The sequence below is a fragment of the Euphorbia lathyris genome, chromosome 1 (assembly GCF_963576675.1).
Source record: "Euphorbia lathyris chromosome 1, ddEupLath1.1, whole genome shotgun sequence".
Lineage (NCBI taxonomy): Eukaryota > Viridiplantae > Streptophyta > Magnoliopsida > Malpighiales > Euphorbiaceae > Euphorbia > Euphorbia lathyris.
The window spans coordinates 79,096,945-79,241,123 of record NC_088910.1 but is presented as its reverse complement, the minus strand read 5'-3'; the positions used below and the strand labels follow the sequence as shown (position 1 = coordinate 79,241,123).

Below are 144,179 nucleotides of genomic sequence, written 5' to 3'. Positions count from 1 at the left end.
AATGCGCGGGTCGAGCAAGTGACAGGAGAGAGAAATAGAGAATTACGTGGAAAGCAAGACAGCTTTCCATCTTGCGCCAAGTGTAGGAAGATTGTTTACTTGTCCTTGTTTTTACTTTTTTGTGACTTTTTGCCCTTGTAATTAGGGTTGATGTAAGGGGAGTATAACTAGGAGAAGGATGATTGTAATAGGGGACCTCGGCATTACCGCCACCCTTAGTTTTTTATATTCTGTTTTTATTTTCCGTTGCAAAGATGTTTTTTGGAAGAACACACCAAGTTTTTGGCGCCGTTGCTGGGGATTGTTTAAACTTAAGTTTTGAAGAATACGTATGCTTATTTTCGTTACCTGTTAACCATCTGTTGTCTAGTCTTTGGTTTTTCGTTTTCTAGCTTTGTATGCGAAGAGCAGGTGTTCCTATCCTTCCTATAGACGTTGAAATAGAGAGAACGTACAGAAGATGGAGAAGAATACTTAGACAAGCTAGACGCATCAGAATGGATCGCGAGGTCAAAATGCCAAACGATGAGAGACAGAATGAGAACCATGAGGAGGGTCATGGTGAAAACAAAAATAATAATAATGGCAACCAGAGATTGCGGATGAAGGATTACTCCAGGCCATCTACTGAGGGCCATTGGTCGTGCATCGTTCTACCAGAAGAAGGAAATCGAATGTTCGAAGTGAAAGCGTCAATGGTTTAGATGCTACAAACAGCTATGCAGTTCGGAGGATACCCAAATGAAGATCCAAATGCGCACATTCAAGACTTTGTCACCATGTGCAACACATTTCGTACTCACAGAAATGATAGTGATGAGGTTATCCGACTCAAACTGTTTCCCTTTTCCTTGAAGGATAAGGCGAGGAATTGGTTGAAGAATCTACAACCAGGATCTATCACGAACTGGGAGGAGATGGCTACCATGTTCTTAATGAAATATTTTCCGCCCAGACAAGCAATCAAGTTAAGGAATAAAGTTTCTCATTTTTTTCAAGAGGAGGATGAATCTTTATCTGAAGCATGGGAAAGATACAAAGAATTGTTGAGAAGAGTACCGAATCATGGCATACCCATGTGGATGCAAGTGCAAAACTTCTATAATGGAGTGACCAACGCGTACAAGATACAAATTGAATCAGTTTCCAATGGAAATCCGGAGGAACTTGAACCTCAAACATTGTATGAGCTAGTAGAGAGAGTGGTCAACACTAGTTACAACTGGCACTCAGTGAGAGCTGATGGTAAGAGAGTCACGAATACCGCAAACAGTGAGGCAATCCGCAAGTTATCATCACAAATGGAACAACTGGTCAAAACGATGGGAAAGATGAACGTCTCAGCAGTCAATACACAACTTTCCGCACCGATGGAGATCTTATCACCCGATGGTTGTGATTTCTGCAGTGGACCTCATCGACCCATAGATTACCCAGGAACCAAACCAGGTGCATCAATGCAGGAACAGTGTGATTTCATTGCTCGCCAACCACCGAATCCTTATTCGAACACCTATAACCTAGGGTGGAGAAGCCATCCTAACTTCTCTTGGCAAGATAATCAGAGGCAACTAGCTATGCAGCAGCCTTATAGACAAGAGCACCCACGGCCAGCATATCAACCACAATAAGGCAGCTCATCTAACCAACAATATCAGTGCCAATCAAATGTTCAACAAGAAGGAAAGCCTGATCTAGAGGCCATGATGATGCAGTTCATGAAACAGACACAATCCTCCATAAAGAATCTCGAGACTCAACTTCAACAATTTGCCACAGCCATATCCTCTAAGGAAAAAGGCGCTCTCCCAAGCAACACTGTGACCAACCCAAAAGAAGAAGTCAATGCCATCATACTAAGGGGAGGTAAAGAAATAAGGAACAGTGGTGAAAAATCTTTTACAGATAAAGAAGATGAAGCAAAGTCCAATGATTAACCACTTGTGCCTCAATACAAGAAAGATAAACAGTTGATTGAAGATGAACCAGGCACGCCTTGTTACAAACCAAGTGTTCCATACCCTGAACGACTGAAGCAACAGAATTGTGAGAAGAGATATAAGAGCTTTCTAGAACAATTGACAAAGCTGCACATCAACATCCCATTCATCGAAGCCTTGTCTGAAATGCCCATGTATGTCAAGTTCTTGAAGGATTTGCTGACCAACAAAAAGAAACTGGAAAGTGTAGCCATGGTGCAACTGAACAGGGACAGCTCATCAATCTTACAACCCAAACAGCAACTTCCAAAGAAGCTCAAAGATCCAGGGAGTTTTTCTATACCTTGTTCAATAAGAACACTTACTATTCAGAATGCTTTATGTGATCTAGGAGCCAACATTAATCTTATGCCATACTCAATCTATATGCAATTAGGATTAGGAGAACCAAGACCAACAAAGGTCACGGGTCCAATTAGCGGACCGAACAATTCGATACCCTAAGGGTATAATTGAAGATGTTTTGGTTAAAGTCGGAAATTTCATATTGCCTGTCGACTTTGTTATAATGGATATTGCGGAAGATTTTGAAGTTCCCATAATCTTGGGACGACCTTTTCTAGCCACAGGAAGAGCTGTCATTGATGTGCACAAAGGACAGCTTGTTCTAAAAATCAATAATGAAGAAGTAGTATTTAAGATGCATGAAGCAGTTCGTTACGCTTCAGTTTCTGATGATTCATGTTACTTTCTCGATACACAAGATAATGATTTGTTCTTGCAGGAGCAAGTGGATAAGGAAAAACGTGAAGAGGAGGAAGAAATGTTTGATCTAGACCAAGAAGGGAGTAATAACGAAGGCATTGATAATGAAGAAGAACATGATAGTCTTCCTGACATAGATCCTGAAAAGAGGAATAAGGAGAGATGTCCCGAACTGAAACAATTGCCTAACCACCTGGAATATGCATTTCTAGATCCACCAAACAGTAGACCAGTAATCATTTCGGCAACATTGACAAAAGACCAAAAGGAACAGTTGCTTACCATCCTAAGGAGGCACAAGACGGCTCTAGCATAGAAAATCGAAGATATAAAAGGAATCAGCCCGACCATCTGCATGCACAAAATTTTAATGGAAGAAGATCACCGACCAACTGTGCAACCACAAAGACGACTAAATCCACACATGAAGGACGTTGTGAAAGCAGAAGTGATCAAACTCATCGAGGCAGGAATCATTTTCTCCATTTCCGATAGTATGTCACTAGTGGAAAAATGCACATTTACATCGACGCATTTGCATCGGTCCTTATAAAGTGCGATGCAAAAGGTCCTTTTGCATCAGCCCTTTATTTGGGGCCGATGCAAATGTCATGGTATTTAGTATTTGCATCGGTCCCTGTTAAAGAACCGATGCAAATAACTGTATTATTTGCATCGGCCTTTTAAAAGGCCGATGCAAATAACTGTATTATTTGCATCCGCCTTTTAAAAGGGCCGATGCAAATATCAATTAAATTATTTGCATCGACCCCTTAACAAAGACCGATGCAAATAACCGCATTATTTTCATCGGCCCATTTAAAGGGCCGATGCAAATATCAATTCACATTTGCATCGGTACTTCATAGGAGACCGATGCAAATGCTGTTAGTATAAATTTAATTTTAGGTTTAAGGTTTCTGATTTGCAGTGGCGGCCTCTCATCTCCCTCTTTCCTTCTCACAAGAACAAATCTCAACTCCCTCTACATTTTCCACCTCCACCTCCACCTCCCACTACCTCATTCTCTTCTCCATTCTCCTTCTCGTCTTCACTATCTCATGTCACCGCCGCCGGAATCTGACACAACGCTCACCTTAGCGTTGCCCACCCACTCTCGATTTTCACACGAGATCAGAACGAAAAATGACTACGATTCAAAGGTATACGGGTTTTGAGTTCGAAGTAGAATTGCTAAATCTGTGGAACTTAGAGCTTTACATGCTGCTTTCATTCATGGAAATAAGAACAGTCCTTCTACAAATCTTAATTTCTTTTCTTCTTCCCCTCTTTCTCACTCTGTTTCTCAGTTTTCTGCTCAGGATTACCCCGTTTTCACTCAGGTGAGTTTCTTTTTTTCTCTTTTATTCATTTGAGTTTTTTTTTTACTTTTTTGAAGAAATTTTGGTTTCTTTTTTTGTTTTATACATAATTTATGCTTGTAGATTGAAATAAATGGAATTAGAACTGTTAATTTCTCAACTATGTTGTGCGGAAATTCAGAAGTTTTTTGGGAAAGTATCCACAAAAGGGCTCCCGAGGAGCTCGAAACGTTTCATACAAGTTTTGAGAGTTCTGGTTTCAGAGACGTGAATGGCTTTAAAATCAAATTTCCATACAACATAGGTGCTAACTTGCAAGTAGAAGAGCAAAATGGTTGTTTCTGGTACTTGACTGTTATTAGAATCAGCAAAAATTTAACTTATTATGTGATTTAGTAGCTATCAATTAGTATATTAGACAATTTTTTTTCTCAATTATTATATTGTTATGCCATTTATCTTGGGATTCTTGCTGTTTACATGCCTTGAATCAAACTTATTTCCCCTTGTTTCAAATCTACACTTCATGATCCAGTTTCCATATGATATAGAGAGGTTTGATATTAATGATCTTGTCTCTAGAAGCTTTGTTCATTGCAGAATTCCTGCAATAATAGCTATTTCGTGAAAAAGTGTTTCTGAATCTTCATTATAGGCACATATTTATTCAGCATTTTACTGAATCTTGCTCTGAAAATAAGTGTTGCATATGGACTGAAGTGACTACTATGGAGGTGAATCAACCTCTCTTAATCTTAATCAGGTATATTCTCTCATTGTCAGGATATATAATTTGTTAATTAACTAAATTTATGACTGTATTTTGTATCTATCTGATCCTCTTTTTGAAATTTGTTGACAATTGTAGCTTTGGAAGCGATTCAGGGGAGATGAAAAACCTCCAAAAGTCCTCGGTTTAAGTAAGGAGTATAACGTTGATATGATACCTAAGGTATGTGTCATTTGAGTGCATATCACAATTTCTATCTTGGTGATTTTTAACTCACGTAACAATGCTATGTACTTGCTCTTTTGTTCGCAGTTCATCATTGCCAAAGGAAACTTGGTTCGAGCTCTCATCCATACTGATGTTACTAAGTATCTAAACTTCAAGGCAGTGGATGGTAGTTTTATATAAAATCAAGGAGTCTAATTGGAATCTTAGCTGAAACTTGTAGAACAAATTCTGGTCGCCAAACATGACGGTTTTCTCCGGCAAGCAGGTTGTTCGGGTGGATTATGAGGCTGAAGTCTCCCAGCACCTTCTCGAAGCTTCTTTTACCACCGATCTTAGATCGGCTCTAAAATGCATAGCGGATGAGTATATCGATGTTAACTTTCTCGTAGCGATTTCCATGGAATGCAGAAAGATTGAGATTGTTCTACGAGATGAATCTTCTTATGAAGTTATTATGAGTTTAAAACTGATGTTACAGCCTTATTCCTCACAGTTGATGCTGGAAATGTAGCTCTTGTAAATAAATTGTTGGTAAGCTGGTTGCTAATTTTTTTTAGATTTGAAATCTTTTATAGATTCATGTCTTTCCTCTACCTCTTCAATTCCTAGTCACAACATGTTCTAGAGTTGCGTTGTTGATTTTTTTTTTTAGATTTTTCTAACTTGATTTGTGGGTTGGTTGAGCTATTAGAAGTGATTTCTGTCTATCTAATTGGAGAGTAAATTTGTATCCTGATGCTGTCTAGTGGATGTGTATATGCTTTATTTGTTATTACTGATATTGGTGCTTTGTAAAGGGATTTGGGGATTTCTATGAGCATACATGAAGTATAAGTTTTTTTTCAACTATTATTGGTGGTGCAGGGATGAAACTCGCCCAACGAAGGTCAGCCAAACGTTTATGGATGATGCTTCTATGTAGCCCGATGGCATTAAGTTCTATTTTCAGGGGTGGCAGTTCTGGGATGGATACTTATAAACATAAGTTATATATATATATATATATATATATATATATATATATATATATATATATATATATATATTGTTTCTTTTTTTCATGGTTCTCTGTTTTACAGCTGAGGGAGGGAAGTTTCATACCATTAATAAAACTATACAATTTGACTTCATCAATTACTTATCTAGGGTAGACTTTGTTCTTAGTAGAGCTTCATGGTACCTTAGTTCTAATGATATTATGCTTCTTTTCCCTTTTGACCAACATGTACAACACTGCAGATCCAAAATGACATATACCTGAAGGGAAAACCAGTGAGATTAATGCGGTCTCAGAGAAACCCTTGTGATGTCTGTGTGTTTTGTACAAAAACGACAGAGAAAGCCTATTACACCAAATATTGGGTATGCTATGCCTTCCCCATTTGACGCCTCCTAAAATTCAGGTAAATTAAACTTGCTTATTGTTAATTGGTAGCTATCAATTAGTGACTCTTTAAATCTTTTGAAGTCCTTAGTAGTTGCTCAACTCAATAGCTCTGTAGATTTAATAGTTGCTTGGTGGATGAACATGGGAATCATATGTTCCTGGGTGTATAATTTGGACTTTCATTGTCAACTATTTTTTTACCTGAAGCATTTTAGAAAATTGATCAGCTTGTCTTTTTTTGCCATCATGTTTTCTCGCACCACTGCAAAATCATATGTACTGATTTGTACATAGTTGCATACAACCTCAAAAACAGCATGGATTTATATCAAAAGTCCATCTTTCTTCTCTTTAATTCTTGTTTCTATTGATCATACGTGGTTTCAAATTATTTAAAAAACTTTGTTCCTTTGTCAATTTATTTATTAATTTTTTTTCTGGGCATGTAAAAATATGAGCATATATTGAACATGGCTTGAATTTTGGTTAAAACATTAAGTATCACTCATACTGCTCCCCATTGTATCATACTGATTTTATATTGTAATATTTGAAGTTGAGCATGTCTCAACTGCTGAATTTGAGAAGAAGAATTATCCATCTTTGAAGAGTTTTGCATATTTTATTTGGTTAACCATTACCATTATCATTGGCATTGGGTAAATTCATTTTTTCATTGAATTTGTACTGCATACTCTAAACTATTTGTTGTTTTCAATTATGTCCTGCTGCTTAATGTATTTTTTTTGCTTAATAATAACCAATTGTGATTTTTGACTCATATGTACTATCATAAGGACATTGATATTTATGTGGGAAATTTCGGCAGTGTTAGCATGGAGAAATTATTTCACAAGTTTAGTGAAAGACTTGACAACTTAAAAATAAAGGCACCTCCTTTACTGATCGATTAGTGCGAGAACAATTCTGAAATGAGTCCCAGGCTAACTAATATGATCCAAAGTGGGATTGTTCCAGAGTCTCCAATCCATGATGTTGGTAAGTTTCCATCATAATGGAATTCTGTAATCATAAGCTGATAGCTCGGAGTATTTTGCTGGCTTCAACTCTTCTAGATTTATTAAATTATGCTGACAACGTATACATATGAAAATTCTCCATGTAATATATATGAATCAAAGCTATTTGGCATATTATAGAGCTCCATTCAATCCAAATTAATTTTTTTTAAATGAAAAAGCATCATTTGCATCGGCCCTTTAAAAGGACCGATGCAAATGAGACAGCATTTGCATCAGCCCTTTTAAAGGACCGATGCAAATGCTGTCTCATTTGCATCGGTCCTTTTAAAGGGCAGATGCAAATGCTTCGACCATTTGCGTCGGTCGTCGGCCGATGCAAATTCATTTGCGTCGAGACCTTTTGCATCGCCTAAAAACCGATGTAAATGGCCCTAAACGGCCGATGCAAATGGCCTTTTTTCCACTAGTGTGTGGACCAGCCCTGTCCAAGTTGTTCCTAAGAAGGGAGGGACCACCGTGGTTAAAAATGTAAAAAATGAGCTCATCCCTACCAGAACAATCACAGGGTGGCGGATGTGCATTGACTATAGAAAACTCAACGAAGCAACCAGTATGGATCACTTCCCACTACCATTTATTGATCAAATGTTGGAGAGACTAGCTGGTTATCAATTCTATTGTTTCCTCAACGGATATTTCGGTTATAATCAGATCCACATCTGCACCAAAGATCAAGAAAAGACCACATTTACCTGTCCATATAGGACCTTCGCGTACAAACGTATGCCATTTGGGCTGTGCAATGCTCCAACAACATTTCAGAGGTGCATGATGGCCATATTCCATGATATGATCGAGAAAATAGTTGAAATATTTATGGACGATTTCTCGATCTACGGAACATTCTTCGAAGCTTGTTGGAGAACTTAGAAGCTGTTCTAGAGCGCTGCACGGAAACATAGTTAGTCCTAAATTAGGAAAAGTGCCACTTCATGGTAACAGGGGGTATTGTACTTGGTCACAAAATATCGAGCAAAGGGTTGGAAGTTGACAAAGCTAAAGTAGAGGTAATCGAGAAACTACCTGCGCCCAAAACGGTCAAGGACATTCGAAGTTTTTTGGGACACGCTGGTTTCTACAGGCGATTCATCAAGAACTTCTCAAAGATTGCACAACCGCTCTCTGCACTATTACACAAGGAGGCTAACTTCATATTCACAGACGAGTGCAACCAGGCATTCAAACAGATCAAGAAGCTTTTGACACACGCACCTATACTCACCGCACCAAATTGGGACGCACCATTCGAGCTCATGTGCGATGCCAGTGATCTCAGTGTAGGGGCTGTTCTTGGACAACGAATTAACAAGCAGTTTAAGCCCATACACTATGCAAGCAAAACTCTGAATGAAGCTCAACAGAATTACACAACCACAGAAAAAGAATTGCTTGCAATGGTCTATGCATTTGATAAATTTCGTCCTTATCTCGTGCTCTCCAGAGTGACTGTCTACAACGACCATTCTGCATTGAAATACCTGTTCGCCAAGGACGCTAAACCACGACTAATATGATGGTTGTTACTCCTACAAGAGTTTGACTTAGAGATCAAGGATAAAAGGGATCAGAAAATCTAGTAGCTGATCACTTATCCAGAATACAAGCGACCACAGAAATGGAACAACCCGAGATTCTCGACCATTTTCCTGATGAACAATTGTTTGCTATCTCCACGCTTCCCTGGTTTGCTAACATTGTGAATTTCTTGGTCTGCAAAATAAAACCGTTTCGATATTCCACTAATAAGAAACAAAAGTTTTATTTTGATCTTAAATATTACATTTGGGAGGAACCTTATTTATTTAAATTATGTGCAGACCAGCTCCTGCGAAGATATGTGACCAGGGAGGAAGGTATGGAAATCTTGCACAAATGCCACGCTACGGAATCAGGTGGTCACTTTGGGGCCAATCGAATAGCTGCAAAGGTTTTTCAAGCAGGTTTCTTCTGGCCCACCATATACAAGGATGCGCAACAGTTCGTTCAACGATGCGATGAATGTCAACGAACAGGCAACATCTCTGCCCGAAACGCCATGCCTCTAAACAACATCATTGTTTGCGAGATTTTTGATGTATGGGGTATCGACCTCATAGGACCATTTCCCATCTCTTTTGGGAATCAGTATATCCTGGTCGCTGTGGACTATGTGAGCAAATGGGTAGAAACATGCGCGTGTCCCTCGAATGAGGCCAAGGTAGTGATAAAATTTTTGAAACAATTGTTTGCCAGATTTGGAGTACCAAGGGCAATTATAAGTGATCAAGGTACTCATTTCTGTAACCAATTATTTGAGAAACTACTTCAGAAATATGGTGTTACACATCGTATAGCTACACCATACCACCCCCAAACGAGCGGACAGGTGGAATTATTTAATAGGGAGTTGAAGCGAATTTTAGAGAAAACAGTCAATTCTTCACGAAAGAACTGGTCTCTAAAAATCGATAATGCACCGTGGGCTTACCGAACAGCCTATAAAACACCCACAGGGATGTCCCCTTTTCGGCTCTTATTCGGAAAAGCATGCCACCTCCCTATTGATTTAGAACATAGGGCATATTGGGCACTAACATTTCTAAATTTTGATGATCATGATGTTAAGCTAAACAGGTGTGCTCAGTTGAATGAAATGGATGAATTCAGACTATTCGCTTATGAAAACGCGATCAAGTACAAGGAAAGGACCAAACAGTGGCACGATCAGCGTATTCAGGCTAAGCATTTTAAAGAGGGTGATCCTGTGCTCCTGTATAACTCACGCTTGCGCCTGTTCCCTGGTAAACTTCGCTCACGATGGTCTGGCCCATTCACCGTTCACCGCATATTCCCTCATGGGGCGATAGAAATTCAGAACACCAATGGCGATACATTCAAAGTTAATGGACAACGCCTGAAGCCTTACTTGGCCCATGAACCCCCCCGGAACTGTGGGCATTACCCATCGCCTAACCAACCCATGACAAATCAAAAGTTGGGGGTAAATAAATTTCATTTTTCTACTTTTGTTTTAAATTTAGTTCATTTTCAATTGCACTCTCTCACCTCCCCTATTTTAGTCCCCTTTTGAATAAATTTGTGTCTAAGTACATAGGGAAGTACGAACAATCATTCCTTTCACCAACCCGCACCACCCATGAGATAATCACCGCCTCAGCCGTCTTGTCCTTTAATTCCACATTGTCAGACGGCAGACCTTCATCCTCAACGGTCATAAGAATTGATGTGGCTACCCCTCTTTCCAAACAGGGTAATTTGATTCCCTATTCTTACGGTGGAATAAGGAACATGATTGGTTCAAACGGTTGCAACCATCCTTGATGGTTCACCTTTCTGCCCCATCTTGTATAAAGGTTTGCCCGTTTTACTAAACCCACACTTTTTCTCACCTTCAACTCCATAAACCGCTGTTGAAACTCCACCATGGCACGAAAGAACACAAGGTCTGCAACTGCCACCAAGGGCAAGGAAAAGAAACCTGATGTGAGCTCCAGTACCCAAACTTCTCGTGTTCTCTCCAAGCAACTTCTTACCTTCTCCGATGAGATCGAGCAAACTAACTATGAAACTTTCCAAAACACGGAGCTGTGCGCCACCAGACAAATTTGCTGGGAAAGTTTACAAGAGGTTGGTCTTTATGTGGAAGTTAAACAAATGATTGAAGGCGCGAATCTGGCTAAATTTCTAGCCATTGACGAGTTCACGTACCACGAACTCACAATGGAGTTCATTTCCACCTTCCAACGGGATGCCAAGTACACTGACCCCAATCATCACAAGCGCTACCAATTTTGACTCATGGGGAACCACATGAACTGCTCCATCAACAAAATGAACATTTTTCTTGGCCTGGTCGACCAAACCAAACTCGAAGAAGAACCCTACTTATCGGCATACCGCGAGATTCCAGAGGAATTTGATGCTAGTGCCTTCTGGCATGCAATCACTGGTCACCCCGAGTATAATCCCAGTTCCTCCAAGTCCTCAGGTATCGAGAGCTATTCACTGAAATGTTTACACCGTATTCTTGCTGGTTCACTTTTTGGCAGGGTCCATCAAGCCACAGTACCATCCGCTGACCTATTCGCACTAGAATGTTTGCGTGACCGGAAGCCGCTGAATGTTGGGTACTATTTTGCTGAGTACATTGCCTCATTACAACAAAAGAAGAATGTCGCTGGCCTGTTCTGTGGACCATTCATCACCACCATTGCTCAGAATTTGGGATTTTTCGATCCCAAATTCACTACACTAACCCTTGGTCCAGTTATGGAACCCTTGAACTTGCAGGTGATGAAGCGGATTGAAATCTGTTATGATATCAAAGGAGTCTGGTACCTATGGCGCGAGGCTGAACAACTCAAGAAAAAGGACAAAGACCCAGCTGGTCCTTCCAAAAGACGCAGATCCGAAGAGTCCATGCCAGAACCTGTTAATGTCACCCCATACGCTCTGTTCCAGAATACCCACCAACCGATGATGATGACAAAATCTACAATTGTCGCTAGAATGAGCATGGAAACCATCCTTCTCAACATGCAGGTGATGGAGTAGGGAATCAATGCCTACGAGCAAGAAGTGGAGATCTTACGAGCCAGAATAGCCATTCTAGAAAGAAACACCCAGTCCGCACCAAAGCCCCATGTTTCCGATGAATCACAGAAGAGCCCCATCAAAAATGAACCAGTTGAATCAGGAACCACACCATCTGTCCCAAAACCCACTGCCGATGAGGAGGCGGAGTCCTCCCAGTCCCCCACAGTGTAAATCTATCACTCTCTTTCTCTCTATCCTTTGTTCGACTTGCTGCTGCTGTTGTTTTCGCGCGATACTGTTGGCGCCTGTCTCTTGCCCAATTATCTTACATTGAGGACAATGTGTTTGTTAAGTTGGGGGTAGGAGACCAACGTCTTAGCAACTGTTTGGCTATTTAAATTTGCTAAAATGTTTGCCATGCTCGTTTATTTTATTCCCACTTTTGAGTTTTGCTTGGTCCTCGTTTCACATCAACACCACCCCACAGAAAGAAAAACAAAGCACAAACACCATAATCACCCTGTGCGCTTCACCCGGCACTCACCCATCCATAATCACTTTGGGATGATTTTACCAAACTTAGCATAGGTAAGTCACCATGAAATTGCTGTTTTTTCTTTATGATGAGGTGATGATTTGTTGATGAGTAGTTTAGGCTGATTAATTAATTTGTGAAGTCCCTGATCAGATCAAGTATTGACCAAGTACAAACAACCAGTGAGGCTTGTGCCTAAATTGTGCATATTGTCTGCAAATTATTTTTTAGAGTGGGCTTTGTGTATATTAGATGAGTTAGATTTTGCCTTGTTTGCCCTTCAGTAGAAAGAAATGAATCTTGGCACATGAGGATGAACATCCAATCATTCACCATCAAACAACCATAGCTGGGAGCTGGTAACAAAAGAAAAAGGCCCTGTTTCCCTAAATATATCAAAAGGGGACGCTGTGAAATAAACAGTAGAAAACCTTTCCCCTCAAAGCATTCAAAAAGAAAAACGAAACAGGAAAGCTTACAAACAGAAAAACACCAGCTTTTTAAAGCTAAAAATATCCGCTAAACACGAAACATCTACTCCAACCATAAATTGCAACCAATCCACCATTCAAACCACCCCTCACCCTTGTAAGGATTCCGAGGTGCCAAGAGAAGTTTCAAGTATCTGTTGGACAAGAAGTCAGATCAAAACTTTTTCTTTTTATGCATAGCTGTCGAGTGACTTAAAAATCCTACAAACAAAGAGCAAACACTGTGAAATATGAGCGAATTCCTAGAAGTACTAGGAAAATAATTGATTTTTGATTAGGGGATTCGCAAACTGGTTATGTCAGCATAATTACTCATCATTCTGAATTTCAATCATCACAGAAACCTTAAATGCATGGACTTAGCTGTTCGTTTGTTTGTGTAAATTTCATCCTGTTCTTCCATTCATATTGATGTGTTGTTTGAGGACAAGCAAAAGCTTAAGTTGGGGGTAATTTGATGCGAGTAAAAAGAGCAAATTTATGAGGACGATCGTTTATGGAAAAGAGCTTCAAAGTCCTAGTTTTCAACCAGAAATGGAAGAAACAACCAGAAATTACAGTTCAAGCAGGAATCTTCACAAACAGCCTCTTAGTAGAACAGAACAGCTTAAACAACAACATTTAATGGGTCATTTGGAAGGAAAACGGATAAACGCGTGGGTCGAGCAAGTGACATGAGAGAGAAAGAGAGAATTACGTGGAAAGCAAGATAGCTTTCCATCTTGCGCCAAGTGTAGGGAGATTGTTTACTTGTCCTTATTTTTACCTTTTTGTGACTTTTTGCCCTTGTAATTAGGGTTGATGTAAGAGGAGCATAAATAGGATGATTGTAATAGGGGACCTCGGCATTACCGCCACCCTTAGTTTTTTATATTCTGTTTTTATTTTCCGTTGCAAAGATGTTTTTGGGAAGAACAAGATGTTCACTCATGTCAATGAGTGAGTAGTCACTCTGCAGGCCTAGCCAGCCATTTAAACGGCGACTGTAAGTATCTTTTATTAATGAATGGAGTATGTTTATCCATGATTGAGTGTTATTAGCATGCTTAAAGAATAGATTAAGATCGAGTCTATTTGATAGTTACCGAGGATGACACGACAGTGCTCCGACGTAATGGAAACAGCTAATCGGCATATCTTGTAGTGGACGGATACGAAAACTACCACATATTGGGGTTTCTTTATGAATGCTCTCTGTTGCTTAATGCTTGTTCATATGTTAGCGCAAGGACACTTGGTTAATATTACTTACTTAGTATCTTTGGAAATGGGACACCGGACCTTAGTGACCATAGAGAGAGAGAGACCCAACTCATGAATATAGATCTATATCATTCAGCGGTAAAAGTTAGGCACAATTGTTCGTTAGGCGTATGGCTAGATCTGTGCTTGTTTATCTTGGATTCCTTTAGTTTACTTTTCACTAGTTTCTGTTTATGTTAAGATCCCACACATCATTCATCCAAGTTAAGAATCTAACACTTAAGGTAACCTATTCTTCTCACTAAAGACCAATCCCTATGGAATACGACACTTGGTCTTACCGAATATTACAGATGACCTAGTATACTTGCTAGCGTCCCTATTTAACACACCAATGGTCAGTTCAAAGCGCCAAATTTACCATAATATAAGGGGGAAGATAATCCAGAGGCACCAACAAGACAATATAGAAAGCTGATGGACATTTACGGTGCTAACGAAAGAATCCTTTGTAGAATGTTCTCAACCACTCTGAAAGGATCGACCTATGGGTGGTTTCAATCTCTTGCAGCATGAACCATAGATAGTTGGGAATAATTAAGTCGGGAGTTTTGTGCCAAATTCGTGGATAGCATTCCACTTATGGCATCTAGCAGTACATTGAGTTTTGTGCCAAATTTGCGGGTAGCATTCCACCCGTGGTGTCCAACATAACATTGTAGACCTCAAACATAAGGAAGGTGAATCTTTGAGGGCGTATATTGACCAATTTAACAAACTATGTATCAAGATCGCTGATGTTGATGGCAATACGACAATTGGAGCAATAATTAAAAACACCAGGTGAAAAAGCTTTATATTGATTGATGACATAAATAGAGCCGCCAATTCCCCTGAATGAAAGGACTAAGGCGGATCTGGTAGGAGAGAGAACAAATGGGTGGACCGAAAAGGGAAACAAAATCAAAGAAACAGGTCTACTTACACGCCCCTAAACACCCAAAAAAATGAGATTCTCTTATGGTTGGAAAAAAGTAGATTCAGGCGAGACATTACATATCCCGAACCAAAAAAAAGGGAGTATGTACCAATAGGAAAAAATGTAAAAGCATATTGTCGGTTCCATAGGAGACAAGGCCATGACACTAACAAGTGTTTTGTGTTGGAAAAGGAAATTGAAAGATTAATTGAAAGAGGCTCGCTTGACAAGTTTGTCCAAAGCGATCAAGGTGAGAGTAAAGAAAAGGAAGACCCCAAGGCGAAGTCAAAAGGGGTTATTAATGTTATTGCAGGTGGGCCAGGATACCAGCCATCTGCCAAAAAGGCGAGAACATCTGCCACTGATAAATCTGCTCTTAAGAAACCCTTTGCGGGAGTAGGTTCTATAAATGGCCCTCATACATATACTTTGGTGATCATGATGACCATCAAAGGATGGGAGATGAAGAGAGTCATGATCGATACAGGTAGCTCTTGCAATGTAATCACTAGAGGAGCATTTGCAAAATTGAAAATAGATCCTATGTAGGTGGAAGCAACCATCGTAGACATCATGTGGGTAACTGGACATACTATTCAGAATAAGGGCCAAGTAATGCTAGAATGTGGAATTACAGATGGAGACCAAACCTGGAGGGGAGATCTAGAGTTCACTATTCCGGATGGGAGGTTGGTGTTGTCCTGTTAATAGACTCTAGCAAGTGCACTAGATACAAGTAATAAAGTGATAAGTTAAGTATCGTCTCCACAAGGATTGAGGACCAAAGCTTACTAGAAAAACGTTGGAGAATAAGGTGTTCATTAAATGTGACCTCTTTATATTGACGTTTTGTTGAGATTTGTTGGTAACAGCACTACGTACTAATTTTAAGTATAAAAATGACTAATTGATGATGATAAACAGGTAGAACAGGCTAAACACAGCGGAACAGGTTACCTTAAGTTCCTAAACGGCCTAATCAGTCATGAATGATGCAAATGAAGTCAAAGTTCTTGCTTTAATGCTCACTTAAGTCAACTCTCGTGTGTTCTTAAGATTCTAAGACTTACTAAAACCAACAGTGTCCTAAAGGTTTGTTCTTTCTTGCATTAAGATCGAAGCAGCATTTCAAATGAGAAAACCCTTGATACAACCACCTAACATGTCTGCTTCGGGGTTGGATGTTTGATAGAGAGTTCGGTGAAGATGAAAGTAGTGTCCTATCATTCATCTAACACAAGCATATATGCATAAGCACTGAAATATAAAGCCTCATCAAACACTTCATAAATTAACACCATTCATTCATTAATAGACTTAAGAAACTTATATCACCGGCCCCAACTGGCCGAGCCTATTCAAAAGGACTACTCACTCATACAGGCGAGTGAGCAATCTGCCGGTTCAAAGCTGTGAAACTCCATCTATGGAGCTTTCTTTCTCAAGACCCTTCCTCTCGGTCCAAAAGTTTGTATTTTAGTTCCACACAAGATGCGATCCCTTTTTTTCCTCACTATATCTATTTAAAGGAAAGGCCAGGGTCAATACGGTACAAAAAGTATCCGATCAAAATATTACAATCCCAAGTAAATTGTTCATAAATCTAAAATGCTAAAAGTGGTGAAGATCCTTTTGACCCTTGAACACTCAAGGGTCAAACTTTCATGTCATCTTGTTGCTTCTGGACTGCTCTTATCTGCCTTTCTGCCTGCAGCTACTGCCACACCTACTTCCCGTCCTGTCGCTGTCCATCATCAGAAGTTCCGGCGTTTGACCGCTGGATCAAAGAATGTCTCAACTCCTCAAGGCATGTGCGAAATAGGCTGCTTCCAGACTGTTTGGCTTAATATTTCCTTATCTGCACCAAAGCACCTATAAGACATTCTTTCTTGTAATAAAACATAAAAACACCCTTAATTTATTATAATTAATACGTTAAAATGTAGTCAACTTCATGCCTAACAAATACCCCCAAATTGAATCTTTGCTTGTCCTCAAGTAAACAACCGATAGAAAACAAGTTAATCTAAAGGAAAAAGAGTTAGGAAAGAAAGAATACGGAAACAGGGCTTTCGAGTGTTTCACAGAAAAGAAGGGATTATAACCAATCGTTTTGTTCTGAGGAGAACTCAACAAAATATTTGCAAGTTATGATTTTTTATGAGGTTATGCCAGTGCCAAATTTTGTACCCTACTTAAGAAATTCCTTAAAGCTTAAAATTAAACCTCAAATTTCACAAGGAACAACCTGTTTGCCTGTCATGCCTCACCAAGGAATGGAATTTTTCACTCTCTCACGTATGGCACTTATTCTCCATAAGAAAGGGAATGCAACTTCACTCCTCAGCTCAGTAATTACACCATTAGGGCGTGAGTTTGCTTTTTGGTCCTATGTCTTATGGATAAAAAATTCTCCAAACATAGTCCAAAGGTATTGAACATAGGTTGTAATGTTAGGCTAAGGCTATGGTATGGAAGTGAATGGCTATTTAAGTGTAAGAATCATATCTTCATGCAATTCAACTATACTCAGTTCTCAACACTTAGCAATTCTGCCTCAACCTAATCACTCTACACGGCCTGTTTCATAACATTGGCCAAACTATTCTTAAAACACACAAAAGACAACCATCCAAACAATTCATTTTAGGCTCAAGGTATGAACATGTGTCCTGAAAATGAAAAGACTTCATTTAAAGATATTTTTGTTATTCTTCCTCACTCCATCAACATCCCTCAAATGTCATTATTTCAACAATTTTATTTTTATACACTCAGATTTTCTTAAAAGTGTATTTTTATTTTAATTAGAGCAGCTTGTTTTGAGGCATGAGACAGATTCAAGGTGTTTTGGGATAACAGTGAAGGGAATGGGTTCCTTTTAGTGGTGTGTGTTTAAGAAAGAACAGGCTAAGGCACAAGTTGGTTATCCTAAACGCGTGAGTGCAATGCACAGGTAGGCTTTTTATGTAGTGAATTTGGGATCTAAATGCCTTTTTCCTCCTATGTTTGTCGAAAAGAATTTCCATTTCAATAGGGCATACCCAAGAAAATTCTCCCTAAAGATAGTAAGTGCTGGCCCACTCAGAAAAAAGAATCAATGCATATTTAAATGCAATTGCAGGCTCAAGTTCTCACTATTTTTGGGGACTATGCATTAAGGCAAAGGCTTCCTCTTGTGAAAGTTGATTTAAAACTTCAAAATTTTTGGAACTTCAAGACTCGGGAAGTTAAAGATCCACACTAGGCTATCACCACCACACATTTTACTCATAACCAACACAGTTTGTTCAGTGATTATTGTGGACACAAAACAATCGAAACTCAAGAATATGTACAAGGAAATGAACATAATGAAGGATATTTACGAAGAATATTTACTAAGGACAATATAAATCAAAGATCACAGGGGGATAACTTGTTATTCATACGATTATACTACACTAACAACTTGTTCAAGCTTTTATTATGTTTAAGCATACAGATATTGTAATTTGTAATTCCCCACCCCCAAATTAGAATGGAACATTGTCCTCAATGTTAATATGAAGACAAGCAAGACAAACAATATCGGCATGATAAACTACAAAGTGTGTAAAAATTTAAAAGAAGGGTTATAAATGTTACCAGATGCTTAGGACATCGACATATTGAAGGATCAGACGGGCGGGGAACGAGAGGAATCAACCTCTCTATCCATAGCGGTAGTAGCACCATCCCCTTTCGAGGAGGCAGTGACGTTGGCAGGTGTTTCAAGTTTAGTTCTTACCGGACTTTTGATTGAAAAACCAGATGGACTCTCCTTCCCATGTTCCTCTATACAGAGAGTTTTGAGCATGTCAATCTCTCTCTGCTGCTCGACATACTGTTGCTCTAGGGCAAATATCTATTCTCTGCAGGCCTGGTTTTGAGCAAACAGGGCGTGGAACTTGGAAAGGATGTCTTCGTTGGAGAGCTTGGCACATTTCTTATAAAAGCCCAAATCTTTGGCTTGCTCGACTTGTTCTGATTCGGATGACACCGACACCGCGGGCTCATGTTTCCTCTTCCTTCCTTCAGCCCTTTTTGCTTCCACAAAGTCTGACATCCAGACCCACTTCCCATTCACCATTCTTCCGAACAACATGCTCTGAAGGCTTTTCACATCAATTTGGTCCGGGTGATTTACTATTGTGAGCCGATTCTTGTCTTCAGGCTTGAATACTCCTAAGGCCTCTGCTATCCGAGTCACAATGCTTCCACAGCAGATGACAGACGAGTTTTTCTTTCCAAACGCGCTAATGTACTCCCCAAACCAGAAGCCAAGGTTCATCCTGCGTCCCTGTACCATACTCCACAGAGCCGTAAGGTCTACGTGAGGGATCATGGCTTGGTTTTAGCACGCAAAGATTGTGCCTGAAACCAGTTTATGCAAGTACCGGAGGGCGTAGTCCTCAATACCAGATGCCTTGGATGCACTTCCGTCGTAACTTGGCTGGCCCGAGATTGAACGCCAGAAAGCCGATGGGTTAAACTCGTCTGGGGTTTCAGTGAAAGCCCCCTTGTACCCTTCAGACACCAAGTCATCGTCATCCGCGGTGCCGAGAAGATTATTGAATGTGTTCAAGGATGACCTTTGAGGATGATTCATCAGTTAGAAACTGAACTTTCCCTCCTCCTCAGGGTCGGTAATCTCCGGATTGTGCTTAAAGGTGGATAGAAACTCCAAAGTGAGTTTCCGATACGCTGATTCTTTCATCTCAAAGAAGCAACCAAAATGGCCCGCTTCCATGGGTTTCTTCACTCGTTCCACAAGCCTGAGCTTTTTCAGCGTATCACAGCATACAGTGCGTACCGGCCCAAATTCGAGCTGAGCCAGATCCTCATATTATTGTTGCACCGCAGAATCCTTAAACTAAGATAATTTCTTGACTAGTTTCTCGTCTGGTACAAACGCGACTGCGCTTGTGCCCGTCATCTTGCTATTCCCTTTTTCTTTCTTTGTGCCTTCGACTTTTAGTTGTTTCCCTGAACCTCAAGTTCACATCATGTTATAGCGACTAAATAGGGATACCCAAAGATAATTGTCAAACGATATATGGGGAAGGGTGTGCAAAGGAAAAGAGTGTAAAACAGTATTGAACTAGGGTCCGCAACGCAGTCAATCCCTTAAATAGAGAAGTGAGAGAAACGGCCTGTTGCCAGAACCGTCATTATTACGACGTTTCAATGCGTGCCATCTGTAAGTGTGGTTGTGGCAACAACCGCGTCCAGGCAAAAGGACACTTGGGGAAGCAAATGGTTGCTTTTCGAATTTGAATTTACTACGCCCTACCCACTTTTGGTTTTATTGAGGAAGGGCAATAGTCTAATAAGTACCAGACGAACAGATGGATTTGATGTTCTCTTTATCTGCCCGTTGATCACTTACCCAAGGTCTTGTCTTTAAAATATTATTTCACTCGCTCCTCTTCAAACAAGTAAAAAGCTAAAACTCTCCCTTAAGGACGGGTAAAAGTTTTATGTCTTTGCTCATCCAAAGGGATCAATTTAATTGTGGGACCTCATATGACACAGAGATTAAACTTAACCAGACTAAACAATGCTAAAAAGAAAATTAAGAAATAAAGTATGAAAATGAAGTATGAAAATGCAAGGTTACTTGTGCTGCAATTGGTGTTTGCAGCGGACACCTCGTTCTCGATTCTATTAGCTCGGGGGGTTTTGGAAATGGACAGTGTCAATCTTCCTTGTGTGGTCATTTTCTAGATAAGGTTTTAGCCTTTGCCCGTTTACCTTGAAAGGTTCATGACCCTACTTGCCAATTTCTACTGCCCCGTGACTGAACACCCTGTGCACCATGTACGGCCCTGACCATCTTGATTTGAATTTTCCAGGGAACAGCCTGAGCCTTGAATTGTACAACAAAACCTTCTGTCCTTCTTGAAAAGTTTTCTCCTGGATCTTTCTGTCATGCCACTTCTTGGTCTTTTCCTTATAATTCACCGCGTTTTCATAGGAAAATAGCCTGAATTCTTCCATATCACAGAGTTGCAATTTTCTTTGATCGCCCACAGCCTGTTTCTCAAAATTTAAGAAAGTTAAAGCCTAAAAGGCTTGATGTTCCATCTCTACTGGAAGATGACAGGATTTTCCATACAACAAACGGAATGGGGACATCCCAATGGGTGTTTTGTATGCAGTTCTATATGCCCACAAAGCATCGTCAAGCTTGTTTGCCCAATCCTTCCTAGAATTGCCAACGGTTTTTTCCAAAATCCTTTTGATTTCTCGATTAGAAATCTCTACCTGTCCACTCATTTGTGGATGGTAAGGCGTGGCAATTCTATGAGAGACTCCAAGCTTTCCCATCAGCTTTTCAAATTTAGCATTACAAAAGTGGGTTCCTTGATCACTAATGATCGCTCGTGGGACACCGAATCGGGCAAACAGCCTTTTAAGGAATTTTACAACCACACGGGCGTCATTGGTGGGACTAGCAATTGCCTCTACCCACTTGCTCACATAGTCGACTGCAACTAAGATGTATTTATGCCCAAAAGACGTAGGGAATGGTCCCATAAAGTCTATGCCCCATATATCAAATATTTCACAAACAACGATGTTATTGAGGGGCATGGCATTTCAAGCAGAAATATTTCCTGTTCGTTGGCACTCATTACAAGTGCGAACAAATTCATTTGCATTCTTGAAAAGGGTTGGCCAGAAAAAACCTGATTGAAGTACTTTGGCTGCAGTTCTGCTTGCGCTATGGTGTCCTCCTGATTCTCTATCGTGACAATGGCTCAAAACAGCCTGTCCTTCCTCTTGAGAAACGCATCTACGAATGATTTGATCGGTGCACAACCTGAAAAGATAGGGGTCTTCCCAAAAGTAATATTTTATCTCTGAATAAAACTTCTTCCTTTGGTTAGTGGACATGTTATGAGGTTTAAGTGAACTAGCAAGGAAATTTGCAATGTCAGCAAACCATGGAGCATGCTGTATAGTATACAGACGCTCATCTGGAAATATTTCGAAAATTTCTAACTATTCCTTGCTGCTCGGATGAGATATTCTAGACAAGTGATCCGCGGCTACATTTTCGGTTCCCTTTTTGTCTTTTATCTCGAGATCAAACTCTTGAAGTAAGAGTAACCACCGTATTAGCCTTGGCTTTGCATCTTTCTTCGCGAACAGGTAGCATAACGCAACATGGTCAGTGTAGACAATGACTTTTGACAAAACCAAGTAGGGACGGAATTTGTCAAATGCATATACTACTGCGAGAAGCTCCTTCTCAGTAGTGGTGTAGTTCTGTTGAGTTTCAGTTAAGGTTTTGCTGGCATAATAAATGGGCCAGAATTTCTTCTCAATCCTTTGCCCAAGAACAACACACACACAAGTATCACTAGCATCACACATCATTTCAAACGGTTGTTCCCAGTTGGGTCCTGCCAATATAGGCGAGTTGATCAGCTTGCCCTTTAAAAGTTCAAAGGCCTCTAAACAGCTTGTACCGAATGAGAATTTCGCATCTTTATGTAGCAAGGAAGACAAGGGTAACACAATCTTTGAGAAATCTTTGATAAACGTTCGGTAGAATCCTATGTGCCCAAGGAAGCTTCTCACATCCTTGACATTAGTTGGAACAGCAAGTTTCTCTATCATCTCTATCTTGGCTTTGTCCACTTCCATCCCCTTTTCCAAGATTTGATGCCCTAGAACAATTCCACCAGTAACCATGAAGTGACATTTCTCCCAATTCAAGACTAAATGGGTCTCCTTGCATCGCACAAGCACGGCCTCGAGGTTGTTCAGACAGTTCCCGAAGGAGTTCCCATAAATAGAGAAGTCGTCCATGAAGATCTCCACAGTCCGTTCCACCATATGGCGTATAATGTTATTTTAGGAAGACCTTTCCTTTCGGAGGCGGCTGCCTTAATCTCTGTCCGCCACTTAACTATGTACGTGCCAACTGCCAAGGGTGGATTCATGATTAAAGGAAGCGAAAAAACAGCACAAGAAACATACACTGCTTCCTTAACCATTCGTTCGTAGGCCAGAGATGAAGAACCAAACACCACCGCTTTGGGCGACACAGAGATGCACCTCAGCTCAAAAGGGAAAAAGGTGAAAATTGCAAAAGGGCTCTGACCAGAGATCAAGGAAGATATCATGGAAACATTAAAAGATTGCCAGGACGTCTTCGCAGGAGATAACGAGGTATTGACAGGAGTGAGCCCAAATGTTATAGCTCATAAACTAAATATTATGAAGGACGCTATACCCGTCACCCAAAAGAGGCGGAATCATGGGCCCGAGAGGCAAAAGGCTGTCGAGGAGGAGATTGCCAAGCTTAAAAAGGCAGACGCTATTGAAGAGGTGATATACACTGAATGGCTGGCAAATGTGGTCCTTGTTAAGAAAGCTGGCGGATCCTACAGGATGTGTATTGATTTTATAGATTTGAACAAGGCGTGCCCAAAAGACAATTACCCACTACCGTGCATTGACATCTTGGTGGATGAGATAGTGGGGCGTGAGGTTTATTCTTTCACAGACGTAAAATCCAATTACCATCAGATCCCAATGGATCCCAATGACAGGATCAAAACGTCATTCATTACACACCAAGCCACCTATTGTTTCAAAGTTATGCCTTTTGGGCTGAAGAACGCAGGGGCAACGTACCAGCGCATGATGAACAAGATCTTTGAAGACAAAAAGGAGACAACTTCTCCATATATGTGGATGACATGATTATCAAAAGTACCACCATGGAGAAGCATGCAGATGACATCAAGGAGGTACTAGAGGTGTTGAGTAAACATAACATCAAGCTTAATTCGGAGAAATGTACATTTGGAGCAACATCTGGCAAATTCCTTGGTTATATCATTAACAGAAGGGAATAGCAGCTAATCCAGAAAAGGTGAGAGCCATGTGTTAGAAATGAAGGCGCCTTATAATATCAGAGAAGTACATCGCCTAAATGGGCGGATTATAGCCTTGGGGAGATTTATTAGCTGTTCTGCTAGGCGATGCCTCCCTTTCTATGAGGTAATAAAAAAACAAAAATTGTTTGAATGAGATGAGGATTGCCAACAAGTCTTCTAGGGAATTAAGCAGTTCTTGATGAAACCGCCGCTAATGAGTAGACCTGTCAAATGAGAAGACCTATACTTGTACATATCGGTCACAAAAAAGGCAATATGCACGGTGATTATTCATGAAGAAGAAGGGAAACAATACCCTACCTATTATGTGAGCAAGGTATTGAAAGACGCAGAGACAAGATACTCAAAATTGGATAAAATGGCATTGGCGGTTATAACCACTTCCATCCGCCTGCAACCATACTTTCAAGCTCACATTATCATAGTACGGATGGGAATTCCCATGCGAAAAGTATTGCAGAATCCGGAAGCATCTGGTAGATTGATGGAGTGGTCCATATGCCTGGGAGAGTTCGATATTCGATAAAAAGGAAGAACCGCCTTGAAAAGCCAGGTTCTGGCGGATTTTGTCAATGAGTTCACGGAGGAGTTCATTGATTCATCGAAAATTAAACTGGAGGAATGGACCATCTACACAGATGGGGCATCATCTGAGGAAGGAGCAGGAGCAGGGGTTGTGATCAAAGGCCCAGAGTACGTTAAAATACACTATGCCACAAAGGCTAGACTTTCCAGTAACTAACAATGCGACCGAGTATGAAGCCTTGATCCTGGGATTCCAACTGCTAAAAAAAATCATCCCGGAACATGTAGTAATATACAATGATTCAAAGCTAATGGTGAATCAAGTAAATTGGCAAGGGAAGGCTTGCCCCCAGTACACCCTTGTGGTGGGACCCCTCCCCGGACCCTCGCTCAGCAGGGAAACGTAGTGCACCGGGCCGCCCCTTTAAAGGATGAAATCCTAGTAAAATATACAGAGGAGGCAAAACAGATCCTTGCTATCCTGGAAAATAAGGAGGTAAAATGGGAGATGGTGCACATCCCGCGGGGGATCAAACACAGAGGCTGATCATTTAGCTAAGTTGCCCTCAAGCAAGGATCAATGGGAACACCTTACTTGTCCTTTTACAGTTAAGGTGAAGCCAATATTCGCCCAGAAGATAGTGGCGGTTATTGGTCTTGCGCAAGCTAATTGGCGGACCCCATTGATTCAATACCTAGTAATAGGGGCATTGTCTGAAGACAAAGACCAAGTAAAAAGGGCTGTGAAAAAAGCAGCTTACTATGCGGTCATGAATGATCAATTATACAGAAAATAGTTTATTAATCCTTAGTTGAAATTCGTCACTACAGAGGAGGGACATGCCATTCTATGGGAGATACATGAAGGTATATGCGGAGCTCACGAAGCATCTGCCACGATCTTTAAAAAAGCAAAGTTGACAGAACAAGATGCGTGAGAATTGGTGGAAACATATCACAGTTGCCAGATTCATGCCAATGATACACACATACCTAAGGCCCTCCAAAGGCCGATCATAGAAGGGTGGCCATTCGCCACATGGGGAATTGATATGATGGGACCATTTCCGCCCACTAAAAAGCAATGAAAGTTTGTGGAGCTAGCTATTGACCACTTTACAAAATGGGTGGAAGCGGAGGCTATCTCAACCATTACAGCAAGGCAGATGATTGATTTTGTTCATGACAATATCATAGGAAGGTTTGGAGTACCCCAACAATCATCACGAACAATGAGACTCAATTCAACTGTGAAGAGTTCAGAAAGTATTGCCAAGACTGGGGGATTACTAACAAATTTTCATCCGTCTATTATCCCCAGTCTAATGGTATGACTGAAGTTACAAACAGGACCCTTGTTAAAGGCATCAAGAAAAGGTTAGGGGAGAAGAAGAAATGTTGGGATGATGAGCTAATCTCCGTCTTATGGGCATATCAAACTACTCCAAGAATGGGCACTGGACAGACACCATTTTCCCTCACTTATGGGGTCGAGGCGGTTATTCTAATAGAAATAAAAACCCCAAGTAGTAGGGTGTCATTTTACTACGAGCAACAAAATGGTGAAAGGCTCAGGGAGAGATTGGATGATCTCGAAGAAAAAAGAGACAGAGCTTACGCCTGAATAGCCGCCTACAAGCAACGAGTGGCCGCCTATCACAATCAAAACGCCAGGCTGGTGGATCTAAACAAAGGAGATCTAGTTTTACGGAAGGTGGACAAAAGTCAACCGCCAAATAGAAAAGGCAAATTAGGCATAACCTGGACATGGCCTTATCGCATTGCAACTAAAATAGGACCAACCACTTTCAAGTTAGAAGAAATGAGTGGGCAAAAAGTACCGCGGACCTGGAACATCCAAAATCCCCACAAGTATTTTACAAAGTAAATGTAACTGAAGCGTCTTGAGCACTCTTTTTCCTTTAAGTAGGGTTTTTCCTACTATAAGGTTTTAACGAGGCTCACAAAAGACTACTATTGTAATAAAGACATAGCGATGTTCATTAATAAACAAGTCTTTGTTATCAGTTGTGTTATTTTTTGGAGATATGTGTAAAAGGCGGGGAAACCTCATTAAGGGCGGATCCTTTTAAAAGTCCCAACCGGATGGATTTTTCTTCCCATAAAAGAAATCCTAAAGTTCTACCAAGGGCGGATTCCTCTTTCCCAGTGAAGGAATCTTAAAATAAAGTCCCGTCAAGGGCGGAGTCTCTTCCCAGAGAAGTATTCCAAACAAAAAGTCCCATCAAGGGCGGATCCACTTAAAAGCCCCAGAAGGACGGACTTTTTCATCCGAAAGAAGAAATCGAAAAAGTCCTACCAAGGGCAGATTCCTCTTTCCCAGTGAAAGATATCCATAAGCTTATCAAAAGCTTTAGGGGACGGTTGGCCACCTACCCTAAACAATTTGGAGAAATTCTAAATAAACCGGAATCTAAAAAGTAATGAAATACATGCTAAGTAAAGAATCAGAGAAAAATGGAATGATTCACATCCAAAGATATAAATTTGCATAAAGTGGAGAATAATAAATTGTACTTGTTATAATGGGCATCAAAGGCCCCCAAAACAAAAAATATATACAACTCCTATTTTTCAGGAAGGTTAAGGGAAATGTTGGAGGCGGAACTAGGAACTTCCCTGTCAGCCCTAGGTGTCACGCTCGCGGGGCGAATCTCCTCTCCATCTCTGGATGTCTCCTTTGGCTGAGCAGTTAGAGGAACGCCAAACACCTCCGCCTCGATGGCACCTGCTGGATCTTCCATGGCATCATACCGCCATGCCTCTTCTTCCCAAGGAATCTCCACCTCAGGTTCCACCAGGTTTACCCCAGGATTTTCTCGCCTGTAGGCGGTGCTCATTCTTTCAGCAAAATAAGCTACCTTGAGATCCATGAGTACCTCTTGATCAGCTAACTTCTTGATCAAGTCTTCCTTCTCCGCCTCCAACTTGGCCTTCTCATCAATCAAGGCCTTGTTCTTGTCTGCTTGTGCCTGGGCAAGGAAGGCAATAGTTTGGTGATTCGCTTGTTCTATTGCCAATTCACCCCTTAGCTTAACAAGGTCCGCAACATAGGTGGCAGCTTCAAGCATGGCATCTTTCACGTCCCTAAGATGATTATAGGTCTACATCAAAGAAGCCAAAGGTGTCAAAATACAATTAAACATGTTAAGAAAATTGAAAAAAAAAGGATAAGTACCGCAAAGAATTTTTTCATGGCCATGTTAAGCTGGCTTATGGGCGTGTATTTGACTGAATCCTTTGCCACTCGGGAAAGCTCCCTCAAAGCCTCATGGATGTCATCCATCACCCTACTGTCCATGGGGGTGACATACGGGCCATACGCCCTAACCCAATATCACCTCAGGCGGTGTAGACACCGAGTCGGAGGACCTGTGACGAAAACCTAAAAACAAGACGGTTGAAGCGGTTGATTCCGGAAGTTTTGAAAAAAAAAATAATAAGTACATAATAAGGAAGAAAAAGTTACGGCGGGTCACTGTTGTCGATCGGATGGCTCGCGAATGCTTAGCGGCATGGTGCCAGTGCTTAGCGGCAGCCGACGCGCGTTCGACGACAGTCGGACGCCCGCTCGACAGCACGAGGCGCGCGCTCGACGTCCGTCGGACGCACGCGTCCAACCACGAATGGCACGCGCTCGACGTCCGAGCGATGCACGGGCCCGGCGGCGCGGAACGCGCGCTCGTCGGCCACGGGGCGTGCGCGTTCGGTAGCGCAGAAAGCGCGTTCGGCGGCCACGACGCGTGGGCGCCCGACGGCACGAAACGCGCGCTCGACAGTCACGGGACGTGCGCGCCCGACGGCGCGAGACGCGCCCCGGCGGCCGTTGGGCGAGCGCCCAACAACATCGGGCGAACGCCCAACGGCAGTTGGGCACGCGCCCAACTTTTCGTTGGGCGCTCGCCCAACGCTGTTGGGTGATCGCCCAACAAATGTTGGGCGGCCGCCCAACATGCCTTGGGCGACGCCCGATTTTGCTCGGGCGTCGCCCATTCTTCCGGGGATCCGATTTCCTATAAAAAGCACGGATCCCCATGCATTTGGGGGAGAGGAGCTTTTTTTGGAAGGATTTTCTCACTCTAGACATTTTTAGAGAGAGAAAATTTATTTTTTGGGAAAAAACATTTTTTTTCCTAAAAATTCCAAATCTCCTAAAAGTTAAAATTTTATCAAAAACATCGGGAAGCACGATTCGTGGAATCAATCGACGTCAACCGTCAATACCGAACTTAAGGTATTATCCGAGGACTAGACTCTTTTATTTTATTTAATTTACTTCCTTCTTCTATTTATTTTTATGTTATGTTTTTATTTATTTAGTTATTCATTTATTTTATCACTTTTTATTTAATTTTGGGTATTTATTTAATTTTCATCTCGTGTTGAATAAAATTGGGTTTTGTTTTAAAATAAAAAACCTCGTTTTGATATCCCAATACGAACCGTGATCCGATAAAAAGGTAGTTCGGGTATTGAAAACGTTGTAATTATAAGTTTTTAATTTAAAGAAATTTCCAAATAATGTTGTAAAATAAAAACGTCGTTTTAGGAACTTCCGTTATCGACTATGACCCATTTTTGGTAGTTCGGAAATCCAAAACGATTGAATTAGACTTAATTTAAAGCTTTTGAATAAATCTGGAAACAATTAGAGTGCTGCTGTAATTTTCCGTTTCTGTCACTAATTGCTGTTTACCGACGGATTTTCCGTCGGTAAATCTGCTGGAATGTAAAAAATGCTGTTTTGGTCCCTGTTTCTTAACTCTTAAGTTTTTGGTCCTTTGTATATATATGTGTATTTATGTAATATATATTTTCAAACTATTTTTAGACATTTGATACATATAGTTATTTAGAATGTTTATATATCATCTTTTATTTTATTTTAAATATAAGTATATGTATATATATCTTTTCTTTTCTTTTTCCTTTGCTTAAATGGTAATGAATTTTATTTTAAAATGATATTTACTTGGGTATTTTGGGGAGTGATTAATTAGTAGACATTTTGTGGATAAATGGATATTATTTTGACATTTAAATTACATTAGGTATGTATATATATAGTTTTGGGCTATTTGGGCTATATTAGTTATTATTAGATAAAACTATTTAGGGGACAAATGATATTTTCTTATTTAGGGGTTTTATTTATTATTTTCAAATATTTAAAGTAAAAATGTATTATATTTAGTATTTTCATATATGTATTATATAGTATCTTTTCATTAACCTTTATTTCATGTTTCTTTTTGGCTAAAATGTATATATATATATGCCTATATTATTTTCTTTATTCTTTTGGTCATTCATGGGTCCATGTTTCAAACGGGCTTCATTTGGGAGTGAGTTTGGATTTAATATGTTTATTGTTGTAATTATGACAAGTAAAGAATCCATTAAGTAAAAAGGGGAAAATAAATCACAAAAAGGATTTTCAATTAATTATTTAAACTAATAGATTTTTAGAGGTTCCTAATGTAAATAAATAGTGTTTTCTTGACATTTCAAATTGTTTCTCAAAACACCACGTTTTAAAACCTTAGTCCGTTCCAACGACGGATTAAGCGAACCTTGTAATTAAAATCATTTTCATGGTGAATAATAGAGTTTTCGAATCGTTTTCTTAATGATTTATACAAAATAAATTGACTTGTATGCTTAACCACGTTTTCTTATTAAAGGTTTTTACCTTAACGTTTTTAAACACTTGAGTCGTTCCAACGGCGATTCGGGTGAACTTCATCAAACGGGGTTTTGAAACGTACCTAAATCGTTCCAACGGCGATTAAGGTACGAACCATGTAAATAAACTCGTTTTGGGAAATGAGTTAGTATAGAATTAACACGCAACACGACATGTAAATCCCGTGGTAAATAAACCACTTCTTTCTTCCTCCCCTCTCTTTGTATGTATATCAAATTGATGTAAATGGGTGATTCTTTACTAAAGTGGCTTTTTCAATAATATATGCTCAAAACGGTTTCTAAAAAGAGAAAGAAAAGGTTTCAAATGAATTTTAAACTTAAAGAAGTATACGATTAGTCCGTTATCGCCTAACATGCTGAGTAGGAGGTCGGTGGTTCATAACCGGGCGATGTCGGGGTGCCTAGTAGCCTTTCTCCGGAAAGGAGCTAGCCTTCTCGGCTCGTACCTAAGTTTCCCGAACCCACACCGGTCTCCCGCAAGGGATCGGTGTTCATTTTCCCATTCGTGGGTGGCGACTCTTCCATATCTCCGAGCTCCGGTCCTGCCGAGCAGCTTGATTCCACGATTGGTTGCTTTCGGCGCCAATCACCGCTTACGTCGCCATGAGGTGTCCACCCCCCGTCCGCCCGGGAGATTAGGCCGCGGCACCTCGTCTAACAGGCGGGGCTTCTCAGTCTGAAGAACAGGGGAAAGGTTAGCGTCAAATTACACAACACAGGATAGATAAGGTGTAGAGAACTCACAGGAAAAGGTTGAATCATTGGCGGTTTCTGGACACCGCTGAGAGGATTTTGAGAGTCGCATGCACCGCCTTCATGAATAACCAGGGTGTTGGATTTTTGGCGTTTAAGCTGAGGCATGTCACCATCCTCCAAATTAATGGAGGAAGTCTCCTGAGCAGCCTGCCGCTTCTGTTGGGGTTTTAGTGTCCTATAGACAATCGTTCTAGGATACAAACTTAATGTAAATGAAGTGTTCTTTATATCATTTGTTTTAATGAGATATGGTTTCATAACTATATAAAGGCAATACCTTTTAAGAACTAAATAAAGTCTAATAAAAGGAAATCCGTAGGTTTGTTTAAAGTGATTATAAAGTGTTTATACAAGCATGAAGTGAGACAAAATTTTATAATAAACTAATAAACTTAAAACCACCCCAAGTCAAGTAATATGTTTAGGATTGACATATCACTGCTGAGACTTGCATGTAACAATGTCTTCTGTCGCGACAGAAAGTTGATCTCACAAGCTTCATATATACAGATATCTGGACAGTTACGTGGATCCAATGAAAAGGAGTTCATAAGGATTGGGGACCCAACTTGAGATAACAGGATGGGTAGATTCATCCTTGTCACCTCTTTATCTCATTGGTATTAATAGGTATAAGTAATCCTCAGACTCAAAGGAATGTTAATTAGTAATTCTGGATTACGGAATGTGACGCTTTGATCATGTTGTAACACGATCCTTAACAGAGATTACTCTGGGGTGTGAACGGCAGACGTTGGGTATCACAGGAAGTAATTGTAGGATAGTTATACATTGGATTGAGCATTTATCACTCCCGATAAATGGGAGATATGTCCATGGATCGCTTATGGAAGACTTGACTCTAAATCCTTGCAAGGTGGTAGCTTAAGATTGAAATACAGATTTCTCTTAACCTATCTAATTGGAGTTGACTCGGCCTGTACAAGTAAAACGAACGTCTCGCTATATGTGACTTGACATTATCCATAGTCATAAGATTCAGTTCAAGGATGTAGTTGATAAAGGATCGAATTATACTGTAACTAATACGGAAAGGTCAACGACAGAATCAACTTGTCTTCTTATAGCTCTGGGGGAATGTTTCGGATTTTCCAATCACATTTTGCGTACTCATTCCGTTATGCAAAGATTAAATATAATTCTTTGAAAATTAAACTAATAGTTGCATACGGCTAGAAACAATAAGAACCTAATGGATCACACATAAGACTTGGAACCCAAAAGAGAAACAGATGTTAATTAATTGATGGAAGCCCAACTGAGCCCAATAAGGCCCAGTTAATGAAGGGGGGCGATTTTATGTATATAAAATACATAAATAATTAATTTGGTTTTATCAATTCTAATTAGATTAGGATTATGAATTAAATTAATTAAAGGATAAATAAGTTAGGAGTTTTAATTAGATTATATTACTCCTATTATTATCATATAAGGTTACTATTATTATCTTTATATTTAAGATATAATTATAGATAATAAATAAGAATTATATTCCGAATTAAATTTTTATTCAGTAACCTAATTCTATCTAACTAGGGTTTAGATACAAGAGAATATAAATACCCCCTTATGTGCAATTTTCGTGACAGACTAGAGTCTCCTGCAGACTGAGAATTTCGATCCCTACAGTAGAGGACGGAATTCCACCGATTGCTTTCGAATCAATTGATTTCATCTCTTCCTTTTTCTCCTTGATCTTGTGTTGATTAATTAGAGGCAATCTATTTTGGTTGCTATTCGTCGGTTGATTTCTAATCGTTTACTTGTTTGTTTTGTTGTGTTCATGAAAGAAGAAAAACAAACAAAAGGGAGAAATTCGTTCTTGTTCCTCCTACATCAGGTCAGTTCACGATTTCGCGGATTCCCGGAGATTGAACCGTTGGATCGCCGCGATATTTGGACAGGAGCTTCTAGACATATTCTTCCACATTTCCACCGTTGGGATTGTCGTTCGGAGGTCTGGAAGGTCCGTTCGGGTAGGGGCAGATTGGTAGACAGTTTCCATCTCTTTTGAAGTTGTGGGCACTTCGTTTGCAACGGTAGATTGAACTCCAAAAGGTTTTTCATTCTATCCCTCTTTATATGAAATAACGATTAACGGATCTTGTGTTAATGAAAATAGGTTAAAATTTTTATATTTTCGCTGCTATATGTTAGCCTATTTTCCTTCAGTGGTATCAGAGCCTGCGTTAAATCCGTTATTTCATATATGAAAATTTAGAAGTTTTGCAATCAGGTTGAATTAATATTTATAGTTAGGTTAATTAACAAAACTGTTTTGATTAATTAGTTCTAAAGATAAATAAGTTTTAATTAATTGTTAATTAAAATAGTTTATGCATATGTTCCTAATTATTTCGGTTGATAATCATTATAACAAAATCTATTAGTTTTATAGTTAGATTGATAAAAGTTAATTTTATTGATTCTAAAGATAAAACGGAAAACCTATAATAGGTTTTCTTATTTTCTGAAAATCGTTTTGAAACCGTTTTAAAACTGATATATATATATATATATATATATAATTAAAAAAAAAGGACAGCAGCTCAGGTCGCGCCTCACGGCGCAACTCGGCTGCTGTCGCACGGTTGCTGCCCCGCGGCAGCAACCGCGCGGCGCCTGGCCACCGCTGCCGCAAGGCAGCGGCTGGCCAGATGCACTAGGGCTGCTGCCAAACGGCAGCAGCCGCGTCCTCGGGCCCGGCCCGAGACCCACTTATTTTACAACCGTTTTAAAATCAGTTTTTAAATATAATTGTATATGTATATATATGTTTTAGAAATTAATAGTTTTATGTTTTGATTATCGAATGAAAAGTTTATTTAAAAGTTTGTTTACCTATTTGTAAATCAAAAGTATTAAATGAATTGAAATCAAAATAATTGGGACATGCATAAATTAAAGTTTTGTATAGTTGTATTAATCTAAAAGGTTAATATAGAAGATACGAAACTATTAGAAGTAAAATTGGATGAAAGTTAATTTGATGTGTTAATGTGATGAACCTAAATATTACATAAAGTATTTATGTAATCAACCAATTAAATTTATTTAATTGAGTCTATGCATGTTTGGAGTTATGGACATATTTGGACCCTCTTTTAGTCTTTTGGTATTTTTGAAATAGGGCATGCGAGTCTTGCCTTTCTACTATCTATTGTAATTTCTCCTCTCATCTAATTCCCTTCAATTTAATTGAAGTTTTCTTTAGTAGAATAGAAATTAATATGTAATTTCAAGGCGCCATGGAGAAGACGGAGGACCTAAAGAGAAATATGTAATAGTTAGTATTTCCCTAGGTTTGGCCTTTTATTCCGTCTCTGGCTCGACAGAATAATTTAGATGATATGTCCATAACGCCAATGTATGTGTTTGATGTATGCTAAAGAAAATCAAGACTAAGTTAGATTATGAGACTTAAAATAAAAATCTCTCACTAATTAAAAGTTAAGTAAATAAGCAAGTTATTAAATCGGTTGCCCCTCCCTAATATTATAATTCAGCCGGCAGTACTGGGGGCCTTTGGGTTGTTGAGCAAACTCAAGCTCGGGGTCTTATGGTAACACCTGAATTATCGAAAATCATTTTTCATGAATATGGGGTAATACTTAAATTAGATTATGATAATTGGATGAGCAAACTCATGTTGTCATAAACTAATGGGCAATATGGTTGGGATTAATATGAATAGCATATTAGTTACTAATGTGGTTAGTAACCCAATAACCTAGGAATCACATTAAAGATGTGATTGATTACATGAATCTACCTAACGAATGAGACTAGCTTGTTGAGCAAACTCAAGGCGAAATCTCAGGAGTTAGGATCCTAGCTCACTAAAGGATTTGCGAAATTCTTCGAATTAATATGGAGGGCTATTAATTTGGCAAAATAGTGGGAGCAATCTAAAATAAACAAAAGGCCTATAATTTTAGATTGATGTATTTTAAAGCAAATGAATAACGTACGTTTACTCTTTCTCACTCTCAAGTTATATTAAAACACTCTTAAAATCATGACTAAACACCAATCTGCAAAATATACTTACCGATAACAAGTTGAACAGTTCAAAATTCACCGACTGGTATCGCAACCTCAAAATCGTTTTGAAGTTCGAGAAGAAAGGGTATGTACTTGATACACCGATACCCCCTTACCCGATGGATTGTGCTCCCTACTAAGAATTTATGCTTACTTAAAGCATAAGGCTGATGACGATCATGCGGTAGACATCATACTTGCATCAATGATATCGGAATTGAAAAGGCAACATGTAGAAATGGATGCCTATTCCATGGTCACGCACCTGAAAGAGTTGTTTGTGAATCAAACTCGGTGCGAACTCTACGAGATAACAAAAAAGTTATATAGATGCAAGATGCAGGTGGGCACATCTGTAATGGCACATTGTGTCAAGATGATTAGCCTTATCACCAAGTTTTCTAGTATTGGAGATGCGATGGATCATGAACTAAGTGTAAACTTACTTCTTCAGTCCCTCCCTGAGAGTTACTCACAGTTCATCATGAACTACCAAGTGAGTGGCTTGCAAACCTCTCTTGAAGAGCTTGCAAATATGCTCGAGACAGTCGAGCCCAATATGAAAGAAAATGAGGGGATACCAGGCCCTTGCTATTGAAGGATCAAAGAAGAGGAAAGGGAACTCTCCCAATCCAAACCATCCTAATAAGGGCAAGGGGGCCATGCTCACCGAAACAAAGGGAAAGGAAGTGAAGAAGCCCAAATGAGAGTGCCACTTTTATGGTGAAGAAGGGCATTGGAAAAGAAACTGTTTGGTGTACCTAGCTACCCTCAAGAAGGGAAAAGCTGGGACTCCAACATCTGGTATGTTCTATATTTCGATAAAACATTGCGATTTTATAGAGATGGGATTTTCTATTTTTCAGGAATATCACAAAATGAGATTTATGTGCTAGATGACAAAATTTCTGTTTTCGCAATTGATACCAAAAAACATAAGCTAGATAATTCAACTTACTTGTGGCATTGTCGTTTAGGCCATATAAACAAAAGACGCATGCTTAAGCTACATCAAGATGGGCTTATAAATTCAATTGATCCTGAATCATTGGAAACATGCGAAGCATGTTTAAAAGGTAAAATGACAAAGACACCCTTTAGCAATAAAGGTGAGCGTGTATCAGACACTCTAGGATTAATACATTCTGATGTATGCGGTCCTATGTCAGTCCAAGCAAGAGGAGGATTCAGATACTTCATAAGCTTCATAGATGACCATACCCGATATGGTTATATCTACTTGATGAAGCACAAGTCCGAAGCTTTTGAGAAATTCAAATGCTTCAAGAATGAATTAGAAAATCAATTAGGAAAGAAAATAAAGACACTTCGATTTGATCGAGGTGGCGAATATCTTTCAGATGATTTTCTAAATTATCTAACTGAATGTGGGATATGCTCACAATGGACACCTCCCTATACACCACAACACAATGGTGTATCCGAGAGGAGGAACCGTACCTTACTAGATATGGTACGATCCATGATGAGCATAGCATTACTTCCAAAGACATTCTGGGGCTATGCCTTAGAAACTGTCCTCTTCACCCTAAATCGAGTACCAACTAAATCCGCTAGTTCCACACCATATGAATTGTTCGTTGGTAGGAAACCCGTGTTCTCATTCATGAGAGTATGGGGTTGTTCAGCTTTTGTCAAACGCATTGCGTCAGACAAACTAGATTCTAAATCTGATAAGTGTTTCTTCATTGGATACCCTAAGGAAACTGTGGGGTATTACTTCTATCATCCAGATGATCAGAAAGTAATAGTATCCAAGCACGCAACCTTCTTGGAGAAAGAGTTTCTCGAAGAAACAGAAAAGAGAAGCATGATTGAACTTGATGAAGTTCAAGAACAAGAAACACCGACTGAAACAACAGAAGCGGTTGAGGAACCCGATGCAGTCCCATTAGATGAGACTCAAGTGCCACCCATTTGTAGATCACAAAGAGTTCGTGAACTCCCTATTATATATGGTTTTCTAGTGGGAGATAATGATGAGGTTCCCGTGTTAGACGATGAACCCGAAAACTACGAAGAGGCTCTTAACAGTCCAGATTCTAAAGCATGGCTCGAAGCCATGGATTCTGAAATGGATTCCATGTACACCAACCAAGTGTGGACTTTGGTTGATCCATCCGAAGGGATAAAACCCATTGGGTGCAGGTGGATCTTCAAAAAGAAGACTGACATGGATGGAAAGGTTAGCACCTACAAAGCTAGGTTAGTAGCGAAAGGATATCGTCAGAAACAACGAATTGATTATGACGAAACTTTCTCTCCTGTGGCTATATCCAAATCAATCAGAATAATGCTCGCTATTGCCGCTCACTACGATTACGAGATTTGGCAAATGGATATGAAAACAGCTTTCCTAAACGGAAACCTGCTTGAGGATGTATATATGATGCAACCTGAAGGTTTCATATCAAAGGATGCAAACAAGGGTTGCAAACTTCAGAGATCCATTTATGGACTCAAGCAAGCATCTAGAAGCTGGAACAAGCATTTTGACGAAACCATAAAAACAATTTGGTTTCGAACAAAATTGTGAAGAAGCTTGCATTTACAAGAAAGCAAGTGGGAGCTCAGTTGCATTTCTGATATTATATGTGGACGATATATTATTAATGGGAAATGACGTAGCTCTACTACAGTCGGTGAAAGTATGGTTATCAGGTAACTTCTCCATGAAAGACCTTGGTGAAGCAGCTTATATATTTGGTATAAAGATCTACAAAGATAGATCAATAAGACTGCTTGGTTTTTCACAGGATACATACATCGAAAAGGTGCTAAAGCGGTTTAGCATGCTTGAATCGAAACGAGGTAACTTACCAATGATACATAGAGTTATAGACCTGCTTTTGCAATTCTCCATGGAGAAATGCATTATTTACATCATAATGAAATAAAGTCCAACCTTGAATCACAACCAATGCTAAAATTAATGTAACTTGGCTCAACTTAACAACGAGAGAGAAAGTGTCCATATGGTCAATTCCTTATCACTCTTCAAGTTTTTGTTAAATCTAAGGCCTTTAATATGTTTCCAGCATTCATGTTTAACATTTTGGTTGTGGTATAACACTGAGATTTAATACAAAATGCTTATGATATTCTATGACACTAGACAAAGGTACCTAGAGATGCATGTCTATGGTTGTGAAACAAAATCTTCAACAACCCTGCAGTTTTATAAGGAAATAGATGCTCTATAAATTTCACATGATGAGAAATAATATATAACAAGTTTGTAACCTTTGACTTGTGATTTAAAACCAAGAAAACAGAAGAAGAATGATATCATAATAAGTTTGAAGAGTTGAAACAAAGAAAGAAGAGAGACGTAAAACATCCTTATAACTTTTGTATTTTTACATTTGAAGTCGTATAATTATATTCTCTTGTTTAAAAGCAGGCACTTTAACAGAATCAGAATGGATATTTAAATTTAGATAAGTAGTGATGGTGAGAAGAAAGAAATATATACCTTTTTATAAAAAAAAAAAAGTGGATGTTAGGAAAAAGGGTAGGGTAGTATCTAGTTCCTATATAAAAGGTAGAGGTTTGGCGATAGAGAGAAGATGGAAGATGGGAGGCCTTGATTATCTTTGCAGTGTGAGAAGAAGCAAACGCAAGCCAATGCAGGTAAGGTACGTAATTAATTAAGCTTCTTAATCTAATTAGTATCTAATAACATCCTCTGATCAGACAGTTGAAATCAAAGTGAAAATGGACTGTGATGGGTGTGAAAGAAGAGTTAAGAATGTTGTTTCCAACATCAAAGGTGTACAGAGTGTGGAAGTGAACAGAAAGCAAAGCAGATTAGTAGTATGCGGACATGTGGATGCTAACAAGGTCTTAAAGAGGGTTCAAACCACTGGCAAGAGAGCTGAATTTTGGCCATATATACCTCAACATTTAGTATACCATCCTCATGCTTCCGGTGTTTATGATAAAAGGGCTCCTCCTGGTTATGTTCGTACTCCTTCTTCTCAACAAGAAGAACATTTTGTCTCTTTTTTTAGTGATGATAATGTTCATGCTTGTTCTATTATGTAATCTCCTTTTTCAAAGAATATGATTCCAATCTCCTTTTTAATTCTACTTTCCTAATATTCTACTTTCCTAATATGATTCCTAATATTCACTCATTAATATCAAACAACAATCAACCCTTACAATCACTAAAATATCATTATTGTCTAAGCCATTACAGATTAATTAACTTGTAAATATGTGAAGATCACAATCCTAACCAAAGGTTTGTCATTACAAAGCTAATATTTAACTATACAAGAAGCCTAAAATCTAACCTTGAACCTCATGACTTGTTATGTCTATCCTTTGCTGGTTCTTCCATCCTTTTGCTCTCTACAAAATAAAATACACAAGTTAATTGAGTCTGATCTTCAAAGTAATAAAAATTGATGCTTGAAACATTGTATTATAACAGAAAATGCTATAAAATGTTGGATCAAATAAATAAACTTTCAGAGGTACAGAGGAAGAGTATAATTGCTGGAAGAAATTCTCTTCTGATTCTCTTGCCTTACTACTTTGTATTGATAGGTATTTATAGATTACAAACATGACTCTTAGTAAACCACATTAACTCACTATAAATACATATACAGACACAGGTACAGAAATGACTCTTGGACACTCTATAAATACACATACAGAAATGACTCTTGGATAATACACTGAATCAAATTAAGGACTATTAATTATAAGTTCATTATTTCAACACACCCCCTTAAACTTATAATTTATCCCTTAGTAACACCAAGAATAGCTCTCAATCTGCTGAAATCTTCCAACTTCAAAGCTTTAGTAAAAATATCAGCAACTTGATCTTTGGATGGTACATGCTTGAGTTGAATTTCTTTCCTTCCAATGCATTCTCTAATAAAGTGATACTTGGTGTCAATGTGTTTGCTTCTATCATGAAAGATCGAATTTTTAGCCAACGCAATAGCTGACTTATTATCAACAAAAACATCAGTTGCTCCATCTAGAGCAAACTTCAAACTTTTTAACATCCGTCTCAACCATATTGCATGACAAACACAAGAAGCTGCTGCAACATACTCTGCTTCACATGTTGAAAGTGTAACAATTGCTTGTTTCTTAGAACTCCAAGCAAAAACAGCAGTTCCCATAAAAAACACAAAACCAGTAGTGCTTTTTCTATCATCAACATCTCCTCCCCAATCACTATCACTGAATCCATACAGTCTGAAATTGTTCTAGGAAGAGTAAAATAAACCATAATCCAGTGTACCTTTGATGTATCGAAGTATTCGTTTTGCTGCCTCCATATGAGTTAAAGTTGGAACCTCCATGTAACGACTAATGAGTCCAACTCCATATAAGATATCTGGCCTTGTACATGTCAAAAATCTCAGCCTTCCAACCAACCTTCTAAACAAAGTTGGATTCACCTTTTCTTCATCATCATGCTTTGACAACTTATTTCGACAATCCACTGGCGTAGAAGCTGAATTGCATTTATCCATCTTGAATTCTTTTAAAATAGCTTCTGCATATGACTTCTGAGACAAAAAGACACCTTCATCACTTTGCTTAACTTCAATGCCCAAATAATATGACATCAGCCCCAAATCCGTCATCTCATAATTATTTGTCATCAACTTCTTAAATTCTTCAATCATCTTTTGATCAGATCCTGTGAAAATTAAATCATCAACATACAAGCATACATACATTATTTTTCCATCCTCATTCTCCTTGATATACAAAGCATGCTCATATGGACATCTTGTGAAGCCATTCTTCTGGAAATAGTCATCGATGCAAGAATACCAAGCCCTTGGAGCTTGCTTAAGGCCATACAAAGCCTTTTTTAACTTCAACACCTTATCTTCTTGCCCTTTCATAGTATAACCCAATGGTTGATTGACATAAACTTCTTCTTCAAGAGTTCCATTTAAGAATGCTGATTTGACATCCATTTGGTGAATTTTCCATCCTTGTTGAGCTGCCAAAGAAATAACTAATCGAATTGTCTCAATTCGAGCCACCGGAGCAAAAACTTCTTCATAATCAATTCCGGCCTTCTGAGAAAAACCTTTTGCAACAAGGCGAGCTTTATACTTCTCCACTTTTCCTTTGGCATTTTTCTTTATTTTGAAAATCCACTTCACTGCTACAGCTTTTTTTCCCTTTGGCAGTGTTGCCAATTCCCAAGTGTCATTCTTCTTTATGGAATTTATTTCTTCATCCATTGCTTGTCTCCATTTCTTTTCCTGAACAGCTTCTTCAAATTGTACAGGTTCTGTATCAGCAAACAAACAGAATAAAGTAGCGTTATCTACTTCTTCAGTTTCTGCATAAATCTCACTCAAGCTTCTCATTCGAGGCTGCCTCTCTGATGAACTTTCTGGGGATGAGTCTGACATATTTGTCTGAGATATGGAAGGTGAATTCAGTGGTGTGATAATTACATCTTCATTTTGACCTGCAAAATCATCATCATATACAGGAAGAAAATCATAATTTTCATCTTCTGGAATCTTCCAATTCCAAGAGCTTTCTTCTTGAAATTCTGCATCTCTGCTTATCACAACTTTTCCATTCCGAGGATTATAAAATTTATAACCTTTGGAATTTTTTTGCATAGCCAATAAACACCATCTTCTCACTTTTATCATCCAATTTGCTTCTCAATTCGTCAGCAACATGAACATAACCAAGACAACCAAATACTTTTACATGAGAAATATTTGGTTTCTTTCCACACCATGCTTCATTGGGGGTCTTTTGCAAAAGCTTTTTTGAAGGACTTCTATTATTTAAATAGACTGCACATGTTACTGCTTCTGCCCAAAATTCTTTTGGTATACCTTTGCACTTCATCATGCTTCGGGTCATGTTAAGAATGGTTCTATTTTTCCGTTCCACGACACCATTTTGTTGAGGAGATCTTAGAACAGTAAGCAATCGACGAACACCATTATAATCACAGAACTGATTGAATTTCTCAGATGTGAATTCGCCTCCTCGATCAGTTCGCAATGCTTGAATCTTCAAACCGCTTTCATTCTCAACTAGTGCTTTAAATTTTTTAAACACTTCAAATGCTTCAGATTTTGCCTTCAAAAAATAAACCCATGTTTTCCGAGTATAATCATCAATAAATAATAAGAAATATCGGCTTCCTCCATGTGAACTCGGATTAATGGGACCACAAATATCTGCATGCACCAATTCAAGTGGTTTTGATGTGCTTGACAAAGACTCCTTTGGAAAACTCCTTCTGAATTGCTTCCCGTACATACACCCTTCACAAATCTGATTGGGATGATTTATGGAAGGTAATCCATACACCATTTGTTGCTTGCACATTTGCTCCAGTCCACCAAAATTCAAGTGACCCATTCTGAGATGCCACAGCCATGCAGAATCTGATGAGGCTTTCAAACACATAGGACGATCACTGCTGATTTTCAATTTGAACATCTTGTTTGCAGACATAGGAACTTTTGCAATCATCTTTTTCTTTCCATCTTTCATAACCAGCCCATTCCTGTTCATCTCCACTTCATAACCTTTCTCCAAAAGTTGTCCAATACTCAAAATATTGGATTTCAAAGCTGAAACATAATAAACATGAGAAATAAATTGATGATCTCCATTCTTCAGTTTGATAAGAATGTCACCACTTCCCACAACTGGAACTTTTGTTTTGTCACCGAAAGAAATACTTCCTTTCTTAGATTCATCAAGCTTATAAAAAAGTTCTTTATTTCCCGTCATATGATTGCTTGCTCCCGAGTCTAGATACCAAGACTCCTTGCTCCTTGCTTCATCTTCGCTACATGTCAGTAACAAAGTTGATTCTTCATCTTCCTCCTCGGAAAAATTGGCCTGTTCGTTTTTAAAAGGTTCAGATTTACACTCAGCAGCATAATGCCCAAATTCTTGACAATTGTAACATTGCACACGAGATTTATCACGACCATGCCAATTATTTCCACGGCCTTGGAAATTGTTGCCTCTACCACGTCCTCTTGCATTCCATTGCTGATTATTTGTGGCTTCATTATTGTGGAAATTTCTGCCACCTCTACCTCTTCCATTATATCCACGATTCCAGCCACGGCCACGGCCTCTACCTCTTGATCTTCCTCTTCCTCTTCCTCTTCCATATCCACCTTCAAATTGCTTCTTTTCTTCTTTATCATTCAAATCTAGTTTCTCCTGCAACACCTGAGCGACAGGTTCTTCTCTATTTTTTAATCTCTCCTCATGGGCTTGTAACGAACCCAAGAGTTGATCTACAGACGTAGTCTCCAGATCTTTTGATTCTTCAATGGCAGTCACCACGTAATCAAATTTCTGAGTCAAAGAACGAAGGATTTTTTCTATCACAAGAACATCCTCCATTTTTTCTCCATATCTCTTCAACTGATTGACAATTACCAAAGTTCTATTAAAGAACTCATCAATTTTCTCTGACTCTTTCATCTTGAGTTTCTCATACTCACTTCTCAAGGTTTGCAAACGCACCTTGACTACTTTATCTTTCCTCTTAAAGGAATTTTCGAGAATCTCCCATGCCTCCTTGGCTGTTGTTGCAGTCGAAATTTTCACGAACATATTCTCATCCAGACACATGTGGATTAGAGAGAGTGCTTGTTGGTCTTTCTTCCTTTTCGCTTTTTGAGCATTCGTCAATTCCTCCTCATTCTCTGGCTGCTCATATCCAGTTTCTACCATTTCCCATACATCTTGGGAACCCAACAAAGCCTTCATTCTAATGCACCAATTATCATAATTTTCCTTTGATAATTGTGGATATTTGTATGGGATCATTCCATTCAACATTGTAGAGAATTTTTGCTGGCTCTGATACCAATTTCTTGGATCAAATAAATAAACTTTCAGAGGTACAGAGGAAGAGTATAATTGCTGGAAGAAATTCTCTTCTGATTCTCTTGCCTTACTACTTTGTATTGATAGGTATTTATAGATTACAAACATGACTCCTAGTAAACCACATTAACTCACTATAAATACAGATACAGACACAGGTACAGAAATGACTCTTGGACACTCTATAAATACAGATACAGAAATGACTCTTGGATAATACACTGAATCAAATTAAAGACTATTAATTATAAGTTCATTATTTCAACATAAAATGCTTCAAATCATGCAAACTTTACAAAATAAGAGGTTCCGCCAAGCATGTCACAGACACAACTATCGCTTTGACAGAATATGACATCCTACAAACCTAGAAGCAAAAGTGATAGATATATTCTAGAATGTTACCATAAGATAGTATGCAGGTCCTTTTGTTTAGTTATGTATAGCTATCATTATTACCCGATAGATATCATGATTTTTTAGATATAAAGTATTAGCAAGTGTCTATTGGAAAGTTGCTACGAACTTAGAAGCAACCGACAATTCAGACATTTAAACAGGTCTTAATCAGCATTGCAGTTCAGTATAGACATTTCCAAGCCCAATCTGACACTTTGAAAAAAAAGTTAGCTATTATTATTACTTGGGCGTTATCTACAGCTCACAAAAACAAATATGTAAGAAAACCCAAAACCAGACAAAAAAAAAGGTTGGTAGAATAGAAATGTTATAAATAGATGGGCTGAAATCTCAACTTGATCATCCAGCTGCATTTGAGCAAATTACTAGTTGATTTTGTTTTGTTTGAAGAAAAATTCAAATGGGTATCTCAAAGGTTTTTATTCTTCTCATTGTTGTTGTTCTTATGTGCTCAGAGATCTCATTCACAGCAGCTCATGAACTTGGTGATACTACATCTAAAACATGTGAGCATTATATGAATGATTTGTTTTTTAAAATTATTTCTCTATAACACTATTCATACATCCGCATCCTATTGAAAATTAAAACTTAAATTTGCAGATGGATATGGAAAGGGGAAAGGGCATGTAGGATATGGCTATAGCTATGGAGGATCATATGGGAAAAAGGGGCATAACTATGGTGGATCGTATGGTTACAAAAGGTATGGCTATGGAGGATCATATGGTAACAAAGGACATGGTGTTGAGCGGTTTCCGCAAGTGCACGGTTTTGCTTATAGTAATAAAAAGATATCGATCCCACAAGGAAAGTTTTTTCACAAAAACTTATTTTGATACAGTTTGAATACGTCTTTAGTTTTATATTATAGAAAATCGTTTAATGAATTGGATTGTGATGAATTTAATTAACAAGAATCAGATTAGAATTTTATGTTAGAAATTTAAAAATCAATTCTGTCTTGAGATTGAACTACAAGACAGAAACTTTTAGTGTTTAAAGTAAGAAAAACATTAAACTTATTTGCATTAAGCAAAGATATCAACTTAAACTTTGTAAAGATTATAAGTGTGTAATAAAAGGTAAATTCCTTCAATTAAAAGGCTTTGAACCGTAGAAATCTCTCTGATTCGGAGTAGATTTCTACCTTAATCAAATTGATATTTATTTCTGATAAGCCGACCTAACGATCATATCATCCGTAAATATTAATTCTTTCAAGTGTTCAACAAAGTTTCCTTATAACTATGTGGATTAAATACATTTTAATGAAAACACCAGAAACTTACTTCGAAGAAATGATCAAAGTAACTACCGAAAGGTATATTGAATTGTGTAAACTTTTATTAAAGAATTTGTGAATCAATACAAGTTAACAGAGAAAAGAAAACATGGTAAGCATTCTAACTAATTTGAGTTCCGGGTTGTCAATCCTTTCCTCAAACTTTGTTGGAGTTTGTCGGACTCTAATGTCGCCTCCGCTGCTTGATCTTCTCGTTGAATCTTCAGAATAGAGATTGTTTGTCTTTTACCGAAATGAAAACTCGTCTCCAAATCAATTCTTAATCTAAACTTAATCACTACTGTGTTTGTAATAAATCTAAGGACAATTTGTGTACATCAAAATTGCTTTTACAAAACTGAAATCTAACTCTGAATCGTTTCTGACTCAGAATTTCTTCATAAATTCTGCTCTCTAATCTTAATTAATCTAACTCTTTTCAACTCTGAAATCAACTCTTTATTTATAGATGTTGAAGAGTCATGTTTGAAGGGTCGTGTCCGCTGCGAAGAGACGTTTCTATCCACCCGAACAGACGTGCTTCTTGGAATTCAAACATGTGAATTTGGTGCTGAAAAAGCTGCTGGTCCTACCGAGATTTTAGAATCCCTGTCGTGACATGGGGATCAATTTTTATCTTCGAAACGAATCGATGAAGTGCCTGAAAAAGGCGTGTCGCGACCGAGATATGGGAATCTCGGTCGCGACACGAGATTCTCCTCCTGGTTCTGACTTCGTTCCTGACTCCTCGTATCGGTGCGCTGATTTTCTCATCCTTTTGGCTCGTAACTTAGGGTTTTTCCTTCGTTTTTGATCCGTTTTCACTCCTATTTGGATTTTACCAAATATTTAGGTACCTTGCATCAAAGAAACATATTCGGACGTAAAAGTACTCTAAATAGATATAAATAGCACGATTTCATGACAAAACTGACGTGAATATTAATGATATTTTAGGTATATTTTGGGCTTAACAAATCTCCACACTTAATCTTTTTCTAGTCCCGAGCAAAATTTCACTGAATTTATCCTTTAACTAATCTCTTTATAAAAATAAAACATATATCTTTGTATTCCTTTTTAAATTAGTTAAACCGAAAGATGAACTTTGCATGGCAAATTTATATGCAAAATATCAAACTAACTAGAATAAAAGCGATATATCATTCGTCTTGTATTTCAATTTTTAAATTGAAGCATTCAGGACGATATAAGCACGCATGTTTTTGAGTCTTTCATCTCAAGGCATTTCAAAGCACAAAATTTCCTTTCCCAAACCTAAACTATTATATGAATATGAAATGAATAAGTACTTAGGTTTAATTTATTTGCTTAGTTACGCCCGTGATAAGGGTGGTCTCGATCATAACTTTATTTTTAATTGCTTTTGTATCCGCTTAAGAGGTACCGACCATGCCATGGGTGGACGCGATCATTACTTTAAACTTTAAACACATTTAATTTTTTCTTTAATTTTAATATTCCTTCCATACCTTGATTGCGATAAGGGTGGTCGCAATCGTGACCAAAAGTACCGTTTACTTAATTTTCTTCCCTTTCAGACCTCGATTGTGATAAGGTTGGTCTCAATCGTGGCCAAAAGTTAAGAATACAACTACTTTATCTAATTAACACGAGTTATAAAATTAAAATTGTAAATTGGGAAAAAGAAAAATAGCACATTCATCCTATATTGACTTAAAATTCAACATGTATTATGGCTAAAGTTTCCTTAAAAACTTCAATTGGTGTTAATGTAAGACGAAAATCAAACCGAGCTAAAAATTGTTAGTTCAATTTAATACCTATAAATCTAATTGAAAATTAAAAATAAGATTTATTGTATCATGAATTGCATGATATAGAATATAGATTGAAATAAAGAATTTTTTGACTTAAATACATTCACTCGAGATGTTTTTAAATAAAATCGTTTCGGAGATTTAAATTTTTTTTTTGAAAAATATTGCCCGTATAGAAATATTATTTCTAACGATAAAGATGACCTAAAAATTATCATAAGTTAAAATATTTTTTAAGCATATGAAAATGTAAAGTTTATAAAAATAATGTCATTTGTTAAAAAAAATGTTGCAAAATGTGTTGCATTTGCACAAAACAAATGTTGCATTTGTATATTACTAAAAATTATTAACATGCATTTAAATTTAAATAAATGTCATTCATTCTTATTCGTTGCATTCATTCGTACTAAAAATAAAATGATATATGCAATATCTCCTCCCACACTTAATTTGGACCATGTCCTCATTGGTGCAAAAAGTGATAAAACACGAAAAATGGTACGAAAAATAAAGCATACGATAATAAGATAGAAAAATATGAAATTTAATCATCCAACATAATAGAATAAATTTGAAATTGTACCAAACTTAATAAAAAATAAAAGCATTGTACCAAACTTAATTAAGAACAACATAGTAAGATAAAGGGTATTGCTAAATACCGCCCCTAATTTCCGGTTCACCGCACTGTTTTGACCATTATACCATTGCCACTTTTTTTCCCCTAAAACCTTCAAAACTCTCTCTAGTTTTCTCTCCCGAGCACAAATCCCGGATTTGAAAAAAATGGATCAAAACATTCCCGAAGACAATGAGTTCGAACACGAGGTAATATTACGAGAATTAAAAACGTTATTTAGCATTTTTTTATTTTTTTTTATTCGATTTTTGCCTGGGCGGGTGGCGAATACCACCCGTTCCTTAGGCCGAACGAATGAACTACCCGTTCGGCCTAAGGAACGGGTGGTAATCGCCACCCGCTCCACCCATGGAACGGGTGGTACGCGCCACCCGCTCTACCCATGGAACGGGTGGTACGCGCCACCCATTTCACCTATGGAACGGGCAGTACGCGCTGCCCGTTTCCACCTATGGTGGAACGGGTAGCCTGCCCGTTCAGGCAAAAATGGGCAGAAATTGCCCCGAATTAATTTCGAACGGGAGAAATAGCCCCGAAGTATTTTTTTGTAATTTTAATGTAAATTTTTCGTATATTCAGGTACCGATAGAAGATTGGAACCCCGATAACATTGATTATAGTTCGCATTTTATAACGGATACCGTTTTCCCCTCCAGTCAGGATGCTATTGATTGGGCAAAAAAGATAGCTATTCAGAATGGGTTTGAGCTTGTAATATCTTCGCACAAAAATGGGGGAAAACAGAAGTTGTTGCGCTGTTCACGGGGTGAACGATATAGAGGTGTTGTGAAAAATGATGAAGATCCTGCAATTAGGAAAAGTAAAACTAAAGCGTGCCGCTGTAAATTTCAGATTAAAGCCTATCAACATGCAGACCTTTCGGGATGGGGGATAAAGGCTAAGGCTGGGTTAACTGGAATGCATAACCATACAATGCGTATGTATCCAGAGGGAAGTCGGCAAATGAGCGGACTCAGTATCGCATCTAAACAAATTGTGCGTGATATGTCTTCAGCTCAAGCAAAGCCTTGTGCTATTTTAGCAGCAGTTAAAGAAAAACACCCAGCGGACAACTCAATAATTAAACACATATATAATTACAGGGACAAAATGAGGAGGGACGCGTTTGAAGGTAGAGACCTGGCTAGTCAATTCTACCATATTATTGTGGAGAACAAATATGTCAATTACACACAGGCTGATTCAGGTGTGATAACGCATGTGTTCATGGCACATCCAGAGTCAGTTGATATGTTCAGGACTTACCACTGGTACATCGGCATTGATTTAACGTACAAAAAAAACAAGTACAAAATGCCGTTTGTTGAGATTGTTGGGATGACGCCATGCAATAATAACTTCAAGATAGCGTATGCTATTGTTAAAGACGAGACCGAAGGGAGCTATCGTTGGATTTTGCAAAGGCTGAAGATTTTGCTTGGGGATGATCTTAACCCGACCGTTGTTGTTAGTGACAGGGAGCTTGGGTTATTAAAGCCGATACAAGAAGTTTTTCCACAAGCAGCGCACTTGCTATGCACTTGGCATATAAATAAGGATGTGGAAGATCGTGTGTATAGAATCATTGGAGATAAAGGCCTTGCCTCTAAATTCAAGAATGGCAAATGGAGAACAATATTAGAATCATTAACCATTGAGGAGTACGAGACCAATCTTATGATGATGAAGGAAAAGATGAGCTGGTTCAAAGGAGTTATCTCGTATGTTGAGGAGACGTGGTTGCTGCATAAGGAGAAGTTTGTTGTTGCTTGGACAAAGGAGTTCCTACATTTTGGTAACACAACTACTTGTCGAGTGGAGAGCGAACATGCTAGTCTAAAGCAATGGCTCAATACGGCAACTGGGTCCCTTGACACGGTATGACAGAAGGTTCACAAGCAGATTGAATCACAAGCAACCAATATAAGGTATTTGCAATTTCTTCTACTGCGATTTTGGAATTTGCATTTAGGGTTGTATCATTTCACTAACTAATAATAATTTTGTCTTCGTATCAGGTACATGCTTGAACAGTCGCGGCTTCGTCAAGCAGTCACTTTCACCGGACGCCCATTAAGCCAACTTGTATTCAAAGTCTCTCATTATTGTCTGCAGTTGTTGAATCAAGAGTTAGAGCGTATGAGAGGGTTGAGCCATGAAGTGTACGTGCGTTGCGGTTGTGTATTGAGAACATCGCATCAGATACCATATGCATGTGAACTGAAACGAGCTTGTGATCTGGAACAAATGATCAGTTCTGAGAGTGTTCACGTGTTTTGGAGAACACTTTTAATCAATCATGGTCACACTGATGAAAATGACGGGCGTAATGATCTGAACGAGGAGCAGCGATATTTTAAGTCCTTAGTGGACCAAGTCTCTAAAGCCGACCCATCCGTAATGCGTAATATTTCAATGTTTATCCATGATCAACTACACCCTGATCAAGCTCAGTACACCGAACCCGATGTCAAAATTAACGTGCGGGGGCGACCTAAGGTGAGCAAATCCACAAAACGTATACCGAGTTCTTGGGAATATCATGAAACTCATCGTGGACGGGCTCGTTCTACTAGTTCATCTAGGAGTCGTGGTAGAAGTGGCAGAATTAGCTCGTCATCCTCGGTACATAATGCTGCCTCATCAGGTAAATTATATCTGATAAACCTAACTTTTTTTTATAACTGTTTTGCAATATAGAGTTGCTTTACACTAATATACATGAATGCAGATGGAAAAACGTATCATGGTTCTGAATTCGTACATTTCGATAAAATAGTTGGCATAATTAAACCATACGTCGAATCATACTACGACGTTGTAGGTGATGGAAATTGTGGTTTCCGTACGGTAGCAACTTACATTTTTGGTGATGAAGAAGCGTGGCAGACAGTTAGGCATCACATTCGAAATGAAGTAATTGCTAACCGTTGTTTGTATCAAAGAGTGTTTGTTGATACTGTTGATGGAGCTCTTCGTAGAGTAAGTTGGGACGGTGCAGGTTGTACGCCGGATTATTGGATGATCGTTTGGGATGACTTGTGGCCGGTTGCTACCATGTACAATTCTGCTATCATGTTATTTGGCTTCTCAGGTGGGGACACATTAGCGTTGTGTGGTACTATCTTACCATTGTATGCCGCATCGACTGCTACAAGACCATCACGTGAGATTTGTATAGCTCATTTAGGGAATCACTGCCAGCACTACATACGTTTAAATTTATCGCCTAACTTTCCGGTGCCCCCTATAGTACACTGGTGGTTTGTGCACCGAGGCTAAAGCGTTGTAGGATGGGAGCGCTTCTATCAGGATAGGGTGACACAGTGGACCAGATTGGCCCAACTTAGGGGATATTAGTGGTTGATATTCTGTAATGTTACAGGTGAATTCTGATGAATTATGTGTGGTTCTGTAATGTTACAGGTGAATTCTGATGAATTATGTGTGGTTCTGTAATGTTACAGGTGAATTCTGATCAATTATGTGTGGTTCTGTAATGTTACAGGTGAATTATGATGAATTATGTGTGGTTCTGTAATGTTACAGGTGAATTGTGATGAATTATGTGTGGTTCTGTAATGTTACAGGTGAATTGTGATGAATTATGTGTGGTTCTGTAATGTTACAGGTGAATTGTGATGAATTATGTGTGGTTCTGTAATGTTACAGGTGAATTGTGATGAATTTTGTGCGGTTCTATAATGTTACAGGTGAATTCTGATCAATTATGTGTGGTTCTGTAATGTTACAGGTGAATTGTGATGAATTATGTGTGGTTCTGTAATGTTACAGGTGAATTGTGATGAATTATGTGTGGTTCTGTAATGTTACAGGTGAATTGTGATGAATTATGTGTGGTTCTGTAATGCTACAGGTGAATTGTGATGAATTTTGTGTGGTTCTGTAATGTTACAGGTGAATTCTGATCAATTATGTGTGGTTCTGTAATGTTACAGGTGAATTGTGATGAATTATGTGTGGTTCTGTAATGTTACAGGTGAATTGTGATGAATTATGTGTGGTTCTGTAATGTTACAGGTGAATTGTGATGAATTTTGTGTGGTTCTGTAATGTTACAGGTGAATTGTGATGAATTATGTGTGGTTCTGTAATGTTACAGGTGAATTGTGATGAATTTTGTGTGGTTCTGTAATGTTACAGGTGAATTCTGATCAATTATGTGTGGTTCTGTAATGTTACAGGTGAATTCTGATCAATTATGTGTGGTTCTGTAATGTTACAGGTGAATTGTGATGAATTTTGTGTGGTTCTGTAATGTTACAGGTGAATTGTGATGAATTATGTGTGGTTTTGTAATGTTACAGGTGAATTGTGATGAATTATGTGTGGTTCTGTAATGTTACAGGTGAATTGTGATGAATTATGTGTGGTTCTGTAATGTTACATGTGAATTGTGATGAATTTTGTGTGGTTCTGTAATGTTACAGGTGAATTGTGATGAATTATATGTGGTTCTGTAATGTTACAGGTGAATTCTGATCAATTATGTGTGGTTCTGTAATGTTACAGGTGAATTCTGATCAATTCTGATTAATATATTCGAACATGTGGTATTCCAACGGCTATATTCCAACGTCTATATTCCAACGTCTATATTCCAACGGCTATATTCTCCATCTATAAAATTAAACAATGTTGCTACTTCAGTTATCCACATTTACTCTTTACATTACGATCAACGAAAACTCTCAAACATAAATGGCTTCATCTGATTTTACCAACGAGTTCCCTAATTTTCCTCCCGAGAAAAGCATAGTTTCAACTTTGAATAAGTCTGATTGCACGACGAAGATGCTTGATTACCAATACTACGCAATCCGTGTATATGGAGAGACATTTGTGAGTCCAACAATGTTCCATCCTGAATTTCCATTTATGTTTTGCTTCAAGCTTCCGTCTGCTGGTGAGTTTCCAATATACTCACTACACATGTTGTGGTTCTTATGTTATATGTATTACATGCCTTTTGAATTTGTTCTAGAGGAATGGTTGAACAATTTGAATGAAGGAAATATTCCTAGTCCTATTCAAACATTTCTGAAGTGGTTTATGCCTATTGATGACTGGAAAGCTATGTTCGCCAGACTATTGCGTGATAATTAGAGGGGAATCATCCCTAAAAAAAATTTCAACTCCATCATCTTTTTAAGATGGACAGAGTCTGAAATTTCTCATGAGGTTCATCGAACTTATCCTTACTCGATCGTGAAAAATTAGGATCGCTATAAATTAGAGGTTCGAGTACTACAGAGTATCAGCGCTTCAAAGAAAGATTACCTGCCAGGACGAGCTTGGCCAAGAAATAGAGGAAATGCTCCATGGAACATTTTTCCTGTGGAATATGAGACGAATATTGCAGAGGAGAAAAAGATATACCTTGCAATACAGTCAGGTCTACCAGCGACATCTTCACCAAACATTCAGGTGTACGAAGAAGATAGTGACTAATGTCTTTTTTTTCCGGTTTATGTCGTTGTAATGTCTTTTTTCAGTTTATGTCGTTGTAATGTATTTTTACAGTTTATGCCGTTTATGTCGTTCTAATGTATTCTTAAATTTGCAATAATAACAAAACATACCACAAAAAAGTACTAAAATATCAATCCACCAAATTCAGTCAAAATAGTACTAAAATACTTCAAAATACAGTCATAACTCACTTGGCCAAATGCCAAGCATCCATAATCTCCTCTAACGACTGCCTATATACAATCGCAGCATCCTCGTCCAGATGACTCATGTGATCCAACACAGTTTCACCCCAGCCAGATAATCGACTAACCCACTGTAAAAAAGTAAAGAACAAAAAACAAGGTTAATATCATTTCACATTTCAGTAAATATCATTTCACATTACTAGACCAGTAAAGAAAAACCAAAAATAACTTACAATCTCACTGTTTGAGCGAGTATAAACAGCCGGTCCGGGTGCAACAATCTCCGGAAGTAGACGAGGGTGTGAGTGACGGGTGTACCAATGCATGTACTGATCCTCACAATCTGATGGAGTATGTGCTGGAGTGAATACAGACAGTATAAGGACGGACGACTGGGGAAAAGAGTCCCAAATACCCTACACCATCACAGCTGGCACCTCTACACGATACTTCAAACTGGTCCACAGGCGAACAGCCTTAGAAGGCTGCAATATCGGTCTAGGAATGGTCTGCACATGTCCAAGCTGTCGAAGGCATCGCCCCGGCATGTATGGCTCGATCACATCCCGATACCGTATCCATCCAGAATATAGAGTCCTCGGGGTCTCAGTAATGGCATCAGGGCCATACGGCATCCACATGACCTAGAGATGTATAAAATTACATTAACACATACAAGTAATACACAAATTTGTTTTAATTGAACAATATTTATAATTATAAAGCAAGTATACCTCATCTGCTGTCAACACATCAAGCCGGGCACGAAATGCTCTCAGCCGCTCATCGCTCTTCTCCATCGATATAGATGGCCACAACGAAGCCCTAGGAAGATCCGGGTCAACTGTAACTGCCTCTCGATGTGGCCTGAAGCAAGGAAAATACTCGTAAATCCAGGACTGGAGCAATGTCATACAACCCGTCATCTGCCCGCAATCTCCTCTGGTAGCAATACCAAGATGACGGTATAGATATGTTAGTGCAGCTGATCCCCAAGAAAGTCCAACGGCTCCAGCCACCGAGTCTTGCACCTCTAACAGACAAGAAGGTCGGATGCGGTCACCACTCTTATCTACGAACAAGGTGGAACCGAGCATCAGCCACGTCCAAGCTATAGCCTGGGTCTCAGGAATCCGATCACCTCTACAGTGCTCCATGACGGAAGCGGCTCGTATACCACCAGAAGCATAATGACGGGCATCTAACTGAACCCGAGTCACCCCAAACAAATCCATCACACACTCCTTAAGCTCATCAACAGTCGCATCAGTAGTCACCATGGCACCATCTACGGGGATGCGCAATATCTCCCACACATCATGCCTCAAAATGGTCATCTCGCCAAATGGCATGTGAAATGATGACGTGTCTGGCTGCCACCGCTCTACAAATGCCGTGATCAGAGCAGCATCTATGTGACTGTGCATAATACCAGGTAAATGGAACAAGCCAGATGACTCGATATGCGACTGAATCGTCCGGGAAGAACCACTGTACCATAATCTCAGCTTCGTGCAATACCCTGATCTGGTATGACACCTAAGGACGCCCCTATCCTGACCGGCCCATATAGCACATGCAATATGTCCCAAAAAGCTCGGGATCACAGCACCATCAAATGGACCCCCGGGGATGGGGTCCTTCACAACCCAGTCATCCTCTACACTCCTCGATCGCTTGCTGCTACCTGAAATTACAGCAAACGGTTTACATTAATTTTTTAGTATATTTTTCAATAATCACGATTAACACAAATACAAATAAACACATTTTTTAATTTCTCTTACCAGGAGAAGATGCTGCGGTAGAAGAAAATCGTCCGTCTCGACCCCTCGTCACAACGCCACGATCTATGGGGATGGTATCAGCACTAGGACGATGCATAGAAGCATCCCCGTCCATGTCTAATACAGCCGCCTCATCCCGTCCCTCAGCACGCTCCGCCTGTGCAGCATGTGCCCTCCGGGCGTCCGCCATGAAACGCTGCTGCTCCTCCCGGTCCCGCCGAGCAGATGCAGTAACAGGACGTGAAGACGTGCGTCTAGGGTCAGCTCCCTCCTGATCCTGTAATATTATTTATTTATAAGGTATATTCAATTTAACATAATTTTTTTTTCTATACGTTCGGGTCTGCCTACGCCCGGTCCGTGCAATTTTTTTTAAAAAAAATTCAAAATTTGCCCCTTTTTGGCCTGGGCGGGTGGTTTACACCACCTGCCCTATGGTCCAAACGGGTGCGGCGCACCAGTCGGCCTTAGGGTCGACCAGTGCGCCGCAAACGTTTGGCCCTTAGGCCAAATGGGTGGCGCATGCGCTCCACCATAAGGTGGAGCGCATGCGTTGTACGCGTTCCACCTTAAGTGGAACGCGTACGACGAGCGACCCACCCCATGGTGGAGCGCATGCACCGCGCGTTCCACCTTACGATGGAGCACGTGCGCCGTGCGATCCACCATAGGGTGGATCGCTCGACACGCTCCATCTCCACCTACGGTGGAACGCATAGTTCGTGCGTTCCACCGTAGGTGGAGATGGAGCGTGTCGCCCGCCTAGGCCAAATTCTGGGATTTTAATCCCGAATTTCGGCCCGATTACTCACGATTTTGATAATTTTTTTTATGGAAATACTTACCGTAATACCCATGTATCCTTTGCCGATGCCTCCTCTTCGTGCCATCTCGTTTTTGGTCGGTTTTTTTTAGAATGGAAAATAAGTTGAGAGGATTTGGAATTTTCAAAACTTATATTTGAAATAATGAGAAGGGTAAAAAGGTCAATACAGGGTGGTGAACCGGAATTTTAGTGCGGTATATAGTCGCCCACAAGATAAATGAGTGAAGAAAAGATTAGATAAAACATAGTCTTGTGAAGGTGAACCCGGTGGAGACGGTGTGGTCACGACGCCTTGACGATGGAAAAATGATAACATCCGGTGTCGGGTTGACTTGTGCTCTCTCCGCAAAGTATGGATGTTTGCATCCACCACAGTAATCCTCGAACTCATCTCTTGATTGTTCTCCACAATATCATCTAACCGCAAATTCATTTGACGGTTGTGTGCATTCATTTGGTTCAAAATTCTTTGCAAAGCAATTTGATCATCAACATTATGTTCTTCTTCAACATGCTCTTGTGCTTGTGCTTGTGGTTCAACATGCTCCTCCTCCTCACCCTCTTCTTCATCATCATCATCACCCTCTTCGGTACCTAACCCGTGAGAGCTAGAAGCTCCTCCACCTGTGCGTGCATTAAGGTGCTTAACACGTTCTTTATAAGATATAAACACGGGGGGGCCTTCCTTAAGCAATAAATTGGCTTGTTGAAGAGCCGAAACATCCAAAAGTGGTAAATTGCCATGGTAAGTGAGGTTTTGAAAATCCGCCAATTCACCACGTGCACCTAAAACAATCCCGGTAATTAAATTACCCATAGGCACTTGCCTAGTGTGGGATGCGGCGGCACGTTGCAAATTGTCGAATAGCATGCCAATGCTATCAATTTGATGACCTTTAAAAATACAATCTAGCACGAACAAATCCCGAATTTGAACCTTAGAACTTTCAACCCGACCAAACAAGGAAAAATATAAAAATTGGTGAAAATAGAAAACACAATTGTCTCTAATCCACTTGTTTGAGGTATTCTTGGGATAAAAAGTATCTTGGTTGGACAAAGCATGCCAAATGGTGTGGGTATCAATAACCTTAGGCTTTTGAACAAAATTAGTTGTAGGAAAACCAAACATCTCACCCATTGCTTCATAGTCAATCTTATATGTAATCTCATTATTTCTAAAAGAAATAAATTTCCTCTTCTTATCATACTTCAAGGTCACTAAAAACTCTATGATATACTCATCATTATGTGGAAACCTCATGCTAGCAAACGTAGTCCATCCAAGAATATTGAGAAACTCATTAATCCGGTCGGAAAAAGATAAGTGATTTACCGTGTCAAAGTGGAGAAACGACATGTCTATGAACTCCATCTTGGTTCCGCTGAAGTGAAGGTAACGCTTTTCTTCCGCTTCAGACTCGATGTTGAAAACGACTTCATATTGTACTCGAAGACGGTTTGCTTCAGTTGCCTTGGTCTTTTGAGCGGCTTTCTTTGTTCTAGGCATGGTGGTTGATCTTGAAAATATGTGTGAAAGTAGAGAGATTTTGAAAAGATGAAAGAAAGTTGAAAGGGTTGTGAATGAGAATTATGTTTGGATGAAGGAAGAAGATGATGAATAGTTGTGGGAAGAGTAAAAATCTTTGTATTGGGAAGAGGTTTGAGTGTGTAATTGGTGAAAATTGGAGGTGATGTAAGGTTTGTGTAAGAGATAGGTATATATAGGTATGAAAACAGGGGTTAGGAATTAGTGTAGGAATAGGAAAAGGTTGAAAATTGTATCAATTTCGTGCCAAATCCCGCCCTGCAGGTCACGATATGAGCTTTTTTGGGAGATATATTTCTCCTGAAATCTTGTTTTTTCGCTGTTCGTGTAGGGATTCTGAAATCCCTACCGAGATTCATGACCTGGTGGCTGAAAAACGCGTAAATTAACTCTACATTAACTTATTCTTCTTGTAATTATGTCCTATTAATGCATGTATTAATACCTGTAACTAAAAAACACAATTGAAACATTAAATGAAGGGAAAACCAAAGGTTTAACCTTGATAAATACTGAATTAATGAACCAATTAATGACTTAAGTGAATTAAATGAATCATAAATGTTCATTCATACCTTAAGTGAAATGAATTTAAATCATGAATGTTCATTAATCATATAGTATAACCTCCATAAATGAATATCTTTGGGACCGGAAAAATATATTCATTAAGCGAGATTATTTATTTATCGATAAATCAATATTTATTATTTTATAGATAATTTTCATTGTAAAATGCATACATTGTATGTGGTAAGAAAAATCAAAAGACATCAATTAAAATATTACATGAGCAAAATATACCAGAAGTTGTGTTAGTACTACAAAAAGTTAAGGATTGTGTTCATTTTGGTTTAGGTGGAAAGAAAAAATAATCAATTATAGATGCATTTTTTCAGAAGAAATGACTTCTAGTTGATTGATTGAAAGGTTTTGGTATATATATATATATATCTAGTATATAATTCAATAATTATTAATTTATATTTTATTGGGTCCTTAAAAATTTAAATATTTTTATTACTTAATGCATTTAGCGAGGTTATTACTTTAGTCCATTGGCCCAAGTCGGGACCGAAAGAATTTATTATATAAACGAGGTTATTACTTTATCAAACATTCATTTATCGAGGTTTAACTGTAAATGTTAAAATTAATTCTCTAATCAATATTCATAATCAGATATATACAGAAACATTTAGAAACTTATGAATTCAACATATATTACTCCAATAACATAGATTTAAACACGAAAATTTATTTAAAGGAAAATCATATGTACATGAATAATAATGAAAAAGCATATATACAAGGAATTATGAACAAACCTATATACATATATTTACAATTAAACCAAACAAAACAAATTAAAATCAAATGGTATCCTGTTGAATCGGAATACGCATTGCTCTAGCCCGATTGATCTTGGCTTGCACGAACATCTGTCTTTCTTCAGGAGAAAGAAATCTGGGGCCGACTCTAAACAGTCCAGGGAACCGAAACTGATCCTTTCGTTCCAAGGATGATTCCACAAATAATGTTCCCGAACCCAACCTTTCGTTCCTTTAAACGTGATGCGGCAACTAACCCCTCCATCAATATCTTCGAGGAATTAACGGTGTTGCCTTAGAAGATGTCTCCCAACACATATAAGTCTGTGTATTAGACGACACTGCTACCAGTTCGTCCGAACAAACTATGGCAAAGGAATTTATGCAAGTACATCATGGAATTGGAGTTGATAGACTTGTTGTAGGCGAGTTTCGGATTGAATCGCCAAAAGCCAGTTAACATTCTCCAAATATCCTAAGATGTCATATCTCTGCCAGGATGGTATTATGCACCAGGCATGAAGTTCTGGGTATCCAAATGTGTATGCCTCGCCATCTCGACGATAACTTAGACGAACACGTCGCTTATTAACAAAGCGAACAGTACAGAGAAACTCTAGCACCCAGTCTCCTATAATGGGAAACTTCATGAAGGCGAATTTAGACCATCCTAAATTCCTTAAATAGCGATCCATGACCTCGCTTATCCCGAGTTCATCATTTAAGAACTCGTCCATATACATCATTCCGACGAACATTGCGTATCGGAATAGATAGTAGCGTCTGCCTTCATCATGATTATAAATTGGGAATGGTGCTCCGTAGCGTTCTGATATGTCAGTATGCTTGGTGCGTGTAGAAGCATTTTTCTTTGAAGTTTTGAGAGAAGTAGTCATGTTTGTAGATTGGTTCTGTAACTTTTAAAAGTTGTGAAGAATATCAGAATTCTGATAGAGATGAAATGAAAGTAAAAGTATTCTGATTCTCTTTGAAATATATATAGTTAAACAGAATGAAATAATATGTCTGTTAGGAATGAAATGGTGTCAATTGGTGCCTTTTGGGTGAAAAACTGACAAACATTTCAAATTTCAGCAAGGGATATAAGGAAATTGGAGAAAACGAAGGTGACAGGTCGTCATTGTGCACGTGTCGCGACCGAGATTCTGGAATCTCGGTCGCGACACGCTTTACCCCTCCTAGGTAAAAGCACGTTGAAACCTTCTCCCGCTCGTCACGACAGAGATTCTAAAATCTCGGTACGAGTAGGACCTTCCTAGTCTATTCTTGAAAAACCTATACTCAAAATCCCTACTGAGATTTCCTGAATCTCAAGTGAGATTCCTAAAATTTCACTAAACACATAAAAATTTTCTGAAAAACAATTGAAAACATGACTTAAATGAATTTTTATTGAATAATACTTGGTTGTACACAAATCTAAAAACTAAAAACCAAATAAAAATCAAATTATAAAAATGTAAAATAAATTAAAAACTAGTAAAAATTAAAACAACAAACAAAATTTAAGAAAAACAAAATAAAAGATATGAAAACTAATTAATTAATTTTCATAGAATACGTCCACTGATTCAATTGCTTGAATTGGAGCGCCTTCATAATAGATTTTGCATCGATTACCGTTAACCTTAAATCGATCGCCTTTAGTATTTTCTAATTCTAAGGATCCATAATCGAAAGAATTAACGACTACGAGCGGTCCAGTCCATCTAGACCTAAGCTTACCTGGGAATAACCTTAATCGAGAATTAAATAGTAATACTTTATCCCCAACATTAAAGCTTTTTACCTTAATTTTGGCGTCATGCCATTTTTTCACTTTTTCCTTATATATCCTTGCATTTTCGTAGGATAAATGGCGTAATTCATCCAACTCGTTTAACTCGAACAAACGCTTCTTTTCGGCTTTTTGTAAATCATAATTAAGGGTTCTTATAGCCCAATATGCTTTATGTTCTAACTCTACTGGTAAATGACAAGCTTTTCCATACACAAGTCGGTAAGGTGTCATTCCTATAGGCATTTTAAATGCAGTACGGTATTCCTATAACACATTGTTAAGTTTGTGCCCAGTCTCTTCTAGAAGACGAAACTGTTTTCTCTAGTATCCATTTGAGTTCTCTATTCGATATCTCCGCTTGACCATTCGATTGAGGATGGTATGGCGTAGATACGCGGTGGTGTACTCCGTATTTTTTCATAAGCGATTCAAAACTTCGGTTTATGAAATGGGTACCTCCATCACTTATCATAACTCTAGGGACTCCAAATCGACAAAATATTGCATCGAAAAACTTAATAACTACCTTAGAATCATTTGTCGGGGTTGCGATTGCTTCAACCCACTTTGAAACATAATCTACGACTATTAATATATAAGTTTTACCAAAAGAAGGGGGAAAAGGACCCATGAAATCGATTCCCCACACGTCGAAGACTTCAACTTCCAACATGTTATTGAGAGGCATCTCATCTTTCCTTCCTAAATTCCCGGTTCTTTGACATTTGTCACATCGAATAACAAACAAACGAACGTCTTTAAACAATGTAGGCCAAAAGAATCCACATTCTAATATCCTAGCTACTGTTTTACTTACGCTGTTATAACCTTAATAAGAGCTTGAATGACATTCTGACATTATAGACTAATATTCATCCTCACTAACGCATCTCCTAATTATACCATCACCACACATTTTGAACAAGAAAGGATCTTCCCAAAAATATCTTTTAACTTCTGAAAAGAATTTCTTCATTTGGTGGAAATTTAATCCTTCTGGAATAACGTGAGCTGCGAGATAATTAGCCATATCCGCATACCATGGTGATGTGACACTGTTTACTTGTTTGAGATATTCATCGGGGAAATCATCTCGTATACCGATGGTTTCATGGATAGGTCCGTTTTCATCTTCAAGTCTTGATAAATGATCGGCGACAAGGTTTTCGACTCCCTTTTTATCTTTAATTTCTATGTCAAATTCTTGTAACAACAAGACCCATCTAATAAGACGCGGTTTTGCATCTTTCTTAGCAAATAGATACCTTAAGGCTGCATGATCGGTATAAATGATGACTTTAGATCGTAATAGGTACGACCTAAACTTATCACATGCAAAAACTACCGCTAGCATTTCTTTTTCGGTTGTGGTGTAATTTAACTGTGCACCGGATAATGTGTGACTCGCATAATATATAACATGAAGTTTCTTATCCTTCCTTTGACCTAATACACATCATACGGCTAAGTCACTTGCATCGCACATAATTTCGAAAGGTAAAATCCCAATCGGGTTTAGCAATTATGGGGGCACTGACTAAGGCGGGTTTCAATGTATCAAAAGCTTTTATACAATCCTCATTAAAATCAAAGGTTGAATCCTTCATAAGCAAATTAGTAAGTGGTTTGGAAATTACAGAAAAGTTCTTTATAAACCTTTTGTAAAAACCTGCATGTCCTAAAAATGACCTTACTCCCTTAACAGTAGTTGGTGGGGGTAATTTCTCTATGACTGAAGTTTTTGCTCTATCCACTTCTAATCCTTTTTCAGATATTTTATGACCTAAAACTATTCCTTCGTCTACCATGAAATGACATTTTTCCCAATTTAATACTAAAGTTGTTTCTTCATATCTAGACAACACTTTATCTAAGTTTTGTAAACATGCATCAAAAGAATCTCCATAAACTGAAAAATCATCCATAAAAACTTCCATGATATCTTCAATGAAATCGTTAAATATTACAGTCATACAATGTTGAAACGTTGCAGGTGCATTACATAGACCAAAGGGCATTCTCCTATATGCAAAGGTTCCATAAGGACACGTGAAGGTTGTTTTATCTTGGTCATTCGGGTAAATGTATATTTGAAAGAATCCGACTATCCTTTCGATCATTTGATCAATGAAAGGTAGAGGAAAATGATCTTTCCTAGTTGCCTTATTTAAGTTCCTATAATCTATACAAACCCTCCAACCGGTGGTGGTTCGAGTAGGTATTAATTCACCTTCGTCATTCCTTACTACAGTTATGCGTCCTTTTTTAGGTACACAATGGATTGGACTAACCCATTCACTATCCGAGATCGGATATATGATTCCATTGTCTAGAAGTTTAGTAATCTCATTTTTTACTACTTCCTTCATGTTCGGATTTAGGCGTCTTTGCCTATCCGCTTTAGGTGGCTTACCTTCTTTTAAGTGAATTCTGTGCATTACAATACTAGGATTAATTCCTTTTAAGTCTGAAATTTGCCATCCCATACTCCCTATCCTATTTCTAATAATCTCTTTCAATTTATCTTTTTGTTCTTTAGTTAATGGCCTAAATCATACGCAGCCCCCTGAAGTTGTCACTTTTAGTCATTTTGCCCCCTGAACATACGGGACGGCCTATTTGCCCCTTTAACTATTTAAATGTGGTATTGGCAACCCCCTGTTTTCATTATAACGGAAACAATTATGACATTTCTCATTGCAAGCACCAAGGTCATAATAAAAAGGGTTGTGCACTACTAAAATAAGCTGCAAATGAGGTTAGTATAGACAATACACAAGTTTTCTTGTAAAAATTGCAAATATGGTTATGCACTACTAAAACAAGCTGCAAATGAGGTTATATATATGCATGCTAGTCCAATACTTCCATGAACACTTATACTAATGTTGGAATTTCATTTTGTTTCCGTTATAATGAAAATAGGGGGTTGCTAATACCACTTTTAAATAGTTGAGGGGGCAAATAGGTCGTCCCGTAAGTTCAGGGGGCAAAATGACCAAAATTGACAAGTTCAGGGGGCTGCGTATGGTTTAGGCCTTAGTTAATTTGTTAGAGATAATTATAGGAAGAGTATTGCCTTCGCCTAGGAAAGCGTACCTCAAATGGTTTGGTAACTCTTTAAGTTCTAACTTAGGGGGTTCTACAATTGAAGGCGGAACTGGTCCATCTTCTCGATTCAAAGGCTCTGGAGCCTTATCTTCTAATTCTTCTCCCACTATTGGTTCTATTACTTTTTCTCTTTGAATAACATCACTGACACATTCTTCGACCAAATCAAGTTTCATACAAACTAACTCTTCCATAGGGTATTTCATTGATTTTTTCATATTAAACTCAATCTTATCTTCACCTATTCACAAAACTACTTTTCCTTCCGATACATCGACTAATGCACGTCCCGTATTCATAAACGGTCTACCAAAAATTAGCGGACAATTAACGTCATATGCAAAGTCTAGTATAACAAAGTCGGTAGGAAAAATGAATTTATCGGCTTTTGCTAAAACGTCTTCAATTATACCATATGGTTTCTTAGGGGTTTGATCCGCTAATTGCAAAACCATATTGGTACGTTTGATATCTTCTTCTAAACCTAATTTCTTGAAAATAGACAATGGCATTAAGTTAATGCTCGCTCCTAAGTCACAAAGACAACTTGGGAATTCAATGTCTCCCAACTTACACGGGATGGTGAAACATCCAGGATCTTTGAGCTTAGTCAGCAAATTACTTGACACTATTGAACTACAATCTTCTGTTAACGATATGGATGAAATTCCTTCCCAACTGATTTTCTTAGAAATCAAATCTTTTAAAAATTTACCATAGTTAGGAATTTGCGTTATCGCACCATAAACGTTAAATTTATATGCAAATTTTTAAGTTTGTCTAAAAACATTAAAAGTTGTTTGTCATAGTCCTTATTTCGGACTTTATGTGGAAAAGGTGGTTTTGGTACAAAAGTTTTTGTACTAGCATCTATTGGCGAACTTTTTGAATTTACATTATCTTCCTTAGATTTCGTCGTCAAATCACTTCCCTGCAAAATGTTAGTAGAATCTCTGGGCATTTCCGGACCTAAGTAATGTTTTCCCGAACGAAGAGTGATAGCCTTTACATGCTCTTTCAGATTTTCTTCCGTATGGCTGGGAAGACTTCCCTTTTTTCGGGATGGAATTGATTTAGCAATTTGTCCTATTTGAACCTCCAAATTATAGATGCTAGACGAATGGTTTTTGATTAACTGATCAAATTTATTCTCAATTCGTTTAAAACCATCATCGTGGCTATTTACTTTGCCACCGATAGAGTCTATAAATTTGTCGATTTTAGAAGATAAAGTGTCAATCGTGTCTCTTGACTGATTTTGATAATTATTAGGTCGACTTTGATTGGCACTGGTATTATTATTATCTTTCCAACTAAAGTTAGGGTTATTTCTCCATCCGGGATTATAAGTACTAGAATAAGGATTATTAGTTTGATTTTGTCCTTGGACAAAGTTTACCTGTTCGACCTCATCCACACCTTCGTAATCCACATCCGTTTGGATTGGGTTACCATTAGTATCACACGATGCCATAAACCTATCAATTTTGTGCGATAACGCAGAAAATTGGGCTTGTAACATCGCGACTGGATCGAGATTCACTATACCTTTAACTCGTGATGTGGTTGAGGATGATGGTTTCGCCACTGGAGTGTGTTCACGTTCTGCTGGCCACAACTACTGTTGATTGCCATTTCCTCTAAAAGTTCTCTTGCTTGGGCGGATGTCTTCTTCATAAATAACCCTCCCGACATAGCATCTAATGAACCTCTGGTTGTAGGATTTATTCCGTTATAAAAGGTTTGCATCAAAAGTTCATCGGGCAAATGGTGGTGTGGGCATAAACGTTGAAGTTCCTTAAAACGTTCCCATGCTTCATAAAGGGTTTCAGTATCATGTTGTGCAAAGGATGTTAATTCTTTAATGACTCTTGCAGTTTTTGCTAAAGGGAAATTTTTTGATAAAAATGCTTGGGCTAATTGGTCCCAAGTTTCGAATGTTGTGGCTGGCATCGAAGTTAACCAAACTTTGGCTCTATCCTTCAAAGTGAAAGGAAAAAGACGAAGTTTAATCGATTCGGCAGGCACATCGGTCATTTTAAAAGTGTCGCAAATTTCTAGGAAATTTGTCAAATGGGTGTTTAGGTTTTCGTTAGGTAGTCCATAAAATGTCACATTGTTTTGTAACATATTAAGCAAAGCTGGCTTAATTTCAAATTGGTGTGCGACAATCTGGGGTCTAACTATACTGTTCGTTACACCGGCCACTCCCGGCCTAGCGTAATCCATAAGTGTGGGTGGAATTGCCATGTTTTCTAGCTGTGATTTTTGTTTCTCTTTGTCTTTCTTGTTTTTTCTTTTTTTCTTAATTGTCTTTCCAATTTCTGGATCAAGTGGTTTTGGTGGAATGCATGAACTTCGAGAATTGGGCATGAACTTGAAATTTTTGCAAGAACCGAAACTACCTTCAAAACAAAATTCAAAAAAAATTAAAAATGTAAGTAAATTGAAATATATAAAATATAAAAATTAAAATAAGTATGTATAAACCTAGATTCGAAATAAAACACGAAAAATCTAAATTTTTGTAAAAAATTTTGGCGTTCCCCGGCAACGGCGCCAAAAACTTGTTGAACGGTTTCCGCAAGTGCACGGTTTCGCTTGTAGTAATAAAAAGATATCGATCCCACAGGGAACGTTTTTTCACAAAAACTTATTTTGATACAGTTTGAATACGTCTTTAGGTTTATATTATAGAAAATCGTTTAATTGAATTGGATTGTGATGAATTTAATTAACAAGAATCAGATTAGAATTTTATGTTAGAAATTTAGAAATCAATTATGTCTTAAGATTGAATTACAAGACATAAACTTTTAGCATTTAAAGTAAGAAAAGCGTTAAACTTATTTGCACTAAGCAAAGATATCAACATAAACTTTGTAAAGATTATAAGTGTGTAATAAAAGGTAAATTCCTTCAATTAAAAGGCTTTGAACTGTAGAAATCTCTCTGGTTCGGAATAGATTTCTACCTTAATCAAATTGGTATTTATTTCCGATAAGCCGACCTAACGATCATATTATCCGTAAATAGTAATTCTTTCAAGTGTTCAACAAAGTTTCCTTGTAACTATGTGGATTAAATACATTTTAATGAAAACACCAGAATCTTACTTCGAAGAAATTATCAAAGTAACTACAGAAAGGTATATTGAATTGTGCAAACTTTTATTAAAGAATTTGTGCATCAATACAAGTTAACAGAGAAAAGAAAACATGGTAATCATTCTAACTAATTTGAGTTCCGGATTGTCAATCCTTTCCTCAAACTTCGTTGGAGTTTGTCGGACTCTAGTGTTGCCTCCGCTGCTTGATCTTCTCGTTGAATCTTCGGAATAGAGATTGTTTGTCTTCTACCGAAATGAAAACTCGTCTTCGAATCAATTCTTAATCTAAACCTAAATTCTGAATCGTTTCTGACTCAGAATTTGTACATAAATTATGCTCTCTAATCTTAATTAATCTAACTCTTTTCAACTCTGAAATCAACTCTTTATTTATATATGTTGAAGAGTCGTGTTTGAAGGGTCGTGTCCACTGCAAAGAGACGTTTCTATCCACCCGAACAGATGTGCTTCTTGGAATTCAAACATGTGAATTTGGTGCTGAAAAAGCTGCTGGTCCTACCAAGATTTTAGAATCCCTGTCGTGACATGGGGAGCAATTTTTATCTTCGGAACGCATCGATGAAGTGCCTGAAAAAGGCTTATCGCGACCGAGATATGGGAATCTCGGTCACGACACGGGATTCTCCTCCCGGTTCTGACTTCGTTCCCGACTCCTCGTATCGGTGCGCTGATTTTCTCGTCCTTTTGGCTCGTAACTTAGGGTTTTTCCTTCGTTTTTGATCTGTTTTCGCTCCTATTTGGATTTTACCAAATATTTAGGTACCTTGCATCAAAGAAACATATTCGGACGTAAAAGTACTCTAAATAGATATAAATAGCACGATTTTATGACAAAACTGACGTGAATATTAATGATATTTTAGGTATATTTTGAGCTTAACACATGGCTATGGATATGATGGTGGCCATGGGAAGAATTATTAGATCAACACTTAATTAATTACCCTTTTTCTTACATATGTACGAATAAATATTTTCCTCATACTATCTCTAACTACTTATGGAAAATAAGAGACTGTAAATTTCACCAATTGAAATTATAGAAAAAGAAAAACAACAAACAAAAAATGGAACTACAAACCAGTATTTCAATGGGGACCTTACTTTCCTGGCAAATTTCTCCAACCCAAACTAGAAAATCAATGTAAGATTCAAGCATGTGGTTATAGAGCTCTACTTTTCTAACAGACTCGTAGGAATACAAACAGCTCGTCAACTTTTCACCCAAAGGAGAAAAGAAACGAGGTTGGAGTCAGTTCATGTGATATCAAGTTTAGTGTATTTACCTCGTGATCTTGCTGCTCAACTTCAAAGGCAGGTGCAGAATAACAAAATCATTTACAATGTAAGAGGAACTTTCAAAGTGAGAGCTACAATTGGTTTGATCCATTATTTATACTGGTTACACAGCAGACGTGTGATAGAGATGATAGGTCCGCCTACTGGTGTTTTAGTAGCTCGAACTTGCAAAACAAAAAGATGAAGTTGCACAAGATAGATATTACTTTTACTTTTCCTACTTTTGTCTGGAATTCATATCCAAAATAGAAAATATGATGTCAAATCCCTCCCTCGGAAAAGAATTCCTGTTATTTGAAACATCATGCGAAGAAAACAGATTACTTTCATGTTTTTTATAATTATCCAGCTAATTTTTGATAATCCTTAAATGTCATGTCCAGTCAATAACACAATATACCAGCCAGTAGGATAAAAGTATATCATACAAAATAAGTAATAAGATCCTTCAAAATTTATTCCATAAAATAAACTTTTTCCTAGTCATTGAACTTGTGCCATCACTTTGAGGGTTTGACAGCTGAAACAAGAATATGGAAGCCCAAATAGTAAAAATTTCAGTGATTGTCCAGATTTCATTTTATCCCTAAATTTTCAAACAACACCTACACATTACATTAAATCAAACAATTGATTCAGTTTTATAACCTTGCTGAAAAATATTATTTTAAGTAGCAACAAAACTATTTACCTTAGTAACTGAAGATCAATAACTCATCAAATAAGGTATCATGCATAACATTGGATTTCAATTGCACGATATTGAAGTAGGATCTCCCTGTGTGCATGGCCACTTATTTTTGTTAAAGCTGCAAGCACTAGCAGGATCTGCAGTTGATAATAGAAGATTATAGTTTCACGATTCGATCCTAATGACATGGTCCTACAGCAAGGTTAAGAAAGCAAGGGATACCTGTGCTTTTCTACACAGACAATCCTATAGCAGGGTTAGATCCTAATGATATGGTCCTAGTGTGTGCATTTTTTAGTCATCAATCACTTGAACATAGAGATGCTTGTTGGAACGGAACACACATATGAGAAACAGAGTTTAACTACATTACATGTGCTTGTGCCTCTTCAATATTGTAAAATGCAAGAAACACATCAACATTCAAAAGGCTTCTAAATGCATAGAACAAACTTCTAAAGGCCAGAACTTATTAAATTACAAAGCAACCCGAAAATGCATAGAACAGACTTCTAAAGGCTTTCAATGTGCACAATCCATCAAGGAACTTCCTAAAACACATACAGTCAAAAAAGGAAAAATCCAAATATATCCTAGGCACCTCTTATACCTTCATAAGTAACAATGAGCATGGATGGGTCTTCCAGGTACCTCTCCACATACTTCCTTGCAGGACAACCTCTCATACTGCTACATTTATAATAACCCATGCACAAGTTCAAATTTGACATCTCAATCAAGATAAATTTCTTAAGGATCTAGCATAAGGAACTAATGGTTGAAATTGGTAAGGAAGAAAACTCAAGTGTAAGGAAGAAAACAGAAGTGTAAAAATTGGTAAGATGCAAAAGAGAAAAGAAGTGATTTTATAAAGCAAAACTTCAAAATTAACAACAGGTATAAGGAACTTAACTTGTTCATGAACGTTAGATTCAAAGGCTCAGTTTTACAAAGTGAAAAAAAAACCCTAAATCAATAGAAAATTAGGGGAAATGATACTTAAAAATGGAGACTCAACAACAACATGATGTCTTCGTTAAGGTCAGGCGACTCCGATCTATATCTAATGGCTCAGGCGATTCCTCGTGGCACCGGTCGATAGAGTTGCAGTAACAACAGTTCTCCACAAGATTTGAGAGAGTGAGAGAAAGAAAGAGAAAAGAGGAATTAGTAATATAAAAAAGATAAAGCCCAACAATACTTACCAGATGGATTTAAGAATGGTCGGAGAAGAAGACATCTAGAGATGCTGGGGAGATAGATACAATTCCAGATTTCAGAGATGGAGATGGAGGGAGCAAGGTGAGATGGATTCTAGAGAAATGGATAGACAAAATGAGAAATTAGGTTTTCATTTTGCCTTTTATATCCCATTTAAAATATTGGGCGCGTTAAAATTTTTAGGAACTTTTTGCTCCCCCGCTTTTCTAATATTTGGTTGCCGTTTTTTTTTTGTTTTTAGTTAACAATAACAGTCATTTATATGCAGTGTCGTCCGATGGTTAAGTGACTTCTCCATAAAAATCGTGTTTTTTTAGATGACAGAAGACTGTAATCATAATATCATCTGAGAATCGAGCGCGTTTTTAATTACGCCTTCAGATGACATATTGTTAAAATACTATCACGAAAAAAATTCAGACAACACGAAAACAAATGTCTGTCATGTATCTTGTGTCATGTGAAAGGGAAAATGACATAGTGATTAGTGCAATCTCAACTAATAACTTATCATCCGTACTCATTTAGATTTCACCAGTTTTGATAGTTAAGGGGGGAAATGGGGTAAATTACACCCATGACCACTAAAATTTACCTATTTTAACATTATGGCCACTGAACTTCAATTCTTAACGGTATGACCACTGAACTTTACACTTTTTAACACCGGTGACCACTCAATTTTAACTAACACCTTAAAATGACTGTTAACGACCTCAAAATGAAAATATTCAAGAATTAAAGTTGTTCAGAACAACATTTACCATGAAACCACATTTTTTATTTTCCAAAATAACAGTTTTTTTGGAACTTTCTCTCTCCTAACCAAACAACACTTAAATAACCTCAAAATGAAAATTTTCAAGAATTAAAGTTCCTTAGAATATCATTAACTCTTCGAATTTTTTATTTTGAGGCCGTCAACGGCCGTTTTGAGGTGTTGAGTAGCCACCGATATTAAAAAGTGTAAAGTTCGGTGGTCATACTGTTAAGAATTAAAGTTCAGTGGCCACAATATTAAAATGATAAAGTTCAGTGGCCATGGGTGCAATTTACCAGGGGAAAATGTTACCAAATAATAGTCCAAATCGCAAAAACAAGCATTTTGGATTGGTTAGGGGAACATGTTACCAAATAATAGGTCGGGAGAAAAAGGCAAACATTTTCGATAGGTCAAAGGACAAATAATTCTTTTAGCCTTTATTCAAAAATTTCCACCTTAACAATCTTAAAAAAATCTCAACGAAAAATTCCCCAGATTTATTAGTATCTCCAAAATATATATCAGGTTATTAGAGTCAGTTTATAAATAATAGACTCTAAAAGGGTCATTAGTGTCGGTTACTCATAAACCGACGCCAATGACCCATTATTGGCGTCAGTTCAATAATAAACCGACGCCAATGATCCTAATTGATGATGGTTTTATAGAAACCGACCTATTATTTGGATCATTGGCATCCGTTATTTGCAAAAACCGACGCCAATGATGTTAAAAAACGCGCGCTCTCCGTAATTTTCACATTTTTAGAGTCGGTTTTGGCAAATAATCGATTCTAATAAAACCTTATTAGAGTTGGTTTTTTGAAATAACCGACTCTAATGACCTTTAGCTACGGTTCTTATTGACAACTATAGCTAATAAGGCGTAGTTATAGAACATTTTTGTACTAGTGATATAAACTTCAAATTTTGATAACATTAATCAAGTTCAAACAATGTTGAAACTTGATCGATGTTACCACCTTTGCTAACAAGTCAATGGGATTTTCAATGATCAAAATCTTCTGAAAAGTGGATATAGGGGCCTCCCATCTTTACTTCCCCACAGAATATGTCTCCATCAATAAGACCTGCATGCATCAAAGATGAATAAGAAGAAAAAAAAGGAAGAAGAAGACTATATAAGGAAGTAAATAGAGATACCTTGAATACTCACAAGCGACATTGGTTACTCTTAAGCGAGTTGAACCAAGTCCAACAGTATGCCGCTGCGGATGAAAGCCAGTGAAATTAGGTATGCTTTTTAAAAAAAAAAACTTTTCTACGATTAGAAAAGTTAGGGTAAGAAAGAAAAGTTAAACACACTTTCAATTTATATTGGTTTGATGGTGGAAAGTGAAAGGACTTTCTATATTGCCTTGGAATTATGGATTATTTCTTCAAACATAATGATTGCTTTTTCTATGCAGAATTGGACTTGGAATTTAGGAATGAAGATCAACTATTTATTGCTATATCGAATATGTTGTTTTTATTTTATTCTTGGGTAGTATCAAGAATTGAATTAGACTCTTATGTATACAGATTATGAGTAATAGTTTGTCTCTAATTGAATTCAAATCTTTAATATATAAAATTTTATGTTCACAAGTATGTTTATTCAGGTAAAACATGAATTGGCTTCTATGCCAATCTGAATAAAAACCAAAAACTCTTTCATTGAAATACCAAACAAAGAAGAAAAGCAATGAGCCACGTTGAATTAAAAAAAATCAACTAAACAACAATAGAAAGACAAATAATTACTAAAATCCGTCATCTGAAAAAAAATCTATTGACATAATTGATTGAGACATATGTCATCTAAAACATGATAATTTCTCATAAATTTAACCAAACTGTCAATGACAAATTGTCATCATTTTAACCAAGAAGCCAATTTCCCATAAATATTTTGACATTTTTTAGTAGGTTGTCATTTAAAGGTCATATAGGTGACGAGAATAATAAATGTCATCATCGGAAAATGAGTAAAATGACAGTGTACCAATAGGCTGGTGTCATATGAGGTTATTTCAAATGACAGAAGACAATCATCATCGGAAGCATCATCAGCGGCATCGAACCCCGTAATAGTTTCATATTCTTTGAGATGACGGTTTTTAACTGTCGTTTGAAGGGGTTATTGATGTAGTGATAATCTAGAACTTGCATTAGAAAAATCCTTAGGGTAGTCCTTTTAAAATTACAAGATTGTTCCAAGAAGTATAGAATGATTGGGTAAATTACACAAATGGTACCTGAATTTTATCTCAATTCACACTTTGGTACCTGAATTACATTTTGTCTCAAAAATATACCTTAAGTAATGGTAACCGGACAATATGATACGTTTAGCCAGTCACTAACTGGTCAACCCGAGTTTTGACCATTTTTAATCAAAATTTTGACTAATTTGTCCCTCTTAATTTCTTTCTCTCTCTCCCATTCTCACACACACTCTCTCTCTCTTTAATTCTCACTGAACTAGAATAGTTCTTCTTCCTTCTTCATAGTTTCTATTGTCCTCTGAACAGACTCTAGCAAGTGCACTAGATACAAGTAATAAAGTGATAAATAGAGTATCGTCTCCACAGGGATTGATGACCAAATTTTACTAGAAAAACCTTGCAGAACAGGGTGTTCGTGGTGTGTGAATTCGTTATCTTAAGAGATATTGTGAATTGGTATCAAAGTCAATGATTTAACTTATGAAAAAGAGTATTTAATGATGATAAAAGGTAGAACAGGCTAGGCACATCAGAACATGTTACTTTCAGTCTCTAAACATCCCATTTATTCATGAATGACGTAAAGTGAAGTCAAGGTTTCTACTTTAATGCTCACTTAAGTCAACTCTCGTGTGTTCTTAAGATTCTAAGACTTACTACAACCGTAAGCGTCCCTAAGGTTGGTTCTTTCTTGCATTACGGTCGAAACAACATTTCAATAAACAAAACCCTTGATACAACGTCCTAACATTCCTGCTTCGGGGTTGGACGTTTGATAAAAAGTTCCGTGAAGATGAAAGCAGTTCCCTATCATTCATCTAACACTAACATACATGCATACAACAATAGAGTAAAAGCTTTATCAAACACATCATAATGTATCAACATTCATTCATAAATAAGAAAATAGAAGACTTACATAACAGGCCCTAACTGGCCGAACCAGTTCAAAATGACTACTCACTCATATTACCGAGTGAACAGTCTGCATTGTATCTCCAGGACTCTATCAATGGAGTCATCATCTTCTTAGAGAGCTTTTCTCTCTACCAAAAACTTCTATCTTCTGTTCTAAAAAAGGTACCTTTCCTTTCCCTCCACTACGTCTATCAATAGGAGGAAAAAGCTATCGGTACAGAAGTATTTAATAAAATATTACAAAACAAAATAGATTGTTCAACTGTTCCTGGATTACTAGAAGTGGTAAGATATTTTGACCCTTGAACACTCAAGGTTCGAACACTCTTGTCATCTTGTTACTTTAGCTGCTCTTTCTTGCCGCTCCTGCTGCTTGTCACGTCGTTATCCGTCATCAGACACGCAACCTTTAACTGCTGGATCAAAGGTTGCTCATCTCCTCATGGTTTCTACAAAACAGGCTGCTTACAGTCTGTTCGACTTTTTCTTTTCAAATCTGCATAAAAACACTTATAAGTCCTTCTTTTAAGTAACATTACTCCTAAAACACGCTTAATTCATCACAAATAGTATATTTAATTATAGTCATTTTCATGCCTAACAGTTTCCTTTGATTCTCTTTCCCATTTCCTTTCTCTCTCTAAAGAATGAAAATTCAATGTTTATCTTTCTCTCATTTCCTTTCTCTCTAATAAATCGAACCTTTTCATCTCCAAATTGAAAATTAGCCACAGTAAATTAAGATTAAAACTGTTGAAAGATGAATATAAAAATTGGTTATACAACCTCTAGAAGCTTCAAAAGTATATCAGCAAAAACATGCTATTTTGTTTCTTTATGCTTCTCTAGATTGTTGGTTCAATCTTTTCATTTTGGAAAGATGAATACAAAAATTGGTTATTTACATTACTGAGTTTATATGTTTCTGAAAGTGGTGCAAAGAATGAAATAAGTACTGAGAAAATGATTATTGTAAAAAAGAATTTGAGATTTGAGCTCCTGTCCTTGGAACGGATGTGTCCGTGTCAGCCATAAGAACCATTGGAAGCAACTCGTAGTGATTGCTGTTGTTGTAACCACAGTACTCGACGCTGAGCAGCGGTTGAGCCGCCAGAATTAATCATCGACGAGAGAGAAACAGAGAAACAAAGAGAGTGACAGATTAGTCGATGCCGAGTCGCGGTTAAGCCGCCAGACTTCATCATCAACGAGAGAGAAAGAGAGAGAAACAAAGAGAGTGATAGATTGGTCAACACCGAGCAACGGTTGAGCCGCCAAACTTCATCATCGACGAAAGAGAAACAAAGAGAATGACAGATTAGAGGAGAGAGATTGAGTCTTTTTAATTTTTAAATAAAAATTTATTAAATAAATAGTCCAAATCTTAAAAGTGGTCAACTAAATGGTTTAAATTCTAATTAACTGGTTAGTGCCTGTTAAAAATATTAAAGTGTCCGCGGGCATTCATATTTGAGGTATATTTTTGAGCCAAAATGTAATTCAGGTACCAAAGTGTGAATTGGGGTATAATTTAGGTACCTTTGATGTAATTTACTCTAAAATGATTAAAAATGTTTATTAGTATATCGATAACCCTACATAAATATGTTTATTAGTACACACATGACATCAGCCTATTAGTACACTGTCATCTTAAAAATGTTTAAAAATGTTTATAATGATTAAAAATGATTAAAAATGTTTATTAGTACACACATGGCATCAGCCTATTAATACACTGTCATCTTACTCATATTCCGATGACGACATATTTATTATTCTCGTCAACTAGATGACCCTTGAATAATAGCCTATTAAATAAAAATATCAAAAAATTTATTAGAATTGGCTTCTTGGTTAACGTGATGATAGTTTTCATATTAATGTCTGTTGTTGTAACGTGTTTCAGATGACATAGGTCTTAGTCAATTATGTCCTTGGATTTTTTTCAAATGATAGATTTTATTCATTATTTGCCTTTGTATTATTGTCTAGATGATAATTTTTAATTCAATGTGACTCATTGCTTTTCTTCTTTGCGTGGTATTTCTATGAAAGGGTTTCTGGTTTTTATTTAGATTGGCATAGAAGCCAATTTCAGGTTCTCACCAGAATAATGAATTAAACATACTTGTGCACATAAAATTTTATATGTAAAAAATTTGAATCCAATTAAACGTATTAGTGCTCACAATCTGGATACACAAAAGTGTTTTTTTAATACACAAAAGAATTAAATTCAATTAAACATATTATCTAAGAAGAAAATAAAAATAACATTTTCGATTTCATTCCCCAAAAAAAAATCCCGATGGTCGAATTCTACACAGAAAAAGCAATCATTCTATTAGAACAAAACTTTAAAATTCAAAGGAACTTTATTCATGCATTAAATACACTCAATTGATTCTCTCCCTTTCACCATGACCTTTCTGTTGGGATATCTCCCCAAATCCCACATTGGTTAAAAGTGTTGTAAAGGGATGTGTGTAACGTCCGTGTCTAAAATTAGTAGTTCGAAATAGATAGTGTTAATTAATTATAAATTTAATTATATTATTGGGTTTAATTTAATATTGTTAGTTGTAAATTAAAAAGTTTTGGGTATGTTTATAAAAATTATAAGCTTAAGGACTAAATCAACATTTATATCAAATTGCCAAATAAATATATGCAAATAGGAATTTGCAATTCAAAATTCATATATAATAATATTAATATCAAATTATATATATAATAATATTAATATCAACATTTATATCAAATTATATATATAATAATGATAATAATAAAATAAATGATATATATATATTATATACAAAAAAAACGTGGCATATATTTAGACATAGATAAAACACTTATTAAAGTTCAAATATATGTTGAAAATATTCAAAAACACTTGTCAATGAATCTATACACATGTCAATAATTTAATACATGTGTCCACCTTTAACTAAGTTAAATTACATTTGTCAAATCTTTAAAGTATATAAATTTATATATTTCCATATAAGTGGCAAGGGGTTTAAGAGGATAAAATCATACTTTGAGACATCTTTAATATATATATATATATATATATTTACATTATTAACATGTGAGAAGGGACCTTTTGGGGAGAGATCCAATTTCGGATTAATAAGTAAGAATAGTTTCCAAATAAGGAGGGGGAAAACCTTTTTGGCTGTTAAGGGAGACGATGACGTGACGTTTCGAATCAGTTGTCAAGAGATCACATTGATTAATTTTCGGTGACCAACGACGATATTTCGGTAACGATATTTAGATCGAAATTATTTTTAAAATGTTATAGATATGATTTTGATTAAGTTTGGTTCCGCTAATTTCGTCAAATTTTAATAAATAGTATAACTTTTAGATTAGATTGTCTTTTAGGTTTAATAATACGAAATTCAGTATTAATAGACAAAAGTTATAAATTAGAAGGTCTAATGGTGATATTTACCAATTAGAGTCGGTATTGATATTTACCAAGTAGAGCCGGTATAAAGTCGAATATAAAATTAGTATTAATAAGATTTATGACAGTGAAACGAGTCCAATAGTATCAATAGTTCGAATTAATTATGTCGGTTTAGAATCTTTATTTCGGTGACGGAAAATAGTCCGATAAACATATTTAACTTTAAACGATATTAAATATTATCGATATAATATTCTGAGAAACTTTAATTTGTCGAGTTAAAATATAAGGACTAATATCGATAATTGCCAATTAGAATCCACAAGATTGGTACAAGAGTTTGAATATTATTACAAATTAGTACCGAAATTTGAATATAAAAATAAAATATAAAATTAAGTTTATAAAATTAGTTCAAATAGACTCATGATAATATAAACGAGTCTTGGGTCTAAAATAGCTATGCCGGTGACATCAGTTTTAAATGATTTAAGGGGTTTTGAATACGTTTCATTAAATTATTTAAGATATATTATTTAAAATATTTATATACTTTTGATTTTGATTATTTAAAGAATAATTATTTATAATCGTGGTATTTTGGAAATTTGGTCGAGAAAATGAATTTGACAATTTTATACGAAGTATTCTTTGGATTGAGAAAGCTAATTCGATTATTGTTATTATTTCCATGATTTGGATTGAAGTCCAAATATGATTTTTATGTTGTGATATTTTGAAAAATAGAAAAAATTTGACAATTTTATACGAAGTATTCTTTGGATTGAGAAAGCTAATTCGATTATTGTTATTATTTCCATGATTTGGATTGAAGTCCAAATATGATTTTTATGTTAGTGATATTTTGGAAAATAGAAAAAATGGTTTTGTCCATCTAGGATTGCCCGGGGTAGGAGTTGTAAGTTGTAAGACCATACCTAAGGGCGGTATGGCCAGAGTGCACGGCTGGTAGTCCTAACGTTAGGCAAGGCGAGATATGAATGAGATATCTCGATTATTGATGTGATTGATGTTATGATAAGCTACACGGGTGGAATTCGAGGATGGACACACACGCAAATTTAGTATTATGTTTTGAAAATGCTTGATGATTTGAATTGTAATGTTTTACGTTTGATTGATTACGAATTTGGTTTGATGAAACGTTGTTCGATTTGATTGCGTCTGAAACGTTGTTCGATTTGATTCGTTTTGATAAACCGTTATTCGATTTGATTCGTTTGGAAAAGACATTCGATTTGATTCGTTTTGATAAAACGTTATTCGATTTGATTCGTTTAGATAAAATAATTTATATATAAAAAAATTATAAAGTAATAAAGTGAAATGTTTAGTTAAATCATTAGTGTGTCAATCAACGTTGAATAAGTTAAAACGTCTCAATAAGTTAAGTGAACTACCGAAGTTGACAGAACTACCTAAGTTAAGAGAACTACCTAAAATAGGTAGAACTACGTAGCTTTGATTCCCGGTTTAAAGACTAAAAGATGTTCGGGATACGTAGGAAGCTTGATAGAATTATCAAGTCCAAGCCAAATAATAAATAAAATTTTAGCTAGTCCGAATTAAATTTTTATTTATTAGAAAATAGGTTCGCCTTTTGACAGATAGACTTTCGTTATCCTATTTTTCCTGCATGCCCGATGTCGTTTAGGGTCGGGTGTGACACTTTGGTATCAGAGCTCTAGGTTATTTTCTTCGAACCTAGTGTGGATTGTGATTTAAAAATACGAATATTTGAGGATAGAAATTTTGAGGGTCATATAGTTCGATAATGAGTTAAAAAGAAAATCGAAGAAAGAAATCGATATAAATTTCGAGGACGAAATTCTTTAAGGTGGGGAGAATTGTAACGTCCGTGTCTAAAATATGTAGTTCGAAATAAATAGTGTTAATTAATTATAAATTTAATTGTATTATTGAGTTTAATTTAATATTGTTAGTTGTAAATTAAATTTTTTTGGGTATGTTTTTAAAAATTATAAGCTTAAGGACTAAATCAACATTTATATCAAATTGCCAAATATATGCAAATATGAATTTGCAATTCAAAATTCATATATAATAATATTAATATCAAATTATATATATAATAATATTAATATCAACATTTATATCAAATTATATATAATAATGATAATAATAAAATAAATGATATATATATATATATATATATATATATATATATATATATATATATATATATATAAAATGTGGCATATATTTAGACATAGGTAAAACACTTGTTAAAGTTGAAATATATGGTGAAAATATTCAAAAACACATGTGTCAACTTTAACTAAGTTAAATTACATTTATAAATTTATATATTTCCATGTAAGTGGCAAGGGTTTAAGAGGATAAAATCATACTTTGAGACATCTTTAATATATATATATTTACATTATTAACATGTGAGAAGGGACCTTTTGGGAAGAGATCCAATTTCGGATTAATAAGTAAGAATAGTTTCCAAATAAGGAGGGGGAAAACCTTTTTGGATGTTAAGGAAGACGATGACGTGACGTTTCGAATCAGCTGTCAAGAGATCACATTGATTAATTTTCGGTGACCAACGACGACATTTCGGTAACGATATTTAGATCGAAATTATTTTTAAAATGTTATAGACATGATTTTGATTAAGTTTGGTTCTACTAATTTCGTCAAATTTTAATAAGTAGTATAACTTTTAGATTAGATTGTCTTTTAGATTTAATAATGCGAAATTCAATATTAATAGACAAAAGTTATAAATTAGAAGGTCTAATGGTGATATTTACCAATTAGAGTCGGTATTGATATTTACCAAGTAGAGTCGGTATAAAGTCGAATATAAAATTAGTACTAATAAGATTTATGACAGTGAAACGAGTCCAATAGTATCAATAGTTCGAATTAATTATGTCGGTTTAGAATCTTTATTTCGGTGACGGAAAATAGTCCAATAAACATATTTAACTTTAAACGATATTAAATATTATCGATATAATATTCTGAGAAACTTTAATTTGTCGAGTTAAAATATAAGGACTAATATCGATAATTGCCAATTAGAATCCACAAGATTAGTACAAGAGTTTGAATATTATTACAAATTAGTACCGAAATTTGAATATAAAATTAAGATATAAAATTAAGTTTATAAAATTAGTTCAAATAGACTTATGATAATATAAACGAGTCTTCGGTCTGAAATAGCTATGCCGGTGACATTAGTTTTAAATGATTTAAGGGGTTTTGAATACGTTTCATTAAATTATTTAAGATATATTGTTTAAAATATTTATATACTTTTGATTTTGATTATTTAAAGAATAATTATTTATAATCGTGGTATTTTGGATATTTGGTCGAGAAAATGAATTTGACAATTTTATACGAAGTATTCTTTGGATTGAGAAAGCTAATTCGATTATTGTTATTATTTCCATGATTTGGATTGAAGTCCAAATAAAAAATGAATTTGACAATTTTATACGAAGTATTCTTTGGATTGAGAAAGCTAATTCGATTATTGTTATTATTTCCATGATTTGGATTGAAGTCCAAATATGATTTTTATGTTGTGATATTTTGGAAAATAGAAAAAATGGTTTTGTCCATCTAGGATTGCCCGAGGTAGGAGTTGTAAGTTGTAAGACCATACCTAAGGGCGGTATGGCCAGAGTGCACGGCTGGTAGTCCTAACGTTAGGCAATGCGAGATATGAATGAGATATCTCGATTATTGATGTTATTGATGTTATGATAAGCTACATGGGTGGAATTCGAGGATGGAAACACACGCAAATTTAGTATTATGTTTTGAAAATGCTTGATGATTTGAATTGTAATGTTTTACGTTTGATTGATTACGAATTTGGTTTGATGAAACGTTGTTCGATTTGATTGCATTTGAAACGTTGTTCGATTTGATTCATTTTGATAAACCGTTGTTCGATTTGATTCGTTTGGAAAAGACATTCGATTTGATTCGTTTTGATAAAACGTTATTCGATTTGATTCGTTTAGATAAAATGATTTATATATATAAAAAATTATAAAGTAATAAAGTGAAATGTTTAGTTAAATCATTAGTGTGTCAATCAACGTTGAATAAGTTAAAACGTCTCAATAAGTTAAGTGAACTACCGAAGTTGACAGAACTACCTAAGTTAAGAGAACTACCTAAAATAGGTAGAACTACGTAGCTTTGATTTCCGGTTTAAAGACTAAAAGATGTTCGGGATACGTAGGAAGCTTGATAGAATTATCAAGTCCAAGCCAAATAATAAATAAAATTTTAGCTAGTCCGAATTAAATTTTTATTTATTAGAAAATAGGTTCAACTTTGACAGATAGACTTTCGTTATCCTATTTTTCCTTCATGCCCGATGTCGTTTAGGGTCGGGTGTGATAATGTGTGAATCCGACATTACTTAGAAATAAGAAAATCAAGGGGGAGTTCCCTTATAAATAGGATTTAGGCCTTTAGTTGATGCATTCCACATTCTCAAGGCTAGTTAACTAGGAGGTGTAACTTAGGCTTTGAGTTTGTGTGAGAGAGCGAGGGTTTTTTTGTTACAGTTTTGTCCGTCCAAAAATTATAATCCTTTGATAGTGGAGATTAAGAGGCCTATGGGTCCCGTTTTATCTATTGTTGAAGAGGTTTCCACGCTAAAATTGTTGTGTGCCTTCATTGCTTTTCTCTATTATTTCTTTGTGTGGGTGTGTCTTTGTTTGTTTGGCCCCAACAAAGTGGTATCAGAGCCGAGGTTCGGTCTAGGGAGGGTATATAATAGAGGAAGAGCATAAGTCGAGCTGTAGAGAAGATGTCGTCTACAACGTTTAAGTATAAGATTCCGCTCTTTGATGGAAAGAGTAATTTCACATTATGGAAAAGTACGATTCAAGACTATTTGGTGCAGCAGGGTCTTGACATCGCGTTAGAGAAGAAGCCCGACAGTATAAAAGATACTGAATGGAGTACGATTCAGAAGAAGGCTGTCAGCACTATCAGGTTAGCCCTTGCTCCCCAAATTAAGGTGACTGTGTTGACGGAGACATCTCTGAAAGAGTTATGGAAGAAGTTAGAGACCACTTATTTGTCGAAGTCGTTAGCTAGCCGGCTGTGTCTGAAGATGGATCTGTACACACTCAGAATGGAACATGGAGGTAACATTCTTGACCATATTAATAATTTTAATCAATTGGTGTGTCAGTTATTGAGTATTGGAGAGAAGATTGAGGATGAAGAGCAGTCGTTGTTCCTGTTAGCTTCTTTGCCTAGATCTTTCAAGTCGTTAATGCAAACGATGTTAGTGGGGAAGAACAAGTTGCAGCTAAATGATGTGAGGCGGCTTAAAAAGAGAATGAGAAGATGATGCGAGAAGATGACAGTTGTCCCAAAATACTTATAGCTGGAGAGAGTGGAGAAAGGGGGAGGAACCATAGGAAGAGTGACCGTGGCGGAAGATCAAGATCTCAGTAAAAGGATATGAGTACTGTTGAGTGCTTTTATCGTGGTGAATCCGGTCACATGCAATCCCATTGCCCATAATTTAGGGAGGACTTGAAGAGTTTACGGAAGGGTAATGGTAAAAATGGTGAATCCTCTGCTAATGTGGTTGAAGATTATGATTTTTTATTGACTGCTGCGGATGATCTTGTTGAAGATCATTCTGATTGGGTGTTTAGATTCTACTGTTGATATTCATATTTGTAGAGATTGAGCTTGTTTTGACACTTTACAAGTTGATGGAGATTTTGGATACATTCGGAGTGGGATTCGAAGATGAAGATTGAAGGCGTCGGAAGAGTCCGCATGAAGCTCCACAATGGTGTTGTCAAAACACTTGCTAATGTGAAGTTTGTGCCTAGTGCTAGAGCCAATATAATTTCGTTAGAGAATTGGCTTCACGTGGCTACAAATATGTTGGAGCCGGTAAGTTTTGCAAAGTGTTCAAAGGTGGAAGCTTGATATTGCAAGGAATGAAAAGAGGGAACAGATTTATTATCTGGATGGATGTTCCCTTAGCAGAATGAAGAAAAAGAAGACTGCAAAGAGGGTTAAGTTTTCTGAAGATGTTGAGATATGTGGGGATTTGGGTCGAGGGAGGATTTGTTGGGATATCTCCCCAAATCCCACATTGGTTAAAAGTGTTGTAAAGGGATGTGTGAATCCCACATTGCTTAGAAATAAGAAAGTCAATGGGAGTTCCCTTATAAATAGGCTTTAGGCCTTTATTTGATGCATTCCACATTTCCAAGGCTAGTTAACTTGGAGGTGTAACTTAGGCTTTGAGTTTGTGTGAGAGAGCGAGGGTTTTTTGTTACAGTTTTGTCCGTCCAAAAATTGTAATCCTTTGATAGTGGAGATTTAAGAGGCCCATGGTTCCCGTGGTTTTTATCTCTTGTTGAAGAAGTTTCCACGCGAAAATTGTTGTGTGCCTTTATTGCTTTTCTCTATTATTTCTTTGTGTGGGTGTGTCTTTGTTTGTTTAGCCCTAACACTTTCACTTCCCACCATCAAACCAATGTAAATTGAAAGTGTGTTTACCATTTGTGCTTTACCCTTCAATCTCCAATCTTAGAAAAGTTCAAAATTAAGCTTACCTAATGGCAATTACTTTCATCTACAACCGCATAGTTTTGGACTTGGTTCAATTTCTACAATACTTTAGAATACTTCAACTAATTAAAGAGATTTGGATGAGAAGAGAAATACAATAGAGAGTAGGTAAGGCATGACAAACAGATCCTATTTCAAAAAATTACCAAAAGACTAAACAACAATTATAGATGGGATCTAATAATGTCCATAACGCAAAACATACAGACTCAATTAAATTAAATTAAATTGATTGATTAGATAAACTATTTGTGTAATATTTAAGTTAATCAAATTAACATTTTAAATTAATTCACATCCAATTTTAATCTTTATTAATTTTATATCCCTTATATTTAATCTAATCAAAATGTATCAAATACAAATTAGATAAATATAACCTATACAAAATTAGTATTATACATATCCAAATTAATTTGTGTCATTTATTTAACTCTTTGATTCACCCATATCAAATATTAAGTGAAATCAAACTTTTAAAAAAACTATATACAATATGATAATCAAACGAGAATTTTATATTCTGAAATCGTGTGTGTGTATATATATATATATATATATATATATATATATATATAAAACAGACTTTTTAAAACGATTTTAAAAATACGTCAATACTCATTGGGCTAGGCCGTTTTAAACGACCCGACCCCTTTAATTAGCAGTTGTTGCTGCCTTGCGACAGCAGCAACATGGCGTTGCTAGTTGTTGCCATGAGGCAGCAACCCGCAACAGGGAGTCCGGGGTTGCTGCCTTGCGGCAGTACCCCAAACTGATTTTTTCAAATATATATATATATATATATATATATATATATATATATATATATATATATATATATATGATAACATTGAGATATTATCCAAAGGATCAAAGGAGATATTTGCCCAAAACGGCCGTGTATTGATCACCTGATACTGGAATGCCATGGCGTATCAAGCAAAGGGATCCGATGGGCGGATCACCAAGACTCCACCAGATGAGATCCGTAGTCAAACCTATGTGGAGATCCGCCATAACCCCTCGATCCGCCAGCTGAACAGCTGAGCCGATTCCTCAATAAAGGCCATTAATGAACTATTAAGGAGCTAACGGACATACTTAAAGGAAGCCAATAACTGCCATTAATGGAGCATTAATGGAGACTTTCACTACAACAAATGAGCACTTGTGCCACGAATCATGCCACGAGAATGTAAAATTCGTGGCATATTTTTAGTTAGCCACGGGAAAAATGGATTCCACCATAAACTTTTGATCACTTAATGTATTTATGCTACGGTTAAGTTTATTCCGTGGCAAACATATACTTGTGCCACGAATCTTGCCACGGTATTTTTTTTGTGTGGCTGAAATTGTTTATGCCACGGGAAAAGTTTAAGCGTGGTATAAACTTACTAATGCCACGGGTAATTTATTTGGTGGCAAACAATAATGTATTATGTAGCAAAATTTTCACTTACTATTCTCACTATTTTATTTAACAATAATATTAATAATACATTTAATTCTCACTATTAACTTTAAATAATTACCCTAAAAAATTTGGAGTACCGCCGAGTTGTCCTTCCCCCAATTGTTAAGTTACCGCCCTCTTTACTAAATAATCCCTTTAAAAAGTTTTCCCAATTTTCATTCCCAATTTGAAAATCAAATTCCAAAACTTACACAAAACCCTTATTCCAAAAAGCTGAAACCAATTTCAAAAAAATTAGACAAATTGAATTTATTAAAGGGATTGGGTAAATTGAAGCTTAGATAAGTAGAAGGGTGGCAATTGTGATAGAAAAAGGGCATAATTGAATTTAACTTTAAAAGGTTGGGTCAGTGTGCATAGGATTGAATAATTAGGGGTTCAATTCGGAATAATAAAGAAACAGTGAGATAAGCTCTCACATTACGGATTAGGGTTGAATCTAACCCCCATTCACACCGCCTCCTTTCTCTTCTCTCTCAAATTTCTGCCGTTAACAAGAAGAAGAGCAGCAGTCATCCGACCGGCCGCCGTTCTTCACCGCGCCTGCATCGTCGTCCCTCCGCCAAGTCCGCTTTGTCATTCCCCGCTCGTCCCTTCACCATTCACCTCGGTCCACCGCGACAGGGGTAGCCGGAGACGAGCGGATCCGCATCTCGGCGTCTCCGTAACTCTCAGGTACCAGTTCCGTGATGTTTTGTGTAGAAACTTTACTCGTTTTTTTTTGTTGTTTGCTACGCCATAACGTCGTTTCTTTGCATTTTACGGTTGTAAAATAGGCCACAAAGTTTGAATGGTGAAGGGACGAGCGGGGAATGGTGGAGGGACGACGATGCAGGCGCGGTGAAGAACGGCAAATGGGTGATTTGGTGCGTCTTTCGTCTCTTCCTTTTATTCTTTTTATTGGATGATTTGTGGAATATTCAAACAGGTTTTCACCTTTGGTTGATCTCCATGTTCTTCCTATCAATCATCTGGTTTTCCCTTACTGGCTTATTATCCTACATATTAGTGTCTAATCATTTATAATGTGAAAATGTTCTTGTGTAAGTAACGGGTCAATGTAATTTGTGAGCGACTGTTCTTCTGCAAATTCGGGTTGCAAAGTTTAGCATATGAATTAGCAAGCAATTTATGCTTTAATTTTTGGGGGTAGATTGCTTTATGATGCCACTTTGACCTTACAATCCGGTGTAGGATATCATCTACCATCTCCAAACCTTTCTTTTAGAACCGTAAACACAATTAAACTTACTTTTGTAACAGGAGTTACTGAACTTCCAATATCTTTCATCCATTGTCCCTATTGTTGGAATCTCCACATGGATGTATGGATTATATTATAAAACATCATTAATAGATGACACACCCCCACACACGAAAACGCACTTGGGCTTGAAGCGTGACAACACAGGCGCCCATATTACCATGTCCTGCAAATAACTCAACATATGGGGCTGCTAGGAATCGAACCCTGGACCACTTGGTCATGCAGGCTCTGATACCATGTCATGGAACCAACTCAACTAAAAGCTCAAACTAATAGTTAAAGGTCCACTTCATATTAATAGCTGAAACTATAAATGTTCATAAAAGTAATTATCATTTCATATAAATCAATCCCCATCTGCAGCGTAATTTTCACTAGATTCTGGCAGTAGATGTTCATAAAATTAAGTATCATTTCATATAAATCAATCCCCATCTCCAGCGTAATTTTCACTAGATTCTGGCAGTGTGCTGGAAGTTGGGTGACTATCCTATTATAAAAGTAAGTTTAGTGGCGTTTATGGTATGAAATGTAAAGCTGAGGGACAGTAGCTGAAATTTACCCTGTCAAATGCAGTGGTTATTGTTACTAATTTGATCAATGGGGGAAGAGAATTACTCTTGGCATTATATAAATAATAACATAACCTAACCTACTATCCCCTGTAAAATGGAAAATGCATTAGCAGGAATTCTATAATCCAGTTAATTTGTGTATAAGATGCAACTGCTATTAACTAATTATGTTGCTGCTATATGTTCCTTTATAAAACTCAATGCAGTCTGTATTCACATATAGATTTATGCCATGGACAGCGTCATCTAGTTACTTGTGGCTTAAATTCGCTCTTTTGGTGAAACAATTTATGCAGTGCTCATTCTAGATGATTTTATTTCAGGAATAAAAGTTTATCTCACTGACGAGAAAGAGTTGATTATTGAACCATCAGTGAAGTGGGCTGGGAATCCAAACATCACCATTGCAGTTAAAGCATTTGGTTTGAGAGCAACAGTTCAGGTATTTTATTGATTTGATAATTGGTGAAAAGAGAATTTAATTATCAGATTAAATGCTTCGAAAATATGCTTATATTCCTCACACAGACAAATAATTACTGAGACTAAAGATGTGAGATACAGTGCCATTTTCTTTATGTTTCAAAGTAGGATAATTAATTTCTTCAGAGAAATTTCAGGTTGTTGATTTGCAAGTGTTTGCCTCGCCACGCATCACCCTAAAGCCTTTGGTTCCTTCCTTTCCTTGTTTTGCAAATATATTTGTCTCTCCAATGGAGAAGGTAACAACCAACTCTCTAAACTTATTAATTCTTACGCAAAAGTATTCTAGTGTTTTAGATCATTAGAAATGCTACTCGCTGGATGCATTTATAGGTTCATATTTGTAGTGAGCAGTACCATCTCATCTCTCTCTCGTTATGCAGCTTCATGTTGACTTCGGACTGAAATTGCTTGGAGCGGATGCCATGTCCATTCCTGGCCTATACAGATTTGTCCAGGTGAGGTGATCATGGTCATTTCAGTTTATTTATTCTTTGCAATTACTGATTTTGCTTCATAGCTAGAATTAGAAATGTGTCTTCACTACAACAGGCATCATTATGCCCCTTGGCAGTTCATTTTTCTCTACACTTTCAATAGGAAAATTGCAACTTTAGCCACCCGAATAAAGGGATCATTGACATCTTTTACTCATTTTTCCCTTGGTTTGGACTTTTACAGGATGACTTTGATCTTAGGACCACTAGGCTCTTGCAAATCAACATTACTTTTAGCTCTTGCACGAAAACTTGAGAAGGAATTAAAGGTTAGTATTTCTCAATGCACTCTAATCATGTCAAATAGCACATACAACATACAACCTTCCTATCTTTAGATAAAAAGTTGTTTGCATATATGTTGTTATATACTAAGTTGACCAATGGAATGTAAAGCCTTATCATTCATCAATTTGTGTTATTGGTATGTAATGACTTTATTACTATAGATAGCAAGCACTAAACATAAATAAATAGGCTAAATATCTCATATTAGCTAATTATAAAGACATTTAACCATTTATCTGATGCAATTATCCTTCTATAGGCAATTTTTAGAACAAATTTATGCTTACGTTTATCCGTACACAAACAAAAATATCACAATAAAATAATTGGTTGCTCTCGAGACATTCCATCGAGCAAATTGAATAGATATAACATTGGTAACCCAGTTCTCTATACAGAACTCAGAACTGGTAGTTCTGTTTCCATTCTAACGGGATACAGAATTAGAACCAGTGATGTTTACAGAAATGGAAACCAGTTCTGTAATGGAACTAGTAACCCAATTCTGTTTACAGAACTAGTTCCAGATGTCGGAATACATAGTTTGATTTATACATTTTTTTGTGCATGTAATGTCGCAGGAATTTGACTCCAGCATGGCTTTGCATAGTGGAAACAAGCTTTGGTTTTTATGTTACTCATTCAATAGGAGGCTTCTTGTATTTCTCAATTCACAAGGTTTACATCTTACTCTTTAGGACTGCTTTTGAGCCTTTGGATCAATGTTTATCCTTGCATTTCTATGTTATCGTTGTCGTTCATGTTCATGTTCATGTTGTTTTTTACTTTAAAATTACAGAGTGCACGTAGGATTTTGTTAATTGAGGAAACAAACTCTGTAGTTGAGGTAGCTGACTTGTAGGATTTTATATGAGTCGTTTTTGTTGAGGTAGCTATCCTTTTAATTTATTTGGAATTAAAATATACTCTAATTTAGTGTAATATCTGTGGTTAAATTTAACTAGTCAGCCTGTAAGTGATTTGGTGGCATCTGCACTTATTGAATTACGTTCGTAATATTAATATATATAAATATTGTCTTAACTTTGATTGTTGATTTTGTAACAGTTGGTGAATTAAACCATTTGGTTTCTTCAACTACGAGTGGGGTAACTCCAATCTTTGGAAGCTTGCTGCGAATCTCATTTTTTCTTATGATTTCTTCTATTATTATTTGTATGGTACTGATGGGAAAAAATTTATATTGGATATTTTTGATAGATTTCTTTTCCTGTTGTGATTTTTATTGGATGGATGATAGCTAGAAAGATTCATGTTTAATTAATAAATATTATTTTTGAGAAGATTGGTTGAAATTTGAGTCTTTGTTCACTTTCATATTGATTTTAATGAGCTTTATCCATTCAAAAGATCATATACAACAACAACAACAACAGAGCCTTAGTCCCGAAATGATTCGGGGTCGGCTAACATGAACCATCATATAAAACCGTGAAATCAAGTCGTGTCAGCGACACAAATTCGCTCCCTCCACTCCGTCCTATCCACTACCATATTTTCCTCAATTCCCAGTAAACTCATATCACTCTCGATCACCCTCCTCCAAGTTTGCTTAGGTCTTCCCCTACCCCTCACCACTACATCCCTTTGCCACTCTTCGGTTCTCCTAACCGGCGCATCAAGCGCTCTACGTCTCACATGGCCAAACCACCTTAGTCGGTTTTCTCTCATTTTATTCTCAATAGATGTGACCCCTACTTTTGTTCTAATTATTTCATTACGCACCCGATCCTTTTTCGTATGACCACACATCCATCTCAACATACGCATCTCCGCCACCGACATCTTATGGATGTGGCAGTGTTTCACTGCCCAACACTCCGTACCATATAACAATGCTGGTCTAATTGCCGTCCGGTAGAATTTTCCCTTCAATCTATTAGGCATGCCGGGGTCACAAAGGAAACCCGTAGCACTCTTCCACTTCGACCAACCAGCTTTAATCCTATGAGCAACATCTCCATCTACTTCTCCATCCGTTTGGATAATAATAAATAAATTAAAAATAAATTACCATTGATTATGTTTGCCATGATGATGCTCATGGCTAGGAAATCTTTATAGCCACAACGAATTTATTTTTGCCACAGTTATGCTTGTGGCTAAACAAAATTTCTAGCTAGAGGTTCTATTTTGCCACGGTTATGTTCGTGGCTAAACAAGATTTCTAGCCATAATTATTTTACTTTTACCACGGTTTTGCTCGTGGCTATGTTGGGTTGATTGCCACGGGTTGCTATTACTTGCCACATGTATTTTATTCTTGCCACGAGTTTATCCGTGGCAAAATGATGTGATTAGCCACGGACGTTCCTGCGGCATAAGAACTCATTTATGCCACGACCATTATTTTTCCATGGCAACTAGTTAGCCACGATCACTTGTGCCACGGAAGAATTTCTGTGGCTATATAGTGTAGCCACGGAAATTTTAAACTTGTGCCAAGATTTTAACCGTGGCACAAGTGCCCATTTGTTGTAGTGTTTCTAGTTACTAAAAGTTACAATTCCATGACTATATATAGCTTGTATCTCAAGCTATCAAGGTACACATTCAGACAATCCTAGCAACCCTACTTTGTCAATTCAGTTTATTCCTCCTTACTTTATACTGACTTTGGCATCGGAGCTTCCCCCGGTCGAACCCAACGACGCCCCCACAGGGACGGAAGCTAATCGGAAATTCTCCACTAGTCATCAATATATATATATATATATATATTAAAACAATTTTAACAAAATAATTTCAGAATATCAGTTTTAATTTTCAAAATTAATATTTGCTATTTTATCTTTTAGATTAACAAATCAAATTTGTTTATTCATCTAACAATAAAACTTTTAATGTCGTTTCAATGATTATCAAACAAATTAAATCAGGAACAATGCATAATCATATTTAATTATTCAATAATTAAAATCACCAATTATCTTTAGATTAATTAACTAAATCAAATTTATTAATTAACTTAACAATAAATTTATTCAATCTAATTGAAACACCCTATATTTTCATATATGAAATAACATATTAACGTAGTTTCTAATATAAATGAAGGAAAATAGACAAGCCTGTGTGCAAGGGAATTATAAAATTTTATCTATTTCCCTTTTTCCAAGGTCTATTAATCGTTATTTCACACAAATAGGGATAAAGCAAAGTGTATCTTTTCTGAAGTTCAATCTACTATTGCAAACGAAGTGCCCACAACTTTTAATCCGTATATCATGAACAACAATGACAACAAAAAAGAAAACGATTAGTAACCAACCAATGCATAACAATCTAAATTGATTGCCTCTAAAGGAATCGACACAAGATCAAAGAGAGACTTAAAAAAGAGTAATTTAGACGGGATGCTTTCAGAAGAATTCCTAGCCTCTAAATATGTGTTGGCTGAAATACTAAGGGGGAGGGGCTATTTATAGTTTCCTCAAATCCTAACCCTAGTTATATTAGTTTAATTATAATTAATTAGAATCCAATTTGGAATAGGATTACTGATTAGATAATTAAATAAATGCTTATTATTATCTTAATCATATCCTAATATAATTAGATAATAATTCTAATCCAATTAGATATTAATTTATGTTAGGGATAATTAATTAGAGTTATAATCACATTAAAACTTATAATTAACATTATCACATTATCATATAATTTAATTTACAATTATAATCCAATTACAAGCATTAATTAAATTATCTAATCCTTATTTAATTACGAATTTCGGTCCATATAGATAAGTCCCTCTAAGTTACAATTTCGTCCTTTGGGTTCCAAGTCCCATGTGCGACCCATTAGGTTCTTATTGCTACTAGCCGTATATATTTATTAGAATTAATTCAACCTGATTAATTTCATCTTATATATAACGGAATGACTTCGCGAGCTGTTACTAGCATAACCTTAAACATTCCCCCAGTGCAATAAGAAGCCAGGTTGAATACTGACGTTTACCTTTCAGTATTAGGTCCAGTATAATTCGATCCTTCATCAATTAAATCTTTCAGACAATTCTTATAACCATGAAACGTGTCATGTTACATATAACGAATGGTTTATTATACTTGTCCGGGTGGAATTAACTCTGAAAGATAAGTTAACTGAAATCTCCATTTCTACTCTTAACTCTATCACCTTGCAAGGATTTCGGTCAATTGACCATAAACATCCATTTGGATACATCTCTTACTTATCAGGAGTGACGAATGCTCAATCTATCATTAACTATCCTGCAATTACTTTATGTGATACCCAACCCTGCTCTCACACACCCAGGGCCTCCCCTGTAGTGGATCATGCTCGCACAGAATCAAAGAATCACACTCCATAATCCAGAATCACTAATTAATGATTGTTTGAGTCTGAGGATTACTTATACCTAACACCAATGAGATGAACAGTTGACACTTAGATAAATCTGTCCATATTGTTATCTCAAGTCGAGTCCCAATCCTAATGAACTCCTTCACCGTATCCACATAACTGTCTAGATATCTTCATATCTAAAGCTTGTGAGATCAGCTCTCTATCTCGACAGAAAACACTGTTACATGCAAGTCTCAACAGTAATATGCCAACCCTTTTAACATATTACTTGACTTGCATTGGTTTTTAAGTTTATTGACTTATTATAAAGTATAGTCTCACTTCATGCTTGTATGAACACTTTATAACTACTTCAAATAAACTTGGGGTTACTTTTACTTACAAAAGATTAATGCCTTTCATATATAGTTTTAATCATTCTATATCTTATTAAAACAAATGATTTAAATAAACAATTTATTCATTAATATTTATATCCTAAAACAATTGTCTACAGGACATAAAACCCCAACATGTAATGGTGTCTTCTGTTATGAACAGAGAGCTGATCTCACAAGCTTTAGATATGGAGATATCTAGACAGTTACATGGATCTAGTAAAAGAGTGCATTAGGATTGGGGACCCGACTTGAGATAACAGGATGGATGGATTTGTCCTATGTCATCTGTTTATCACATTGGTATTAGTAGGTATAAGTAATCCTCAGACTCAAATACATATTAATTAGTGATTCTGGATTATGGAGTGTGATGCTTTGACTCTGTTCAAACATGATCCATAACAGGAAGGATCCTAGGGTGTGTGCGGGCAGGCGTTGGGTATCACACAAAGTAACTGCAGAATAGTTAATATTAGATTGAGCATTCATCACTCCTGATAAATGGGAGATATATCCATGATCGCTTGTTGAGACTTGACTTGCAAGGCGATAGATTAAGAGTCGAAATGGAGATTTCACTTAATCTATCTATTCAGAGTCAACTCTACCTGAACAAGTAAAATGAACGTCTCGTTATATCTAACTTGACATTATCCATAGTTACAAGATTCGTTCAAGGATATAGCCAGTGAAGGATCGAATTATATTGGACCTAATACGGAAAGGTCAACAACGGAATCAACCTGTCTTCTTATGGCTTTGGGGGAATGTTTACGGTTCTGCTATTCACAGTCCGCGCAGTCATTCTAATATACAATATGTTGAATGTAATTTTGGAAATTAATTCAACAAATGTATACGTCTAGTAACAATAAGAACCTAATGGGTCACACATGAGACTTGGAAACAAAAGAGGGAGAAATAGTAATTATTGAATGGAGATAGAGAAATGGTCTGAAATATACATATAGTATGCATATTAATTTTGTTTATTAGGGTAGTGCTGGTTTGAGAAAAGCCAATGGAGGCCTTGGCATTAAGAGTATGCGGCGCTTCAACTTAGCAATGATTGGAAAGCTTAGTTGGAAAATCCTTATGGATAATGACTCGCTCTGGGCTCAGGTTCTTCATGCTAAATACTGCGGTCAAAGGGTTGGTCTTAATAAGTTCCAAGTGAATCCTTCACATTCTTCCACTTGGAACAGCATTGTGGCGGGCAGCTGTGTGATAAAGAAAGGAGTGGGTCGAATCATTTTTAATGGCAGGGATACCTTGTTTTGGCAGGATTGCTGGTGCGGTAACGTTAATCTAAGTTCTGTTGCGATTATTCCTCTCCTTGACGAGATGATGACTGCTACGGTATCTGATTATTGGGACAACGAGAACAACTCTTGGCTTTGGTCGGTCTTTTCACATTTCGTGATTGCATCTAACATGCTCCGAATCGCTGCCTTTGTTTTTTGTCCGGACAGCCCTATCAGTGATTGTTGGTACTGGCCTCAATGCTCCTCTGGCAGTTATGAAGTCAGCACGGGTTATGAGATAATTGGGAGTGAAGACACTAGTAACCCTCGGCCTATCTAGAGCGTGATTTGGAAACTTAACCTCCCTGAGAAAATTAAATGTTTTTTTGGCAAACTTCTCACAATTCCATTCTTTGTAACGTGAATAGAGTGAGACGACATCTGTCCTTGGACGCTTCTTGCCCTCGCTGCCCAGTCCCGGAGAATCTGCTACATCTGTTCCGTGACTGTGCGGTTGCTCATCGCTTTTGGTGTTCTGTTATACCTGATATGGACGTTTTATCCCTATCTTTTGGGTTAATTTACGGTTTATTTTTAAGCTAAGTTGTTAGGTTTAGTGCTAGTTTATTGCATATTTCACTAAATTAGCAACAAGTAATAAATTATGTATCTTTAGTTGATTTTCGTCATTTTTAATAAATAAAATAAATAAATAAATCAAGTAATCTCGGTGTTCATAATTGTACTTTGCAGGACAAACGTATAAGATGGAAAAGGCGATGAATAAACGTCCACGCGGAGCTTAAATCAGTGAGAAGTGTTCGATAAACGTCAGTAAATCATTTATGCGGAGCGTGACCCTTTTCACGCGGAGTGTGGAGTGTGGACCTTTTAGAGGACAAAAATATGACTTCAGAAGCTCATTTACACAGGGCGTAGGTATTCCACGCGGAGCGTAGGTGTCAGGTCACCTTGTTCACATTGAGGACAGATTTGACACATTTTCGTATTGTCATCGTATCTCCCTCATACGAACTCGGATTGGGGCGATTCAAAATGCGTTGGAAAGCTAAGAGAAAGATGTACAAGAGACTAATGATGTAATCTCCAAATTCACAGTGAAATAGGCTCAAATAATTAATCTAAGTTGCTGGACGTGTTGAAGCTTAGGAAATCTTCCATGAGTGTGAAATATGCAAAGGAGAAAATAAGAAAATAATGAAGCATCACATGCTTCATTATTCTACATCAAATTCAAAGTCTTCCTACCACTTTTACACACATTCAAGATCTCCATTCACATTCAAAGTCTCCATTCACATTGAAAGTCTTCATTCAAAGTCTTTTTTTCACACTATGTAATTACAATTATGACCCAAGCTTGATTTGTGTATAAATAGGAGTGCTTGGCACTCATTTAGGATGTAGTATGTAGTATGTAGAAGTAGCTTTAGATTTAAATTCAGATTTTATGTAACCAAACTCTACCACCTTGAGAGCTTGTACGATTATTTCGTTACTCCGTCGAAGTTCTGTTCCATCCTCTTCCACCAAGCTCGAGAGTTCCACCTCTGGGTCCTACGTGACGGCTATTGAGTCCGGTTAGCTAGTCCTAAGGGTCGATTCTTCTTCCCTTTTTACTTGTTAACTAGCTTGTACTCTTCCTATGTACTAGGCTCGGTTGTATTTCACTTTTATACCTTCCACATTTATAATATATGTTTTGCAAAGTTCCGTTTCTCTATATGTGTTGCTATTTACTACTTGTTTTGATACTTATAATTGATTATTATGTAGGGGAGCACGATTACCGGCGCCCTTTCACGGGTCATCTTTAGGGAACCATATAGGTGCTGCCCTACCGGAAGTGATACACCGGAAACCATAGGAATTGACAAGCCACGGAACATACAGGCCCTAGTTTCTGATCCCCAGCATTAGACACGCCTTGACTAGGAACCACGTAGTCTAAGTACTTCACGGGTCGATCGAACTACACATAATCGTCTTTGCAAGAGTAAACTATCATACGTACATGTTCAGAATTATTGTTTCTTATATGTTATGACTTATCATCACCTTTATCACTTCTTTGGAGTTTGAATTATATAAATCTGTCTCACCTTAGTTTAGGAGTAGTTTGTAGTTGTCACCCAACCCAAGCTAAAGTATTCACCGCTTAGATAACGTGTAAAACTGAGTAGTTTAATACTTGTGGTTATAAATCCCGTGGATTCGATACCCGGTCTTAACCCGGATTATTACTTGATACGACGGGGTACACTTGCCCCTATGTAGTAGCTTCTAGTAGAGTTAAAGCACTTAGAAAGATCATATCCATAACCATAGCACACTCATAACACATATATTTTACCACTCTACCTAGTTGCTCATCAATACCTCACAACTTCTATCATAATTTCTTTACTGTTGATCTACATGCTTGGCTTTTGGAAAACTTGAACTGTGCGTTAGTCTATAGGAATATTCCTTGGTCAATTTTCTTTGGATTTGTAGTTTGGGGGTTATGGAAAGGGCGCAATGACTTTCTTTTCAAAGGGTACTCGATTGTGGTTGTTAATATTGACAATGTGTTGAAACTTTGCAATGAATTTTTAAAAGCTCAGGAGATGTTGTGTGCCAGTTCTATGTTGGTGCCTAAATTGGTTTGGATTCATTGGGAACCTCCGGTTGCGGGTTGGTGGAAGCTAAATACTGACGAGGCTTGTAAAGGTAACCCGGGGATGGCCTCTATAGGGGGACTCATAAGAGATATGAATGGATGTTGGGGCGGTGGGTTTGGAGTGAATATTGGCTTCTGTACTTCTACTGTCGCTGAACTTTGGGGCCTTTACTTTGGTCTACTCTTAGCCTGGGAGAAGGGCCTTAAAAAGGTGGTGATTGAGCTTGACTCCAAAGTGGTGTTGTACTTCATGACGGACATGGTTGCAATTCATCATCCGTTCTCCTGGCTTATTTATAGATGTATCTCTCTTCGTGACAGGGATTGGGATATTCGGTTTGTCCATGTGTTTAGGGAAGGGAACAGAGTGGCTGACTGGTTGGCGAACTTCGCAGGTTCTTGTTCTTTGGGTCACCATGAGTTTGGTGCGCCTCCTGCAGGCCTCCAGGAAATCCTCTCAGATGATCATAGAGGTTCTATCCGTAGTAGAGTTGTAAGGATGTAATTTGTGCTTGGGTTCTGCTTCTCCCATTGTTGTTTTGGGCTTCTTGCCTACTTTGTCTAACAAAAAAAAATTAATTTTGTTTAATTAATTTAGATAATTATAATTATATTATAATTATGGTTAAATTAATTGTAGGATAAAATAAGTTAGGTGATTTAATTTGATTATATCCCTAACTGAAAATATTATCCTATCTGAAATATACATATAGTATGTATATTAATTTTTGTTTAATTAATTAATTTAGATAATTATAATTAGATTATAATTATGGTTAAATTAATTATAGGATAAAATTAGTTAGGTGATTTAATTTGATTATATCCCTAACTGAAAATATTATCCTATCACAAATAAATAGTGTTATTTATATTAGATATAGATATAGATAATATTCATATTATCTAATTAGGTGTACTATTTGGAATATGACTCTAATTAAGTGTTTTAATTCAATCTAACTAGACGGCTTTAAATTTAGTGGAGTGGAGTGAGGTATCCAAAACAGAAATTCCTAATTTCATGTACGCAGTTAATTAGGGAAAATTAAAAATTTGGACCAATTTGAAAGCTCATTTACATATTAGGACTACTTCACTCCCTTCTTACAAATCTAGACACTTTCCCTTGATTTGGACAGAAATACCATCATCTTTCTCATTCTCCTTTTCCTGCAAACAAAATGGAAGTAGCTACTTCTTTCATTCTTCCCTTCTTTTCTTTCTTTTCATTTTCTGCAATAATTTAGACAACAATCAAGAGAACAATACAATCCAAGAGCTAAAGCTTTGTTCATCCAACAATCCAATTCAAATTCATGTAAGTCTTGTGTTGGGTTTTACCTACATTTCAATTTCATACAATATCAGATGTGTAAGATGATGGATATAAGATGTACATGTCAAATTCAAACTAAAATAGTTTAGTTTCATACCGCGAAAAAATCATGAAGGAATAAACATACAGCGTAAGGAGACGAGTAAGCCCCAAGAAGAAGAGACACGACCAAAAGTTGTGCTTGTACAATCAAGTTATATTTCTACACGAATTTTACACCCGTGGATTAGATGATATAACAGAAAATCAATTTTGGAGTGGTGATGATGGTTACGATCATACTGATGGTTAGATGGTTATGATATGTTGATTTCTTTACACCGAATAATGTCCCTGTGGGGTGCCTTTGTGCTCGGCCGGGGGCACTCTGATGTCCAAATCAGTAATGTACTTGAGAGAATAATATGTAATCACAAGTAGGCTTTAGATAGTGTGTACCTCTCGACGCCTTATTATAGAGGTATTTATATAGGATTATGTGATAACCGTAATCGCTCCCCTTTAATGCCTTTTAATAAAGTGTAATGCCCTTTTAATGCGACTTAACTTTGATCTTTACCTCTGAGCTGTTATTGCCTTTAAGGCATCATTAATGTTTATTAATGATGGTGATTCTGCCGTGTAACAGCTTATACTGTCCTGTGTTGGTGGATCGTGTAAGGACGTATCCTTTTATGTGGTGGACCTCGGATGGCTAAGGCCGTGTCACCGTATACGTATCATTCATCCGCCCTTACGCTAGACATACACCGTATATCCTGAGCTGGCGGGTCCCTTATGGCTTTTCTTCCTTTCGATCCTTCTTTCAGGGAATATTCCCAGCGAAGTCCTAACGATAACATTGCGAATGTTATCAGAAGCCCCTCGAAAAGGTTTATTAAGTCCTTTAGGGCTTTTCATCTCCTTCGCGTGCATATGGCACCTATCAACTTTCTCACACTTAAAGCTTTACTTGTCCTCAAGTAAACTAAACCAAACCCGTAAAAGGACTAACCAAACTAGCAAACCACTTGATTTAACCAAGTGACCGACCCCAACTAAGAATTTGTACAAATAAGCATTTGGAAACAAATATGTAAACGATGCTTAAGAAGCCGTAATCTGATTATCAATATTCACATTTTAACTAAAAGAGGCATATTTAACCGAACAAGCTTGAAGGGGATAGTGTGTAAAACACCTCACAAATGGTGGTTCACTCAATCACATAATTTTTTTGCTGGGTCGGTGTTTATACTCTCTTCTTTATACTTACTCAAAATCATACCGAGTTTGCATGTTCATCCGGGTTTTTCCATTCTTGTTATGGTTGACAACATTAAAAATGAGCTCTCGGAGTGGGTTGTAATGTAGGTGAGGCTTTTTAGTGGTTAAAGGTTAATTTCCGGGAACTCAAGTTTGAATGCCGAATTGGTGGTTGCATCACATTTTTATTGATTTCCCTAGCAAGTGGAGATAATCTTGAAATTGCTCGGTGTAGCTTGAGAATGGCTAAAACTCCCATTTTTTTCCTTTTTATCTTGAGAGAGGCACAAAAACGATTTCAAGGATGATTTGTATTTTCTTGCTAGGGGTTTTGCTTTTTTTTCGGGTTTTTAATGCACTTGATTTTATTTGGTATTCGAACGAGAGGAAAAAGGGTTAAGTGTTAAATGGGTGTGAGCAAAAAAATCAGTTAATAGGCTCGAGGGGGCTTCCTAAGGGTTTATGAAAAATGAGAAAAAATCAACAAGAAAGAATTAGACTAAGTGACCTCATTTATCATCTATTGTTCTTTTACTAGAACAAATGTATTTAACTCGGTATTTAGTGCAAACTCTATGAATTGAGTGAAGCAAAAGCACACAAAATGTCAAGAAAAGTAGAGCTTTTTGATGTTTGCTCTTTAGGCTCAAATATAGCTCACACGATATTTAGGTTCTTTTGTGTTTTTCAAACTTCCCTAAAAGTTAAAGTTCGATCGTATATGCCTTTAATAGTAACATATGAATTAAAGAATCAAATATAAGCAAATTATCACAAAGTAAACTTAGTGCAATCCTAGTGTTTTAAGTGTACCAATAACATTGCTCGGGTCTTACACTAAAACTAGTTGGCATGCCAAATCCAAGTTCGCGTTTAGATCTACATAAAGAGCAAATAACGAAGCTTAATTTCGGACGAAGTATACAAATTTATATATATATATATATATTTTATAACTTTTTTTTCAAACACTAAATGATTTTTTTTTCTATTTTATATATATGAGGGTTGTCTACCATATCCCTCCTCACACTTAAAAACGCAATAAGTTCTAACATTGCGAAATAAATTTGAAGCACAAGGTGTAAAGAAAACGAGTAAGGTGTAGAAGACTCCCTCAAAAATCTTTCGGTGGTGGTGGATATGAAATGTTCCGCTCCCGATAGTAATGACTTCTGAAGTATTCGAGGTATCAACTCTGGAACTCGGTTGACATTTATAAAAAAAAAGTATGAAATTTAAAATTTAAATTGGGGTTGTAAGATTATTAATGTGTAAAAAAAGACCTTTTTTTTATTTGATTATATATATATATATATTTTTTATTTAAAAAAGAAATTAGAAAAAAAAATCAACCCGTTGGGGCTGGCAGGCGTCGCTCAGCGGCGGTGGGCACCGCCGTGCAGCACTGCACGGGGAGCGTGCTGCTGCGCGCTCCGCGTGTGGCAGCTCCTGGAGCTGCTGCACTAGCGCCCATCAGCCTTTTTTTATTATTATTTTTTTAATTATTATTATTTATGTAAATTAATATATAATATATTACATAAAATTAATATATATTCCAAAAAAATAATTTTTCACTTTTTATTTAATTATAATCATTATATTTTTTTTGCCAACGTCAATACTTACAATTATCTTCCAAATCGCCCCACCGAATCGACACAAAACTACACGAACACCTAAATAAAATATAAGAAGAAATAATTAAACATACAAAAATAACTTAAATGTAAAAACTTTAAAGGTAAACTAAAAACATAAAATTAAACTTTATTCGAGCTTGGGTTGCCTCGCAAGAAGCGCTACATTATAACCGGTGAGCTCGACTTAGAATTTTCTCCTAGGTGTATGCTTCAATTCGCGTTAGGAATGTAAATTCTTGAATAAACAATCTGTGCCTGCAAAACGGGTTTTTAGTTTCAAAGAAATTTAATGTAAACCAAAAGCTATATTTAAAGAAATTATTGAAGAGTTTAGTTTGCTCCCTTTTGACTCTTTTGGTAGTTCAAAAAGAGCGAAATTTTCCAAGTTAGAAGGAACCTCAAACTCTTCTAATTTTGGATTCTTTTCCATAGGTTCACACTCAACCGGCTCGTTGATTAGAATCTCTGTTTCCTCACAATTAAGACAACCTTTATTATTTGGAGAATTCTCTTGAGAAAGCTCAATTAACTCGAGCTTTTCATTTTGACCAACCAGGTTGGCATCTCTAATTGAATCATCCGCGGTTGAATCAATAGGAGACTTCAATCTGGCGATTTGATTTCCCAAATCCATTCAATATGCCTCAGTGTTAGATAATCTCACAAGAATATCTTTAAGCATAGAGATTACCACATCGGATTGCGGGTTGATTGTTGGTGCGAACATCCGTCATCCTTGTGGTCATCCTACAGATGACGATTATAAGACATCATACCATGGAAAAAATCATTAGTAACAACAAGAAATAAAATAAAATATTCACAAAAAGAAAGTAATATTTACAAATGTTTAGACTAACAGTAAAACGTTTTTGTCTAATATTGCAAGAAAGTATAAATCCCCGGCAACAGTGCAAAAACCTTGATGAGGAAAGAATCTAGTAGGACGGTAAACTATTGTGCGTGTGTTACGATTAAGATCTTTCTACGTGTTTTAATTCTACTAGACGCTAGGTAGGGGAAAGTGTACCCCGTCGTATCAAGTAATAATCCGGTTAAGACCGAGTATCGAATCCACGAGATTTATAACTACAAGTATTAGACTACTCGGTTTTACACGTTATCTAAGCGGTGAATACTTTAGACTTGAGTTTGGGTGACAACTACAAACTACTCCTAAACTATGGTGAAATAGACTTGTGTAGTTCAAACTCTAATGAAGTGTTACGGGTAGTGATAAGTTATAACATAAGACAAACAACTCGAAACATATGTGATTAATACTTTACTCTTGCAAAGACGACTATCTATAGACCAAACAACTCCGTGAGGTTCTTAGGTCATGATTCCCCTTTAAGGTGACTCTAATTCTTAGGATCAGAAACTTGGGCCCGTAAGTTCCGTGGCTCGTCAATTCCTATGGTTTCCGGATTGTCAACTCCGGTAAGGCAACACCTATAATAGATTTCGGAGCTCGTAAGCGACCTACACAATAATCAATTATAAGTATCAAAGCAAGCAATAAAGAATAACATGTAACCTGACAAAGATAGGATTATAGATAAATAAGAACTTGACCATGGAATTATCTATGCTGAACCTGTGTAAACCTGACATCGCTAGAGACCGCTAGGAGTGCGGCTTCATGACTGGGCTACGGCTTTAGTCTTAATTGTCAAAGAACCTACAGCTTTGCATGCCCTAAGTTATATGCCTAATCAAGCTGTTAGCTGAATGCATGTGAATAGGTTAGATAAATCTTGATCACATTTGTCTTTCTTATTAGGGGAATTACCGTCAATCACTGGTAAAACATAAATCTGAACTTCCTGAACCCATACATAGGATTTAATCAAAGGATTCCTCATCCTAGATTGTGTCATCCGTTAATCCATCTTCTACCCTGTTAATTGTTCACTTTATTTTGTTATGTTATTGCTTTCAATTCATTTAGTTAATTATCAAAACCTCAAACCTTTATTCAACCCTCTAAATAATTAGATCAGCCTAGGTAGATTTACTAATTATAACAAATAGTCTTTGTGGTTCGATCTTGTGCTTAGCACATTACTACTTGTTGCGATAGGATACACTTGTCCTATTAACTGCCATATATTTGCGAGCATCGCCCTTACTTATGGAGTTGAAGTGGTCCTTCCTATAGAGATAAAAAATCCGAGTAACATGGTTTCCTTTTATTGTGAGCAACAAAATGGCGAAAGGCTCGGGAAGAGTTTGGATGATCTAGAAATAAGGAGGGATAAAGCTTATACTCGGATCGCTGCTTACAAGCAGCGAATCACTTCTTACCACAACCAAAATGCTAAATTGGTGGAACTAAATAAAGGAGATCTGGTTCTAAGGAAGGCAGATAAAATTCAATCGACAGACAAAAAAGGAAAGTTGGGCGTAACCTGGACAGGTCCATACCGCGTAACAGCAAAAATTGGAGCCGCCACCTTCAAAATAGAGAAATGGATGGGAAGGAAGTGCCACGAACCTGGAACATCCAGAATCTCCGCAAGTACTTCCAAAAATAAAATGTAACACAATACCTTGAGTACTCTTTTTCCTTAAGGCAAGATTTTTTCCCAATGGGTTTTTTCTTGTTATAAGGTTTTAACGAGGCTCACAAAAGGGTCATCATCCGTTGTAATAAAGGCAAGCAATTTCTTGCTCATTAAATAAATTACTCTTGATTATTAGTTTTGTGTAACATTTCTTTTCAGAGTGCTAGCATACATAAATGTCTTCTTACTAAAAAAGGGGGGGCATGGGTTCAGATTCTTTACCCCATCAATAAGAAGTCCCTTCAAAGGGAAGATTCTTTTCCCGGTGAAGGAATCTAAAGGGTAGATTCTTTTCTCTGTGAAGGAATCTTACAAAAAGTCCCTTCAAATGGCAGATTAATTCTCTTCCCTGTGAAGAAATCTTACACAAAGTCCCTTCCATAGGGCGGATCCAAAATCAGAGGTCCCATTAAAGATAGATTCACTTCCTAGAGAAGTGGTCATTAAAAATCCTATCAAGCGCGGATACATCTTTCTCAAAGAAAGAAATCCTTAAAGCTTATCGCAAGCTTCCCGGGGGAAGACTGGCCACCTACCCTAGCGATTTGGTGGAATAAGTTTAAACACTTAAAAAATATTCTCAAGTTCAAACATGCAAATAAAAGAAAAAACAACAAAACTTCTCTATGCAGAACTCAAAAATAGAATGGAAAAAGCTCATAAAAGTGTTAGAAATTATAGCATCTTTACACAGGCATAACAAGCCTTAGAAAAAGATAAAACAAAAACTAAGAGGCGAGGGAGTCGCTAGTCTTGTCTCCTACGATGGGATCAGCTAGAGTAACTTTAAGAGACTTAGCAGTGGGCTCATCAGCCTGATCATGCTGATCTTCTGTAACAATGCTGGAAGGATCCGCCTCGGGTGGAGTATCGCCTTCCTCAGCGTCGTTCTTGACCTTAGCATCAGGCGTGTTCTCTTCCATCTCCATGTCAATAACCCCCTCACTTTTCTCCACCTTCTTGGTAGGAGGAGCCAACGCCTCCTGGCGGATGACGACTCTAGGGTTCTTCAGGGTGGAATAATGGAAGGCCTCATTAATAGAAGGCACTTCCTCTTCGGGGTCATCAATCTCGGAGTCCGGAAAATCTCTCTTAAGAGCAGCTAGGATACGCTCACCATATTAGTATGCTCGAAGTCCACATGCCTCCTCCAGGTGTTCCCATTCTCTTTCCCATTGACTTTGCTCAGCCTTAAGTTCACAAGATAACCTAGTGACTTCCTCCTTCTCCAGCTCTATGTCCGCCTCCAGTTGGGCAATCTTTTGCTTTAAGTCGCCAAGGCACTCACCGCATGAGCATCAGATCTAGCTTTGGATGCATCGCTTTCCAACTCCTTGAGACGAGCTTCCTTCACTGCGTTTATGGTGATGTCCGCCTCGATGGAATTAACATGATCAATGGTCTGAATAATAAAAAACCATAAGTCAAGGCAAAGATGAAAAATGATAAAATAAAAGGCTAGAGAAAGTCATTTAGCGCCAAAGCCCTGCGCTTGATCATCTTAAGGTGTGAGGAAGTTTTGTACTTAGCCCTCGTCTCCAAGATGTTGGGGATCTTTCCGATCGCCTCCTTGAGGTCATGCATCACCATGTCAGATGCAAGAATTACCTCAAGACCATGAGTCGTGACCCAATAACCTCCAAGGTCTGGCTTCGTTGGCTGGAAATTCCAAGAAAGATGGCCCAGGTTAAAAAAATTTACATCTTTAATTAAATTGGGGTAAAACAGAGAGAAGGCTAACCTGAGTGAAGGAGGAGGGGAATAATGAAACTTTGGGAACCTTAGCGATGACCACCAGTTGATCTGATCCGCCAGTTTGTGTATTTTTTCCTTGAGAAGGACCATCAGCATTGGCTCTTTTTGGAGGAGGAAAAGGCTGGACCTTAGCCGCAAGGCGCTTCCCTTCTTATTTATTCAGGGAGGCATTCGCCCTCTCCTGGGCATCTAAAGCGGCTTGAAACTTCCGCTTTTCTGCAATGATATCTTTGGCGTTAGTTCTCCCCCTGCAATAAGGGGTAAAAAACAATAAAGAAGTTAATAAGGCGGGTAAAAGCATGGATAATACCTTTAAAAGCTTTATACAAAATGTAGCGGATCTCCCCGTTCTGCAGCGTTACTAAAGGTTCGCCCGATTTCATGATCGCCAATGCTTAATCATACGCCCAGAAGTTATACTTAACCGAACAAAGTATTCTTAAAATATTTTTCTCCTCTTGGTTGAGGGTAAAACTTCTGTTCGCCCGGTCTTTCGGGTTATAATTCCAGACGGGGGGAAAACCTAACGGTACGTCCTCAACTATCTTAACAAAGAAAAATCTTTGTTCCCAATGGTGGAAATTCAACATCTTGCTATGAAATAGCGAATAGCCCTTTAACTTAGAAAAGGTGATATAGTCCTCCACACCGCGCTTGGACATAGTATGGAGCGACCGAAAGATCTAAGGGCTTAAAACTAGATCTAGATTCACCGCTAGGTAAGAATCTAGCACTAGGTCAAGCCATCTGTTTGGATGCAATTGGCAAATCGGGATGTTAAAAAATTCAAGAATGTCCCCAATTACCTTGGGGACATGATAGGTAAAGCCTCTTTCTACGTGGCTATGATATATGGCGAAATAGCCCTTTGGAGGGGAGGCGGGTCTTTGATAAAACGTAGGAATTAAGCATTCTGCCGCTCGAAGCCAGGGATAAAGAGATTGAAGCGTCACCAAAAGGGTGAGGTCAACTTTCGAAGGTATCACCTCCATTTTTTGGGCTTTCACCCCTTTCTTTTTAGGGGCAGAAGAACTGGCTTCTTCCCTAGATGTGGGATTATGGGCCTCCATTGTTACAATCGGAATTGTTACTGATAAAAGCACCACATAGGGTTTTTGGGTATGCTTAGGGTCGATGTCTATGGTTCTTTCGGAAGAAGAAGTAGAGGACGAGGAATGCATACCGAAAATAATAAAGATGGAAATAACTAAATACTTGCGCAAGAGGTAAACTTGCATGGAAATCTGGTGTGCAGATGGAAGAAAATCGCAAAAACTCTTGCAGGAACTAAAAAAGCAATCGAAGTAAGAAAATTGAAAAAATGGAGAAGAATGCACTTTTATTAGGTGAAATGAAAGACAGTTTGGGAGTTCGTGCTAGAGATTGCCACCTGCTAACACCTAACTTGTTACACCTTACCCTAAACGGCATCGGGTATGAATGGAAAATAGGTTAACCAACTTCTAACAGTCTAGAAGGTGAACCGATTTTCTTACGAATAAAAATTTATTTGGACTACCTAAACTTTACTTAATTATTTAGCTTGGATTCAATAATTCTATCAAGCTTCCTACGTATCCCGAACGTCTTTTAATCTTTAAATTGGGAATCAAAGCCACGTAGTTCTACCTATTTTAGGTAGTTCTCGACACGTTGATGAAATTAATATACTTCAATTTATTGCTGTATAGTTTTATTTTATCGCTACTACAATTCACAATACTATTCATAACCGCATACTAATATTTAGTATCCTGAATTTATTTAATAATTCATATGAAATAATAAATGTATTTTATAAAATATATACCCAAATATTTTATCAAAACCGATAAACTTTTAAGTTTATAAATTACGTTATCAAATCAACTCGTATCACAAATAAATATCAATAATTTCGTATTAGTATTTTTGTCAATACAAACCGTGATCAAATAAATTTAACATTTAAACTAGCTCATGATCAAATAAACGCTTTATCAAAACAGCTTGTAATCAAACAAACATTTTATCAAACCAACTTGTAATCAAGCAAACGTTTTATCAAACCAGCTCATAATCCAAATAAACTTAATTATATCCATCCTAGAGTTTCTCCCCTTAAGTATCAACCCATAACCACATATATAGTCGAGACGTCTCTTTAACATTGTCTATCCCGCATGGTCTTACCCAGCACTTCCTTGCCATACCCGATAGGTCTTTCAATTGTGTACACATGCCATGTCCCTCCCTGAACATGGTCTTTAAATATAAACTACCGGTCCGGATTACTCTAGATGGATATATATATATATATATATATATATATATATATATATATATATATATATATATATATAATCATAATGTGCTCAAATCTCTTTTTACAATCATAAATCATTTGCCTTCAATTAATGATTTCGTAGAGATAATCACAATTATTCAATAACTCTCTTAATATAAGTATAATTTTCAAAATTCATATATAAACACTGATTTAATTCAACATTAAAAATTAGAGTTCCTCGAAATAGTTACACCAAACTATAAAGTTGTTTAACAAACTATAAAGTTGTTTAAAATAAAACATTCTTTTAATATAACAAAAATAGTAAAAAATTAGTATAAAATCACCAATTCGTTATTTAATCAAACTTCAAAAGTTAAATTACTTGAAATATTGTATCAATAAAATTCAATATCGTTTAAAGTTGAATATTCTTATCAGACTATTTTCGATCACTGGAATAGTAACGTGTAACACTAAACTGATATAGTTAATTCCAACCGAAAGTTCAATTAGACTCGTGACAATGCTAGGAGTCTATACGATTATTTCAGGGAGGGACATGGCATGTGTACACAATTGAAAGACCTATCGGGTATGGCAAGGAAGTGCTGGGTAAGACCATGCGGGATAGACAATGTTAAAGAGACGTCTCGACTATATATGTGGTTATGGGTTGATACTTAAGGGGAGAAACTCTAGGATGGATATAATTAAGTTTATTTGGATTATGAGCTGGTTTGATAAAACGTTTGCTTGATTACAAGTTGGTTTGATAAAATGTTTGTTTGATTACAAGCTGTTTTGATAAAGCGTTTATTTGATCATGAGCTAGTTTAAATGTTAAATTTATTTGATCACGGTTTGTATTGACAAAAATACTAATACGAAATTATCGATATTTATTTGTGATACGAGTTGATTTGATAACGTAATTTATAAACTTAAAAGTTTATCGGTTTTGATAAAATATTTGGGTATATATTTTATAAAATACATTTATTATTTCATATGAATTATTAAATAAATTCAGGATACTAAATATTAGTATGCGGTTATGAATAGTATTGTGAATTGTAGTAGCGATAAAATAAAACTATACAGCAATAAATTGAAGTATATTAATTTCATCAACGTGTCGAGAACTACCTAAAATAGGTAGAACTACGTGGCTTTGATTCCCAATTTAAAGATTAAAAGACGTTCGGGATACGTAGGAAGCTTGATAGAATTATTGAATCCAAGCTAAATAATTAAGTAAAGTTTAGGTAGTCCAAATAAATTTTTATTCGTAAGAAAATCGGTTCACCTTCTAGACTGTTAGAAGTTGGTTAACCTATTTTCCATTCATACCCGATGCCGTTTAGGGTAAGGTGTGACAAGTTAGGTGTTAGCAGGTGGCAATCTCTAGCACGAACTCCCAAACTGTCTTTCATTTCACCTAATAAAAGTGCATTCTTCTCCATTTTTTCAATTTTCTTACTTCGATTGCTTTTTTAGTTCCTGCAAGAGTTTTTGCGATTTTCTTCCATCTGCACACCAGATTTCCATGCAAGTTTACCTCTTGCGCAAGTATTTAGTTATTTCCATCTTTATTATTTTCGGTATGCATTCCTCGTCCTCTACTTCTTCTTCCGAAAGAACCATAGACATCGACCCTAAGCATACCCAAAAACCCTATGTGGTGCTTTTATCAGTAACAATTCCGATTGTAACAATGGAGGCCTATAATCCCACATCTAGGGAAGAAGCCAGTTCTTCTGCCCCTAAAAAGAAAGGGGTGAAAGCCCAAAAAATGGAGGTGATACCTTCGAAAGTTGACCTCACCCTTTTGGTGACGCTTCAATCTCTTTATCCCTGGCTTCGAGCGGCAGAATGCTTAATTCCTACGTTTTATCAAAGACCCGCCTCCCCTCCAAAGGGCTATTTCGCCATATATCATAGCCACGTAGAAAGAGGCTTTACCTATCATGTCCCCAAGGTAATTGGGGACATTCTTGAATTTTTTAACATCCCGATTTGCCAATTGCATCCAAACAGATGGCTTGACCTAGTGCTAGATTCTTACCTAGCGGTGAATCTAGATCTAGTTTTAAGCCCTTAGATCTTTCGGTCGCTCCATACTATGTCCAAGCGCGGTGTGGAGGACTATATCACCTTTTCTAAGTTAAAGGGCTATTCGTTATTTCATAGCAAGATGTCGAATTTCCACCATTGGGAACAAAGATTTTTCTTTGTTAAGATAGTTGAGGACGTACCGTTAGGTTTTCCCCCCGTCTGGAATTATAACCCGAAAGACCGGGCGAACAGAAGTTTTACCCTCAACCAAGAGGAGAAAAATATTTTAAGAATACTTTGTTCGGTTAAGTATAACTTCTGGGCGTATGATTAAGCATTGGCGATCAGGAAATCGGGCGAACCTTTAGTAACGCTGCAGAAGGGGGAGATCCGCTACATTTTGTATAAAGCTTTTAAAGGTATTATCCATGCTTTTACCCGCCTTATTAACTTCTTTATTGTTTTTTACCCCTTATTGTAGGGGGAGAACTAACGCCAAAGATATCATTGCAGAAAAGCGGAAGCTTCAAGCCGCTCTAGATGCCCAGGAGAGGGCGAATGCCTCCCTGAATAAATAAGAAGGGAAGCGCCTTGCGGCTAAGGTCCAGCCTTTTCCTCCTCTAAAAAGAGCCAATGCTGATGGTCCTTCTCAAGGAAAAAATACACAAACTGGCGGATCAGATCAACTGGTGGTCATCGCTAAGGTTCCCAAAGTTTCATTATTCACCTCCTCCTTCACTCAGGTTAGCCTTCTCTCTGTTTTACCCCAATTTAATTAAAGATGTAAATTTTTTTAACCTGGGCCATCTTTCTTGGAATTTCCAGCCAACGAAGCCAGACCTTGGAGGTTATTGGGTCACGACTCATGGTCCTGAGGTAATTCTTGCATCTGACATGGTGATGCATGACCTCAAGGAGGCGATCGGAAAGATCCCCAACATCTTGGAGACGAGGGCTAAGTACAAAACTTCCTCACACCTTAAGATGATCAAGCGCAGGGCTTTGGCGCTAAATGACTTTCTCTAGCCTTTTATTTTATCATTTTTCATCTTTGCCTTGACTTATGGTTTTTTATTATTCAGACCATTGATCATGTTAATGTCATCGAGGCGGACATCACCATAAACGCAGTGAAGGAAGCTCGTCTCAAGGAGTTGGAAATCGATGCATCCAAAGCTAGATCTGATGCTCATGCGGTGAGTGCCTTGGCGACTTAAAGCAAAAGATTGCCCAACTGGAGGCGGACATAGAGCTGGAGAAGGAGGAAGTCACTAGGTTATCTTGTGAACTTAAGGCTGAGCAAAGTCAATGGGAAAGAGAATGGGAACACCTGGAGGAGGCATGTGGAAGTCGAGCATACTAATATGGTGAGCGTATCCTAGCTGCTCTTAAGAGAGATTTTCCGGACTCCGAGATTGATGACCCCGAAGAGGAAGTGCCTTCTATTAATGAGGCCTTCCATTATTCCACCCTGAAGAACCCTAGAGTCGTCATCCGCCAGGAGGCGTTGGCTCCTCCTACCAAGAAGCTGGAGAAAAGTGAGGGGGTTATTGACATGGAGATGGAAGAGAACACGCCTGATGCTAAGGTCAAGAACGACGCTGAGGAAGGCGATACTCCACCCGAGGCGGATCCTTCCAGCCTTGTTACGGAAGATCAGCATGATCAGGCTGATGAGCCCACTGATAAGTCTCTTAAAGTTACTCCAGCTGATCCCATCGTAGGAGACAAGACTAGCGACTCCCTCGCCTCTTAGTTTTTGTTTTATCTTTTTCTAAGGCTTGTTATGCTTGTGTAAAGATGCTATAATTTCTAACACTTTTATGAGCTTTTTCCATTCTATTTTTGAGTTCTGCATAGAGAAGTTTTGTTGTTTTTTCTTTTATTTGCATGTTTGAACTTGAGAATATTTTTTAAGTGTTTAAACTTATTCCACCAAATCGCTAGGGTAGGTGGCCAGTCTTCCCCCGGGAAGCTTGCGATAAGCTTTAAGGATTTCTTTCTTTGAGAAAGATGTATCCGCGCTTGATAGGATTTTTAATGACCACTTCTCTAGGAAGTGAATCTATCTTTAATGGGACCTCTGATTTTGGATCCGCCCTATGGAAGGGACTTTGTGTAAGATTTCTTCACAGGGAAGAGAATTAATCTGCCATTTGAAGGGACTTTTTGTAAGATTCCTTCACAGAGAAAAGAATCTACCCTTTAGATTCCTTCACCGGGAAAAGAATCTTCCCTTTGAAGGGACTTCTTATTGATGGGGTAAAGAATCTGAACCCATGCCCCCCCCCTTTTTTAGTAAGAAGACATTTATGTATGCTAGCACTCTGAAAAGAAATGTTACACAAAACTAATAATCAAGAGTAATTTATTTAATGAGCAAGAAATTGCTTGCCTTTATTACAACGGATGATGACCCTTTTGTGAGCCTCGTTAAAACCTTATAACAAGAAAAAACTCATTGGGAAAAAATCTTGCCTTAAGGAAAAAGAGTACTCAAGGTCTTGTGTTACATTTTATTTTTGGAAGTACTTGCGGAGATTCTAGATGTTCCAGGTTCGTGGCACTTCCTTCCCATCCATTTCTCTATTTTGAAGGTGGCGGCTCCAATTTTTGCTGTTACGCGGTATGGACCTGTCCAGGTTACGCCCAACTTTCCTTTTTTGTCTGCCGATTGAATTTTATCTGCCTTCCTTAGAACCAGATCTCCTTTATTTAGTTCCACCAATTTAGCATTTTGGTTGTGGTAAGAAGCGATTCGCTGCTTGTAAGCAGCGATTCGCTGCTTGTAAGCAGCGATCCGAGTATAAGCTTTATCCCTCCTTATTTCTAGATCATCCAAACTCTTCCCGAGCCTTTCGCCATTTTGTTGCTCACAATAAAAGGAAACCATGTTACTCGGATTTTTTATCTCTATAGGAAGGACCACTTCAACTCCATAAGTAAGGGCGATGCTCGCAAATATATGGCAGTTAATAGGACAAGTGTATCCTATCGCAATAAGTAGTAATGTGCTAAGCACAAGATCGAACCACAAAGACTATTTGTTATAATTAGTAAATCTACCTAGGCTGATCTAATTATTTAGAGGGTTGAATAAAGGTTTGAGGTTTTGATAATTAACTAAATGAATTGAAAGCAATAACATAACAAAATAAAGTGAACAATTAACAGGGTAGAAGATGGATTAATGGATGACACAATCTAGGATGAGGAATCCTTTGATTAAATCCTATGTATGGGTTCAGGAAGTTCAGATTTATGTTTTACCAGTGATTGACGGTAATTCCCCTAATAAGAAAGACAAATGTGATCAAGATTTATCTAACCTATTCACATGCATTCATCTAACGGCTTGATTAGGCATATAACTTAGGGCATGCAAAGCTGTTGGTTCTTTGACAATTAAGACTAAAGCCGTAGCCCAGTCACGAAGCCGCACTCCTAGCGGTCTCTAGCGATGTCAGGTTTACACAGGTTCAGCATAGATAATTCCATGGTCAAGTTCTTATTTATCTATAATCCTATCTTTGTCAGGTTACGTGTTATTCTTTATTGCTTGCTTTGATACTTATAATTGATTATTGTGTAGGTCGCTTACAAGCTCCGAAATCTATTATAGGTGTTGCCTTACCGGAGTTGACAATCCGGAAACCATAGGAATTGACGAGCCACGGAACTTACGGGCCCTAGTTTCTGATCCTAAGAATTAGAGTCACCTTAAAGGGGAATCATGACCTAAGAACCTCACGGAGTTGTTTGGTCTATAGATAGTCGTCTTTGCAAGAGTAAAGTATTAATCACATATGTTTCGAGTTGTTTGTCTTATGTTATAACTTATCACTACCCGTAACACTTCATTAGAGTTTGAACTACACAAGTCTATTTCACCATAGTTTAGGAGTAGTTTGTAGTTGTCACCCAAACTCAAGTCTAAATTATTCACCGCTTAGATAACGTGTAAAACCGAGTAGTCTAATACTTGTAGTTATAAATCTCGTGGATTCGATACCCGTTCTTAACCGGATTATTACTTGATACGACGGGGTACACTTTCCCCTACCTAGCGTCTAGTAGAATTAAAACACGTAGAAAGATCTTAATCGTAACACACGCACAATAGTTTACCGTCCTACTAGATTCTTTCCTCATCAAGGTTTTTGCACTGTTGCCGGGGATTTATACTTTCTTGCAATATTAGACAAAAACGTTTTACTGTTAGTCTAAATATTTGTAAATATTACTTTCTTTTTGTGAATATTTTATTTTATTTCTTGTTGTTACTAATGATTTTTTCCATGGTATGATGTCTTATAATCGTCATCTGTAGGATGACCACAAGGATGACGGATGTTCGCACCAACAATCAACCCGCAATCCGATGTGGTAATCTCTATGCTTAAAGATATTCTTGTGAGATTATCTAACACTGAGGCATATTGAATGGATTTGGGAAATCAAATCGCTAGATTGAAGTCTCCTATTGATTCAACCGCGGATGATTCAATTAGAGATGCCAACTTGGTTGGTCAAAATGAAAAGCTCGAGTTAATTGAGCTTTCTCAAGAGAATTCTCCAAATAATAAAGGTTGTCTTAATTGTGAGGAAACAGAGATTCTAATCGACGAGCCGGTTGAGTGTGAACCTATGGAAAAGAATCCAAAATTAGAAGAGTTTGAGGTTCCTTCTAACTTGGAAAATTTCGCTCTTTTTGAACTACCAAAAGAGTCAAAAAGGGAGCAAACTAAACTCTTCAATAATTTCTTTAAATATAGCTTTTGGTTTACATTAAATTTCTTTGAAACTAAAAACCCGTTTTGCAGGCACAGATTGTTTATTCAAGAATTTACATTCCTAACGCGAATTGAAGCATACACCTAGGAGAAAATTCTAAGTCGAGCTCACCGGTTATAATGTAGCGCTTCTTGCGAGGCAACCCAAGCTCGAATAAAGTTTAATTTTATGTTTTTAGTTTACCTTTAAAGTTTTTACATTTAAGTTATTTTTGTATGTTTAATTATTTCTTCTTATATTTTATTTAGGTGTTCGTGTAGTTTTGTGTCGATTCGGTGGGGCGATTTGGAAGACAATTGTAAGTATTGACGTTGGCAAAAAAAAATATAATAATTATAATTAAATAAAAAGTGAAAAATTATTTTTTTGGAATATATATTAATTTTATGTAATATATTATATATTAATTTACATAAATAATAATAATTAAAAAAATAATAATAAAAAAGGCTGATGGACGCTAGTGCAGCAGCTCCAGGAGCTGCCACACGCGGAGCGCGCAGCAGCACGCTCCCCGTGCAGTGCTGCACGGCGGTGCCCACCGCCGCTGAGCGACGCCTGCCAGCCCCAACGGGTTGATTTTTTTTTTCTAATTTCTTTTTTAAATAAAAAAAAAAATATATATATATATAATCAAATAAAAAAAAGGTTTTTTTTACACATTAATAATCTTACAACCCCAATTTAAATTTTAAATTTCATACTTTTTTTTATAAATGTCAACCGAGTTCCAGAGTTGATATCTCGAATACTTCAGAAGTCATTACTATCGGGAGCGGAACATTTCATATCCACCACCACCGAAAGATTTTTGAGGGAGTCTTCTACACCTTACTCGTTTTCTTTACACCTTGTGCTTCAAATTTATTTCGCAATGTTAGAACTTATTGCGTTTTTAAGTGTGAGGAGGGATAGGGTAGACAACCCTCATATATATAAAATAGAAAAAAAAATCATTTAGTGTTTGAAAAAAAAAGTTATAAAATATATATATATATAAATTTGTATACTTCGTCCGAAATTAAGCTTCGTTATTTGCTCTTTATGTAGATCTAAACGCGAACTTGGATTTGGCATGCCAACTAGTTTTAGTGTAAGACCCGAGCAATGTTATTGGTACACTTAAAACACTAGGATTGCACTAAGTTTACTTTGTGATAATTTGCTTATGTTTGATTCTTTAATTCATATGTTACTATTAAAGGCATATACGATCGAACTTTAACTTTTAGGGAAGTTTGAAAAACACAAAAGAACCTAAATATCGTGTGAGCTATATTTGAGCCTAAAGAGCAAACATCAAAAAGCTCTACTTTTCTTGACATTTTGTGTGCTTTTGCTTCACTCAATTCATAGAGTTTGCACTAAATACCGAGTTAAATACATTCGTTCTAGTAAAAGAACAATAGATGATAAATGAGGTCACTTAGTCTAATTCTTTCTTGTTGATTTTTTCTCATTTTTCATAAACCCTTAGGAAGCCCCCTCGAGCCTATTAACCGATTTTTTTGCTAACACCCATTTAACACTTAACCCTTTTTCCTCTCGTTCGAATACCAGATAAAATCAAGTGCATTAAAAACCCGAAAAAAAAGCAAAACCCCTAGCAAGAAAATACAAATCATCATTGAAATCGTTTTTGTGCCTCTCTCAAGATAAAAAGGAAAAAAAATGGGAGTTTTAGCCATTCTCAAGCTACACCGAGCAATTTCAAGATTATCTCCACTTGCTAGGGAAATCAATAAAAATGTGATGCAACCACCAATTCGGCATTCAAACTTGAGTTCCCGGAAATTAACCTTTAACCACTAAAAAGCCTCACCTACATTACAACCCACTCCGAGAGCTCATTTTTAATGTTGTCAACCATAACAAGAATGGAAAAACCCGGATGAACATGCAAACTCGGTATGATTTTGAGTAAGTATAAAGAAGAGAGTATAAACACCGACCCACTAAAAAAATTATGTGATTGAGTGAACCACCATTTGTGAGGTGTTTTACACACTATCCCCTTCAAGCTTGTTCGGTTAAATATGCCTCTTTTAGTTAAAATGTGAATATTGATAATCAGATTACGGCTTCTTAAGCATCGTTTACATATTTGTTTCCAAATGCTTATTTGTACAAATTCTTAGTGTCACTTGGTTAAATCAAGTGGTTTGCTAGTTTGGTTAGTCCTTTTACGGGTTTGGTTTAGTTTACTTGAGGACAAGTAAAGCTTTAAGTGTGAGAAAGTTGATAGGGATGTTTTTGGGATAATTTAGGGTTTATTTTTAAGCTAAATTATTAGATTTTAGTGTTAGTTTTATGCATATTTCAATAAATCAATAAGAAATAAATAAATTATGTACCTCTAGTTAATTTTAGTTAATTTTCATCATTTTGAATCTCATTTTGTTATAAATAAAGTAAATAAATGAATTATGTAATCTCGATGTTCATAGTTGTGCTTTGCAGGATAAACGTACGAGACGGAAAAAACGATGAAAACAGGTCTAATTTTCGACGTCCATGCGGAGCGTGATATGTGTTGGAGTTTAGTGTCCTAAGGACAATTGTTTTAGGATATAAATATTAATGAATAAATTTTTTATTTAATCAGATATATAGCTTTAAAATATAACTATATATAAAGGCACAAATCTTTCATAAAGAAAGTAATCCTAAGTTTATTTAAGTAGTTATAAAGTGTTCATACAAGCATGAAGTGAGACTATACTTTATAATAGACCAATAGACTTAAAATCAACCCAAGTCAAGTAATATGTTATAGGGGCTGGCATATTACTGTTGAGACTTGCATGTAACAGTGTTTTCTTTCGAGACAGAAAGCTGATCTCACAAGCTTTAGATATTTAGATATCTAGACAGTTACATGGATCCGGTAAAGGAGTTTATTAGGATTGGAACCCGACTTGAGATAACAACATGGATTAATTTATCTAAATGTGTCAACTGTTCATCTCATTTGTATTAGTAGGTATAACTAATCCTCAGACTCAAACATTCATTAATTAATGATTCTGGATTATGGAGTCTGGTACTTTGATTCTGTGCGAGCACGATCCAACAAGTGAGAGCCTGGGGTGTGTGAGAGCAGGGTTGGGTATCACATAAAGTGATTGCAGAATAGTTAATGTCAGATTGAGCATTCGTCACTCCTGATAAATGGGAGATATATATCCAAATGGCCGCTTGTGGTGAATTAACTGAAATCCTTGCAAGGTGATAGAGTTAAGAGTAGAAATAGAAATTTCACTTAACTTATCTTTCAGAGTGAATTCAACCTGTACAAGTAAAATAGACTCTTCGCTATATGTAACCTTGACACGTTCCATGGTTATAAGGAATTGACCAACATGATATAGTTGATGAAGGATCGTATTATACCGCACCTAATGCTGAAAGGTTAAAGTCAGTTATCAACCTGACTTCTTAATTGCTCTGGGGGAATATCATAGGTTCTGCTAGTAACAGCTCGCGACGGTATTCCGTTATATATATGTTGGGATTAATCAGGATGAATTAATTTCAAAGGATATATACGGCTAGTGGCAATGAGGAACCTAATGGGTTGCATATGGGACTTGGAACCAGAGGACGAAAATGTAATTAGTGAGACACTAATATATGGGCCGAAATTTATAATTAAATTAGGGATAAATTAATTTGATTAATAATTATAATTGGATTATAGTTGTGAATTAAATTAAAGGATTATCTAATAATATTAATTAGAGATTTTAATGAGATTGAAACTCTAATTAATTATCCCTAACAATAATTAAATTATTAATTTTATTAATAATATTATCTAGATATAATTAGTTATTATTTAGATAATAATGAGTGTTTATTTGATTATCTAATTAGTAATCATATTCCGAATAAGATTCTAATTAATTAATTACCTAACATAACTGAGATTAAGGTTTTGAGAAGTCTATAAATAGACTCCCTAACCCCAATATTTCGACCAACACACATACAAGGGGGCAAGAGGAATCGTTCCGAAACCGTCTCGGCTAATTACAATCTTTCTTACTCTCTCTTTGATCTCGTATCGATTTTGTTAGAGGCAGTCATTGCGATTGCTATTTATTAAGGTTGATTACTAATCGTCTTTCTTTTCTGTGTTGTTTCTTTTGTTGTTCGTGATACACGGATTAAGAGTTGTGGGCACTTCGTTTCCAACTGTAGATAGTTCTTCAGAAAAGGTATTTCATTTTATCCCTCTTTATATGAAATAACAATTAACATATCTTGGAAAAGAGAAATAGATAAAATAGATAAAATTTTATTATTCCGTTGTAGGCTTGTCTATTTTCCTTCAATATGTTCCACGCGGAGCATGGAACCTTGAGAAATTATTGATGAACTTCAGCAACTCCATTTTTATTCAGCGACGAAATATTGATTTTCAGCGACATAATAATGACCTTTAGCGACGACGAATCAGCTTTTTAGAAGAAAGAGAAAAAGACACCCAATTCAAAGGAAAATGCAAGAAAAAGGGGACAAGGTGTGCAATGGAGAAAATAGGCAAATAATGAAGCATCATATGCTTCATTATTTCGTTTGGGGCCCATTTTCTACATCAAATTCAAAGTCTTCCTTCACATTCAAAGTCTCCCTTCATATTCAAAGTCTTCCTTCAAAGTCTTCTATATTCAAAGTCTTCTTACTTAATGTAATTACAATTATGACCCAAGCTTGATTTGTGTATAAATATGAGTGCTTAACACTCATTTAGATATGGAGATTTTGTAAGAAAACTCTATCAAATTCAGATTTTGTGTAATAAAACTCTATCACCTTGAGAGCTTGTGTATTGCTTCTGTCACGTCGTCGAAGTTCCGTTCCATCCGCATCCACCAAGCTCGAGAGTTCCACCTCCAATTCCTAAGAGACGACTTTGAGTCCGGTTAGCTAGTTCTAAGGGCCGATTCTTATTCCCTTTCTACTTGTTAATTAGCTTGTACTCTTTCTATGTACTAGGCTTGGTTGTATTCCGTATTTACACGTTCCACATTTATAATATATGATTTACAATTCCGTTTCACTTTACGTGTTATTCTTTATTGCTTGCTTTGATACTTATAATTGATTATTCCAAACTCTATTATAGGTGTTGCCTTACCGGAGTTGACAATCCGGAAACCATAGGAATTGACGAGCCACGGAACTTACGGGCCCTAGTTTCTGATCCTAAGAATTAGAGTCACCTTAAAGGGAAATCACGACCTAAGAACCTCACGGAGTTGTTCGGTCTATAGATAGTCGTCTTCGCAAGAGTAAAGTATTAATTGCATATGTTTCGAGTTGTTTGTCTTATGTTATAACTTATCACTGCCCGTAACACTTTGTTAGAGTTTGAATTACACAATTCTGTTTCACCATAGTTTAGGAGTGGTTTGTAGTTGTCACCCAAACTCAAGTCTAAAGTATTCACCAGTTAGATAACGTGTAAAACCGAGTAGTCTAATACTTGTAGTTATAAATCCCGTGGATTCGATACCCGGTCTTAACCAGTTTATTACTTGATACGACGGGGTACACTTGCCCCTACGTAGCGTCTAGTAGAGTTAAAACACGTAGAAAGATCTTAATCGTAACACACACACACAATAGTTTACCATCTTACTAGATTCTTTCCTCATCAACATACCGCCTTTTCTGCAACCGAAACATACAGGTAAAGGTCCTCTCCTTTAACTGGTCTACTTATCATTAGCGGTTTCGTCAAGAACTCTTTAATTCCTTTGAAAGCCTGATGACAGTCTTCATCCCATTCGAATAACTTTTGCCTCTTGATCACCTCGTAGAAGGGAAGACATCGTCTGGCAGAACAGGATATGAATCTTCCCAAAGCTATAATCCTCCCATTTAGACGTTGTACCTCCTGAAGGTTCTTGGGCCCCTTCATTTCTAGCACCGCCTTTATTTTCTCCGGATTGGCTGTCACTCCCTTGCGCTTAATGATATAGCCCAAGAATTTACCAGATGTGGCCCCGAACGTACACTTTTCTGGGTTAAAATTGATATTATGGTTTCTCAATACATCCAATACTTCTTTGATATCCGATGTATGCCTCTCCATGGTTTTGCTCTTTATAATCATATCGTTCACGTATATGGAGAAATGATCACATTTTTTATCTTTGAATATTTTATTCATCGTTCGTTGATACGTGGCTCCTACATTTTTTAGGCCAAAAGGCATCACCTTAAAACAATAGGTAGCCTGATGTGTAATAAATGATGTTTTGATCATGTCACTAGGATCCATAGGTATTTGATGATAGCTGGACTTTACATCTGTGAAAGAGTAAACTTCATGTCCCGCGGTCCCATCTACCAAGATATCAATGCACGACAATGGATAGTTGTCTTTCGGGCATGCTTTGTTCAAACATGTGAAATCAACACACCTTATGTAGGCCCTCCAGCCTTCTTGACAATAACTACATTCGCCAGCCATTCGGTATAGATTACTTCCTCTATGGCATTCGCCTTTTTGAGTTTTGCAATCTCTTCCTCTATTGCCTTTTGTCTTTCAAGCCCATGGTTCCACCTTTTCTAGGTGATAGGCCTGACATCCTCCGTAATGTTTAGTTTATGAGTGATGAGATTTGGGCTCACTCCTCTCAATATTTCATTATCCCCTCCAAAAACTTCTTGACATTCAACTAGGGTTCTCACAAGGCTCACTCCTCTCAATATTTCATTATCCCCTACAAAAACTTCTTGACATTCAACTAGGGTTCTCACAATCTCCTCTCTAATTTCTGGCTGGAGCCCTTTCACAATTTTCACCCTTTTTCCTTCTGAAATAAAGCACATCTCCATGTCACCCAGTGCCGTATTGTTTTGTTCTTCCTCCTCTTCTTCATTTTCAGCCTGCGGGCGTATAGCCAAGGAAGCCATATATGTTTCTTGAACCGTTTTCTGGCTTCCTTTAATCATTACCCCGCCTTTGGCAGTTGGCATGTACATGGTTAAATGGCGGACGGAAATTAAAGCAGCCGCCTCTGAAAGGAATGGCCTTCCTAAAATGACATTATATGTGAGCCGACCATCTAGGATGGTGAACTCTTGCTCTCTTTTCCAAGTCTGATCTCCATCTGTGATTTCACACTCCAACATCACTTGCCCTTTAGTCTAAACTGTATGTCCAGTTACTCCTAGAATATCCACGATGGTTGCTTCTACCTGTATAAGGTGTATTTTCAGCTTCACAAATGCTCCTCTTGTAATTACATTACACGAACTTCCAATGTCAATCATGACCTTCTTCATATCCCATCCTTCAATGGTCATCAGGATCACCAAAGCATCGGCATGAGGACTATTTGCTGAGCCCATCTCTGCAAAAGGTTTTTTAAGATCCACCTTGTCCAAAGCGTACGTTTTTGCCTTTTTAGCAAGCGGTTGATATCCTGGTCCACCTGCAATAACATTTATGAATCCTTTTGTTTTGGCTTTGGGGCCCTCCTTTTATTTTCCTTCGCCATGATCGCCTTGCACAAAACTATCAAGCAAACCTCTTTCGATCAATCTTTCAATTTCCTTATCCAACGCAAAACATTTATTAGTGTCATGGCCTTGTCTCCTGTGGAACCAGCAATATGACTTTGCGTTTTTGCCCATTGGGACATGCTCCTTTCCTTTTGGGTCGGGATATGTAATGTCCCACTTGAATCTACTCTTCTCCAGCCACAGTAGAATTTCATTTTTAGGGGTATTAAGGGGCGTGTAATTTGGTCCGCTTTTGGAGGTTCACTTTCCTCTTGGATCCGCTCATTTGTTCTCCCTTCTACCAGATCTGCCCCGGTCTCTTCTGTCAGATGATCTGGTGGCTGGCGATCTAACGGCTTGGTTTATATCGTCAATTTCCATGAACCTTTTACAGCGTTCCACTAACTCCACCATTGTCTGTGGTTTATGGATAACCAATTTTTCCTGTAACCGCTTCCATCTTGTGTTTTTAATGATCGCTTCAACCGCCGTATTAACATCAACGTTGGTTATGTCAATGCACAATTTATTAAATCGATTAATATAGGTCCTTAGGGATTCGCCCTCCTTGTGCTTAAGATCATACAATGTTCTACTAGACACCACGAGTGGGATGCTACCTACAAATTTAGCACAAAATTCCCTGCTCAATTGTTCCCAGCTGTGTATAGATCCTGTCGCCAAGGATTGAAACCACCCATATGCTTATCCGTTTAACATAGTGGAGAACATTCTGTAGAGGATTCCTTCATTCGCCCCATATATGTCCATCAACTCCCTATGCTTCCTTCTGTGCACCTTCAGATTATCCTCTCCTTTATACTGTGGCAAATTTGACGCTTTGAATCGCCCATACGTTTGATATCCCAGAATGCAGACAGTAAAAGGCGAATGCCTATTAACCTGATGGACGTACAGTTCAGCGTTCTGATTTTGCCTTCATGATTCCTCCTAGAATCGTGCTTCTACCGCCACAGTGAACCGTTGTGGAGAAAGGGATCCTTCATTCCTGGCCATATTAACGTTTTGGTAAGGTCCAGTCGAACGTCTATGGCGGGAACGTGACCGCTCCCGATGATGTTCGGAATTGTTTTGCATCGTATTTTCTTGTATTGTATTAGTGGCTCCGCCTTAGATCGGTTGGTCATTGAACACCCTTCTAGCCTGATCAATTAACTTGTTTATAGTTAGTATGGTTTGGGCCCTCTCAGTGGATTCATTGTCGAACTCTCGACGAACAAATTCCACCATTTGTTCAAAGAAAGATTCTGGAGACCATTCATGTGATGGTTGAACTACGCCGTCTAGGGGAAGTGTAGCATGCACGGGAGGAGTGATATTATTGTTGCCATCAATTTTGACTGACGTATTTCATGGGTTTGTTGTAATAGTGATACCTCTAATGGGAGTGTTAAGATCGTTTGAAGACATTCTAATCTCCGTCGTGTAAATCCTATTATTCTTAGGATTCCATGCTCACCGCAACAATTGATATCACGTTGATTTCTTTACACCGAATAATGTCTATGTGGGGTGCCGTTGTGCTCGATCGGGGGCACTCCGATGCCTAAATCAGTAATGTACTTGAGAGAATAATCTGTAATCACAAGTAGGGTTTAGATAGTGTGTGCCTCTCCACGTGTTATTACAGGGGTATTTATATATATAGGATTAAGTGATAACCGTAATGGCTCCTTTTTAATGCATTTTAATAAAGTGTAATGCCATTTTAATGCGACTTAACTCTGATCTTTACCTCCGAGCTGTTATTGCCTCTAAGGCATCATTAATGTTTGATGGTGATTCCATCGTGTAACAGCTTACTATCCTGTCTTGGCGGATCGTGTAAGGACATATCCTTTTATGTGGCGGACCTCAGATGGATAAGGGCGTGTCACCATATACATATCATTCATCCTCCTTTACGCTAGACGTACATCGTATATCCTGAGCTGCCGGGTCCTTTATGGCTTTTCTTCCTTTCGATCCTTCTTTCAGGGAATATTCCCAACGAAGTCCTAACGATAACATTGTGGATGTTATCAGATGCATATCCTAGTGATGATTGTGTCGATGATTATGATGTTGAAGAAGTTCAAAATGATGTACCTATACGGCAGAGTGAAGCTAGTGCTATCAAAACAGAGGGGCAAGTTGATCATGTCCTGAAATCGACCGAGGATGATTAAAAAAGACAAAGAAGAATGACTGATCCATTGTGGTGGATTCCAGCAGCCCCTGATGCACCCGTGTTGGCTACTGAAAAACTTGCAGATCAAGGTGCCTTCACCTTAAAGGTGCACGATATTTTCACAAACAAAGGAGAACTGCAAGATCCACTCGGAAAACATGCAATCTTAAATATGTACCAATGGAAGGTGTACAAATCTAACAAGTCTATGCTTGAAGTTAGATGTACATATGTTGAAAAATGTAAGTGGCGGGCTAGAGGTATTGTGATACCGGGTTCTGAAATGTTCAGGCTTTGAAGAATGGATGGTATCGATCAACACATTTGTCCAAGAGATCAAATATTTGAGGGAAAATAGGCAAACGTTTGGCAGCGAAAATATAAAATTTTAACCTTTTTCCTTTAACCAAGATCCGTTAACCGTTATTTCATATAAAGAGGGATAGAAGGAAATACCTTTTGTAGTTCTATCTACTGTTGCAATCGTAGTGCCCACAACTCTTACTCTGAGTTCCCAAGCACAAAACAAAAACACAATTCAAAAGATGATTAGAACTCAACCGTATAAAAGCAACCAAAGAAAATTGCCTCTAATAAATCAACACAAGATCAAGGATAAAGCGAAAGAGATGAAAAATCAATTGAACAGAAGCAAGCGGTGAAGAATCGATCCACTACGATAGGGGGCTGAATTTTCTCTCTCACGGGATTACTATGTTGGCCGAAATTCACTAATAGGAGGGGTATATATAACCTCTTGTATCTAAACCCTAGTTAGATAGAATTAGGTTACTTAATAAGAGTTATATTCGGAATAATACTCTTGTTATTATTATCTATAATTATATCTAAATATAAAGATAATAATAACTTATTGATAGGGTAATAATAGAAGCAATTTAATCTCATTAAACCTCCTAACTTATTTATCCTATAATTAATTTAAGGGATAAGTAAAAAAAAATGCATGTGGTATACACGTTTTGCGAACTCGAACCTGTGGTATTTTTTTTTTTACAAACAGAGGTCTGTGCTAAACGCCGTTAGCAAACAGAGGCAAAATTGACTAACGGTGTTAAAATTCAAAGAGAAAAGAGTTAATTTGGTCCTTATATTTATTTATTTTATAAATTAACCCCCCTAATTATCTAATTATCACAAATAAACCCCAAAATCAAAAATAAAAATAAAAAATACCTTCTTCTTCCCTTTTTAATTTTTGATTTTCCTTCTCTCTCTCTCTTCTTCCTTTCCTTCTTCTTCTTCTTCTTCTTCTTCTTCTTCTTCCTCCTCCTCCTCCTCCTCCTCCTCCTCTAACCGGCCGATCATCACAATCAAACATCAGTTCCAAATCCGGCAACCGTCTTGTAATAGAAGAACAGATTCAAAGTTACAACCTTTTTAATCCCAATTTCCACAGATGTCTCCAACCCCTAATTATCAGAGATCTTCACAGTAGTCTTCAACTCTGTATCGGCAACAGATGCCTCGTATTTCAGATCCTGCATTCGCCGTGCATCCCGCAATCTCTGACGGAGTTTCTCTGGAATCAGAATGGGGATTTTGTGTTTGTCGGGGTAGGGATTGCGAACGATGTTGCGAAATTATGGAAGGATGATGGATTGAGAGTGGGGAATACGGTTGATTTGAGGAGTTTGGTTGTGGAGAAATCGAATGGCGGGTTCTGTATGCTTGCCTTGATGCTTTTGTGTCTTGTGAAATTGGGAATTTTTTGTTTTATTGTGATTAGATTAGGGTTTATCAAATTAAGGTTTTCAATTTTGGGGAAGTATTGTTGCATTTGGTTTATCAATGGATTTGCGTTTCTTGAGAAATTGATGATTAACACATCTGAAGATGGTTACTGATTATGCTTTTTGAGATTATTGCATTATTGTTACCAAAAGTTAATGAAATTAGGGCATGTTTAGTTTAAGAAGAAGAAGAAGAAGAAGGTATTTTTTATTTTTATTTTTGATTTTGGGGTTTATTTATGATAATTAGATAATTAGGGGGGCTAATTTATAAAATAAATAAATATAAGGACCAAATTAACTCTTTTCTCTTTGAATTTTAACATCGTTAGTCAATTTTGCTTCTGTTTGCTAACGGCGTTTAGCACAGATCTCTGTTTGCAAAAAAAAATACCATAGGTTCGAGTTCGCAAAACATATATACCACAGACATTTTTTTTGTACTTATCCATTAATTTAATTCACAATCATAATGTAATTATAATTTGTTACAAAATTAAATTAATTCCTTTATGTTTTATCTACATAAAATCGCCCCCCTATGTTACCGGGCCTTAGTGGACTCAGTTGGGCTTCCATCAATTAATTAACATTTGTTTCTCTCTTGGGCTCCAAGTCTTATGTGTGACCTATTAGGTTCTTATTGCTTATAGCAGTATACAACTATTAAATTAATTCCTTAGAATTATGTTTAATCTTTGCATAACGGAATGAGTACGCGAACTGTGATTGACAGATCCGAAACATTCCCCCAGAGCTATAAGAAGACAGGTTGATTCCGTCGTTGACCTTTCCGTATTAGTTACAGTATAATTCGATCCTTTATCAAATTCATCCTTGAACTGAATCTTATGACTATGGGCAATGTCAAGTTATATATAGCGAGACGTTCGTTTTACTTGTACAGGCCGAGTTAACTCAAGTTAGATAGGTTAAGTGAAATCTGCATTTCAAGTCTTAAGCTATCACCTTGCAAGGATTTAGAGTTAAGTCTTCCACAAGCGATCCTTGGACGTATCTCCCATTTATCAAGAGTGACAAATGCTCAATCCAATGTATAACTATCCTGCAATTACTTCCTGTGATACCCAACATTTGTCGTACACACCCCAGAGTTATCCCTGTTATGGATCGTGTTACAACAGGATCAAAGTATCACATTCCATAATCCAGAATCACTAATTAACATTCCTTTGAGTCTTAGGATTACTTATACCTATTAATACCGATGAGATGAACAGGTGACAAGGATAAATCTACCCATCCTGTTATCTCAAGTCGGGTCCCCAATCCTAATGAACTCCATTCATTGGATCCATGTAACTGTCCAGATATCTGTATATCTAAAGCTTGTGAGATCAGCTCTCTGTCTCGACAAAAAACATTGTTACATGCAAGTCTCAACAGTGTTATATCAATCCCTATTCAAAACATATCACTTGGCTTGGGGTGCTTTTAAGTTTATTAGTTTATTATAATGTTTCCTCTCACTTCATGCTTGCATGAACACTTTATAATCACTTTAAATAAACTCAGGGATTTCCTTTTATTAGACTTATTTAGTTCTTTAAAGGAGGTTGCCTTTATACAGTTATGAAACCATATCTTATTAAAACAAATGATATAAAGAACAATTCATTTACATTAGGTTTATATCCTGGAACAATTGTCTATAGGACACTAAACCCCAACAATATTATCACATCATAGACAGACGGTGAAACGAGTTGCAGGAACACTACTTAAAGATAAGTTTAATCTCTCGAATCGAGTGTAATGACCAATTAACATTGCTGAAGATTTCCAACATGATTACAAAATTAACATCTCTTACATGCAAGCTTAGAGAGCAAGAAGTTGGGCCTTAAAAGCTCAAAGTGGTTCACCTGAGGAGTCATACATGTTGTTATTGGATTATTATGTGACATTGAAGGCTAAGAACCCGAGTACAGTGATACATATTGAAACTGATGATGATGATCACTTCAAATGCTTTTTCCTAGCTTTTGGTGCATCAATTAGAGCATTTAAAGAACATATTCGTCTAGCTCTTTGTGTTGACAAAACCTTTTTAAAAGGTAAATATCTAGACATATTGTTTGTTGTTGTTGGTAAAGATGGTAACAATAAGATTTTTCCACTTGCCTTTTATATTGGACATAGGGAAAGTAACGAATCACATACTTGGTTTTTGACCAAGGTTAAGGAATGGATCGACGATGTCGAAGATATAGCCATAATTTCAGATAGACACAAGAGCATTGAACATGCATTGAATTTGGTTTTCCAAATGCGATACATGGAGCTTGTGTATTTCATTTGAAACAAAATATGAAGGGCAGATTCAAGGCCGTTAAAAATATAGATGTTGTATTTTTGAAGACTACAAAAGCATATCGAACTTCTGATTTTGACGAATCATTCGTTAGACTATTTGCTTTATATCCCGATGCACATATTTAGAGCAAGATGGAATAGAGAAATGGCCACATGTCTATTTTTCCACTTGTCGGTATAACATCATGACCATAAATATTTTTGAATCATTCAATACTACTATAGGGAAAGGTGGACGTTTATCGATCACAATGGTGGTCAAGTTTATAAGGTCTATCCTTCAAATGTGGTCTTACAAAAGATGCACTATAGCAGGTATGTTATTTTAAAATAATTTATAATTTAGTTGGTCATTTCATCAATGTCATGAGAACGATAATCGTTTTTATCTGAATGAGCCGAGGAGAAACTGAAACGAGATGTTTTGAAATCTGTAAGATCTTCTTGTAGTCATGTCGATCAACACATGTTTGATGTCGGTGATCGAAGAAAGGGTGGGATTGTGGATTTGAACGAAAAAACATGCACTTGTAGGAAATGGCAACTATCCGGGCTTCCATGTGAACACATATGTCAGGTTGCTGTTACATTTAATTTAACGGATGCATATTAGTGGGTTGATCCTTACCACAAGAACCAAAAAGTGAAATTGGGGTCGAGTCTATATATCTAGTTGGTCACCAATCAGAATGGACGACCTGCGAACCCCCTATGAGAATTCTGCCTCCTAAAGTTCTTAGTAAGTCATTTAAGGGACGACCAAAGAGTCAACGCAGAATACCATCTCAAGGCGAAGAAGTAGTTCGCACAACATGTAACAGGTGTGGGACATAATAGGTTAAATTGTCATCATCCACTTCCAAATGTAATACGGATGCCAAGTAATATCTCAAGTTCTGCAAGCTACTCGAGGACTTCGAGTACTTAATGTACTTTGTTTGGGGGTCAATTTGTCACTAATAACCTTACATCATGTCATATTAAACATGTTAGATACTTGAGCGGTTGGATTTATTGCATATGAGTACTTGAAGTTTATGTTACTCTTTCTCCTTTTGTTCTTTTCTGATACCTTTTGATCATGTTGCAGATATAATTGTTGTCGTGTTTGTCGTGTTAACAATCAACAAGACAAAAAATAAGAAATAAAATATGTCGCGTTTTCAAATAATGCGACAGAGAATAGAAACTATACTCTGTCACGTTTATCGTGTTTACAAATAACGCGACAGAGAACATAAACTGTACTCTGTCGCGTTTTTAACTAACAGAAACTATACTCTATCGCTTTTGTCTCGTTATTTTGATAACGCGGGAGAGAACAGAAACTATACTATGTCGCATTTGTCGCGTTTTCAAATAACGCGACATAGTATAGAAACTATACTCTGTCGCGTTTTCAGACTACACACCCCATTGTTGTCACATCAACAGCAAACACGACATAGTATAGGTTGCAGTAATAGCAAACACAAACAGTAAACACAACAATCTACTATAGTATAGAAACTATACTATGTCGCGTTTTCAAACTACACACCCCATTGTTGTCACAGCAACAGCAAACGCAATATAGTATAGGTTGCAGTAACAGCAAACACAACAATCTACTATATGAACTAGGGGTGAGCAGAACCAAACCAAAAAACTCAAAAACCGAAAAGCTGGACCGAAAAAACCGGACCAAACCAAACCGAATTGTAATTCAATTTGGTTTGGTTCTAAATTTTCAGACAATTTGGTTTTCGATTCAGTTCGGTTTAAAACCGAAGAAAACTGAACCGAATTATACAACTAAAAACGTGTCTAGGCGTGTTAATATTCAAATTAGTATTTAGTGATATATTATACTTATGCTCAAGTGCACAAATTAGTGCTGTATAATCCAATGGGTTTTAAAATTATATTGTGCATAAATTTGTACATTGACAACACATACATGCTAAAAAATTAGTGCTGTATCAATGCACAAATTAGTGCTTCTAAAACAAAGGCTTCCACAACTAATGGCATGCCCTGCCATGCTTCCATTTTTATTTTAAAATTATTTTCTAGTAAGTATTAAGTATTAAATGTTAAAGAGTTCTAATTCATTTTTATTGGTATTTACTTTATCTTTTTTATTCTCTTTCATAAGAACAAAAAAATCTTCCAAAAAAGAAATCAGTTAATTCTCTTCTATTCGGTCCAAACATGAATCAAACCAGACCGGATCGAAATAATTCGGTTCAGTCCAAACCAAACTGAATTGTAATTCAGTTTGGTTCGGTCCTAAAAAATAATAATTTGGTTCGATCCAATTTGATTTGGTTCGATTTTTGGACTAAACCAGACCATGTTCACCCGTAATATGAACGCAAACCCAAACACAAACAGCAACAACAAACGCAACAATGTACTATATGAACGTTAAAACGAAATGACATGAAGATTATTTACCTTTCGTTTGCTTTGGCCTTCGTTTTTCTCCTTATCCATGACAACGACGCTGTAATTTCCTTGTTTATGGTTCTCTTCGCTATAAAATCCCCTGCAAATCTATCTTCTTCGTGAACGCCTTCTTCTCTGTGGCGTTTGAGGAGATGAGGAATGGAAAATATCAGGACATTTTTTTCCAAATGAAATGAAAGTGTATAGATTTTTTGAGAAGTGGGAAAACTAATCTGTAAATGAGATTTTAAAAAGTCCAGATTTCCTATTACCCAAAATTAATAATTATCAAATAATAAGATGAGAACAACCAAACCAAGCCCTTCTTTTATTTTAATAAAAAAAGTATAGATTATCTAAATTTGTTGCCGATTGTCCCCCTAAGTATTTCATATTACAATAAAATCTCGATAAATTTATATCCTTGGGACCGAAAAAAGTATTCATTAAACGAGATTATTTATTTATCGATAAATGAATAAATCATTCATCTATCGATAAATCAATATTTATTATTTTATAGTAATTTTTCATTGTTCCTGAACCAGAAGTTGGTCAATTAGATGAAGATATCCAAGGATTAAGTGATGTCATTTCTAATTTATGCTATAGAAATGTGATGGATGTCGAACATCTTTTGAACTATCCTAGCGAGAATGATGCAGTTACGGAATCGCCTACAACGAAGAAATTATCCAATCAATAATGAACAATGATGATGGAAATGATCCAGAGGCAGATGATAATTGTGTTGTTGCAAATGTATCGTCAAAAGATGTCTTTCAAGCAATGGTCACCTTAAACAACTACTTGCTACAACATGAGCAAAATATACCAGAAGTTGTGTTTGCACTACAAAAAAAAAATTAAGGATGATATTCATTTTGGTTTAGGTGGAAAGAAAAAACGATCAACTATAGATGCATTTTTTCAGAAGAAATGACTTCTAGTTGATTGATCGAAAGGTTTTGGTCAATATATATATATATATATATATATATATATATATATATATATATATATATATAATTCAATAATTATTAATTTATATTTTCATTGTATCTTTAAGGATTTAAATGCATTTAGCGAGGTTATTACTTTAATCCATTGACCTAAGTCGGGACCGAAAGAATTTATTATATAAACGAGGTTATTAATTTATCGAACATTTATTTATCGAGATTTAACTGTATAATCATTATGAAAAGACACGATTAGTTGCTATTGTCAATTGTAAGCACCACCAATTAATGTTATTCTTTTAGTAAAAAAAAGAAGTGTCTACATAGTTGTAATAAAGTTGAGGTAGACCTACTACTTGTCCCACACGCAATAGAAAAAATTGGAATTTTAATTATAAAATATCTAACTGGTTTTCCTTCGGATTGGTGTGAAAATAGGCCACCGTCCAATATGGGGAATTTTGACTTCAAGTCAACACGATTTGGGTCTCATAAAATAAAAACTCCTCAATATGGCCTTTGGCGTTCAATTTTATGATAAGATGTCTATCTTTTTTTTTCTTTTCTTTTTTTAATCTATGGGTTGATATTTATTCCAATTCTTGCTTTGAATCATATTTAATTTGATGTAATTATGTTCTTTATGTTTTCTTCATTAAACCCCAAATATTCATTTACATAGTGTTAGATTTACTAATATGATAATAAGGAAATACAAAATAAAAATAAGATAATATTTTGATATTTTGAATCGCCAGAAATAGGAGTGGGTTATGTTTCAAGAAGAGATCCCCAGAAAAACACATAATCAATAGTCTCTCCAGTCGCCACCGTCCTAGGGCATCTGTGAGAGTTGCAAAGATCTCTCTGGTAGCCGTGAGAGTGTAAAATGTCGCTCCATCTTCAAGTGAGCGGTGTGGTTGTGTTGCTGAAGGTTGTTTTTCTCTGGTTTCGGGTCCGATTGAGAAGGAGACAGTCCATTTCGAGCTCCATTTCTGCTGCCGTGGTTCCGGTCCGGTGACTGGTTCATTTCAAAATTCTTCGATCTTCGAAGGCTTTGTGGTGGATTGCTCCTGACGATAGCAACAAAGGCCGTGGGTTGGAAGACGCTAGTGTTTCCAAGAATTTAGCCGCCTAAAGTTAAGTTCTTTGTCTGTTTAAATGAAGTGAGATGAGTTGCATCTGTCGACTGTGAATGCTATTTTGATTTCTGAAGCTCTATCGTTGTATTACTGAATTTTGGTACCTTGGTGGATGATGCTCGTAAAGTATATAGCAATAAACAGGACAAGTGTATCCTATCGCAACAAGTAATATAGTGCTTAAGCACGAGATCGAACCACAAGGACTATCTTTTACAACTAGTCGACCTAATATAGGAAAACACAATTGTTCAGAAGGTTGAATATGATGTAGAGTGATTAAAGAGGTGAATTTCTAAATAAAAGATAAAAGCTATTGAAGGGAAGGATTCAAATTAATTGATGAAACAATATAAGATGGGGATTCTCTTAATTGGATTCCATGTATGATTTATTGGGACTCAGGGGTATATCCTAACGATAATCGACGGTAATCACCTAATTTACCACATGAAGATGGACGATTTAAGTGGCCTATTCACATGCATTCGGTTGACGGCTTGATTAGGCATATAACCTAGGTCATGCAAAGCGTTAGGTTCAGTGGTGATTAAGGCTAAAGCCGAAGCCCAGCCATAGACCGCACTCCTAGTGGTCTCTAACGAGGTCAGATTATGCTAATTCGGGTTAGGAAATTCCTTGGTCAGGCAACTGTCTATCTACCATCCTATATTTGTAAGACTCGAGGCATTAGGTTCGGCAATGTCAGGCTAGTTGATCATCATCAAATCTCATTCTAGCAATGATCCTATTTCTGATAAACCTAGGTCATTAAGCATGCATAATCTAATCGATTGGAAACAATTCGATACACCTAAATCCCTAATCATACATGGTTACACAATCAATCTCATCCCCATCCCAGACTGGATGGGGATTAGTTCATAATGAGAGTAACCAAAGAATTAAAGCTCAAATTATCAATAAGAATCATAATTAATCCAAATAAGCAAAGAGTAAGAGACAGTTTAAGGAATTAAAAGTCTAAAACCCGGATCTGTCTGATTCTGGTTACAAATGGGGAGAGAAATCCCTCTCCAATCTTCAATACGTCCAAAAACAATTACAAATAAAAGAAAACTGAAATTATGAACATCTGAACAAGAGAAAAAAGAAAAGGAAAATAAAAGAGGGAAAGGAAAAGTGACCATAACAATGGAGAAGATGGCTCCTATTTATAGTGTGCACCAGGTTAGGGGTATTTTTGGTAGTTTTTAAGGCCAAATTCGCGTTCAAGAGGTAAGATTACGCTGGGGAATTTCTTCCCAGCGTCTCGTCTCGTCGAGACCAAAGTAGTCTCGACGAGACGATATGGTGTCTCGGCGAGACACTAGGCGTCTTGCCGAGACACCACGCGATGGTTCCTTTCGGAACCATCGCTACCCCGCCTCGTCTCGTCGAGACATGCTATGTCTCGATGAGACGAGAGCCTGTCTCGACGAGACAGGTATTGTCTCGACGAGAGAGGCTCCAAATGTGGCCGGTTTCTCTCCTTGTAGGTCCATGGACTTCCGAATTTCGCTCTACTTGTCTCTGATGAATCCCAAAAGTGTTCCGAAGGCCCCTTAATAGTCCGGAAGTATTCCACTTGGCTCGGGTTTGGCTCAAAAAACGCTAAAATAGCCCCAAAAATCCCTGAAAACAACAAAAATGCAATAAATAACGGAAATTACTCATTTTAACTAAAAGATAACAAAATGATATCGGAATTGAATGGAAATAAAGCAAGAACGAGCTAAAATGATCCTAAAAACCCTATACAAATGGAAGCTATCAGTGGACTGGGTTTTTGTGTATTTGTGCCTTTTTCTGGGTATTTTGAGTCTGGTGGTGATTGCTTTGGATAAATTGTCTCTGTCGATTTTGTATTGTTTTTCAATTTTGCTACTGGAGGTATCGGTACGGGCATTGTGAGGGGAGAGTAAATTGCAAATTGGGGCAGATGGATATGAGGCTAGCAAATCAGACACTTACTGAGGAAGAGGATGATTGCATTGATATTGGAAGCCTGTAGGTTGGGGAAGTCAGGGAAGAGAAGGGACTTAGAATGTGGGTTCTTTAATAGCGGATATATCGGTGTAGACACCGGGGTCGGAGGACCGATGAAGAAAAATTACAAAAAGGGACCCAAATCAGTCGATTGGAATAAATGATGAGTCAATAAAAAATAAAAGAAAAAACGTTGTTCGAAGGAACCGCGGAGACCGGTTTAATCGAATTCGGAAATCGAATCGAGATAACGGGCGAATCGGTTCCGCGAGTGGAATCTTAAATCGTCTCGCCGAGTTCGGGATATTTCACGCCCTTTTCTTATTAATTTTATTATTAATAAAATCTCGGGACGATAGAGGGTTTTATTTTGGTATTCGAGCAATCCAAAAAATATATATAGGGTTTTGTAAAAAGATCAATTTTATAAAAGCTAATTTTATAAAATCGGTTTTGACGAAAATCAATCGTTATTGATTTTGGCTTTTTTTAGAGGTATTTTTTTTAGGTAAACAGTTTTTTTTTAGTATATATAAACGCGGCCCCATCGGGACCGGTATTTACGTCACGGGCCATTGGACGGCCCATGACGGGGCTGGGCTGCCCAGGCCCAGCCCTCCCTGCACTTGGCATTCGGCCAAGTGCATCAAATGCACTTGGCCGAATGCCAAGTGCATTCTTTACTTTATATATATATAAAAAAAAAGAAATACAAAATCATAAAATAAAATAATAATCATAATAATAATAATAATCATAACAATAAAGATAATGATGAATAAGCTCATCTAGCTTGTCTTTGGCTCCAAGTTGGCTTGGAGTCAAAAATAAATGAAGTTTGGGGCTCCATTTGCCTATAAATAGGATGGAGCCCAAGGCAAAAGGGAGGGAAAAAAAAAACCCGAACCCCTGGAGAAATTCGACGAGACCCGAATTCATCCAAAAACCCAAAAAAAACCGACTCCAAACTCTATCAATCGACTTGATTTGGCATCTCCATTACCGATCGAGAGGTAATAATCCGAGGAACTAGACCCATTTCATTCTTTATTTACTTTGTTTATCATTTATCTATTTTATCTTTGTTTTGCATTTGGATAAGTATTTGATTTTGGTTTTGAAATAAAAAAAAACTTCGTTTGGATCCCAATACGAACCGTGACCCGATTTAAGGGTAGTTCGGGATCCAAATGTCGTAGATCCGTGTGTTTACAAATGTTTTGAACCATTGTTTTCAATAAAACGTCATTTTAGAATCCTCTGTCACAAGCCATGACCCGATTTGGGTAGTTGGGGGGCTAAAATGACAAAATAGACTAGATCTAATATATTTTTACAAATCCGAAACTTCAAAAGGACTGTTTCTGATATTTTTTATCTTTTTGTTTTATTGTGTTTGGGTCCTTTTCTGAATCTTTAAATAAATCAGGGGCTGATCCTGATATTTACCATTTTTTTACTGTTTATGTGTGTATATATGTGCGTATGGGTATGGATGGGGGAGTAGATGATTTGCTTCTTATTTTTTATATATATACATATATTAGTATATTAGTGATGGTGGTAGAGGGATTTTGGGTTTATTTGTCATTATTTCACAAAATAGGGACTGATTTTGATATTTTCCATTTTGGTTCATTTATATATATGTATATATACGGATAAGGAGGGAGAAGGGATTTAATGGTATATTAGTGGGTATATATGTATATTTATGTATGAGTTTTGTTAGGTTGGGTATTTTGGGTCCTTTTCGGATTTGTTGTGAGAGCAGTGACTGTTTTGAATATGATAACATTGAGATATTATCCTAAGGACCAAAAGGGATATTCACCTAGAGAACGCCGCGTATTAATCCCCAAAGGAGATCCGGATGGCGGATCTCCACGATCCCACTCAAAGAGATCCGCTGGCGAACCTATAAGGCGGATCTCCTCATCTACTTGATTCGTCACTGTAACAGCTAAAGCCGACTCGGCCATAAAGGCCATTAATGAGCTATCAATTAGCTAAACCACCAGTTTAAGGATAAGTTATAACCGCCATTAATGTAGCATTAATGGAGCATTAATGGAGACTTTCTGGTTGCCAAAGGTTACGACTTCCAAGCTATATATAGCCTACATCCTTAGGCTATCAAGGTACACTTACTGATTCTCCACTTTCGTACTTACAGTTTACTCTCAGAAATATTACTGACTTTGGCATTGGAGTGTCCCCGGCCGATCCCAACGGCGCCTCACAGGGAAGCGCTCCGATCAAGGATTTTTCCACAAGTTATCAATTGGTGCGGTGAACGTGGAATCCTTAAACAAATAAAGGATTTTCACTCACGATTAAAAGAAATATGACAAATGGAGATCATAACCCCTCTTCGGAGGTTGAGACACCACTAATAACCGGTGCTGGTCGCACTGATTCCAATGCTCCTCCAGCGCACGTTGAAAGTAGTATGCCTCCGGACGCATTCATCAACATGTGTGCTGAAGCTATAAGGGAAAGATTTGGCTCTGAAACGGGCGATCGCCTAAGGTCGTTCATGATCATTCCTCTGGTTTGGAGCCTAGCGCCTTCATCTACGATATCTTCTTGGCCTCAGATGAATCTGGGACCAAACGCCCACAATTCTTCGTTTCTCCAGGCCCATAATACGGAATCCATGGTAACCACCACAACGGCGTTAGGAGAACGACCGATCAATCGAGAGTTATTTCCTGCTGGCGCAGGAGGGAGTCAAAGAACCACTCAAACTCTGGTGGGCGGATCCACTAGCCAGAGGATTGATCTGGGCGGGTCAGATATCCCAAGGCGACCGCGGACAAACCTCTCCATGGGTGGATCAGAAGGACGGAAGCATAAGAAGCGTAGAAAGGAGAAAAGTAGGCGATCTGAATCACCTTCGCCCCGAAAACCGAGATCTTCCCGTAGAGGCAGGTCACCCCCATCTATTGGACGTAGGCAGAGTAAAAGGCCAGTAGTCACACCACATCCAAGTGGACTGCCACCACCACCACCACACCAGGGAAATAATGAGCATATTCCTTTAGGAGGCGCTGGAGGAGATAACGGTCAGGCTCCCCCAGGCGAAGGAGGTGGAGGTGGAGGTGGAGGCGGAGGCGGACATGACGGACAATCACCCTCGGATCCGTCTTCGGGATCCAGTTCGTCATCTTTTCCAAGCAGATCTCCACAGAGGGGTCGCCCAAGGGCGGATCCGGAGAATTTTGATGACAGAGTTCGAGCAGCGGTGCTCCGCATGAATGAGGAGAATGCCAGGCATAACCTATTCGCCAATCGTGATTCGCCCTTCACGGCTTGGATTGAAGCAGATGAGACGGATAGGCATTTCAAAATACCTAATCTCGCTATATACACAGGTGCTGACAACCCGGAGGCACATGTCAGAAAATATCGAATATTGCTTCGCCTCAATCGTGCAACCGAGCCAGTACTATGCAAAATGTTCGTCACCACGTTAGGAGGTCCCGCTTATGGTTGGTTCCAATCGTTGCCTCCTGGCTCGATTGATAGTTGGGACCAACTAAGCAGAGAGTTTTGTGCTAAATTCGCTGGCTGTATCCCTCCAGTGGCCAAATCCATGAAGCTCTTTGAATTAAAGCAGAAGGCGAATGAATCCCTTCGAGATTATATAAACTCCTTCAACAAATTGTGTATACAAATTGTGGATGTAGATATCTCCATGGCAGTGGAATCTCTGGTAAAAAATACCACTTGTAAAAGTTTATAGGAGGATCTAATTCGCAAGAAGCCTACCAGTATGGCAGAACTAATAGAGCGCTGCAAGGACTTTATGGAGGTGGATGACATTCGCCGCGAATCTCTATCTCCGCATAGAAGGGACAGAGGCGATTCTCGCCATCGGGATAGAGAAAAGGACAAGCACCAGGATTCCTCCTCTAGAGGTCGGCAAAAAGGTTCTAAGAACAAATCGGCATTTGTCACCTCTTTCACGCCTCTCAATGCTTCTAAAAGTGAAGTACTTATGTGGATCGAGAACAGTCAACACAAACGGAGCATTTCATACCCCGAACCAAAAGGGGGGGAGTACACCAATACTGGTAAAAATCCTAAAAATTATTGTAAATATCACAGGAAAAATGGCCATGACACCGATGCGTGTTGGGAGTTGGCTAGAGAAATCGAGCGTCTCATTGAGAGAGGAAAATTGGATCGGTTCATCCAAAATGATGGTAAGAAGGGAGATGGCGATAGATCCAGAGAGGACCCAAAGAAGAAAGGAAAGGGTACTATTAATGTCATAGCAGGCGGACCTGGATATCAACCAATGCTGAAGAAGGCAAAGACCACCGCACTTGACAGAACATCGTTAAATCGCCCCTTTGCTGATGTAGGTCCTGAAATCTCTCCTCATGCGGTTGCATTGGTCATCACTATGATGGTAGAAGGCTGGGAGATGAAAAGAGTGATGATTGATACTGGAAGTTCGTGCAATGTCATCACTAGAGGAGCTTTCGCCAAACTCATTATTGATCCGGTCCAAGTGGAGCCAACTGTGGTAGATATCCTAGGAGTGACATGACACACCATCCAGACGAAAGGCCAAGTCACTCTGGATTGCGAGCTTGCAGACGATGATCAGGTTTGGAAAGGTGATCTGGAATTTTTTGTCTTGGATGGTCAGTTAGCCTACAATATCATCCTTGGATGGCCCTTTATCTTCGAAGCAGCAGCACTTATCTCCATATGCCACTTAACGCTTTACATCCCCACGGCCAAGGGAGGTGTGATGATCAGAGGGAGCCAAAAGGTGGCTCAGGAGACGTATTCATCCTCACTAAGGATTCGCCCTCAATCTAAGGAGGAGGATGAGGAGGAGCTCATCATAATGGCCTTGGGCGAGACAGAAATGTACCTCATGGCGGATGAAAAACAGGTGCGAATGGCCAGGGGGCTCAAGGGCGAGATTAAAGACGCAATCACCAAGGTACTCCACGAAGCGGAGGATGTCTTTGCTTGGAAGGAGGAGATCCTCCCCGGGATCAGTCCAGACGTGATCACTCACAAGCTTAACATTGATAAAGATGCAATTCCCGTAGCTCAGAAGCGAAGGAACCATGGGCTTGAAAGACAGAAGGTGATAGAAGAAGAGATCACCAAGCTCCAGCGGGCGGATGCCATTGAGGAGGTACTTTATACTCAATGGTTGGCGAACGTCGTTCTGGTGAAGAAAGCAGGTGGATCCTACCGCATGTGTATCGACTTTACAGATCTTAACAAGGCTTGTCCCAAGGACAACTACCCTTTGCCATGTATTGACATACTCGTGGATGGAACTGCCGGGCATGCAATGTACTCCTTTACAGACATGAAGTCAAGTTACCATCAAATTCCCATGGAGCCTTCGGATAGAATTAAAACCTCGTTCGTGTCTCATCAAGCCACTTATTGCTTCAAAGTCATGCCCTTTGGGCTTAAGAACGCAGGCGCTACCTATCAGCGGATGATGAACAAAATATTCGCGGAAAGCAAGGGTGATAACTACCCAGTCTATATGGATGACATGATCATTAAAAGCACAACCGTGGAAAAGCATGCGGATGATGTGAAGGAGGTACTGGGCGTACTCCGACGCCACAATATTAAACTGAACCCAGAGAAGTGTACTTTTGGTGCGACGTATGGAAAATTCTTAGGGTTCATGATTAGCGAAAAAGGAGTTAGCCCAAATCCTGACAAGGTTAAGGCTGTCCTAGAAATGCAAGCACCACGGAACATCAGAGAAGTGCAACGCCTTAATGGGCAGATCGTAGCTTTGGGCAGGTTTATCTCTTGTTCAGCGCGTAGATGGCAGCCCTTTTACGAGGTCATCAAAAAGCAAAAGGCGTTCGAATGGAGCGAGGATTGTGAAAAGGCCTTTGAAGGGATCAAACGGTTTCTCACGGAGCCGCCCATGATGAGTCGGCCAATGAAAGGTGAGGACCTCTACATGTACGTATCGGTTACGGATAAAGCTGTGTGCACGGTCATGATACGAAAGGAGGATGGCCAGCAGTTTCCGATTTATTATGTGAGCAAGGTTCTAAAAGATGCTGAAACCAGATATTCTAAGCTTGATAAAATGGCGCTGGCTGTTGTCACCACAGCGATCTGCCTTAGGCCATATTTTCAGGCTCATACTGTTGTGGTTCGAACGAATATACCGATGAGAAAGGTGTTGCAGAAACCGGACACTTCTGGAAGGTTGATGGAATGGGCAATCCGCCTTGGTGAATTCGATGTGAGATATGAAAGCAGGTCAGCTTTAAAGAGTCAGGTCTTGGCAAACTTTGTGAATGAATTCACTGAAGAGGGGATAGATCATCCCAAACCTCAAATGGAAGAGTGGACAATGTACACCGATGGTGCCTCCTCGGCGGATGGAGCTGGCATAGGCGTTGTGATCAAGGGTCCCCAATACATAAAGTTACGGTACGCAGCAAAATTGAATTTTCATGCAACTAATAATGCCGCTGAATATGAAGCTCTGGTATTGGGATTACACCTACTTAAAGAAATCACTCCCGAGCGGATTGTGATCTATAGTGACTCCAAGCTAATGGTCAATCAAGTGATCAAGAATTACGAGGTAAAAGATGATGTTTTGGCCAAATACGTAGCAGAAGTCAAAAAATTGTTAGATCACCTCGAGGCTAAAGAAACTAAATGGGAACTGATTCATGTCCCCCGGGGATCCAACACTGAGGCGGATCATTTAGCTAAAATGGCCTCTAATGAGGAGAACTGGACGGATCCATAATGTCCCTTCGAAGTTAAAATAGCTCCAGCCTTCGCTTCAGAGGAAGTATCCCTACTCACAACAGTAGAAGATGATTGGAGATCTGCCATTCGCCAATATCTGCTAGGTGGAACTCTACCTGAGGATAAAGAAGAGGCACGGCGGATTGTCAGAAAAGCGGCTTATTTCTCCATAATCAATGATGGCCTCTATAGAAAATCTTTTAGCCATCCTTGGTTAAAATGCATCCTGCCAGAAGAAGGACGACAAGTCCTCAAGGAGTTGCACGAGGGATCGTGTGGGGCCCATGAAGCATCCGCCTCAATCTTGAAGAAATCCAGGTTAGCAGGATTTTATTGGCCAACGGCCGAACTTGATGCGCAAAAATTGGTGGAAACTTGCCATAATTGTCAGATTCATGCGAATGAATCACATACAGCCAAGAATCTCCAGAGGCCCATCATAGAAGGACGGCCATTCGCCCTTTGGGGAATTGACATAGTAGGGCCATTCCCTCCTACCCGCCGGCAGAGGAAGTACGTGATAGTGGCAGTAGATCACTTCACTAAGTGGGTAGAAGCCGAAGCTGTTTCCTCCATCACTGCCGAACGAATGGTGGAATTTGTGAAGGACAACATCGTGGGAAGATATGGCATTCCCCACACCATCATCACCGATAATGGAACACAGTTTAACTGCGGCGAGTTCAACACTTTCTGTGAGAAATTGGGCATTCTAAACAGATTCGCCTCCGTTTATTATCCCCAATCCAACGGAATGACTGAAGTTACGAATCGGACGATCGTAAAAGGCATAAAGAAGAGATTAGGGGAGCATGATAAAAAATGGGCGGATCAGCTAACCAGCGTCTTATGGGCCTATCGCACAACTCCTAGAACGGCGACAGGAGAAACGCCATTCGCTCTCTCTCATGGGGTAGAGGCCGTGATCCCAATTGAGATACAGGTTCCAAGTGATAGAGTGGCATTCTATTGTGAGGAGGACAACGGTGACAAGTTAAAGGAGAGTCTTGATCAAGTGGAAGATCGAAGAGAACAGGCCTACGTACGTATGGCGGCTTACAAGCAGTGAATTGCCGCTTACCATGACAAAAATGCCAAGCTTGTGGACCTGAATGTAAGTGATCTCGTGCTCCGCAAGGCCGACAAAATCCAGTCTCGAGAGGGAAAGGGAAAGTTAGGGCTCACCTGGACGGGTCCGTATCAGATAGTGGACAAGATTGGATTCGCCACCTTTAAAATTCAAGACATGGAAGGGAACATATTGCCGCGCACATGGAACCTCCAAAATCTTCGCAAATATCTTGTCAGAAAATAAAGTGTACATACGGTCTTGAGTACTCTTTTTCCTTTAGTAAGCTTTTTCCCATGTGGTTTTTCTTATTAAAGGTTTTAATGAGGCTCACATATAAGACCTGCTTACTGTAATGAAGCATTTCTCCTATCAATAAACAAATATTGTTCTATTCTCTATGTTCTTTTTAAGGTTTTTTTGCAGCAATATTAATATTCCAGTCT

At 37.4% G+C, this 144,179-nt stretch overlaps 3 protein-coding genes, 3 long non-coding RNA genes and 2 other non-coding genes across 15 annotated transcripts; 4 read left to right on the top strand and 4 right to left on the bottom strand.

Annotated features, from left to right (window-relative positions):
- Positions 1 to 965: 965 nt before the first annotated feature.
- On the bottom strand, positions 966 to 1,072 carry LOC136216144 (small nucleolar RNA R71). Its single transcript, XR_010683137.1, has one exon. It is a non-coding gene; the product is annotated as a small nucleolar RNA R71 (small nucleolar RNA).
- Positions 1,073 to 3,567: 2,495 nt separating this feature from the next.
- Positions 3,568 to 7,534, top strand: LOC136202932 (uncharacterized). 5 transcript variants are annotated; one of them, XR_010674671.1, is made up of 8 exons: positions 3,568 to 3,868; positions 4,016 to 4,048; positions 4,683 to 4,790; positions 4,896 to 4,979; positions 5,070 to 5,516; positions 5,850 to 5,871; positions 6,225 to 6,388; positions 7,202 to 7,534. It is a non-coding gene; the product is annotated as an uncharacterized lncRNA (long non-coding RNA). The 5 variants fall into 5 exon arrangements; XR_010674672.1 differs by lacking the exon at positions 5,850 to 5,871; XR_010674670.1 differs by having other exon boundaries at positions 5,070 to 5,871.
- Positions 7,535 to 38,716: 31,182 nt separating this feature from the next.
- Positions 38,717 to 39,268, top strand: LOC136210668 (heavy metal-associated isoprenylated plant protein 21-like). 3 transcript variants are annotated; one of them, XM_066002052.1, is made up of 2 exons: positions 38,717 to 38,831; positions 38,899 to 39,268. In XM_066002052.1, exon 2 carries the CDS (start codon positions 38,916 to 38,918, stop codon positions 39,243 to 39,245), a length of 330 nt encoding a protein of 109 aa, XP_065858124.1. In that variant the 5' UTR covers positions 38,717 to 38,831; positions 38,899 to 38,915; the 3' UTR covers positions 39,246 to 39,268. The 3 variants fall into 3 exon arrangements, with proteins under 3 accessions (XP_065858124.1, XP_065858109.1, XP_065858118.1); XM_066002037.1 differs by having other exon boundaries at positions 38,895 to 39,268; XM_066002046.1 differs by having other exon boundaries at positions 38,789 to 38,836; positions 38,895 to 39,268.
- A 26,817-nt stretch (positions 39,269 to 66,085) lies between these two features.
- Positions 66,086 to 66,192, top strand: LOC136215878 (small nucleolar RNA R71). The gene has a single exon (XR_010682881.1). It is a non-coding gene; the product is annotated as a small nucleolar RNA R71 (small nucleolar RNA).
- A 1,321-nt stretch (positions 66,193 to 67,513) lies between these two features.
- LOC136210662 (uncharacterized) lies at positions 67,514 to 70,752 on the bottom strand. Of its 2 annotated transcripts, none has more exons than XR_010678149.1 (3): positions 70,051 to 70,752; positions 69,441 to 69,577; positions 67,514 to 69,354 (listed from the first exon to the last, which is right to left on the bottom strand). It is a non-coding gene; the product is annotated as an uncharacterized lncRNA (long non-coding RNA). The 2 variants fall into 2 exon arrangements; XR_010678148.1 differs by having other exon boundaries at positions 67,514 to 69,036.
- Positions 70,753 to 83,792: 13,040 nt separating this feature from the next.
- On the top strand, positions 83,793 to 90,532 carry LOC136218468 (uncharacterized). The gene is made up of 9 exons (XM_066005354.1): positions 83,793 to 83,942; positions 86,519 to 86,781; positions 86,883 to 87,034; positions 88,272 to 88,390; positions 88,569 to 88,670; positions 88,815 to 88,889; positions 89,113 to 89,197; positions 89,798 to 89,894; positions 90,285 to 90,532. The coding sequence occupies exons 1-7, from the start codon at positions 83,793 to 83,795 to the stop codon at positions 89,182 to 89,184; spliced, it is 933 nt and encodes a 310-aa protein (XP_065861426.1). The 3' UTR covers positions 89,185 to 89,197; positions 89,798 to 89,894; positions 90,285 to 90,532.
- Positions 90,533 to 98,856: 8,324 nt separating this feature from the next.
- LOC136218463 (uncharacterized) lies at positions 98,857 to 138,092 on the bottom strand. Its single transcript, XM_066005341.1, has 4 exons — positions 138,036 to 138,092; positions 131,801 to 132,024; positions 125,727 to 125,776; positions 98,857 to 99,118 (listed from the first exon to the last, which is right to left on the bottom strand). Exons 1-4 carry the CDS (start codon positions 138,090 to 138,092, stop codon positions 99,042 to 99,044), a joined length of 408 nt encoding a protein of 135 aa, XP_065861413.1. The 3' UTR covers positions 98,857 to 99,041.
- LOC136210856 (uncharacterized) lies at positions 101,574 to 102,356 on the bottom strand. Its single transcript, XR_010678239.1, has 3 exons — positions 102,276 to 102,356; positions 102,099 to 102,148; positions 101,574 to 101,664 (listed from the first exon to the last, which is right to left on the bottom strand). It is a non-coding gene; the product is annotated as an uncharacterized lncRNA (long non-coding RNA).
- Positions 138,093 to 144,179: the final 6,087 nt, after the last annotated feature.

Excerpts from the sequence above, each read along its gene's own strand:
- LOC136210668 (XM_066002037.1), top strand. The coding sequence starts at position 38,775 with ATGGGAGGCCTTGATTATCTTTGCAGTGTGAGAAGAAGCAAACGCAAG. Across the intron at positions 38,832-38,894 it reads GCAAACGCAAGCCAATGCAG|ACAGTTGAAATCAAAGTGAA; the intron begins GTAAGGTACGTA and ends TCCTCTGATCAG.
- LOC136218468 (XM_066005354.1), top strand. The coding sequence starts at position 83,793 with ATGAAGATTGAAGGCGTCGGAAGAGTCCGCATGAAGCTCCACAATGGT. Across the intron at positions 88,671-88,814 it reads TTGTCTCTCCAATGGAGAAG|CTTCATGTTGACTTCGGACT; the intron begins GTAACAACCAAC and ends CTCGTTATGCAG. Across the intron at positions 88,890-89,112 it reads GCCTATACAGATTTGTCCAG|GATGACTTTGATCTTAGGAC; the intron begins GTGAGGTGATCA and ends GGACTTTTACAG.
- LOC136218463 (XM_066005341.1), bottom strand. The coding sequence starts at position 138,092 with ATGCCAAAGTCAGTAATATTTCTGAGAGTAAACTGTAAGTACGAAAGT. Across the intron at positions 125,777-131,800 it reads AAGGCCAAAGCAAACGAAAG|AGTAAGAGTTGTGGGCACTA; the intron begins GTAAATAATCTT and ends TTGGGAACTCAG. Across the intron at positions 99,119-125,726 it reads AGTAGATAGAACTACAAAAG|AAAATGAAAAGAAAGAAAAG; the intron begins GTATTTCCTTCT and ends AAATTATTGCAG.